We start from the raw sequence: 121,254 nt of genomic DNA on the forward strand, positions 1-121,254 counted from the left end.
CCCCAGCTCCCCCTTTGCCCTACGCATCTCCTCCATAGGGCTGTCCGGGAGCTTTATCCTTTACAATAACTGGGGACAGTAAGTAAAGGGCTTTCCTTAGTTTTGTGAGTGGTTCTAATGATTACTGAATATGGGAGGTGGGGTCATGGAACCTCTGAATTTATAATTTATAGCCAGTTGGTCACGTGTATGGGTGACCCCGCGACTTGTGATCGGCACTTGAAGTGGGGGCCGTCCTCAGGGACTGAGCCCTCAACCTGTGGGGTGTCGGCTCCCTTTGCAGATTTAATGTCAGAAGTGAATTGACTTGTGGGCCGCCCAGTGGGTGTTGGTAGGGACACCACATATTTGCTGTCAGGGACAAAACCCGGACGCACTCTTCTCTATAATATGTGGCTGGGGTGAGGTTTGGGGACAGGGGACTATTGTATGTGGGTGGGAAACTGTACTCAGTAGTCCTTACTGGTTATCTGCATTTTCAGAATTCCTGGCAGAATCAGGTACTTTATTAAATGGGTTGTGATATGATAGTGTCTTGTCCTGATCCAACCACCCACATGCCATGTGTCCTGGGACAAGCCTTCTGCAGTTTCCTTACCTGAACAGGGGGACCATGTTACATGAGCTTTTTGAAAGGATTACCAATCATAAGTGTAAAGAGTCTCCCCATGTCATGGTCAGTGATGTCCATTTTCCACCTAAATATCTTAGTTGGAAAGACTTGTCTGCCTGCATTTCTTCACCACCCTCCCAAAAAGAAACATGTCAAATAATTATCATTTTTTTATTATGAAATTAATCAGAAAGTTGAGTGACACCTAACTTCTTCCCTTTCTGAGGCAACTGCAGGGAGAGCAAGAAATGCAGTACTTTTGTGTTTTTGCACGTGGGGCCCAGGCATTTTTCCAGGCTGGTACCATATTAGTCAAAACTCTAGACCCTTCCCCTTGCCCCCCAACAGACTACTATTTTATTTTCCTTTTAGGATATACAATGTTAGAGGTTGTCTCATAATTATATAGACATGTACCATCACCGAATAGACATTTCACTAACAAGAATGTTACTATTTCCAGTTTGATCAATGACTCTGCACTTGGCATGAGTATGAAATGGGAAATTCGTTCCTTAGACAAATATTTATCAAATATTTATGCTTTTTGTTCCTAAAACGCATCGTTCTTAGTGTAGGGAAACAGCTGTAAACAAAATATAGTAAAATAATCTGACTTCTAGGAGGGAGACGGACAATAAAGAAAGGGAAAAATCCCATGCCAGGTCGAGATGAGTGTTTTGAAGAAAGAGAGTGATGGGGATACAGGAGGCTGTGCTCCTTCTGTAGACTGGTCAGTGAAACCCTCTGTGATAAGGAGATGTTGAGAAGAGGCTGCAAAAAAAAAAAAAAAAGTGCCTCCTGTGTTTGAGCAGAAGCAAGGACCAGGGTGGCTGGAGCTGAGTGGGTGGAGGGGAGGGGAGCAGAAGGGAATGAGGCAGGCCATGGGGGTAGGTCGTGAGGAGCCTTGTAGGACTCCAAATAAGAATCCAAATTTGATTGTGAGACAGCTGGGGAGTCACTGAGGGATTGGTGTTGGGAGCAATGGGATAGGACTCAGGGTTGTATCAGGGTCTCTGTGGCTGCAGTGCAGAGAGTGGCCTCTAGGGGGCGAAGGGCAGAGACAGAGGCCCCTGGGCAGGCTGCTGCTGTGGTCCAGGTGAGCCATGATGGAGCGTGTACGTATGTTGTTCCCTGGGTCCATCCCAGTTCTCTTGAATAATATGAATGACTTGCTCTCTTGAAATTTCTATGGAGGCTTCATCACAAATCATGATTCATTAAATCTTTACCTGTTTGTGATTGTTTCAACCTTCAACCCCTCTCCTGTGCCTGAGGTGTGGGGACAGAAAAAGGTGGAAGGTGGGTATGAGAATTCCCACCCCCTAATGAGGCAGTTGGTTCCTCTGGCAACCAGTCCCCAGTTTTGGTTTAGGTTGGGGCTTTACGAAAGTCAACTCCCTCACATGATAAAAGACTCCTTTTTCATTCTCATCTCTTAGGAAATTCCAATGGTTTTCAGAGCTCTGTGCCAGGAATGGGATGAAGACGAAATTCAAATTTTTATATAAGTCACAATATCAATCTTCCCTCAATATTCCATTATTCCAACCCGCATGAGTTAATCAATGTAAAAACACCGGTGTGTTTTCTTCCATGCCTTTCTCCATTAGAGCATGATTCCTTCACACCTTTTAAAAAATTTTATTTATTTATTTATTTATTTATTTATTTATGGCTGCATTGGGTCTTTTTTGCTGCGTGGGCTTTCTCTAGTTGCAGGGAGCAGGGGCTACTCTTCGTGGTGGTGCTCTGGCTTCTCATTGTGGTGGCTTCTCTCTTTGCAGAGCATGGGCTCTAGGCACGTGGGTTTCAGTAGTTGTGGCACGCAGGCTCAGTAGTTGTGGCTCACAGGCTCTAGAACGCAGGCTCAGTAGGTGGCGCACGGGCTTAGTTGCTCTGTGGCATGTGGGAACTTCCTGGACCAGGGATCGAACCCATGTCCCCTGCAGTGTCAGGCAGATTCTTAACCACTGCGCCACCAGGGAAGTCCTCAACACTTTCTTTTTAATGGTGGCAACTTTCAACTACACACACAAGTACGAGAATAGTATTATAAAACCCATGGACCCATTGCCCAGCTCCAATAACTGACCACATATGGAGAATTTTCTTAATATACATCCTCCAGTTTTGTTGTTCTTTGAACCTAATCAGTGGCATCATGCCAACTAATCTATAATATTCATTAAGGGTATGTAATTATTTACAATATTACCCTGTCATTGTCATGCCTAAAAACATTAATGATAATGTCCTGGAAAGCAGGATATCAAATGGCCTTTTCACATTTCACATTCTGGCACCCTTACTACTCTCTATTGCAAACAAACTGGTGGTTTCAGTTGTTGACCTTGTAGAGCAAGTGGTGATGACCATCCTCCTATCTGACCCAGAGGCCCTCCCATCCCTGCAGCCCTGCAGCTGTCTTCTGCCTGGAGCCTCCATACACGGGTTCCTGCAAGGCCAAAATCATCAGGTACTTCCACGACACCAAGTCCGGGTTCTGCGAGACCTTTGTATATGGTGGCCGCAATGCTAAGAACAAAAACTTCAAGATGGGGGAGGACTTTGTGAGGACCTGCGGTGGTACCATCAGGCCCTGGGGTAAGACAGGGGGCAGGGCAGGTGGGAGGGGAAGGGCTGGGGAGAGAGGTGGAGCTCAGGGATCCCACTCCCCTCATACCCCCACCGTGACTTCTATCCTCTCTGCCTCCCAGGAGAAGTGGCAGCAATGTCCTTTGAAAGCATGGACTGAGCAAGTCCTCCATGCCCCAGCTGGCAGAAGGTCACCCCTAGAAGCCTCGTCTTCATAATCTGAGCCTCCTCCCCTTTTCTCAGATGGGAACACTGAGTCAGCCACTCTATAGAGCAGGTCTGCAGTGTTCCTGCGCATCCCAGCTAGGCTTGGAAAACTCACCTCCTTCTTGTTGTTCATCCCGGTCCTGGGAGGACTGTGATTGCTCATTTCTGGGATGGTCTAGGACCTATCAGGGTGTACAGTGTCCAAATCTGGGGTTTCAGAGAGGTCAAGCAGCAAGTTTATTTCCTCTTGCAGAGGACCTGTAAACTGCTGCTGAAGTCCGAGGAGTACCCACCCAGGGCTGGACTCTGGCTGCTTCTGAAGTAGTTCACCTCCTCCTCTTCCTCCCCATCCCTACCCTCCTCAGCAGAAATCTGCCTCTTTCCTTCCCCCATGGGTCTACTTGCTTTAGCTCTGTCTCATCAAGTTGGCTCTAAGCACCATGAGAGCAAGTCTTCTCTTTATCCCTCACACTTCGCACAGAGCCTGACACAAAAGAGACAGTCCATAAATATTTGAGGAAGGAATGAATGAATGCAGGAGCAAAGCTCCTCATGACTGGAGTGACTCTAGAGCCTGGGATTTGAATCCACGATTCTTGTCCTAACCTTCTTCCGCACTGCATCCTCACCTTCATCCTCCACCCCACCATCTCTGCTCTCCTGTGCTGGCAAAAGTAAAATTTGTGGCATCCTGTTCTCAGCATTGGTGATGGGAGAGGTCTTTCCTCTAAGGAAGCCCCTCTGCCACATTGATGTTGAACATCTGTGGCTTCAAACAGTCTGGCCTTATATTTTAAAAAATTCATATTCTAATTCAACTAACTGGAGTGGGTTCTGTTGTTGCAACTAAGAACCTTAACCCATAGGTTCCATGGAAATGGTGGTCCTTCTCAATCTTCTGCAGAGCAGCCGGCGCCTCCCCGTTTTCTGCCCTCAGACGTACCAGGAATAAGAAGCCAGCCCCTTATAGTGGCATCTGTCTCTTAATGGCCACCCCAATATACACCAAAAAATGGTTACAGACACCTCAACAAGATTGCTTTTACCCTTTACTTCTTGGGCCACGTCAAACTTTGGGGCAGGTTATTTTCCTGGATTCTCAGAAGAGAAAGGAAGGAGCATGAGGCTCAATTGTCCACTTGTCCAAGGAAACCCCTTCTCTGTCATCCCTACCTTGTGTGGGAAGGTGGCTTCCTAATCCAGCTAATGAGGATCAAGCTCACCTTTAATGAGCACATGCCATTTGTCAGGCTCTGTGCTTGTCATTTTCCCAAATCCTCCCCCCCTCCTTTCTTCTTTGATAACCATAAGTTTGTTTTCTATGACTGTGAGTCCATTTCTATTTTCATACCACATTTCTTAAGCCAGTCGTCTGTTAATGGGCACTTATAATGCACACGTCTTGGCTATTGTAAACAGGGCTTCTGTGAACATTGAGGTGGAGGTATCTTTTCAAACTAAAGTTATCTTTTCTCCAGATATATACCCACGAGTGGGCTTGCTGGATCATGTTGTAGTTCTGTTTTTAGTTTTGTAAGCAACCTCCATACTGTTTTCCGTGGAGAGTGCACCAATTTACATTCACACCATCAGTGTACAAAGGTTTCCTTTTCTCCACACTCTCTCCAGCATTTATTATTTGTAGACTTCTCAATGATAGCCATTTTGACTGGTGTGATATGATACCTCATTGTGGTTTTGATTTTCATTGCTGTACTCTAATATTTAACAATGTTGACATCTCTTTTTGTGTCTCTGGCCATTTGTAGGTCTTTTTTGGAGAAATGCCTATTTAGGTCTTCTGCCCATTTTTTGATTGGATTTTCTGTTTTTTCAATATTGAGTTGCATGAATTGTTTGTATACTTTGATATTAAGCCCTTGTTCCTTACATATTTTGCGAATATTTTCTCTCATTCAGTAGGTTGTCTTGCTGTTCTGTTGATGGTTTCCTTTGCTGTGCAAGAGCTTTTAAGTTTGATGAGGTTCCATTTATTTATATTTGCTTTTATTTCTTTTGGCATGGGAGACTGATCCATAAAAATATTGCTGTGATTTATGTCCAAAAATGTTTTGCCCTTGTTCTTTTCTAGGAGTTTTATGGTGTCATGTCTTATATTTAGGTCTTTAATCCATTTTGAGTTTATTTTTGTATATGGTGTGAGGGAGTGTTCTAATTTCATTGATTTACATGTAGCTGTTTAGCTTTCCCAACACCATTTCCTGAAGACACTGTCTTTTCTCCATTGTATATTCTTGCCTCCTTTGTTGTACATAAATTGACCATAGGTGCATGTGTTTATGTCAGGGCTCTCTATTCTGTTCCATTGGTCTATATATCTGTTTTCTGGCAATATCACACTGTTTTGCTTACTATAGCTTTGTAGTATACTTTATGGTCTGCATGGGTGATGACTCAAGCTTTGTTTTTTTCCCTCAGGAATAGTTTGGCAATTCTGGGTCTTTTATGGTTCTATGTAAATTTTAGGATTATTTGTGCTAGATCTGTGAAAACTGTCTTGAGTATTTTGATAGGATTTGTCCTTTTAATCCTTGTTTTCCAGTTGTTTTTGTAGTTCTTCCCTGTTTGTTTCTTCTTTTGGTTTTTCTGTTTGTGATTTGATGATTTTCTTTCAGTATACTTGAGTTCCTTTGTTTTTAGTTTTTGTGACTCTATTGTATGTGTTTGATTTGTGGTAACCATCGAGCTCAAGTGCATTGAACCATAACAATACCTCCTTACTTTAAACTGAAAGTCATTCAAGTTCAAACACATTGTAAAAGATCTACATTTTTATACTCTCATTCTCCACATTTTGTGATTTTGATGCCCTACTTTACATTTTCATGCCAATCCTTTCACTGTTTATTTCTTATCATTGCTTTTACAATTTTTTGTTTTTTAATCTATGTACAGGTTTATCTAAATGATCTTTAATTCTTAGATATATTTGTCATTTTTATTGTGATTTTCCCCTTCCTATAGATTCTTCTAGCCTCAGTTTTCATACCACCTCCTATGGAGATCTCAGTTTCTCTTGGGCATCAGGTGACAGATAGCAGCATTCATCAATACAACACTGGTTTGTTCCATTGAACCAGAAGGATTCCCTCTCCCCTCTGGCTCTGCCATTCAAAACTGGTCTAGACTCTGCTCCCAAGAAACCTGTTGGCCAATTCTGCTGTCTTTGTCCTAAAACAGTCCTACAGACACTGGGAGATGGGAATCAAGGAAGGACCCCTCTCTCCCACCAGGTGTCTTTTAGGTTCTTGGAAAACATTTGCTAAGTTTCTACCACCAGCTTCAGATACTCAAAACTGAATGTTGGGGGAAGCCCTTATTTGCAGCTCACTACATTTTATGCTGACGCTGCTGGAATTGTTGGCACCCTCACAAGGTGCCCTCTTATCTGGTTGGAGGAAAGAATTTAGCGTAAAAAGAGGAGGATGGTCAGTAGGATCAGGGCTCCCAGGTCACCCTCCCAACTTGCTTCCCCCAGTTGGGAAAGAGCTGTGGCAATCAGGTAGTGTGGAAATTTAAACAACTGAATGAGGGTGGCTGAGAGGAGGGGGTAGGAGGTAGGTGGTGGGCAGGAATCCAAGACTCATCGAGGTATTTCCCAAGATGTACCACAGTTCATTATTAGACCTTCCCAGCTGCAAGGCATTGTGGGAATGACTTGTGCATAATCTAGTGGTCCCGAGTCAAAGGGATGTCACAACTTCCTTATTAGAGCAACTTTAACGCTATTTTCATGCTCCTGGCTCCGGGAAGAAGTGAGCTGGAGGAACCTTAGGAGAGCAGAGCCTAACTGTCTCAATACAGATGAGGAAATTGAGGCAGAGAAAACTCAAAAAACAGAGGTAGTGTAATAAACCAGAACACAGGTAGAGCTGGTTCTGTTGTCCAATACCTTGTAGTCTTGGCAAATATCTCAATGTCTCTGACTTTTGCATTCCTTAATTACACAATAAGGAAAAAGGCTTATAACTGTCAATGTTTCCAACTACAGACCACTAGAAACAGTCCACTTACAAACTGAACGAGTTGGGTTTATTACTCACTGCAGCAATGGACAATGAATGACATGGCATCTCATTAAGTGGATGTTTGAAGGACTTACCGGATGTGGGCTTCTGTAAGGTTATTTGCGGCAGAGTTTCAGGAAGCTGGCTTTGCTCAGGATGATGCTGTCAGGAAGTGGGGCAGTTCTATGATCAGGTGTCTTCATCTTATTCTGAAGTGAACTTTCATCTGAGAACTGAGGAGGTACAACCAACAGACTTTGCTATGAGATTGCTCACAGGGGGTGAGGAAAAGGTAGAATGAAGGACAACATTCAGCCTTCTGGGGGAAGGTAGGGGAAGCAAGTCTTTAGAAGGAAGGACAATAAATTCAGTTAGGTCAACGTTGAGTCCATGGTGCTTGCAGAACATATAGGCAAAGATGTTGAGTAGATGTTGATTCATTCATTCACTTGTTCATGAAACGTTTATTAGGGATAAAATATGTGATGACTGAAACCTTTGATCAGACTCCATGGCTTCAAACTCTGGCTCTGCCAATTTACTAGGTGTGTGGCCTAATCAATTTGCTAGTGCTTTACATCTGTGAGCACAGGTAAATTTTGAACGGTATCCACAGAGATGGAGTCATCCTTCCATTTACATAGGAGGAACCTGAGGTTCTGAGAAGGTGGGGATTGCTGGTAGCTCAGAGGGTGAATGTAGCAACGTGAATTCCCTGTCCTGATGTGCTGGTAAAAGTCACTGAGTCGATGAGAATGTCTAAGTAACTCTGAGAGAGGTAGAATTAATAATGTAAAACACCCATCACCACTGTTGACAACCTACTATGTACCAAGCTCTGCACATACATCTTCATCTCTAAACATCACAACAACCTTAATAGGTTTTTCTTCCATTTTAAAGTCATTCAAGCTGAAGCTCAGAGGTTTCATCCCTTCTCCAAGGTCACATAACCAATATTGGCAGGTGCTGGGATTCAAACTCAACACCCTCTGTCTCCTATGATTTTCCTTGAAAGAGGTTTAAAAGCTGTGCCTTCAAAAGCCCCGACGATTCACCAGAGGAGACTCAAAGTTCTTCAAATAGGAAGCTCTGCTTTTCATAATTTCTTTATGCTGAGACCAAGTGGAAACAAATTTTGGTAATGAATTTTGTTCACATTTATGCCTTGAGAGCCTTACCTGTGAGTTAGAGGAGGATGATGGCTGAGAAAAGGCCACTGGATAGAAAAATGCAGAACTTGGTGGTGACCCTGGTAAAGGCAGCAGATCTCGCTGGTTATGAGCAACAGAAACTGACTCTGGCTATTGGAAGCAGAGAAGGAATTTGTGACAACAGTGTGGGGATGTAGTGGGCTTCCATTCTCCCTTCCTGATTGTACCCTTAAGTGAGATCCTTTCGGACTCTTCTGTTGGCAGCCATAGCACTTAATGATTTAGCTCAGCTCACAGACTGAAGGGAGTGCTGAAAGATCCCATCTTGGAAAGGACGGTAAGCAAGGAAGAACTAAGGTCTTCCCAGGCCACCTCTGAATGACCTCCATTTTTAGGTCTTTTGGGATTCACTGATCAAGATTAAATTCCAGGGAGAGCATCTGATTGGCCACTCTTGGTCTGGGGGTAGGGCAGGCACTTTGATTGACAGGCGGCCCAATCCCACCAGTCCTGGGTGGAGGAAGAGTCGTTCCTCAAGCAGAATCAGGCCACTGTATCAGCAAAAGGACAAAGAGACGCTAGGAGACAAAGCAACAAAAGAGCCCATATACTCAGAGAGAGAAGTTTCCATGGAGAGAAGGGAGTTTGAATGTATCCAAGAGTCCAAGAGGAGAAAGCTCCATTGTATGGTGAAAAGTACCCTGTTTGTTCCTGGGAATTTCTCAGATCTTCAATGTTCTCTTGTTTACAATCACCTTAAAGTGGGCATGTCTACAGCTGACTCATGTCTCCTCCTATTTTAACCTTTCTTTTTTCCCTTTCTATTTCTTTTCTTCCTTTTTTGATAAATATGATTTTACTCTCATGAAGTCACGTCCACAATCTTTGATGCCTCATCTATGTTAATATCAGATACATTTGCCTGTGTGTTGTTTGTGTGTTTGTGTATTTGTAATATTGAAATAACCGGGGCCACGACTTACAGTCTTTGGCAAGTGTCTTCTTTCTGATTTTCTGCTGTTTTTCCTCCAGCAAGTCACTTTCCCTTAGCTGAATTTCAGTTGCTTCATCTGTAAAATAGGAATAATAATACTTACTTCATAAGATGGTTAAATAAGAGCAAGCTACCTTTTACTGAACACTTACTGTGAGCCCAGCCCAGGGGTCACAATTTTGAATTCCTTCCAGGCCAGGTGATTGATGTGGATGGAAATATTTGGAGTGGGAGTGGGGCTGGGGGCACAATAAGGCATGGTGGGGACTATGGAAACTGGGGGGAACGCCCCCCTCATGGGAAGAGAGCAGCTCGACTTAGCTTAGCTCATGGCTTTCAAAGTGTGGTCCCTTGAGCAGCCCCGTCAGCAGCCCCGGAAGCTGGTTAGATGCAGATACTTAGGTCCCACCCCTGTCCTAGTGATCAAGACACTGGGGGTGGGATCTCAAGTGTGTTTGAACGACTGGCTAAGTGATTCTGATGCTCACTCAAGTTTGAGACCCACTGCTTTTGTTAAATTGCAGGACTGTGTTGCCAGATCATTCACTTTTTCCAACAATACTAGAAATATACTTTTATATGAAATTCCCCACTGTTAAATCCTGGCAAATGTTTCAAAATTGTAAAATGTGTGGGCTAAAAATACTTATATTCTAGCCAGATTTGAACCTGTGCTTTATGCTTTTCCTTTCAATCCTTAAAATAATCCTTTAAAAAACAGTATTCATGACACCAGTTTTTTTTTTTTAGAAGGTTCAACTTTTTATTTATTTATTTATTTATTTTATTTTATTTTTGGCTGTGTTGGGTCTTCATTTCTGTAGGGCTTTCTCCAGTTGCGGTGAGCGGGGGCCACTCTTCATTGCGGTGCGCAGGCCTCTCACTGTCGTGGCCTCTCCCGTTGTGGAGCACAGGCTCCAGACGCACATGCTCAGTAGTTGTGGCACACGGGCTTAGCTGCTCCGCGGCATGTGGGATCTTCCCAGACCAGGGCTCGAACCTGTGTCCCCTGCATTGGCAGGTGGACTCTTAACCACTGCGCCACCAGGGAAGCCCCATGACACCAGTTTTAAGGAGGAAGACTATGTAGCTCCAAAAAGTGAGGTGCTGTGATATCACGTAGCCAGAAAGTGGACACCCAAGTCTTGGATATGAATGTACCTCTCACAGGGCACAGCGTCACAAAAAGATAAACATCTTCCGCCTGCCCCAGGTGCATTCCATCCATTTCACGAAGGGGCCTTAGATAGCATGGAATCCAAGCTTCTCATTTTTCAGAGGGAAAAACTGAGGACTAGAAGCAGAGATATGACCTAGGGTCCCACAGTGTTGGGATCATACGTCTTTATCCAGAATACAACCCTTGTGATGTTCCTGCCTTGTGATTTCTCTGAAGATGCCCCCAGGGGCCGGGAAGGTTTGAAACTAGAGACTCAGTCACTCATGAGCAGGGAGGTGGGAGGTGGAGGGAGGACAGGCTCCTCGGGGGCTCCTGGGTCAGGGGGCCTCTAACCTGGACCACAGGGAGGAGGACCAGGAGAGGAGGACACTGGGAGAGAAAGACAGACAGATGAGAGGGGAGGGGGGAGAAAAGAGGAGTCTCTGCCGTTAGGGGGGGTCTCTGCTGCTCCCTGGTCTCAGATGGACAGACTGAGGCAGGAAGAGGGGCAGGACCAGAGGGCCTCCTGAGCTAGAATCCCAGTTGTGCCATCTGCTGGTTGTGGGTCCTGAGCAAGTCGCTTCACCTCTCTGAGTCTCTGCTTTCTTGCTGGCTAAATGGGATGAGAATCCCAGATGCTGTAGGGTCAACATCAGGCTAAATGAAATCATTCATGTGAAATGTCTCAGGAGAGAGTAGACCCTCCACACACAGTGGCTTGTTTTGTGAGTACCCCGCTCCCGATGCCCTTCTGTCCGGGGGCAGCTCGGTACTGAGAGCTCCTGCCCTTCTCAAGGGAAAGGGTGACTTTGTGCCAGGAAGGCAGCCCCTCCCGTCCCCTGCAGCTCATCACCCAGCTCTGTGCCCGTTTGACATGTGGTTGGGCTTGCTCCTGGGGCTTCTGGGCATTGAGCCAGCTCCCTTCTCCTTGACCCTGGAAGTGGAGCACAGGGTGTGTGTGTGTGTGTGTGTGTGTGTGTGTGTGTGTGTGTGTGTTAGTGGAAGAATGCATGTCTGTGTGTGGATGAGTGAGGGGGGTGGGGCTTGGTGCTACACGGTTGTAACTGGGAGTGAATGTATGGGAGTGAATGTATGGGAGTGAGTGAAGAGACTGGGGGTGTGTAAGCCCTCACACGTGCACTATAGTTTACAGCTTACAATGCAGCAGAGTGCATGTGCACAGACTCTGAAGCCAGATCCCTGGGTTCAAATCCTCTCTCTACAAGGTATGACTTTAGGCAAATTATTTCTTGTTACCTCAGGTTCCTCCCCTGTATCATGAGGAAGTACCAACAGTTTCTCTCCCCTCTTTTAGGATTTTTGAGGATTTGATGAGTTAATATGTGTCAAGTGTTTAGGATAATGCCTGACACATAGAAGAAGCTAAGTTTTTTCTGCTGTCATTACTCATTATTATTCTTATTACAAGGACTTTGACTTTGCTGGGAGAAGGAATTTATGTCTGTTGTCTCCACTGCTCCCATAGCAACCCTGTGATGTGGGCAGCACAGATATCAGGTGACACCTGATGACAATGGGGCTCTGGGAGGTTTAAGTCCTCAGGCAGAAAGTTAGGAAAAGACAGAGCTGGTACCCAAACTGAGGTCTAAAAATGCCAAAACCACAGGGGGAGAGAGCAGGAGGAAGGGGGCTCTTGCAGGTGATCTTCCAAGCTCCCCTGAGGTCCACTCAGGCAGGCAGCTCTCCTGTTTCTGAAACCAGGTGAGGGGCAGTGGGAGGTCGTGCTGTGGTGACGTGTTCAGCTCCCTGCTTCCCCTCTGCCCACACCCCTTACTCCTTTTTCTACCCAGAAAACATGGTTGCTTCCCCAGAGGACACGCCTTCCTCCAGTTCAGCTTCAACCTGATCCGCAGTGCCAGGTAAACAGCAAGTGTCCATCCAGTTGAGAAGCTGTGGCAGCGGTTACAGGAAGGTGTCCTGCGTCACACCTGTCTTCTGAGTTAGGTAGGGGTAGGGGTGCGGGTGACAGGTATTGATGCTGAGATGGGATGACACCTGCAGGAGCTGAAAAGAAGGACCTGAGCTAACATACTTCTGATCACTTAGCTGTCCTTTAATTTGCTCTCGTTCCCCCACTGACCGTCCATCACCTGCCGTGCACTGCCCTAGGTGCTGGGATGCTCCCTGAGTCAACTTATTGGACAAAATTCCACCTGTGGAATCACAGTCTGTGTTTCCATGGGACCCACAGGCAGAGTCAAGTCTGAGAAGTGCTGTTACTGGGCATTTGGCCCCAGCAGGCAGAAGCAGGAAGCCTGGTTAGGTGGGGAGATTACGCAATAAACAGGACTGACCCCAGCTCCTCCCCTTCCTCACTCCCCTCCTTATTGCCTGATCCCACCCCTCAGCTGGGTTATGAAAAGCTCTGTCAGCCCCCAGGTTTCCTCAGAAGCCCTCCTGCGAGGCCACGAACATGAGACGGCTCTGCCTCTCCGTCGCCCTTCTTGTCCTCCTGGTCACCCTGGTGGCCTGCACCCCGGGGGGTAAACACAAGAGCCATGCCAGAGGTAAGTCCCGGCTCACCTCACCTCTGCAGGCTGGGGTAGGGGGGGAGGGAATGAGGCGAGTCCATGGAAGGAGCTGGGGAGCAGGGGTGGGGTGGGTGCTGACAGCCCTCTCTGGATTTCTCCTGGGAAGTTGGGCAGTTTTAACTCCAGGGATATTTCATGACTGTCAATAGGAAAAAAATTAAAAGTCAAAATTTTTAAATATATATCCCGCTGACCTCTACCAGATCAGGAATCCCATCTCTGACACTCTCTATTCCTGGTCAGTGCCGTGTCCCTGAACTTCACTGTAGTGTAATAAAAAGATCAATATTTGATCCTTGTCCTGGTTCCTGGAACAGACCTCCTGAAACTCCTGGAATTTACTGTCTTTTTTATGGTAATGAGGTGAGTAAAGGAATGGGACTTGAGAGACCTTCAGAGTGGGGCTGGTCTCCAGAAAAACCCAATCATGTGTTTAGAGGCTAGAACTTTCATCACCCCGCATCCCAGCACCTCTGGGGAGAGGGAAGGGTGTTGAGATGGAGATCAGTCACCAATGGCCGATGATTCAATCAATATGTCTGTTTATTGACACTTCAATAAAAATCCATAAATATTGGGGTTCAGAGAGCTTTCGGGGTGGTGAACAGATGGAGGTGCTGTGAGGGTGGCGTGCTCCCCTAGGGCACGGGGCCTCCGCACACCTCTCCTCCCCCTTTGCCCTACGCATCTCCTCCATTTCGCTGTCCCTGAGCTTTATCCTTTATAATAACATGAGAACGGTAAGTAAAGTGTTTTCCTGATTTCGGTCACCGCTTCTATTGGTTATTGAACATGGAGGTGGGGTCATGGAACCTATGATTTTTTAGCCAGTGGGTTACAAGTGTAACTCGGGATCACGTGGCTGGCATTTGAAGCAAGGACAGTCTTGAGCCCTCAACCTGTGGGATCTGCACTAACTCCACGGATTTAGTGTCAGAAGTGAATTGACTTGTGGGATGCCCAGTGGATGTTTGGGGAATTGGTTAATGTTGGTAGAGACACCACATATTTGGTGTCAGGGAAAAACCCAGACTCACTCTTCCCTGTGATTCGGGGGCTCAGGTGAGACTCAGAGATAGGGGAGTAATGAACATGGGACACTGTACCCAGAAACTCTTACCAGCTTTCTGTATTTTCAGAATTCCTGGCAGAATCAGGTAGTTTATCAAATGGATTGTGATATGATAGTATCTTGTCCTGACCCTACGACCCACCTGCCGTGTGTCCCGGGGCAAGTCATCTGCAGTTTCCTCACTGAACAGGGGAACCATGTTACATGGGTTCTTTGAACAGCTTACCAGTCATGAATTTAAAGAGTTTAATCACATTTCATGGCCAATTTTGTCCGTTTTCCACCAAGGTGGAAAAATTAATCTGAAAAACTTTCTCTACCCACCTCCTTTGGGCAAGAAAAAATATTTAGGTGTAAAATAATGATTATTCCTCTAGTATTAAAATTAATCAGAAAGACATGGGACCACTGAGCAGAGCAACTGCAGGGAAAGCAAGAAACACAACGCTTGTGTGAGTTGGCTTCTGGGACCAAGGCTGATACAATCTTAGTAAAGGCTCAAGGCCCTTTCCCTTGCCCCGCCAACCTTTTAAAAAAATATTTATTTATTTGGCTGTACCAGGTCTTAGTTGCGGCATGCAGGATCTTTTGGTTGCAGCATGCGGGCATGCAGAATCTTTAGTTGTGGCATTCGAACTCTTAGTTACAGCATGTGGGATCTAGTTCCCTGACCAGGGATTGAACCCGGACCCCTGCATTGGGATCACAGACTCTTAACCACTGGACCACCAAGGAAGTCCCTCCTTTGTCCCCTTTTCACAATTATTTTATTATCCTTTCAAGATACAGAATGTTAAAGGTAGATTGATAATTATGTAGACCTGCCCCATCATCAAGTAGACTTTGCACTAACAGGAATTCCATTATATCCATTCTATTCAGTGATTGTGCACTTGGCGTGAGCATGAAATGGGAGATTTATTCCCTTGCCATATATTTATTAAGTCCCCACAAAGCATGGTTCTTGGTGTGGGGAAAGAGCTGTAGACAAAATATGGCAAAATACCTTGCCTTCTAGGAGGGAGACAGACAATAGCAAAAGGGGGGAATACTAAGCTAGGTTATGAGTGTTTTGAAGGTAGAGAGTGATGGGGATAAAGGAGGCTGTGCTCTTTCTGTAGACTGATCAGCGAACCCCTCTGTGATGAGGAGGCACTGGAGCAGAGGCTGCAGCAAGAACATGCCTGGTGTGAACCAGCAGCAGCAATTACCAGGGTGGCTGGAGCTGAGTGGGTGGGGGTGGGGGGGACGTGGAAGGAGATGAGGCAGAGAGGCCATGGGGGCAAGTAGGACTTTATAAAAATCAGAATTTGACTCAGAGAGATGGGGAGTCACTGAGAGATTTGTCGTGGGAGCAATGGGGTAGGACTCAAGTTGTAACAGGATCCCTGCGGCTGCAGTGTGCAGAATGGCCTCTAGGGGGCGAAGGGCAGAGACAGAGAGGCCCAGGGAGAAGGCTGCTGCAGTGGTCCAGGTGAGCAATGATGGAGCATGTACCTATGTTGTACCCTGGGTCGATGCCAGTTCTTTTGAATAACATGAATGTCTTGCTGTGTTTAGGTTTCTATGGAGGCTTCATTACCTAGTCATGATGCATTAAATCATTAGCCATTGGTGACTGTTCAACCTCCAGCTCCTCTCCAATCCCTGAGGTTTGGGGTTGGGGGACGGTGGATGGAAGGCCTTGGAGGAGAGTAGGAATGAAAGTTGCAACCTTCCTGTCAAGCAGTGGTTTCCCCTGGCAACCTGAGCCCATTCTGGGGTTACCAGGGTCTTCCCAAAAGTCACCTACATCACATAACAAAAGACACCATTATTGCTCTCAGCATTTAAGAAATACTAAGGTTTTTAGGAACTTCCCTGGTGGTCCAGTGCATAAGACGCCGTGCTCCCAATGCAGGGGGCCCAGGTTCGATCCCTGCTTGGGGAACTAGATCCCGCATGCATGCCGCAACTAAAAGTTCGCATACCACAGCTAAGAAGTCTGCGTGCTGCAACTAAAAGATCCCGCGTGCTGCAACTAAGACCCGGTGCAGCCAAAATAACTAAAGAAATAGAAAACAAAACAAACAAACAAAAAATTCTTTAAAAAGAAAAAGAAATACCAAGGTTCTTAGGAACTCCGTGCCAGGAAAATGACAAAGAACAAATGTATATATTTCTTATTATAAATCACAATATGAATATAGTGTCAATATTCAATTTATACAGTCCCCATGAGGTAACAAAAGAGAACACACTGGTATGTTTTCTTCATGCCTTTCTCCATTACAGCCTGATGTCTTCACATTTTTATTAATGGTGGAAACCTTTTACCATACACATAAGTGCAGAGAATAGTATTATAAAACCCAGGTACCAGCTCCAGTAATTATTGATATATGGTGAATATTTTTTTACCTGTATCCTCCTTTTTTTTTGGTTGAGGTTTTTTTTTTTTCCCCAACTTTATTGAGATATAATTGACATGGGTAGAGTTTTTTTGTTTGTTTGTTTTTGACTGGTTTGGGTCTTCGTTGCTGCACGTGGGCTTTCTCTAGTTGCAGCGAGCAGGGGCTACTCTTCATTGCGGCGCGTGGGCTTCTCATTGCGGTGGCTTCTCTTGTTGCGGAGCACGGGCTCTAGGCACACAGGCTGCAGTAGCTGTGGCTGGCGGGCTCTAGATCTCAGGCTCAGTAGTTGTGGCGCACGGGCTTAGCTGCTCCGCCGCATGTGGGATCTTCCCAGACCAGGGCTCGAACCCGTGTCCCCTGCATTGGCAGGTGGACTCTTAACCACTGCGCCACCAGGGAAGCCCCAACATGGGTAGTTTTTTGAAGCTAATCAAAGGCATCATACCAATTAATCTTAAATACTTCATGAAGGAGATATAAACTTTTACATGATTACCCTATCATGGTCATGCCTAGCAACATTAATAATAATGTCCCAGAAAGCAGGTTGTCAATGACCTTTTCAATTTGACCAGCCCCCAGAACCCTAACATTCTCTATCACAGACAAACTGGTGGTTTCAGTTGTTGACCTTGTAGACCGAGCTGCGACGACGGCCCTCATAACTGACCCATAGCCCCTCCCATCCCAGCAGGTTCTCAGCCTGCCTTCTGCCTGGAGCCTCAGTACACGGGTCCCTGCAGGGCCCGGAAGATCAGGTACTTCTACAACGCCAAGTCCGGGCAGTGCGAGATCTTTATATATGGCGGCTGCCGAGGGAAGAAGAACAACTTCCTGACAGCAGAGGATTGCATGAAGACCTGCGGTGGTCATGCGGAGATCCGGGGGTAAGAAAGAGGGCAGGGCAGGGTAGGAGGGGAAGGGCTGGGGAAAGAGATGGCGCTCAGGGGGCCACACACCATTCACATCTGCACAGCGTCTTTCCTCCTCGCTGCCACCCAGGAGAAGTGGCTGCAGTGTCTTGTGAAACCACACACTGAGCACATCCTCCACGGGCCAGCTTGGCAGAAGGTCACCCCTAGAAGCCCCGTCATGAGAATCTGAGCCTCCTCACATGCTCCCCTTTTCTCAGATGGGAACACTGAGTCAGCCGCCCTACAGAGCAGGTCTGCAGAGCTCCTGAGCTCCCCACCTAGGCTTGGAAACTCACTTCCTTCTTGTTGGTCATTCCGGTTCTGGAGCGGACTTTGGCTGCATATTTCTGGGAAAGTCTAGGATCTGTCAAGATGAGCGGTGTCCAGGTCTGGGGCTTCAGAGATGTCAATCAGCAAGTTCCTTTCTTTTTGCAGAGGATCTGCGAGCTGTGCTCCCCTGAAACTCTGAACTCAAAGAGGACGCACGCAGGGCTGGGCTGCGGCTGCTTCTGAAACAGTTCAGTCTCCTCTGAGTCCTTCTCAACCCCACCCTCCTCAGCAGAACCCTGCCTCTTTCCTTCCCCCCATGGGTCTACTTGCTTTAGTTCTGTCTCGTCCAGTCGGCTCTAAGCACCAGGAGAACAAGTCTTCCCTTTATCCCTAGCACTTAGCACAGGTCCTGGCACGAAGGAGACAGTCCATAATTACTTGAGGAAGGAAAGAATGAATGCAGATGCACATTCCTCACAGTGGGAGAGATCTTTTCAATAAAGAAGCCCCTTTCCCTCACAGTGATGTTGCACATTTTCCTTTCTATGGCTTCAAACTGTCTGTCTTATATTCCAATAAATTCATATTCAAATTAAACTAAGTGGAGTGGACTCTGTGGTTTGCAACTAAGAACCTGAACCAATAGGGTCCATGGAAATGGTGGTCCTTCTCACTATTCTGCAGAGCAGTGGGCACCTCCCCTTTTCCTGTCCTCAGACTGGGCCCTGCCAGGTATAGGAAGCAAACCCATTACAGCACCGTCTACCTCTTAATGGCCACCCCAAGCTACACAAAAACCCGTGGGACAGACACCTCAACATGAAAGCTTTCGTTCCTTACTTCTTGGGCCAAGTCAAATTTGGGTGCACGTTGTTCTCCTGGACTTTCAGAAGGAGAAAAGAAGAAACATGTGGCTTAATCATCCATTTTTCTGAGGAATCCCCTTGCCTGAGGTCACATGTGCGGAGGGGGCTTCTTACTTCAGTTAAGAAGGGCAACTACCCTTTTAGTGCGCCAGGCTCTGTGTTAGCATTTTGCCTGCATTCTTCGACTAATCATCCTAAGAATCCTTCAAGGGAGGAAACGGCGACATAGCAATGTCACTTAACTGCTGTATGAGTTTCCTAACACAGGAGGTCCAAGCTCTCCCAGGTAGAGTGACTTTGACAATGTTTTCATGCTCCTGCCTCTGGGAAGATGTGGGATGGAGGCACCTTTGGAGAACAGAGAGTATCTGGTTCACTACAGATGAGCAAATTGAGTCACGGGGACCACAACAAGTGTAGTATTTAAATAAACAAGGATACAGATTAGTGCTGGTTCTGTTACTCACTTCTTTGTAGTCTTGGGCAAATTTCTCAACATCTCTGAGCTTTACATTCTTTAATTTTAAAATAAGGATAATGCTTGTACTTGCTAATGTCTCTAGCCAGAGACCACTAAAATCACTCCCGTTCCTAGTTGAACTAGTTGGGTTTATTACTCACTGCAGCAAGGAAGAGCAATCACCTTGGAAAACAATATGGTATCTTATTAAGAGAATGTTAGAAAGAACTTACAGGACGTGGGCTTGTGTTGGGTGATTTTGGGGAGGGTTTCAGGAAGCTGGCTTTCCTCTGGATGAATGCTGTCAGGAAGTGGGGCAGTTCTCCAAATGGGTATCTTTATCTTAACTCTAAGAAGGGAAGACTAGATAGAAGTTAGAGCTGTATTTGGTAAAGCAGCATCAGTTACTCATATGAGGCAGAATAGGGGGATGCTTGGTCATTTGGGTGGCTTGTGTAATTTAGCTGGTTTTGTCTGTGTTTAAACATGATTACAGAGTGTCCTATTTTTGTCATGATATATCATGGTCCCAGAATGGCCTTGTTTGATGTTGCTGTCTTGTGAAATGTTTACATTCATCAGGAGAACTTAAGGCCAGTGATGGTGCCAGGTCAGCCCCCGAATCAGAGTTTGCTTTTCTCCTTCTCTATCAATCTCAGAGAACTATGATGAGAATTAAGAAGATGTGATATTTGTAAAATGCTTTGCACAAGTGTTGAGACTAAGGCCTCAATGAATGACTGTTCTGATAACAATAATAGTAGTAGATAAGTTGCAAATTGTAACAAATAATTTATTTAATATATTAATAATTATTATTTTATAACAGTGTAATGGAAAAGGACTTATTACTAATTAGAGGAATTTGACTTCAGTAGGTGTGGATATTGCTGTGTGATCTTGGGAAAGTCCCTTCACCTCTCTGAGCCACAGTTTCTTTCTTTGCAAAATAGGATGCTGGTATCTGCCTTAAGAAAAACACGGGTATTTTGGGAACTACATTGATTATGGTGCTGAAGTTCTTTGAACACTTCTGACCAACCCACTATTTTTTTTTTAATTTAAGTATAATTGATTTACAATGTTGTGCCAGTCTCTGCTGTGCAGCAAAGTGACTCAGTTATACACACATAGACATTCTTTTTTTATATTCTTTTCCATTATGGTTTATCACAGGATATAATATAGTTCCCTGTGCTATACAGTAGGACCTTGTTGTTTATCCATTCTAAATGTAATAGTTTGCATCTACCAACCCCAAACTCCCAGTCTATCCCTCTCCTTCCCCGCCAACCCCTTGGCAACTACAAGTCTGTTCTCTCTATGAGTCTGTTTCTGTTTTGTAGATAGGTTCATTTGTGTCATATTTTAGATTCCACATATAAGTGATATCATAGGGTATTTGTCTTTCTCTTTCTGACTTACTTCACTTAGTATGATAATCTCTAGGTCCATCCATGTTGTTGCAAATGCCATTATTTCATTCTTTTTATGGCTGAGTAATATTCCATTGTACATATGTACCACATCTTCTTTATCCATTCATCTGTCAATGGACATTTAGGTTGTTTCCATGTTTTGGCTATTGTGAACAGTGCTGCTATGAACATAGGTGCACGTGTATTTTTTTTTAAGTCTTTTTGGCTATAGTCTTTTCTTTTTTTTGATAAATTTATTTATTTTTGGCTGTGTTGGGTCTTCGTTGCTGCACGCAGGCTTTCTCTAGTTGCAGGAAGCAGGGGCTACTCTTCGTTGTGACGTGCAGGCTTATCATTGCGGTGGCTTCTCTTATTGCGGAGCACGGTCTCTAGGCGCGTGGGCTTCAGTAGTTGTGGCTCGCAGGCTCTAGAGCGCAGGCTCAGTAGTTGTGGCGCACAGGCTTAGTTGCTCCATGGCATGTGGGATCTTCCCGGACCAGGGATCGAACCCGTGTCCCCTGCATTGGCAGGCGGATTCTTAACCGCTGCGCCACCAGGAAAGTCCTTGCATGTATCTTTTTGAATTACAGTTTTATCTGGGTATATTCCCAGGAGTGGGATCGCTGGGTCGTATGGTAATTCTATTTTTAGTTTTTTAAGGAACCTCCATACTTTTTTCCGTAGTGGCTGCACCAACTTACATTCCCACCAACAGTGTAGGGGGGTTCCCTTTTCTCCACACCCTCTCCAGCATTTGTTATTTGTAGACTTTTTAATGAAGGCCATTCGGACCTGTGTGAGGTGGCACCTCATTGTAGTTTTGATTTGTATTTACTAAGATGCAAGCCTTTGTTTGTGGCATCATTTGCAAATATTTTCTCCCACTCTGTAGGTTGTCTTTTCAGTTTTTTTTGTTTTTTTTTTATGGTTTCCTTTGCTGTGCAAAAACTTGTAAGTTTGATCAGGTCCCATTTGTTTATTTTTGTTTTTATTTCTATTGCCTTGGGAGACTGACCTAAGAAAACGTTTGTACGATTTATGTCAGAGAATGTTTTGCTTATGCTCTCTTCTAGGAGTTTTGTGGTATCATGTCTTATGTTTAACTCTTTAAGCCATTTTGAGTTTATTTTTGTGCATGCAGACCAACCCACTTTTTTTTTAAACATCTTCATTGGAGTATAATTGCTTTACAATGCTGTGTTTGTTTCTGCTGTATAACAAAGTGAATCAGCTATATGTATACATATATCCCCATATCCCCTCCCTCTTGCGTCTCCCTCCCACCCTCTCTATCCCACCCCTCTGGGACGAAGTGAGAGAGTGGCATGGACATATATACACTACCAAATGTAAAATAGGTAGGTAGTGGGAAGCAGCTGCATAGCACAGGGAGATCAGCTCAGTGCTTTGTGACCAACCCATTTTTAAAAGTACATGGAGTATTAGTTTCCTTCGTTCCCGGTTGCTTTTAGATTTTTTTTTTTTTTTGGATGCAGACCATTTTTAAAGTCTTTATTGAATTTGTTACAGTATTGCTTCTGTTTCATGTTTTGGTTTTTCGGCCCCGAGGCATGTGGGACGTTAGCTTCCCAACCAGGGATCAAACCCGCACCCCCTGCATTGAAAGGCAAAGTCTTAACCATTGGACCACCAGGGAAGCCCCCCTGGCTGCTTTTAAAGTGTGCTGTCCACTGCATTAAAAAAAAAGAACAAATAGAATTTGGGGGGATGTGACCTTTCATAAGCCCCCTCAGGAAATTCCTCAGTGCCCAAAGAGTGTCACTGTTTCCTGAAATGGTCCCTTTCTTCCTCAGAGGTCACCTAAAGCCCTTTTGCTTCAGTGATAGGTCTCACCCAGTTCCAGTTCCTTGCCCACCTCATCCCACCCTTTATTTGACGCTCTGGTGTCTCAGAAATGTAGGTGGGATTGGGGGCTTCTGCTGATTCTCTTTGGGATCAGGTCACTTGTTCTTCAGCCATTAGGAACCACGCTTTAAGGAAGGCCCTGCCTGCCCCCTGGAGGCAGCATGAGGAAGTGCGACCTCTACCTGAAGCTGCGCACACCCCCTTCCCTGTGAGGCAGGAATATTGAAGTCTTTTGGTAGCTGCCTTTAAAAGCTGTTGTTGTTGTGTGTACACGATGTGGGTTTATAAATCATAGGTTAACATGAATAATTAACTTATAATATTTATTCAGCTACTGAAGTACACAAAGCTGACTCAGTCTATTCTCTCCTGTAGTCCATTTTCCAGCAAGAAATTCTGAGATAATGTACAAATAAGAAATGTGGTCACGGGACTTCCCTGGTGGCGCAGTGGTTAAGAATCCGCCTGCCACTAGAAAAATGGTACAGATGAACCGGTTTGCAGGGCAGAAATAGAGACACAGATGTAGAGAACAAACGTATGGACACCAAGGGGGGAAGTGGCGGGGAGGGGGTGGTGGTGGGATGAACTGGGAGATTGGGATTGACATATATACACTAATATGTATAAAATGGATAACTAATAAGAACCTGCTGTATAAAAAATAAATAAAATATAATTCAAAAATTAAAAAAAAAAAAAAAGAATCCGCCTGCCAATGCAGGGGACACGGGTTTGAGCCCTGATCTGGGAACTAAGATCCCACATGCCATGGAGCAACCAAGCCCGTGTGCCACAACTACAGAGCCCACGCGTCTAGAGCTCGTGCTCCACGACAAGAGAAGCCACCGCAATGAGAAGCCCGCACACCGCAACGAAGAGTAGCCCCCGCTTGCCGCAACTAGAGAAAGCCCGTGTGCAGCAAAGAAGACCCAACCCAGCCAAAAATAAATAAATTAATTAATTTTAAGAAAAGAAAGAAATGTGATCACTTTATTGAGAAGGAAGCACAGGGTGTGAAGAGAGGGTTAGCAGAGGACTGGACAAGTGTGGAGATGGTGGGAGTTGGATGGAGGGATGCCCTGAGGAAGTGAACTTTCAACTGAGGCCTGAGGGAAGAGCAAGAGGCCCTGAGAGGAAGGTGGGGAAAATGTTCTCAGCAAATGGAAAAGCAAGAGATGGATGAGGAGGAGGAGAAGGTGTGTGAGAATGAGTGGGAGGATGGGACGAGATGGTACTGGGTATAAACATGGGGACCAGACTTGAGGAGCCTTGTGAGACGAGCTAAGAGTTTGGGGCTTTATCCGAAGCCAGAGGAAGGACCTGGACATCTTAGGAGACCCTGGTGGAGGATGGAGAGGAGGGGCGGGGCCGAGGCAGTGGGTTCGTGACAAGTGTCCAGAGGGCACACGGGAGGGGCCTGGACTCAGCAGAGGGCAGAGGCTGCAGAGGAGACAGTGAGGAGGAACAACCAACAGGCTTTGCTACGAGATTGTTCCTGGGGGCGAGGAAAGGGAAGAAGCACGGACAGCAGGCAGCTTCCTGGGAGAAGGGAGGCGAAGCAAGTCCTTGCGGGAAGGGCAAAGAGTTCAGTTTGGTCAATGTTGAGTCCATGGCGCCTGTAAAACACTTAGGCAAAAACTTTCTCCTCCATCCGTGTGCCCCGTCCCATCCCCTTGGCTTCAGAAAATCCACATTCTGGTAAAAGAGATCAAGTCAGCAGGGGAGCCCCAGAGTGCTGGGGAGGGGTGAGGCCGGGCAGTTTCCTGGCTTGGGGAGCTGGCTAGGTGCCAGAAGAAGGCTGTGGAGAGCAGTGCCTGAGGCTGAAGGTCCAGTAGGCAGCTGGGTCCACAGGCTAAGACCATTTGCTCATCAAAGTGTCCTCTGCTGCCCTAGACTGAGTTCCAGGAGCCGCCCTGGGCTGCGCCCCTACCCGGCTCCTGCGCCATGGCTGTTGACTCTTCCCTGTGCCCAGAGTAAACAGCCCTGGCCCCTCCCAACCAGGACCTGTCTCCAGTCCCCAGGCTGAACATGGGAATTGGGGAGGCATTCTCAGCCTCTTTCCCCCGGGACCCATCTGTGGGGACAGTGGCTGGATGTACGTCTGTCACCAAGTCCGACTCACCTGTCATCCCAATGGTCACTGCCCCCGACCCCTTCTGCCCTCCAGCAGCAAAGACCTCCTGAGGCTTACAGACTTTAGATTTTGGTTTTTGTCTGTTTGCTTGTAATCTTTATTTATTTATTTATTTTGGCTGAGCCGGGTCTTAGTTGCAGCATTCAAACTCTTAGTTGCGGCATGTGGGATTTAGTGCCCCGACCAGGGATCAAACCTGGGCCCCCTGCACTGGGAGCGCGGAGTCTTACCCATTGGACCACCAGGGAAGTCCCCAGACCTCAGATTTTTGGGTCAGAAAGGAAGTTTGAAGGCACTTCTTGCTGGGTAACTGTGTTTTGGCCTTTACCAGCCTGCATGCTAAAGCTTGGTGTATACTTAGCAGTCTCCCTTCTAACAGGAGACACCATTTTTGGACCACTCACACATCTTTTTTCTTTTTTAAAAAAAATATTTTATTTATTTATTTATTTATTTATTTATTTATTTGGTTGAGCCGGGTCTTAGTCGCAGCAGGCGGGCTCCTTTGTTGTGGTTCGCCAGCTCCTTAGTTATGGCATATGAATTCTTAGTTGTGGCATGAGTGTGGGATCCAGTTCCCTGACCAAGGATTGAACCCGGGCCCCCTGCATTGGGAGCTCAGAGTCTTAACCGCTGCGCCACCCAGGGAAATGCACCACTCACCCATCTTTGGAGGTGACAACGTGGCAGCTCAGAACAAGGAAGTGATTCATTCAAGGTCCCTCAGCCGGGAGGTGGTGGAGGTGGGAGACAAACCCAGACCCTTCCCTCCAAGGCCAGTGTCGAGGGCTCCTTTCGTTACTTTCTCTACACCAACTGTGCACCCTAGATGTGTCACGAAGAAGACACCTGGGCAATATATATGATGGAAGGAAAAAAACAAGGGCTTGGTGGGATAGAGACCTGGGATCAAACCTTCTCTCTACAGCTTCAAATGGGACTTGGGTAGGACCTTCCCACGGGACCTCTCAGTCTTGGCATGGGAACCCCGGAGTCCTGGATGTAGCCTTCGGCCTCCTGCTGCCCTGCCCACGGGCCCCAGGAGGGAGGTGGGGAAGGACGAGTGGACAAGGGTCCAGCTGCAGCTGGTCGAGCTGCACCGGCCTGGAAGCAGCTTAGGTTCCTGGTTCCCACTGGGGCCAGGGTGACGCCTGATCCCCGGGGACTGGGAAATGGCAAAGGTGGCAGCCGGCCCGCCTGCCTTGTCCGCTGAGCCCTGTACTCCAGCTGACTCAGACCCACCCCCCCAGGCTACTCCCCCGCCCCCTACCCCCGAGGCACACCGTTAAAACCTCCACGTGGGCAGCCCCTCACTCCTGCGCCCGCCGCAAGCAAGCACCATGCCTATGTGCAGCCCCGGTCCCATCGCTGCTGGCCTCCTCCTTGGCCTGCTGCTGAGCCCCCCCCCCAGGTCCCCGGGGAGAGGCCTGGCACAGTATGACAAAGGCTTAGTTCTGGGAACAGAGAACCTAGCATCCCCAGGGCCAGAGTGGGGAGACCCGTGGTGAATAAAGATTGGGGGTCTCTGGTGCTTAAAAGTGATGACCCTTGGAGCTTCGGGTGTGGGGTACAATGTGCTGGAGGTGGGGAGACCACTGAAGGCTGACATTTGAGGGGAAGCTCTGTGCTAAGCGTTGAGACTCAGTGGCCAGAGAGGGGACCTCCTGCTTAAACATCAGAAGCTCCTAGATGCTCAGCTGTGCGGGGTCACCTAAGGATTGAGGGCTCTGAGGCCAAGGGCTAGGTCACTCTTGTGTGGGGTGCAGGGACCCCATGCCTGGAGGTGGGGCTCTCTGAAGGCCCGTAGGGGGCGCCAGGGCCAGAGATGGAGAATCCCTCAGAGGGAGTGGGGTACTCACAAAACGAGCCGCTGTGTGTGGAGGGTCTACTCTCTCCTGAGACATTTCACATGTATGATTTCATTTAGCCTCATGTCAACCCTACAGCATCTGGGATTCTCATCCCATTTTGCCAGCGAGAAAGCAGAGGCTCAGAGAGGTGAAGCGACTTGCTCAGGACCCACAACCAGCAGATGGCACAACTGGGATTCTAGCTCAGGAGGCCCTCTGGTCCTGCCCCTCTCTCTTCCTGCCTCAGTCTGTCCATCTGAGACCAGGGAGCAGCAGAGACCCTCCCTAACGGCAGAGACTCCTCTTTTCTCCCCCCTCCCCTCTCGTCTGTGTGTCTTTCTCTCCCAATGTCCTCCTCTCCTGGTCCTCGTCCCTCTGGTCCAGGTTAGAGGCCCCCAGACCCAGGAGCCCCCGAGGGGCCTGTCCTCCCTCCACCTCCCACCGCCCTGCTCAAGTGACTGAGTCTCTAATTACAAACCTTCCCAGCCCCTGGGGGCATCTTCAGACAAATAACAAGCTGGGAGCATCACAGGGGCTGGATTCTGGGTAAAGACCAGTGACCGCAGCACTTTGGGACCCAGGTCACATCTCTGCTTCTAGTCCTCAGTTTTTGCCTCTGAAAAATGAAAAGCTCAGATTCCACGCTGTCTAAGGCCGCTTCCTTCGCTGATGGGAGCTCCCGTGGCCTGCTGGCCAGTCTTGAACTCCAGCAAGTGCTTTTTATGACAGGCCAGCTTCACATGCTTTCTCTCACTCAATCCTTAGAGTGGAAGAGAGGGTGTTAAAGAGGAGGAAAGGGGAGGGGTGCTCAAGGGAGGGGTCCTGATTTCTTCAAACCACTCAGGCAAAAGCTGAACCCTCTTGCTGTGACTGCTGCCCAGCCAGGGATAGCGGTGTGACCTTGGGCTAGAACCTGCCTCTCTCAGATGCTCACTCCACATCCTTAAGATGGCCTGGGCGCTCTCCGAAATCTGTAAAGTCTCTTTCTGCCTGAATGGAGGAGTTCAGGGTGCCAGGCCAGGTGCCCCAAGTACTTTCCCAGGGCTGGGAGTTGGGGAGGGCCGGGAGGGGGACTCAGAGTGGGATGAGTGTCCTAGGCTTTGGGAGCCAGTCCCCTCAGCAGCCTCTGGCTGCCCTGTGACTCTGGCCCACAGAGAGGAATCTCCAGACCAGGTCCCCAGGCCTCAGGCAACAAAGTCCCCACATCGTGTCCCAGAAGCCAAGACATGCACTAGAGCACGGAATCCAGCCAGGTGCAGGGGCCTTCCTTCCCCTGGCTGCGCTTCAGATGCCTTGTCTCCCCAAGGTCCCTGGAGGGAGGGCCTCGGCTGAACTGCTTCCATCTCCTTCCACCCAGCCAGACGCCCCAGAGTTGGGAGCACTTCCCTTCCCCGAACCAGACGCTCCCACCTCTTACCAGTACCCTCTCCCGTCCTGCCTGGTGGAGGCCCCCGGGGTTACCACTGGGCATCTGGCAGACGGTGGCACAGCCGGCCCGGCAGCACTTGAGGTTGGCCACGCGTTCTCCATCCGAGAGGCACGCCTGTGTGCAGTCAGGTCCACCTCCAGCGCAGGGCACACGCCTGATTTCTCTGCTCCTGTGCCTGGGAGGCGGATGGGCAGTGAGGGACCCGAGTCCTAGTCTCAGAGGATGCCCACCTCCTGTCCTAGGACCACAAATCTCAATCTCCCAGGAAATCTCCGTCTCTGGCCCTGGGTGCCTCCCTACGGCCTTCAGAGAATCCCACCAGGCCCCACTGCTGCCACCAGGGGGCAAGAAGGGCCTTCCTTAAAATATGGTGCCTAATGGTTGAGGTACTGGTGACTTGACCCCAAAGGGAACCAGAAGTCCCCAACCCCACCTACATTTTTGAGGGACCAGAGGGTCAAATAAAGGGCAAGATGGGGTGGGCAAGGGACTGGACCTGGATGAGACCTATCACTGAAGCAAGAGGGCCTTAGGTTACCTCTGAGGAAGAAAGGGACCATTTCAGGAAACAGACAGTGACGCTCCTTGGGCACTGGGGAACTCCCTGAGGGGGTTTATGAAAGGTGGGTGACACTACAAACAAAAGGCTATTTATTCCTTTCTTTAATGCCGTAGACGGCACATTTAAGAAGGAGTCAGGAATCAAGAAAACTAAAACTCTATGTGCTTTTAGGCAAGTGCTTTGGTCTGTGGTATTCAAAGCACTTTAGCACCATAACCAACATGGTCCTCAAAAATATACAAACCCATGGGGCTTCCCTGGTGACGCAGTGATTAAGAATCCGCCTGCCAATGCAGGGGGCAAGGGTTTGAACCCTGCTCCGGGAAGATCGCACATGCCACAGAGCCACTAAGCTCATGCACCACGACTACTGAGCCTGCACTCTAAACCCCGCGAGCTACAACTACTGAGCCCACGTGCCACAACTACTGAAGCCCGTATGCCTAGAGCCCGTGCTCCACAACAAGAGAAGCCACCGCAATGAGAAGCCCATGCTCCACAATGAAGAGTAGCCCCTGCTCACCTCAACTAGAGAAAGCCCGAGTGCAGCAGTGAAGACCCAACACAGCCAAAAATAAATAAATAAATAAATAAATGGACACCTTGTAATCATGGTTGAACACAGACAAAACAAGCTAAGTTAACAAGCCACCAAAATGACCAAGCATATCCCTGTTCTGCCTCATATGAGTGACTGATGCTGCTTGACCAAATACAGTTCTAAACTCTATCTCGTCCTCTCTTCTTAGAGTTAAGAGTAAGATACACAGTCAGAGAACTGCCCCACTTCCTGACAGCATCCATCCAGAGCAAAGCCAGCTTCCTGAAACCTTCCCCAAATCACCTAACCATAGCACATTTCTTTAGGTCTTTTCTAACATCCTCTTAATGAGATGCTAGGTGATTCCCCAAGGTGTGTGTTCTCCTTGCTGCAGTGAGTAATAAACCCAACTGGTTCAACTAGGAACAGGAGTCTTTCTGGAGGTGTGTGGCTAGAGACATTGACAGGTAGACTCATTAGCCTTATTTTGTAAAAAAGGAAAGAGAAACTCATTGATTTGGAGAGAGATTCCCAAGACTATAAGGTAGTAAGTGACAGAAGCAGCTCTTTCTATTTTCTCATATTTAAAGACCCTGCTATGTGAGTCTCTATGCATCAGTTTCCTTATCTGTAGTGATGCAGTTAGACACTGTTCTCCAAAGATCTCTCTAGCTCACGTCTTCCTAGAGGCAGGGGCATGAAAACATTGTCAAAGTGGCTTGGCTTGGGAGAGCTGGGACCTCCTTTTGGGTGAGAACCCAGTGGATTCTAAACAAGTCATTCCCACAATGCCTTGCAGCTGGGAAGGTCTAATAATGAACTTGAAGTGTGGTGCCTCCTGGGAAATACCTCCATAAGCCTTGGATTCCTGCCCCACCTACATCCTACCCGCTCCTCTCAGCCACCCTCACTTAGGTGTTCTTATTTCCACAGTATCTGATTGCCACAGCTCTTGGCCTACTGGGGAAAGCAAGACTGGAGGGTGGGGCTTCCCTGGTGGCACAGTGGTTAAGAACCTGCCTGCCAATGCAGGGGACACGGGTTTGAGCCCTGGTCTGGGAAGATCCCACATGCCGCAGAGCAACTAAGCCCGTGCGCCACAACTACTGAGCCCGCTCGCCTAGAGCCCGTGCACTGCAACGAAGAGTAGCCCCCACTCACCACAACTAGAGAAAGCCCGCGCACAGCAACGAAGACCCAACGCAGACAAAAATAAATTAATTAAATTACGAAAAAAAAAAAAAAAAAGACTGGCGGGTGACCTGGGAGCTGTGATCCTACTGACCATCCTCTTATTCTTACACTAACCTCACCTCCAGCCCAGTGAGGGGGCACCTCAGGAAGGTGCCAACCATCCTAGCAGCATAAATTGTAGGGAGCTCTAAAGAGTCATTCCCTTAACTCTGAGTCCTGAGAATCTGAAAGATGGTGAAAGGGACTTAGCAAATGTTAAGAACCAAAAAGAGACTTGGGTGGTGGTGGAGGGGTACTTCCCTGACGGCCATCTCCCAATGTCTGTAGAACTAACACAGACAGCAGAATTTGTCTGTAGTGTTCTTAGGAGCAGAGTCAGGACCAATGTGGAAACACAGGGCCAGAGAGGAGGGGGACTCTTATTGGTTCAATAGGACAGAAGAGTGTTCTATTCATGAATGCTACCAGCTGGCACCTGCTGCCCAAGAGAAAGTGAGCTCCCCCTAGCAGGAGGTAAAAAACACCGAGGCTGGTTGACTAGCTACCTTCTATGAAATTTTAACATTTAATTATTCGGAAGCCTTCTCCAATGTTTTTCCGAAACCTAATTTCTCTTCCACTGGTACCTCTACACACCCACATGGCTCAGCTCTAATGGGTCTGTTTCTTAGAGATGACAAAAGCGGCTGCCTCACCCCCCTCAGGAGCTGGGACTAGCAGAAGGGAGCAGAAAACTCAACCAGGGCTCTCATGCAAATACGGTGGTTCCCCCACCCCTCCTAGGTAACTTCTGTTGCCCTACTCTGTACAGGGGGACTCCCAGGTTCATTGTATTCAGGGTTGGGTGGACTTTGAGGAACAAGTTGAGGTCTCCTCGTGATGCTCAAAGGCTACTTGGAAACAAATACAGACTCCGACTTGGGAAATGGATGGATGTAGAATCTCTGTTCTCATCTCCACCTCTTTGTTTTGCCCCAAAGCTCCTGTTTGCCCTCTTCTCTCTACCTGACAGAATACAACTCACCCTTCCAAACTCAGCTCAGACATTGCCTCTTCTGGGAGGCTAGCCTTGACCTCTTCAGGGAGGCTGGCCTTGACCTCCTCAGGGAGGCTGGCCTTGATCTCTTCAGGTGACAGCCAGGGCCGCCACCTCGGCTCCCACAGTAGCCCCGGGAAACTAATCCTCCAGCTAACTGACATTTCCGTGCTCCCATTTCCTCCCTCGCAGTATCATTAGGAAAATACAAACAAATAATTTGGGGAAAATGACAAGCACAGAGCCTGGCACATGGCCAGTCTCACAAAAGAGGGTGGTTGCCCTTCTTTAACAGAAGTAAGAAGCCCCCTCTCCATACAAATGACCTCGCAGAAGGGTGTTCCTTGGAAAACTGGACAACTGAGCCTCATGCGTCTTCTTTTCTCCTTCTAAGAGTCCAGGAGAACAACTTGCCCCAAAATTTGACCTGACCCAAGAAGTAAAGAAAGAAAGCTTTCATGTTGAGGTGTCTCCCAGATATTTTTGTAGCTTGGGGTGTCCATTAAGAGGTAGATGGTATTGTAATAGGTTTTCTCCCAATACTTGGTAGGGCCCAGTCTGAGGGCAGGAAAAGGGGAGGTGTCCACTGCTCTGCAGAATAATGAGAAGGACCACCATCTCCATGGACAGTGTTGGATAAGGTTCTTAGGTGCAAAAATCAGATTCCACACAAGTTAGCTTAATTAGGAAATTAATTTATTGATTATAAGTATGTAGAATTTTAAATGACAGATAGGAAAATGTTCAACATCGCGGTGGGGGAAAGGGGCTTCTTTAATGAAAAGACCTCTGCCATCACTGATTCTCAGAACTAGATTCCAGAAATTATACCAACGATACCCACAAGGAGAATAGTGATGGTGGGGAGGGGGATGAAGGTGAGGATGCAGCGAGGATGAGGGTTAGGACTAGAACACTTGCTTCAAATCCCAGGCCCCGTAGTCACTCCAGTCATGAGGAATGTGCTCCTGCATTCATTCTTTCTTTCCTCAAATATTTATGGACGGTCTCCTTTGTGCCAGGAACCGTGCTAAGTGCTAGGAATAAAGGGAAGACTTTCTCTCATGGCGCTTAGAGCCGACTGGATGAGACAGAGCTAAAGCAAGTAGACCCATGGGGGGAAGGAGAGAGGCAGGGTTCTGCTGAGGAGAGTGGGGTTGAGAAGGAAGCCGGGGAGGTTGAACTGTTTCAGAAGCAGCCACAGCCCAGCCCTGCGTGGCTCCTCCTCGGACTTCAGCATGTCGGGAGAGCACGGTTCACTGGTCCTCTGCAAAAAGAAAGGGACTGGCTGAATGACATCTCTGAAGCCCCAGACTTGGACACGGTACATTCTGTTGGGTCCTAGACCATCCCAGAAATGAGCAACCACAGTCCTCCCAGGACCAGAATGACCAAAAAGAAGGAAGTGAGTTTCCAAGCCTGGGTGGGGAGCTCAGGAACTCTGCAGACCTGCTCTGTAGGGCGGCTGACTCAGTGTTCCCATCTGAGAAAAGGGGAGCATGTGAGGAGGCTCAGATTCTCATGATGGGGCTTCTAGGGGTGACCTTCTGCCAAGCTGGCCCATGGAGGATGTGCTCAGTGTGTGGTTTCACAAGACACGGCAGCCACTTCTCCTGAGTGGCAGCGAGGAGGAAAGACACTGTGCAGGTGTGAATGGTGTGGGGCCCCCTGAGCCCCTTCTCTTTCCCCAGCCCTTCCCCTCCCACCCTGCCCTGCCCCTGTCTTACTCCAGGGCCTGATGGCACCACCACAGGTCCTCATGCAGTCCTCTGATGTCAGGAAGTTGTTCGGCATGCCGCCACACCCGCCATATTCGAAGGTCTCGCAGAGTCCGGAGTTGGCATTGTAGAAGTACCTGATAAAGATGGCCAAGCAGTAACCAGTGTCGGGAGGCTCCAGGCAGAAGGCAGGCGGTGGGTCTGCAAGGATGGGAGGGACTCTGGGTCAGTTATGAGAATGGTCATCAAAGCTTGGTCTAGGGGCTTCCCTGGTGGCGCAGTGGTTGAGAATCTGCCTGCCAAAGCAGGGGACATGGGTTCGAGCCCTGGTCTGGGAAGATCCCACATGCCGCGGAGCAACTAGGCCCATGAGCCACAATTACTGAGCCTGCGCGTCTGGAGCCTGTGCTCCGCAACAAGAGAGGCCGCGATAATGAGAGGCCAGCGCAGCGCGATGAAGAGTGGCCCCCACTTGCCACAACTAGAGAAAAGCCGTCGCACAGAAACGAAGACCCAACACAGCCATAAATAAATAAAATAAATAAATAAATAATTAATTAAAAAAAAAAAAAAAAAAGCTTGGTCTATCAGGTCAACAACAGCAACACCCAGCTTGTTTGCAATAGAGAATGTTGGGGTGCAGGGGTGTGAAGTGTGAAAAGGCCAGTCGAGGGCCTGTGCTCCAACACATTACTATTAATGTTGTGGTGTGACCATGATATGGTAATCATCTTAAAAAACTATATCTTCTTCATGAAGTATTTATGGATTAATTGCCATAATGCCGTAGATGAGTTTTGAAACAATCTACAAAAAAAAGAGGACCACATCAATAATATTCTCCACATGATGATAATTGTTGAAGCTGGATGATGGGTAAATGGGGTTTATAATACTATTCTCTGACTTAATTGAATGGTTGAAAGTTTCCACTATAAAAAAAAAAAAAGTGTGAAGAGAATTCCCTGGTGGTCCAGTGGTTAGGACTCCGTTTTTCCACTGCAGGGGGCCCAGGTTCGATCCCTGGTCAGGGAACTAAGATCCCACAAGCCAAGTGGTGCAGCCAAAAAAAAAAAAAAGTGTGAAGGAATCACGATGTAACGGAGAAAGGCATGAAAGAAAACACACCGGTGTGTTAGCTTTGGTTACCTCATGGGGACTGGAATAATGGAATATTGAGGGAATATTGATATTGTGATTTATAATAAATATATATTTGTCCTTCATCCCATTTCTAGTAACAGACTCCTAAAACCCCTGGAATTGCCAAAGTGAAGAGAGCTATAAGTTGCCTTTTGTTATGGGACAGAGGTGACTGACTATTGGGAAACCCCTAGTAAGCCGAGGATGGGCGCTGGTTGCCACAGGAACTAACTGCCTGACCAGAGGGTTGGAACTTTCATTCCCACCCTCCTCCATGGCCTCCCCCAGCTCCGCTCAGGGAGGAGAAAAGGGCTGGAGGTTGAACAATCACCAGTGGCCAATGATTTAATGAATCGTGACTAGGTAGTGAAACCTGCATAAAACCCTCAACAGACCAAGGCATTCATGTTATTCAAAAGAACTGGCATCGACCCAGGGAACAACATAGGTACACGTTCCATCATTGCTCACCTGGACCACTGCAGCAGCCTGCTCCCTGGGCCTCTGTCTCTGCCCTTCGCCCCCTAGAGGCCACTCTTCACAATGCAGCCGCAGGGACCCTGTTACAACTTGAATCCTATCCGGTTGCTCCCATGACCAAGCCCTCATCTCTCTCAGTCAAATTCTGACTCTAATCCTACACGGCTCCTCACGACCTGCCCCCATGGCCTCTCTGCCTCATCCCCTTCCACTCCCTGCCCTCCACCCACTCAGCTCCAGCCACCCTGGTCCTGGCTGCTGCTCAAACACACCAGGCACTTTTTACTGAAGCCTCTACTCCAGCACCTCCTTATCATAGAAGGTTTGCCTACCAGTCTATGGAAAGAGCACAGCCTCCTTTATCCCCATCACTCTCTTTCTTCAAAATATTCATCACGACCTGGCATGTTATTTTCCCCTTTCTCTGTGATCTGTCTCCGTCTTAGGAGGCAAGTTAGTTTGTTATTTTGTGTACAGCTGTTTTCCCACATCAAGAACAACGCTTGTAAGGACTTGAGAAATATTGTTAATGGAATTGACCTCCCATTAGCTCATGCTAAGCGTACGTTCATTGAATAGAATGGATATCATTGAATTGCTGTTAGTGAAAAGTCCATTTAATGATGAGGCAAGTCTATATAACTATGAATCTAGCTCTAACATTCTATATCTTGAGAGGATAGTAAAGTGATAGACAGGGGGGCAAGGGGAAGGGCATTGAGTTTTGACTAATATTGTTCCAGCCTGGAAGAAAAAGAGCCTTAGGCCCACGAACAAACTCACAACAGTGCTAGATTTCTTGCCCTCCCTGCAGTTGCCTCAGGCAGAGCAGAAGCTCAGCTGTCCCAGACTTTTCTGATTAATTTTAATAATAGAGAAATAGTCATTATTTGACACATAAATATTTCGGGCTGGGAAGGGAAAGGTAGGTAGACTAAGTCTTCCAGATGAAGACACCTTGGGGGAAAACGGACATCATTGGTTACGAAATTCATGATTGGTTGGTTATCCCTTCAGAGAACCTGTGTAACAGGTGTCCCCAGCCAGGTGAGGAAACCACAGACGACTTGCCCCAGCACACACAGCAGGTAAGTATTTAGGTCACCATGATACTATCATGTCACAACCCATTTAATAAACTACTTGATTCTGCCAGGAATTCTGAAAATACAGAAAACTGGTAAGAGCTGCTGGGAGCACTGACGCATACTAAACACAACCCTGCCCCCGAGCCACAGTCACCAAATTAAAGGGAAGAGTGAGTCCGGGTTTTGTCCCTGAGAGCAAATATGTGGTGTCCCTACTGACATCAACCAATTCTGCAACGCCACCTGGGCGTCCCACGAGTCAATTCACTTCTGACACTAAAACCGCAGAGTTAGTGCAGATTCAACAATATGAGGGCTCAGTCCCACAAGACAGCCCACATTTCAAATGCCAGTCACAAGTCCCGGGGTCACCCATACGTGTGACCAACTTGCTATAAATTCGGAGGTTCCATGACCCCACTTCCCATTTTCAGTAATTCATTAGAACCACCCACAGAACTCAGGAAAGCCCTTTACTTACTGCTCCCAGTTTATTACAAAGGCTGAAGCTCAGGGACAGTTGAATGGAGGAGATGCATAGGGCAAAGGGGGGTTGAGGGGTGCAAAGCCTCCAGGCCCTCTCAGGACACTCTCCCCTCACATCACCTCGAATGTTCACCACTCTGGACGTTCTCCAAACCCCCAAAGTTTAGGGGGTTTTATTGAGGTTTCCATAGGTCGGCAGATTGATTGAATCACTGGTCACTGATGATTGAACTCAGCCTCAATACTTACCCTCTCCTCTCCCCAGAAGTACTACAGGTTGAAAGTTCTAATTCTCTAATCACCTGATGAGACTTATTGGAGACCGTCCCCATCCTTAAGCTATCGTGGGTCCCCTTCCTTGACTCATCGCATTACCGTACAGAAGACAGCAAATTCCAAGGGCTGCAGGACATCTGGGCCAGGAACCAGGACACGGACAAATATGGATGTTTTCATTACACCACAGTGAGCTTCAGGCACAAGGCAGTGACCAGGAATAGTCTCAGAGATGGGGTCCCTGGTCTGGTAGAGTTAGGGGGGATACTTTTTTAGAAAGCTGAAACATAATGATTCATTTTGAGAGTCATGAAATGTCCCTGGAGTTAAAACTGCCCAGTTTCTCAGGAGAAATCCAGAGAGGGCTGTCAGCACCCACCCCACCCCTGCTCCCCAGCCCCTCCCATGGACTCGCCTCATTCCCCCCAACCCTGCCCCAGCCTGTAGAGGAGAGGTGAGCCGGGACTTACCTCTGAAACCGCCCTTGTATTTACCCCCCGGGGCGCAGGTCACCAGGGTGCCCAGGAGGACGAGAAGGGCGACGGAGAGGCAGAGTCGGCTCATGTTTCTGGTCTTGCAGGAGGGCTTCTGAGGAAAGCTGGGGGCTGACAGAGCTTTTCATATCCCAGCTGAGGGATGGGACAGGCAAGGAGGAGGAGAGTAAGCAAGGGAGGAGCTGGGGTCAGTCCTGTTTATTGCGTAATCTCCCTACCTAACCAGGCTTCTTGCTTCTGCAGGCTGGGGCCAAATGCCCAGTGACAGCACTTCTCAGACTTGACTCTGCCTGTGGGTCTTGGAAACAAGGATTGTGATTCCACAGGTGGAATTTTGTCCAATATGTTGACTCAGGGAGCATCCCAGCACCTAGAGCAGTGCACGGCAGGTGATGGACGGTCAGTGGGTGGATGAGAGCCAATCAAAGGACAGATAAGTGAACAGCAGTGTGTTAGCTCTGGTCCTCCTTTTCAGCCTCCTGCTGATGTCATCACATCCGGGCATCAATGCCCTTCACCCCCCACCCCAAATTCACTAACCTCAGAAGACAGGTGTGACACAGGACACCTTCCTGCAACCACTGCCACAGCTTCTCAGCTGGATGGAACTTGCTATTTACCTGGCACTGGTCCAAGCAGAAGCTGAGCTGGGGGAAGGCAATGTTCTCCTGGGAGACAAACCCTGATTTTCTGGGTAGAAAAAAGAGTAAGGGGTGTGGGCAGAGGGGAAGCAGGGAGCTGAACACATCTCCACAGCATGACCACTCACCACCCCTCACCTGGTTACACCAACAGGAGAGCTGCCTGCCTGAGTGGACCTCAGGGCCTGGAGTGATCTGTGGGAGGCTGGAAAGATCGCCTGCAACATCTCCCTTTCTCGGGTCTCTCCACCTGTGGTTTTGGGGTCGGAGGATGTCAATTTGCATCCCAGCTCTCCCTTTCCCTAACTTTGTGACCTGTGGCCAGAAATCTCCCAGAGCCCCATGTCGTCAGGTGTCGTCTGAGATCCATGCTGCCCAGGTCGTGGGGTTGCTATGGAAGCAGTGGACTCAACAGACATATATTCCTTCTCCCTGCAAAGTCAATCCTTGTAATAAGAATAATAGGGACTTCCCTGGTGGCGCAGTGGTTAAGAATCCGCCTGCCAATGCAGAGGACACGGGTACGAGCCCTGGTCCGGACTCGAACATGCCACGGAGCAACTAAGCTCGTGCACCACAACTATTGAGCCTGCGTGCTGCAACTACTGAAGCCCGCACACCTAGAGCCCATGCTCTGTAACAAGAGAAGCCACCGCAATGAGAAGCCCATGCACCGCAACTAGAGAAAGCCCGCGTGCAGCAACGAAGACCCAACACAGCTGAAAATTAATTAATTATTTTAAAAAGAATAATAATAATGAGTAATGACAGCAGTAAACACTTAGCTCCTTCCATGTGCCAGGCATTGTCCTAAGCATTTGACTTATATTAACTCATCTAATCCTCACGATAATCCTAAAAGAGGGTGAGGAAATCTTAATATTTCCTAACAATACAGAGGAGAAAATTGAGGCAACAGGAAATCTGTAATTTGCCCGAGGTCATGCTGGGTAGGAACAGGATCTGAACCCAGGAAACCGGCTTCAGAGTCTGCCCACCATGCACTCTGCTGCTTTGTAAGGTATAAAGTGCAGGCACATGTGAAGGCTTCCATATCCTCCCCTCTTCACTTGTCCCATCTATTCACTCCTAATTACAACCATGTACCACAAGGCCCCCCATACACACTCACTCATCCACTCACAGACAAGCATACTCCCACTAACACACACACACACTAACAGCTAACACTGCCGAGATGTGCTGATTACAATTCCCTCTGTGTAAATCTTTTATCTCCTTTAATGATCACATCTAATCTCTCCTCTCTAGGGGATATTTCTACCTTACCACCTATCACAGAGGAGAAAAAATGCAGCACAGAGAGGTGAAGTCCTCACCCAGCACCAAACTGCTGATCAGCAGTAAAAACAAGACCACAGCCCAGCCTTCTACGCAATCACACACACACACACACACACACACACACACACACACACACACACACACCCTGTGCTCCACTTCCAGGGTCAAGGAGAAGGGAGCTGGGCTCAGTGCCCAGAAGCCCCAGGAGCAAGCCCAGCCAAACGTCAAAGGGGCACAGAGCTGCGTGATGAGCTGCAGAGGACGGGACGGGTTTGTGGCTGGCCTTTGAAGTGGGGCAGTTTTGTGGCACAGAGTCTTCCACCTGTGGGCTCTAGTCTAACTCTGGAGACAATGTCAGAAGGGAATTGACTTGGGGGATGCCCAGTGGGTGTCGGAGAGGTGGTTGGTCTTGGTAGAGACGCCATGGATTTGGTGTCTGGGGGAAAAAAACCCAGACCCACTCGTCGCTGGGCTTTGGTGGCTGAGATGCGGCTTCGGGACAGGGGAGTAATGAGTGTGGGGCAGGGGAGTAATGAGTGTGGGACAAGGGAGTAATGAGTGTGGAGCAGGGGAGTAATGAGTGTGGGGCAGGGGAGTAATCAGTGTGGGGCAGGGGAGTAATGAGTGTGGGGCAGGGGAGTAATGAGTGTGGGACAGGGGAGTAATGAGTGTGGGGCAGTGCATCCAGAAACTATTACCCATTATCTGCATTTTAACAATTCCCTGCAGATGTCAGGTGCTTCACTGACTGGATTTTGACAGACTAGTATCTTGACTTGAACTTACCACTTACCATGAAGTGACCAGGGGCCACTCACGTATCTGCAGTTTCCCCACGCAGACAGGTGACACCTGCCACGCAGGTTCTAGGAGGGGATTACCTATCGTCACATAAAGAGTTTTTTCACATTCCATGGCCCATGCTATCCATTTCCAGCACGACGTCTTAGTCTGGGGAGTTCGCTGGTGGCACAGTGGTTACGAATCTGCCTGCCAGGGTCCAAGGATGGCACAGGGCCACCCATAACTTACCCGCGTCGAAACAGGCCTGGCTCTACCCGAAGGCCCTGTCTGGGTCAGATTCTGAAGCCTCCCTTGGCCACACGCATAGCCCAATCAGACCGTGCCCAGACTCCAGTGAAGCAGGGAGCAGGCCGTGGCTTTGTGCTGCCCCCGCCTGGCACCGACCTTGTGTTCTGACGGGAGGGTGCAAGCAGTCCCGCGTGGGTGCCTGGACCAGCCCCAGCTTCCACAGAAGCTCTGTTACAGGAGGCCCAGTGCCCTGGCCTGAGTTGGGTCGTGGCCTTACCCCAGGTGAAGCAAGAGAAGGCGGATGCCCAGGAGGACTGGACGCCAGGCACAGCCATCCTGACTTCTCCTGTATTGCTGCTGGGCTGCCCCAGCAAGGCAGTAGACCCAGGCCTGCCACCTGTGAAGCAAGAGCCACCTGACCCTGAGGAGGACAAGGATGACTCCACCTCTGACTTGGCCCCAGAGGAGGAGGTAGGAGGGGCTGGCACGCCCGTGATCGAAGAGATTTTCAGCCTGGGTGGAACCCGCCTCCAGGACACAGAAGTCTGGTTGCCAAGGACAGGCAATCGGGAAGGGAAGATGGATGTAAAGAGTGGGAGACCGAGGATACACTGGCGCCCACGAGCACAAGCTGGAAACCACACGGATGGCCCGGAACCCATGTCAGCCTCTCACCACCTCTAACTTCGATGATGTGGGTTTCCTGCAGAAGAAGCTGGGGCCCTTCATCACAGAGTTAAATACGCATCTGGGCCAGGAATTAGAGAAGCTGAAGGAAGATCCTGGGGAAGGTGGAGCAGCTGCAGGCCTGACTGCTGCCCCATACCAACGAGGTGAGCCAGCAGATAAATGACATGTGTGAACCGCAACAGTGCCTGGTGCCCCGGCACCAACCTTCCAAGTGCACTGCTGCTTCACTTCTGCCCTCCAGTTATCACGCAAAATATCTCTTGTGGTCCATCCTAACCGGAAGCGTATGAGGAAGGGAGTGCTGGGAAACATAGCCTAGTCAAGGTGACACGTTACAAAGCCACCCTGCCATGAATCAGCTCCCAAGGGTCTCACTACTCACCTGAGGATAACTTGATAAAGCTACGTTGCTGAAAATGCAAAGCTGAAGACCATGCATTTCATGGTGAACCCAGCAAGTACAGAAATTCTGTCAAGCCCACCCAGAAAACACTTGCTGGTCTCAGCTATTTATGTGTCATTCAAGTATTGAGAACCTGGCCCATGGTAGGCACCATACTTAATGCTGGGATTCAGGAATGAAAAAGATATAGTCGGGCTTCCCTGGTGGCGCAGTGGTTGAGAGTCTGCCTGCTAATGCAGGGGACACGGGTTCGAGCCCTGGTCTGGGAAGATCCCACATGCCGCGGAGCAATTGGGCCTGTGAGCCACAACTACTGAGCCTGCGTGTCTGGAGCGTGTGCTCTGCAACAAGAGAGGCCACGATAGTGAGAGGCCCGCACACCACGATGAAGAGTGGCCCCCGCTTGCCGCAACTGGAGAAAGCCCTCGCAAAGAAATGAAGACCCAACACAGCCAAAAATAAATAAATTAATTAATTAATTAAAAAACAAACAAACAAAAAACACCAAATGAGTTAAAAAAAAAAAAGATATAGTCCATGCCGTTTTATTAAATACATCAGTATGTATTTAAAAATGGTGAATGGATTTCCAACTTTATTGTGGAATTTAATGGTGAAAATACAGAATTCAGGAAACTGTTGGGAGGACAGCCCTGGCGTGAACCTTGTTGGGGCACAATAGGCGTTGGAAAATATATAAATAGTTTCTATCTCTCTGCTGTTCTATTTTTAAATTATTTTTAAATGAAAAAAAAAAAAAAAGGAATCTGCCTGCCAATGCAGGCAACATAGGTTTGAGCCCTGGTCCAGGAAGATCCCACATGCCACGGAGTAACTAAGCCCGTGCGTCACAACTACTGAGCCTCTGCTCTAGATCCCATGAGCCACAACTACTGAGCCTGCATGCCGCAACTACTGAAGCCCCCATGCCTAGAACCTGTGCTCTGCAACAAGAGAAGCCACCGCAATGAGAAGCCTGCGCACTGCAACAAAGAATAGCCCCCACTCGCCGCAACTAGAGAAAGCCCAAATGCAGCAATGCAGCCAGAAATAAATAAATAAATAAATAAATTTAAAAATAAAAAATAGAGAGGGCAGACAGCAGAAGCAAGATGAACAGTTCTACAGCCTGTGGAACAAAAACCACATTCACAGAAAGACAAAATGAAAAGGCAGAGGACTATGTACCAGATGAAGGAACAAGATAAAATCCCAGAAAAACAACTAAAGGAAGTGGACATAGGCAAACTTCCAGAAAAAGAATTCAGAATAATGATAGTGAAGATGACCCAGGACCTTGGAAAAAGAATGGAGGCAAAGATTGAGAAGATGCAAGAAATGTTTAACAAAGACCTAGAAGAATTAAAGAACAAAAACCTAGAATAATTAAAGAACAAACAAACAGAGATGAACAATACAATAACAAATGAAAAAATACACTAGAAGGAATCAATAGCAGAATAACTGAGGCAGAAGAACAGGTAAGTGACCTGGAAGACAGAATGGTGGAATTCACTGCTACGGAATAGAATAAAGAAAAAAGAATGAAAAGAAATGAAGACAGCCTAAGAGACCTCTGGGACAACATTAAACACACCAACATTCACATTATAGGGGTGTCAGGAGGAGAAGAGAGAGAGAAAGGACCTGAGAAAATATTTGAAGAGATTATAGTTGAAAACTTCTCTAACATGGGAAAGGAAGTAGCCACCCAAGTCCAGGAAGCACAGAGAGTCCCAGGCAGGATAAACCCAAGGAGAAACACGCCAAGACACATAGTAATCAAGTTGACAAAATTAAAGACAAAGAGAAATTATTAAAAGCAACAAGGGAAAAGCAACAAATAACATACAAGGGAACTCCCATAAGGTTAACAGCTGCTTTCTCAGCAGAAACTCTACAAGCCAGAAGGGAGTGGCATGATATATTTAAAGTGATGAAAGGGAAGAACCTACAACCAAGATTACTCTACCTGGCAAGGATCTCATTCAGATTCGATGGAGAACTCAAAAGTTTTACAGACAAGCAAAAGCTAAGAGAATTCAAAAAAAAAAAAAAAAAAGCTAAGGGAATTCAGCACCACCAAACCAGCTCTACAACAAATGCTAAAGGAACTTTTCTAAGTGGGAAACACAAGAGAAGAAAAGGACCTACAAAAACAAACCCAAAACGATTAAGAAAATGGTCATAGGAACATACATATCAATAATTACCTTAAATGTGAATGGATTAAACACTCCAACCAAAAGACACAGGCTCACTGAATGGATACAAAAGCAAGACCCATATATATGCTGTCTACAAGAGACCAACTTCAGGCCTAGGGACACATACAGACTGAAAGTGAGGGGATGGAAAAAGATATTCCATGCAAATGGAAATCAAAAGAAAGTCGGAGTAGCAATACTCATATCACGTAGAATAGACTTTATTTATTTTTTTATTTTTTGGATAATATTGTTCTAGCTTTTTTGTTTTTAACGTCTTTATTGGAGTATAATTGCTTTACAATGTTTTGTTAGTTTCTGCTGTATAACAAAGTGAATCCGCTATACGTATATATATTTCCCCAAGTCCCCTCCCTCTTGCATCTCCCTCCCACCCTCCCTGTCTCATCCCGCTAGGTGGTCACAGAGCACCGAGCTGATCTCCCTGTGTTATGCAGCTGCTTCCCACTAGCTATCTATTTTACATTTGGTAGTGTATATATGTCCATGCCACTCTCTCACTTCGTCCCAGCTTACCCTTCCCCCTCCCCGTGTCCTCAAGTCCATTCTCTATGTCTGCGTCTTTATTCCTGTCCTGCCCCTAGGTTCTTCGGAACCATAAAATAGACTTTAAAATAAAGAATGTTACAAGAGACAAGGAAGGATACTACATATTGATCAAGGGATCAATCCAAGAAGATATACCAATTATAAATATATATGCACCCAACATAGGAGCACCTCAAGACATAAGGCAACTGCTAACAGCTGTAAAAGAGGAAATCAACAGTAACACAATAATAGTGGGGGACTTTAACACCTCACTTACACCAATGGACAGATCATGCAGACAGAAAATTCATAAGGAAACACACGCTTTAAATGACACAATAGACCAGATAGATTTAATTGATAGTTATAGGACATTCCATCCGAAAACAGCAGATTACACTTTCTTCTCAAGTGCACACGGAACATTCTCCAGGATAGATCACATCTTGGGTCACAAATCAAGCCTCGGTGAATTTAAGAAAATTGAAATCATATCAAGCATCTTTTCCAACCGCAACGCTATGAGATTAGAAATAAATTACAGGGGAAAAAACGTAAAAAACAAAAAATTTAAAAAACATTGCTTTAATAAAAAAAAAAAGTGCTAAATTCCTTAACTTGGGATATCTGGTTTTCTTTAATTTACAATAATCTCTTGACATTCAGACTACCTGCCCTTTGTTGCAAAACTTCCTTCTCTATATCCTGGCTCCCACCTCACCTCCTCAGAGCACTTCTCTCAGGGTTACTTGAGATGCTGCCTCCCGGGCTTGAAGTTCTAAAAATCTCCTCCGAGTAAAACAACTCTCAACTTTTAGGTTGCACGGTTTTTTTCAGTCGACAATGGACTAGTCCCATTTCCCCCCCAGCCTGTAGAGGAGAGGTGAGCCGGGACTTACCTCTGGCACGGCTCTTGGGTTCACCGCCCGGGGTGCAGGTCACCAGGGTGACCAGGAGGACGAGAAGGGTGACGGAGAGGCAGAGCCGTCTCATGTTCGTGGCCTTGCAGGAGGGCTTCTGAGGAAAGCTGGGAGCTGACAGAGCTTTTCACACCCCAGCTGAGGGGTGGGATCAGGTAGTGAGGAGGGGAGTGAGGAAGGGGAGGAGCTGGGGTCAATGCTGTTCATGCTTCACCTCCCACGTAACCAGGCTTCCTGCTTCTGCCTGCTGAGGCCAAATGCCCAGTAACAGTGCTTCTCAGACATGACTCTGCCTGTGGGTCTTGTGGAAGTAAATACACATTCTGATCCCCCAGGTCTGGGTGACGCCTGAGAAGCTGCATTCCTAACAGGCTCACCGTTACACGTGTGTCCCCAGCCCCAGTTTCCCCTCCTATAAAATGGTCCACAGGACCACAATTTGATAGCAAGCCTGGAGGGGACTCACCGGGGTGGAGGAGAAGGGCAGCAGACGCAGAGAAAAGCTGCCTTTCCCATGCACCTTGGGAAGTAGCAGAGGAGCCAAGATCGGGAAGAGCTGAATCTCAGAAAGCCCCACATTCTCTCCCACTGATCTGCGTCTCTTCCTAATTCTCTGCCTTTACCTTAATTCTTTGGAATGATCACACCCTGGTAACATATGAGAAGTACAAGTCACTGGACTTCTTTTGTAAAAACAAACATGAGTCTCCTTCCTTTCCCTGAGGATGAAATGATTGATCAGATCCCCATCCCCTTCTCCTTCACTCAGGATGGCATATAAGCCTCAACTGCCTGACCGTCTTTGGGTCCCAGGTCTTTGGGGATGCTCTACCTATGAAATTTGGTTTTCTCCTGTTCATCTGTCTTATGTCGATTTAATTACCAAACCAGCCAAAGAACCTAGAAGGGAAACAGGGAAAGGTTTCCTCCCCAACAACAGTAGGAGGACCTGCATTTGGCAAATTACTTAGTGTTCCTGGGCCGTGGTGCCCTCATATGTAAAACGGGATTGTTTATAAAATCAACCCCATTTCTTTGAGATGCTGTGAACGCATTTGAGACTAATGAATAGAGAATGCTCAGCTCTGTGCCCCTGGGTGCTAAATACTCAAAGATTCAGGGCTCCTCTTGTGATCATCAACGTGACACCCAACTCCCAGTAGGAATGTCTGGATCTGACCTCAGGCCTGTGTTGAAATAAATATCTAGACCCAAGATGTCTGGGGTGCCATGTCAGCAAGTTGAAACTTAACTCTGTGTTCTTGTAAATGATCTACAGTTCTTTGGACCCTTGGGGATGGAGACTGCCCACGTCATGAAGTGTTAAGTAAAGTTTGTGTCACCTGAACTGTCTTCTTTAATCATTTTAGACAAGGGAAATGCCTGCTTTCCCTTTGGGGTCTGGGGCTTCCCTGAGGTCAGCTGTGCAGGCAGTATATGCCTGCATGCCTGACCACAGTAAAAACCCAAGACTCCCAGACAGGAGTGAGCTCCCCTGGTTGGCAACATCTCGGATGTGTCGGGCTGAGGGAATCAAGCAGAAGCTTGTGCCTGTGTTCCTCCAGCTTCACCCCATGCTCTTTCCCCCTTTGGTGATTCTACTCTGCATCCATTTGATATAAACTTAAGTATAACACCTTTGTGTCCTGTGAGTCCTTTTATGAATTAAACCCGGGTGTGGTCCTGTGAACTCCAAACACAAGTAGTTTTGCTGTAGCAGAAAATAGTTGAGGCACCCCCATTATGTTAGACCTTATTCAGCCCTTATTCTTTCCACCCATTCCACCTGTCTCCTACAGATGTTTTCTCCCCCTCTCTTTCTTGCTTAATTGCACTCTGAAAATGATTGCCCTCTAGCTAAGGTTGCACTATGCACCTGATGTTTACTTCTCCAAGACAACACTCCTTAACACTCCTTTCCTTTGTGAGCATTCTTCATTCCAAAAAGAAGGTCATGGAATGATAATCTCGAGGACCACCAGAACCTATTCTGGAACCACCTGATGCCAGCCCTAATGATCTCAAGGTCTCCAGGAGGAAAGAAGGATGCAAACATCAGCCCCAATCCTTATCTACAGCCCTATTTTCCACCCTGAAACTATAAGACCCTTTCCTGCTTCCCAGGAAGGGGGGCACAGCCTTGAGTGTGTTAGCCTGCTGTGGCCCCCTTTGCCTGGCAAAGTAATAGAGCTACTCCTTTCTACTCCTCCAAAGCTCTGTCTCCAGGTTTCTATTCTGTACGGGTGAAGAGAGACTGGGTTTTCGGCAACAGTTTCCGTTGTTATCCCCAAATAGAAACTATATCCATAGAAGGTAAATAACTTGTCTTGAGGTCACACAGATAGTGAATAGCAAAGCTGGAATTTGAATTCCTCTGTCTCCAATGGTGAGGTTTTTAACAACTACTGAAGCACAAGTGAAGATAATCTAACATAACTGATGTCTCATATAGAAAACTCAATAATTGGAAAAGAAACTTTATTTCAAGATGTAATACAAGGAAATTTCCCTTACAAAAATCTGTAGATTGGAAAAAGCATTCCATGTTCCAGCACAAAAAGAATGATGCAGAATGATACCAAAATACATTATCTCAAGGATAAGCAAAGAGGTCTTCAAGCTTTCAGGTAGGAAAAAAGTCACCCCTAAGGGAGAAAAACATTCAGGCCACTTCATAGCGACACTCCATGGCAGAATTCAGTGGAACCAGGTCCACAATTGTTCTGGGAAAAGAAAGTCTGATCCAGGATTTTTTATCCCATCAAATTGTCCTTGAAATATAAAGGCAATATGCAAAAATTCAGGGAAAACAATACCTGTAAACCCTTTGTTTTTTAGAATTATTTTTTTATCTACCTAACAAAATGTTTATGAGGATAACTTGAAGTAAAGGTATTTACTTCACGTGGTGGAATTTCACTGTCCACTATGGTAGCCACTAGCCACATGTGGCTACTGAGCACAGGAATTATGACTAGTATGAATCAGGATGTGCCTTAAGTGAAAAATACACTCAGATTCCAAAGACTTAGTATGAAGAAAAGTAAAATATCATATTAATCTTTATTACATGTTGATTATATGTTGAAATTATACTATTTTGGATCTACTGAGTTAAATAAACTATTATTAAAACTAGTTTTAGGGCTTCCCTGGTGGCGCAGTGGTTGAGAATCTGCCCGCCAATGCAGGGGACACGGGTTCGAGCCCTGGTCTGGGAAGATCCCACATGCTGCGGAGCAACTAGGCCCGTGAGCCACAATTACTGAGCCTGCGTATCTGGAGCCTGTGCTCCGCAACAAGAGAGGCCGCGATAATGAGAGGCCCACGCACCGCGATGAAGAGTGGCCCCCACTTGCCGCAACTAGAGAAAGCCTTCACACAGAAACGAAGACCCAACACAGCCATAAATAAATAAATAATTTTTAAAAAAAACTAGTTTTACGTCTTTCTTTTTAATCTTTAAAATGCTGCTGCTAAAAAAAAAAAGCTGCTAATTCCTTGGCGGTCCAGTGGTTAAGATTCAGCGCTTTCACTGCCGTGGGCCCGGGTTCAATCCCTGGTTGAGGAATTAAGAACCCACAAGCTGGGACTTCCCTGGTGGCGCAGTGGTTAAGAATCCGCCTGCCAATGCAGGGGACACGGGTTCGAGCCCTGGTCCAGGAGGATCCCACATGCTGCAGAGCAACTAAACCCGTGCACCACAACTACTGAGCCTGCGCCCTAGAGCCCGCGAACCACAACTACTGAGCCCGCGTGTGACAACTACTGAAGCCTGTGTGCCTAGAGCCCGTGCTCCGCAACAAGAGAAGCTATCACAATGAGAAGCCCGCGCACGGTAACAAAGAGTAGCCCCCGCTCGCCGCAACTAGAGAAAGCTCATGCACAACAATGAAGACCCATCGCAGCCAAAAATAAATGAATAAATGAAATTTATAACAACAACAACAAAAAAGATCCCACAAGCTATGCAGTGTGGGAAAAAAATGCTGCTACTAGAAAATTTAAAATTCTCTTTGTGGCTTGCATTATATTTCTGCTGCACAGCACTATGGTAGAATCTGTGGGGAGTGATTTTGCCTTTTGTTTATGCTATTCAGTATAGCTTGATCTTTTAAAAATAAATATGATGATTTATATGAAACAATAAACTCATTATCCCAAAATTAAATAAATAAGCCAATGAACAAAGAGCTATGTTCTCTCTCCTGGGATGTTGAGACACTAGCTGGGAGGCTCTGGATAGGAACCAATAATAACAGAATGGAGAATAGATGTGCTGAGCCCTTAGGGACCATGTGGTCTAGCCCACCTGTTTTACAGATGGGGAAACCGAGGCCCCTAAAGGTCCCTTTTCAGTCCAAGGTCACGGAGACTCGAATCTGCAGTAGATGAGGCTGGGGACTGCATTCCAGATGCTACAGAAGCACCGTCTTAGGGGACTTGCTTAATAGCTATGAAGAGCCCATCCAAGGCCAGTGCACAGCCTCCAGGTAAGAAGTCCAGTTCTTCCAGCCCACACCCCTTGCCCAGGGTGCTTCCTATTCCAAGTAATGAAAAGCGAGTACTTCCCTCAGCCCTGGGGAAGAGGACCCCTTCTCCTTCAGCTGCAGATATAAGTTCCCGCCTCCCAGCCTCAGCCCAGAGCAAGCAGCTACTCACACCATGAAGCTCAGCCGCCTCCTTGCCTTTTGCCTTGCCCTCTGCCTGGTGGGCTTGACCAGCTCAGGAAAGACCTCAGGTGAGCTGAGGGGTTGGGAAAAGGGTCCCTGAGATCATAGCCTATGGGGTGGGAGGATGCTGGATCCAAGAGGCCACCTGGTCACTTCCCCCTCAGGAGGAAACCAGGGCCTAGGTATGGGAAGGGGCTCCCATGGGGTCACCATCTGGTCTCAGGAAAATGTGGGACCAGACCTCCCCGGTGTCTTTGTGACATCTTCACCAAATTCTAATTTTTCTTAAAAAGCAATACACATGTTTGTGTTAAAGACAAACCATATGTAAATGTGTGAAGTTTAAAAAGTGGGTCCCCTGTTTTACACAGCGCCAACAATCCTGCTCTCCAGAATCCTACTCCCTAGAGTTCTTAAGCAAGAAAATAAATGTTCATACTGCTTTGAAAATGAGGCCAGATTCTCAAAATTGGCTGCACACTGAAGTCCCCTGAGGAGTCTCTGGGTCCCACACTCAGAAATTCTGATTTGATTGGCCTGGGATGAAGCCTGGGCATCGGGACATTTTTTTAAAGTTCCCCAAGAGATCCTAGTATTCTAACCAAGATTGAGAATGGCTGCCTAACAGAAGGTCTCGAATTCCCTTCCTAGAATGGCCTCTTCCCTATTCTTGGTTAAGTTTCTCCCAGTATATTCAGCATGGTCAGTGGGTCAGTGTCATATACAGTGAAGATTCACAAAATGGTTCTGTGAGGTGAGTTGACCCATGTGCTTATCTGTTTGAGGGACGCTGTCCTTATTAGGGAAAGTGTAATTATCAAAGTGGAGTTTGTTGCTTCCCATAAAAAGATACACTGAAGTCCTGAGTGTCCAAGGCTAATGGCTGAGGGAGGGTGTGTGTGAGTGTTTGATAAATTCCTTTGTGTGATAACTGGACCTAGATGTAGTTAGGAGTTAAAATAACAAGTGATTCAGTAAAAGAGTCCAGTTTCCTTATTTGCTGATTACTCATGGATATTTAAGATTATTTAATGTAAATATCTTTTTCCTAGTTATAAAAAATGATACTTGTTCACTGGCATTCAAATGATACTAAAAAGAATTTTTAGGGAATTCCCTGGCAGTCCAGTGGTTAGGACTTGGCACTTTCACTGCCATGGGCCCGGGTTCCATCCCTGATCAGGGAAGTAAGATCCGCAAGCCACACGGCACAGCCAAAAAAAAAAATTTTTTTTAGAAAATAAAAATCCCTTCAAATTCTACCACCCAGAGATAACTACTCTAAATATATTGGTGAACAACTTCCATGTCATCATTCTACTGGTTTATACATATATTTTACATCTGCAGATCATACTAGATCTCCTCTTTTGTAATTTGTTTTTTTTATTCAACAAAAGTTACGGACCTCTCTCCATGCTGATGCGTATAGATCAACACTATGCTTTTGTTTTTTGGCCACACTGTGCAGCATGCGGGATCTTACTTCCCCAGTGCCCCTGCAGTGGAAGCCGGAGTCTTAACCACTGGACCGCCAAGGAAGTCCCAACATTATGCTTTTTAGTGACTGCATAATGGCCCATGGATCCCCTGTTGGTGAACATTTACATTTTTTCCAAATTATAACTCTTTGCAAATTATAAACAAAGCTACAACAAACATCTTGATGTCAAGTTATGAGAGGCTATAGGACACAGCACTTGGGATTTGAAATTGGATCTGGGTTTAAATCCCAAGCCTCTCTCAATTTACAGGTCTTATGATTTTGGGGAAATTACCAAACCTCTCCGAGCCTCAGTTTCTTCATTTGTGAAGTGGGGACCATAATACCCTCTCCATTAGGTTATTTAAATAATGGCAAGTATAGCAAACACCTAGGAGGGTGCTTGGTGTAGAATAAATGCTGGGGAAAAAATACTTATCAGTTCTTTAAAAGGACACATAAGTGACAATCCTGTTCTTCCTTTACCTTGCAGCCAATCTTCAGCAAGAGGCTTCCCAGGAGTTGTTCCAAACTCCCCCTGCCCTCTGCCAGCTCCCCCCAGTGAGGGGCCCTTGCAAAGCCTCTTTGCACCGATACTTCTACAACTCTACATCCATTGAGTGTGAGCCCTTTACCTATGGTGGTTGTCAGGGCAATGCCAACAATTTTGAGACCACAGAGATCTGTTTGAGGGTCTGCAACCCCCCTGGTGAGTCCTCTGATGGAAACAGGAGTAATGGAGGCAACAGCATGCTGGGCATGTGAAGGGAGGTGGTGTTGGTGAGGATGCTGGCAGTGATTCAGATGATCATGTAAATATGGAAGTTGGTGATGATGAGAATAATGGGAATAAGATGGGTCACCGTGGGCTGCTGATGGTGGTAATGAGGTGTAGACAGTAAGGCTGCGGTGGATGGTGGCATGGATAGTAAAGATGAAAGGAAGCTTGGTTATTGCAGTAAGCCCTTTTAAAATACATCGTGGGGCTGGTAAAGGTGAAAACGGCAATGTAACCTTCACAGGGGTGGTCCTGTTGACAGAGGTGATGAACGTGATTGTAGCACTGATCACGGTGGGAGGTGACAGAAGTGAGGAGGCCCCCAGGTTGGTGGGTGTTGAAGGGGTTGGGTAAGGAGTCTAGCTTGATGGCTCTGGCTCTAGGCCGCCAACAGGCCAGCCAAATAGGGAGCTGGCTGTCATCTCCATTACAGAGAGCAAGGTCAAGAGCAGCTGAAGTTGATATCTGCATGTTCCCAGGCCTTGACCGAAAGCTGGCTCGGCTGCCATTCCTACGCAGAGGCCCTGTTCGGAGCCCATCCTGTAACCCTCCGGGACTGAGTCAATAAAGTGTTCAAAATTGATGTGACCTGAAGCCTTCCTACAAGGGCCCTGGGCCTGTCCTCCAAAACTGCTCACAGCCACAGGGGCAATCAAACCCGCATCACCCCCACCCCTAACCTCCTTCAGACCCGCACTGCCCTCTGTCCCCAGAATGAAGATGAGGACAGAGGACACAAGTTCCCCTATCGCCAGGGGTCCTCATGCAAGCCAGACGGAATGGAAATTTGGGGACCTTGAGTGTCTGTCCCCAGATCCTGGAGTGCTGCTCTTTCCTGCCCGGGGCTGCAGGATGAGCCAGAAGGTTCTTCCTGCCCGGCAGGAACCATGGCCTGGAGGAGGGTGGAGAGGGGTGGAAATTCAGGGAATCTTGGCCAGCTGGGGTGGCACTCCCCTCTCCACCCAGAGGGATACTGGAAAAATGAAATTTTTACATATTTTTAAAATTGTGGTAAAATACATACAACATGAAATGTACCATTTTAACCATTTCTAAGTGTACAGCTTAGTGGCATTATGTATACTCACGCTGGTGTGCTAACATGACCACCACCCACCTCCAGAACTTTTTCATCTTCCCAAACTGAAACTTGTACCCATTAAAAATTAACTCCTCTTTTGCCCTCCCCGCAATCCCTGGACACAACGCTCTAATTTCCGTCTCTGTGAGTTTGCTCTAGGAACCTAAGTGGAATCACACGGTATTTGTCCTTTCGTGACTGGCTTGTTTCACTTAGCAGCGTGTCCTCAAGGGTCATCCATGTTGTAGCCTGTATCAAAATTTCCTTCCTTTTTTGGTTTTTGTTCTTTGTTTGTTTTTGTTTTGTTTTGGCTGCTCCGCACAGCATGAGGGATCTTAGTTCCCCAACCAGGGATTGAACCTGTGCCCCCTGCAGTGGAAGCGTGGAGTCCTAACCACTGGACCACCAGGGAATTCCCAAAAGTTCCTTCCTTTTAAAGACTAAATAATATTCCACTCTTATATACGTTTTTGAAAACCAGACGGGTCTGCCTGACCACCATGCCTACCACCACCTGTAACCGTCTCCTCCTGTCCTGCGTCTAATCTAAACACTTCCTCTTGCTGAAAGGGAAACTGCTGACCAAAGTCAAAGAGCGATACTAGAAGCCAGAACCTGGAATCCCTAGACTAGATCCCTGTCCTGGTGATGTCACTGGTACCCTTGGTGTGCCCTTCCCACCTCCATCCCTTTCAGATGTCCTATTGCCCAGGAGCCAATCTAGATCATGTGAAATCACGTCAGGAAGGACATGCTGAGAAGCCAGCCTTGCCCTAGGCTCAAAGCGGGAATCCAAAGTTGAATGGACCGGGATTTCCCTGGCGGTCCAGTGGTTAAGACTTCGCCTTCCAATGCAGGGGGTGCGGGTTTGATCCCTGGTCGGGGAGCTAATATCCCACATGTCTCACGGCCAAAAACCCAAAACATAAAACAGAAGCAGTACTGTAACAAATCCAATAAAGACTAAAAAAAAAAAAAAAAAGGTCCACATCAAAAAAAAATCTTGGGGCTTCCCTGGTGGCGCAGTGGTTGAGAGTCTGCCTGCCAGTGCAGGGGACTCGGGTTCGAGTCCTGGTCTGGGAGGATCCCACATGCCGCGGAGCGACTGGGCCCGTGGGCCACAACTGCTGAGCCTGTGCGTCTGGAGCCTGTGCTCCGCAACGGGAGAGGCCGCGACAGTGAGAGGCCCGCGCACCGCGGTGAAGAGTGGCCCCCGCAAGCCGCAAGTCGAAAAAGCCCTCGCACAGAAACGAAGACCCAATGCAGTCAAAAATAAAATAATTAATTGATTAATTAATTAAAAGAAAAAAAATTAAAATAAAATCTTAAAAAAAAAAAAAGTTGAATGGACCCTTGGGCTTTATCCAAGGCCTGAAATACTTAAATTAAATAGACATGAGTTCATATATATTTGAGACAAAGGGCATGCTTTTCTCTTTATTTCCCCACTCTCTTTCGTATTCTGAACTGTTACCAGAGACTGAGCTCTGGAAGATAAGAGTGAGGGTAGCCTTAACGACATGCCAGGCATTGTTCCAGACACTGCAGCTACAAAAGTCAAATCCTGGCCCTTATAGAGAGTGTAATTGTTAATAAACAAGATAAGTAAGACACACAGCACATTAGATGGTGGTGAGGGCTACAGAGGAAAACAAGACAGGCAAGTGGTGAGTTGGTAGCTGGAGCAGCAATTTAAAATCAGGGTGGCCAGGAAGACCTCATCGATAACTTGATGGTGGAGGTGGTGGAGAGGAGTTGGATTCTGCATTTATTTTGAAGGGAGAGCAAACAGATTTGTTGACAGAGCACAATGGGGAATGAAAAGAAGGATCAAGAATGAGTCAAGGTTTCTGGTCTGGACAACTGGAAAGCTGAGAGCTGCCATTAGCAGAGGTGAGCTGACGATGGGTGAGCAAGTTTGGGGTGGGGGTGGAGATTATCAGAAGTTTGGTTTTGGGGATATTGAATTTGAGATGCCTTTAGACATCCAAGTGGAGATGGCAAGTAGGCAGCTGGGTAAATGAATCTGGAATTCAGGGAGGAGGTCTAGACTAACGATATGGGGTGCTGTCTGTACAATGATTACATAAGACATGGTAGTGGAGGGCATTTCTAGGTGCTGACTTGGCTGGGGGTATAAAAGATAGCCAGGCCACAACTTTGTGCTCTTCTGACTTGGCAGACACCCTGCTCCATGCAGGCAGCCAAGACAACTTCCCTTATCTACCCACCTGCATTCTTATCTCACTTACACCCTTCGTATTCACTGCTTGGAAGTAAACTTGAGTAAAAGCATCTTGACCCAGTTGCTTTTGCCCACGGTCTGGACTAGCTCACTCACATCACCTCCCTTCCTAGACACACACACACACACACACACACACACACGTCGTTTGTATGTTCTAGAGGCTCTTGGAAAACCTTCAGAGGTAACCTGAACAGCCCCATCTATGTTAGCTGTACAGACATGACCAATCCTACTGTGTTAAAGACTCTGCACTCATACTTGTGGGGTTTCTAGAAAGCCCCTCACCCTACTCATCCCTACCTCTAGACCCCAGACCCCAAGCCAGAATAGCCCACACCCATTCATATATTTACGTCCTTTGACTGAGCACTTACAACTTGTCCTGAGTGCAGTCAGATCCAGATGGAGGACAGCCCCTGTGCCTCCAGGAAGCTCCTAGTCTAATGGAAGTTAAAGGACAGTAACAGCCAGGGCGATAAGGAACATGAAAGCTAACTCCAAGGAGGGGAGGGGCACACAGCAGCTCAGTGTATCAGGGAAGACTTCCTGGAGGAAGCAACATCTCACCTGGTTTTGTCAGTCAGAGTGAACCTAGCAGTTGAGGGGGGCGTGTGGTTGGTGGAGCAGGGCATTCTGTTTGATGGGCAATCCACCAAACCACTATGATGGGAGAACCGGGGGAGGGAGGGGCAGACCACAAGTAGCTTATACAGTTGATGCCAAGTGTGTCAGAAGAAGAGACAGATGATGGGGGCAGGGCAGACATCTGCCTAAGGACTTGTTTTACAGGAATCCAGGGTTATACAACCAGGAGAGGTAGGCAGGGGTGGGCTTCAAAGCCTGTGGGTGGTCTAAGGACCACCTGCAACAGAAGCTCCAGAGGAGCCTGATAAAAACATAAAAACTCGAAGGCTAGGCTACACCCAGAACGACTGAATTCATAGGGTCTGGACCCCAGGAATCTGCATTATTTCACAAGAGCCCCAGATGATTCTAATATGCAGTCTGGTTGGAAAACCACCACGCAGAGCTCTTCTGTCTCTCCAGCCCTACCCTTGGTGATAGGGGACTGGTTCTCAGGGCTCCTAAAAGGCATAGGATGATTCATTTTCATGGTCATGGAAATGTTGACATAAAACACTCCCAGCCAAACCCAGGGAGTTCTGGGAATTACAGTCAGACGATGGTGGGCGAGGAGGGAAGCAGGAGACGAGAAGGAATTTCTGGCAGGGGTGGGAGGAGGTAAGGGAATTTTATTTGGTGGGTTGGTTGTTTCTTTGGTGGGGAGTAGGGGATGGGGTAGGAGGTCCTGCTCAGGCACCCAGCAAACACGGCCTAGTCCCCAGCTCTTCCCAGGCCTCAGGGACAGGAGGCAAAGAACCAAGGAATTAGGCACTTTTTATTCCACACCCAGTAAACTCCACCTACCGCAGGGCGATACGAACTCCTCAGCACACCCTGTTGCCCAGGCCACCGTGTAACAGAACTTTCCGCAGTGATGGCGACACCTGCCCACGCTGCCCAGGACTGCAGCTGCTGATCACTTCCGGTTACCGAGCCCTTGAAATGGGGCTCGTACGGCTGAGGAAGTACACTTTCGATTTAAATTAATTTCAATTCAAACACACATCTGGCTCGTGGCTACTGTCCTGACAGCGCCACTCTTAGGCCCTGGCCCAATCCAGGGGTCAGCTTGGCTCAAGAACTGCCTCGGGGGAGGGCAAGCGGCAGAGAGAGCCTTGGAGGGTCAGTCACCGCCCACCTCGGAGAGAAAGAGCAGCCCGGCTGTGAGGAGGGCGCGCCTCAGAGCGGGGGAACGCCTCGGGCGCGCCGGATGAGGTTGGCCAGCCGCTTGGCCAGGCCGCCCTTGCTGGGCTCCTCAATCTGGAAGGTTCGGGTGAGGAGGTTGTAGAAGGAGCCGTAGCACACGGCCACCACTGTGCACGTGAGGCAGATGACGTTGTAGGGCATGCTGAAGTCTGGCGTGGGCAGGTTCACCAGCAGTGGCTCCGTGTAGAGCCGCACGAAGTAGCTGGAGCTGTCGGAGACTGGGAAGCTGGGGGTTGGGAGGGAGAGGTGAGGCTGGACCCGCTGCTGCCCCGCGCCGTCTCGCCACCCCCTCCTCGGGCCGCACCGGGCCAGTCTCGGCAGTAAGGGTTTTCAAAGCCTTCTTAGCCTCAAAGCCTTGTAAAGCTCAACACAGAAATCTGATCACGGGAGAGCAGCTCCGGTGTGCTGAGGGAGAGGGAAGGGACCCTGCCTTCGCTTGGCTGCCTCTTCCTTAGCCTTCTGGTCTCAGCCAGAGGCCACCTCCTCAAAGCAGCCTTCCTGAATTACCCGCCAGATTACTCCCCAGTGACCCCAGCAGCTCCCCTCTAGACTGAGCACGAGAAGGGCAGGGGCAAGTCTGTTTTGTTTACTGTGGTACACATGGTGCTCTCTGAAGTACCTGGCATCTGATAAGCGCTCAATTAAATATTTGTTAAGAGAAATAATGAGTAAACTTGGGCTATACATAGTGCGCTTCTCACCTGTTGATTCTCCTAGAAGCTCTTTAGGATCATTCCATAAAGACTGTACAAATATTAGCGACCACTAGGATTTTAATTAGGACTCAGTGAACCTACTCATTACTTTGGAAGAGGCAGCATCTAGCCCACCCCGCAGGAACCTGACCCTCTGTGCTGGTGTCACCCAGACGCCCAGCGGCTGAGGTCACACTTACAGGGTGTTGAAGAGGGGACTCTCTTCCCAGTCCACGGGTTGGGCGGCCACCTCGCTGGGCACAAGGGCACTGAGGACAGATGGGCTGCAGAGAAGCAGACAGATATTCTGTGAGCCGTGTTCCTCACGGCTCCTCCGTCAAGGGTAAGTGGCAGAGAGGGTGGGTCAGGAGGGTGGGGGCAGCAGGTCGGGGGAGCCCACCTGACATAGAAGCCGTGGTTGGGATCTGGGGTGTACTCAGTCCACTTAAGCAGCGCCCGCTCAAACTGGATGGAGACCTTGGTGACCGAGCTGGCCGGTAGCTGAATCAGCATCTCCAGGAGGTGGGGCTGCATCCGGTCCTGGGCAGGCTGGTAGTGGATGTAACCTGGGGACAGGTAGGGGCCACCCATAGCTCTTTTTTTGTTTTTAATTTTATTTATTTATTTATTTATTTATTTATGGCTGCGTTGGGTCTTTGTTGCTGCGCGCGGGCTTTCTCTAGTTGGGGCGAGTGGGGGCTACTCTTCGTTGCGGTGCGTAGCCTTCTCATTGTGGTGGCTTCTCTTATTGCGGAGCATGGGCTCTAGGCGCACGGGCTTCAGTAGTTGTGGCTCGTGGGCTCTAGAGCGCAGGCTCAGTAGTTGTGGTGCACGGGCTTAGTTGCTCCGTGGCATGTGGGATCTTCCCGGACCAGGGTTCGAACCCATGTCCCCTGCATTGGCAGGTGGATTCTTAACCACTGCGCCACCAGGGGAAATCCCACCCATAGCTCTTTCCTGGGCTCAGACTACCTGCACCTCTCATCCCTACCTCTCAAGGCCCTGGGGCCTGGATCGCGGTGCCTAGAAGGAGGGTTTTGGATCACAGAAGCCAGGCAGGCTCACAGGAGGGAGGAGGATCGCAGAAAAGGGAAAAGATGTTTCCAGGGCAGCCATCCCAGGACGTGTTCAACCTAATCCATCTTCACATCATGAAAACTGGGTCACCAGACATCAGGTGCCTCACGTGATGTGACAGGGAGTCCACAGAACCACCTGGGAAGTTTTCTTGCCAAAAATATAAGACCTGAATCTAATCAAATTTCTAAATCTAACCACTGATACTCAAGAATACACAAGGGACAGAGGAACATGTTAAACACGGGCAAATCCAGAATGTAGAACATCCTATACAACAAATGACCCAGTTTTGCCAACAAATAGGTAAAAAAAAAAAAAGCCTGGGAACTGTTTTAGAGGTTAAAGGAGATTTAAGAGTACCATACCAATCAAGATGTGAATAACAAGGGAAATGGGGGTGAGGGGGAGTGTATACGGGAGCCCTGTACTTCCTGCTCAACTTCTCTATAAACCTAAAACTGCTCTAAAAAAATAAAGTCTATTACTTTAAAAAAGAGAGGGAGAGAAACTTAAGAGCATATCAAGCAAATGTAATGTGACGAGGTTATTTTGGTCCAATTCAAACAAGCCAACTATAAAATTATTTTCAAGAACACTGGGAAACAGGAGTGACAATGATAGATTATATATTTGTGTACTTTAGTATTTAAAGGTGAATTGATACAATGTCTAGAATTTAAGATACTTCAGCAGAAACATAACCAAACCAAAAAATAAATAAATAAAGGAAGAGATGAAACAAAAATGACGGGAAGCTGTGGAACAGAATAGAGAGCTCAGAAATGAACCCACACTTATATGGGCAATTAATCTATGACAAAGGAGGCAAGGATATACAATGAGGAAAAGACAGCCCCTTCAATAAATGGTATTGGTAAAACCAGATAGCTACATGCAAAAGAATCAAACTGGACTACTTTCTCACACCATATACAAAAATAAACTCAAAATGGATTAAAGGCTTACATGTAAAACCTGAAATGATAAAACTTCTAGAAGAAAACATAGGCAGTATGCTCTTTGACCTAGCAATATTCTGGGGGGTATGTCTCCTCGGGCAAGGAAAACAAAAGCAAAAATAAACAAATGGGGTTCCATTAAACTAAAAAGCTTTTGCACAGCAAAGGAAACTATCAACAAAATGAAAAGACAGCCTACTGAATGGGAAAGGTATTTGCAAACGATGTATCCGACACGGGGTTAACATGCAAACTATACAAAGAACACATACAACTCAACGTCAAAGAAAAACAAAAATTACAAACTGGGCAGAGGACCTGAATAGACATTTTTCCAAAGAAGACATACAGATGGCCAACAGGCACACAAAAAAATGTTCAACATCACTGATCATCAGGGAAATGCAAATCAAAACCACAATGAGATTATCACCTCACACCTGTCACAATGGCTATCATCAAAAAGACAACAAATAGGGACTTCCCTGGTGGCACAGTGGCTAAGAATCCGCCTGCCAATGCAGGGGACACGGGTTCGAGCCCTGGTCCAGGAGGATCCCACATGCTGCAGAGCAACTAAACCCGTGCACCACAACTACTGAGCCTGTGCTCTAGAGCCCGCGAACCACAACTACTGAGCCTGCGTGTGACAACTACTGAAGCCCATATGCCTAGAGCCCATGTGCTCCGCAACAAGAGAAGCCACCACAATGAGAAGCCCGCGCACCGCAACGAAGAGTAGCCCCCACTTACACAACTAGAGAAAAGCCCGCGCGCAGCAACAAAGACCCAACACAGACAAAAAAAAAAAAAAAAAAAACGACAACAAATGACAAGTGTTGGTGAGTACGTGGAGAAAAGGGAACCCCGGTGCACTGCGCTGGGAACGTAAATTGGTGTAGCCACTATGGAAAACAGCAGGGAGAGTCCTCAAAAAATTAAAAATAGAACTACCATACAATCCAGCAATTCCACTCCTGGGTATTTATCTGAAGAAAATGAAAACATTAATTCAAAAAGATATGCACCCCAACATTTACTGAAGCATTATTCACAATAGCCAAGATATGGAAACAACATACGTGCCCATCGATAGACGAATGGATAAAGAAGATGTGGTACATATAAGCAATGGAATATTAGCCATAAAAAAGAAGGAAATCTTGACATTTGCAACAACATGGAAGGACCTAGAGGATCTTATGCTAAGTGAGATAAATCAGACAAAGACAAATACTGTATGATGTCACTTATATGTGGACTCTAAAAAACAAAAACAAATGAACGAACATAACCAAACAGAAACAGTCAGAGATACAGAGAACAAACAGGTGGTTGCCAGAGGCTGGAGGGGATTGGGGGGAGGAGAGAAATAGGTGAGGGAGAGTAAGAGGTACAAATTTTCAGTAGCAAAATAAATGAATCACAGGTATGAAATGCACAGTGTGGGGAATATAGTCAAACTACGTATAATATTTGTATGGTGACAGATGGTAACTAGACTCATCATGACGGTCATTTTGAAATGTACAGAAACACTGAATCACTATGTTATGCACCAGGAACTAACATAGTGTTATAGGTCAATTATACTTCAAAAATAAACAAAAAAGGGGACTTCCCTGGTGGTCCAGTGGCTAAGGCTCTGTGCTCCCAATGCAGGGGCCCTGGGTTCCATCCCTGGTCAGGGAACTAGATCCCACATGCCGCAACTAAGAGTTCGCATGCCGCAACTAAAGATCCTGCATGCGGCAACGAAGATCTCGCACACGGCAACAAAGATCCCGCGTGCCGCAACTAAGACCCGCTGCAGCCAAATAAAGAAAGAAAGAAAGAAAGAAACGAACTCATAGAAAAAGAGATCAGATTTGTGGTTACTAGAGGTGAGGGGTAGGGGGAAGGGGAATTGGACGAAGGCAGTCAAAAGGCACAATCTTCCAGTTCTAAGATAAGAATTAGGGATGTCATGTACCACATGATAAATATAATAGGCACTGTTGTACATTATGTATGAAAGCTGTTATGAGTAAATCCTAAGAGTTCTCAACACAATGAAAAAACAATTTTTTTTCTATTTCTTTAATTTTGTATCTGTACAAGATGGTGGATGTTCACTAAACTTACTGTGGTCATCATTTCGTGACGGATGTAAGTCAAATGAGTATGCTGAACACCTTGAACTTATAATGTGTTATATGTCAATTATATCTCAATAAAACTGGAAGAAAGACATCAACAACAACAACAAACAAAAAATAGGATATGAATCTGGAGACTGCTGAGGCTGGATAATGGGTACATGGGGGTTCATTACACTATTGTATTTGGGTATGTGTTCGAAATTTTCCAGAGTGAAAGTTTAAAAAAAAAAAAAAAAAAAAAACGAAAAACCTACGAAATACATAGGATGTTCGAAGTAGAGATTTTGAAGGTGGTACAGGTAGTGGGGCTGAAAATAAGTATAACTATTAACCACAGGCTTGAAAATATGGGAAACAACAGAGGGGTTTAGAGAAGATTGTAAGTCTAGCTGTTTGGGATGTGCTGTAACCTCTTCCTAGGAAGTCTTCTTCTGTATTACTAGTCTCCCTCCACTCCAAAGGAAAACAAGTGCTTTTGTGCTATGCCTTGCATCTCTTAGAAAGCACTCAGTAAATATTAACTCCTCCTTAGAAAAATAATAGAAAATAAAAACAAATTTTAAAAATCACACCTCTTTACCCCACCCGAGGAAGCAAAACCATCTACTCCAGCTGTTATCTTCTTTGTTTCCAGTACTCTGTTTTTCTTGCTAACGCTTTCTCCACCTGAAAGAGCCTATGACTCATCAGAAAACAAAAACATGTGCCCAGAGCACCAGGAAGCAGGAGGAAGCAAATGAAAAAGATATGGAAACTCCTGCAAGTCCTATTAAGAGTCACCAGAACTATGTGGTTTAACTCTTTTGGCTTTATAAATACTTCCAGATCTGGCATTGGTGAGGTTACCCTTTCCATTTCTCAAACTATTCCTAACTCGTGATGCCTCTGTAGACTGCCGAGGCACTTCCGGAATGACGCTGAGAACTGAGGCTTTGGGGGACCTGGAGGGGAGGTGGGGGGCTGGTTCGGGACTCGGCACTCACTTGGTTTGTTCTCCTTGCCCTTGGAGGTGATGGTGAGGGTGTGCACGTACAGCCGCAGGTACCAGGGCACGGTGTCCAGCAACAGCACGGGGAAGGCCCGGTACGGGTGGGTGTTATACAGCAGCGTGCTCAGCTCCCCGTTGTGCAGCCCGTAGCCGCTCACGTACCGCTGGGCGTACAGGAAGGGCGTGGGTGGGGCCTCTGCTCAGAGAAAAGTCAACAGTTAATTAACCACTCCTTTAAAAAAAAAAAAAGCGTCACTCCCCACCTTCACTCCCTGGGCCAGGTTCAGAGTCTCAAAGCCAGGGAGGGGAGGGGGTAATGCTTCGCCATCAGAACTGGGAAACCTGCATTCTGGAACCATCCCTGTCTCCCCCAACCCACAGCAATGAGAACAGAATTACTAATATTTACTAAGTACTTATATAGGCCGAGCTCTGTGCCCCTTCCAACCCAAACCAAGTGCTCCTCACAACATTCCACACTTTTCCTTGGTAACACTGAACATAATCGCAATTGTTTGATGCTTGCTTCAACTATCAGATGTTAATGTTGCTCGAAAGCAGGGCACTTCTGTCTTCAAAAAAAATTTTGTTGACTGAATGAATGACCTCCATGTTTTCCATTAATTACCTCATCTGATCCGCTAGGTATTACTGTCCCCGCTTTCAAGACGAGGCAGTAAGGTTAGGAACCTGCCAAGGGCAGAGAGCTTAGAAGAGGTGGAGTTAGAACCAGGACGTCTGACTCAAGAGTTCTGGGTCTAAACACAAGCCTGTTACCTCGTGGTGAAGAGGCAGGACTGTGAGTCTCCCCCACGAGCTGAACCCTCTGTAGCTTATGGGGGCTGCAGCCGCCCACCTCCCACCCACCATTCCCTGGGGGTCTCTTCCACTTGAGCTGCAGGTTGAGGCTGCGCGAGTTGTTGATCACGGCCGTGTCCAGCAGGTCGTAGACGGCATAGGTCTTCCGGGTGCCCAGGACGACATCCTGGTACATGGTGAGCGGGGGCGGGTACACCTCCAATGTCTCATTGTCCTGGGGACACAACGGCAGGGCTGAGAAGCGAGCGGAGGGGCAGGCTGGCCTTGGGGGCTGGGTGGGGGGCGATGTGTGTGGCTGGAGGCCTTAGTCTTAGTACCTGGCTATAGTTGGTGACGTCCACATAGACTCGGCTCTCCGAAGCCAGGGGGCAGGGCTCTGTGAGGGTTCGGGAGAACATCCGGAAGAGGGACCAGTCTGAGGAGCAGAGAGAGGGGTTGAGCAGGGGCGAGACTAGGCCTGCTCCGCGTAGATGGGGTGGGGCTGGCAGTGGGTGGGCGGAGATGGGATGCCAAGGTAGCTTACCTTGCTTCCCCTGCCCCGTGACGAAGGCATCAAATACAACGGAAAGGGTCTGCCTCAGCTCCCAGGAGATGCTGGCACAGCGTGCATCCTACCACGAGGGCCAGAAGGCAGCAGTGAGGACCTGCCATTCCCCCAGCCACACAGCCCCAGATTCAATCCCTTGTCTATTCTGTACCTCCCCATCCATCAATTTGCTACCATCCACTACCGAGCACTTGCCCCTGTGCCAGCAGCTTTATGCGCATCACTGGGATGAACCATTGCCGACAACCAGAGGAACTGATAGTACTGTTATTCTCATTTGACAGATGAGAAAACCAGGGAAATAAAATAACTCACTCAAGGTCAAGTGAGCTGGTGAGTGGCTGAGCCAGCAGCTGCACCCACACGGCTATCACTCTTAACCACGACAAAGACTGAGTGAACGCTTGCCAGGCAACCACTCGGTTTCCTTGGTGCGTGGCCAGTGCCCTGAATCACCATCATCACATCTCCCACTGACTACTGGCTCAGCCCTTGGTAGACACTGGGCTATGTGCTTTACCTGCACCTTCTCTCAGAGCCCCTGGATGGCCCCCATCACCTGTTCCCCGTGACTTACTCTGCAAACAGGGCGGATATGCACTGCCTGGGAGTGGTAGCTCGTGTGGAACAGGCGATCGGCCTTCAGCAGCACGGAGAGGCCTGCCTGGAGGAGGTGGCAAGAGAGGACAGGTCAGTGCCCCGCACGGCAGGGCAGCCGGGCGTGGGGCCGAGGTTATCTGTCAGGCAGTGAGGGGGCATCTGCCGACTCCATCCACTCTCTGGGGCTCCCACCTACATTTAGGCCCCTCTGGCCTCACCTTGGAACTGCAGGGCAAGAGCTTCTTCCACGGGGTGAGGTTCTCAGTGCAGACGACCTCCCGAGGCAGCACCGCGTAGCGCAGGAAGGAGTGATCCGTGCCTGAGAGACGGAAGCCTGTCTGCAGAGGCCCTTGGGGCGCCCCTCCTCAGGACCCACACATACTCTCTAGCACCACCGCCCTAACAGTGTCAGATCGGGGGGAAGCGGGGATGACACCCTCTTCCCTTTGGGAGAAGGCAGTGCGGAGACAGCAGAGTCTCGGGAAACCTTCCTCTGGGGCCTGCACACCCAGGGCATTTATGACCTGGCCCTGCTGAGGAAGAAGGAAGCAGAGGGGAAAGGAGGCAAAGGCTTGGGTAGGAGGAACAGGAAGAAGGAAGGGGCCGCGGAGGCTGTCTCACCATTGGCCAGCCCCAGGGGTTTGAAGGAGGCGCTGGGCGTGACTGTGTTGGTGGAGTCGATGAAGTTGAGAGAGGCGCAGAAGATCCCCGAGAGGACGTTACTGAGCTCCTTCCAGGACTCATCCACGCTAAGCAGAGACACAGACCCGCTCACTGTCCCGGGGCTGCGTCTGCTTCCTCCCTCAGAGCCTGCAGCTGGCTGCCAAGCCACGAGGCCAGCCAGCTGCTGGAGCCGTAACTGCCCCGCTCGGCCTGCTTCCTGGGTCTCCCCAATCAGCCCCTTCTTCCTCACTCCCCTCTGGACACCCCTGCATCCCCAGAGGCCTCTGCTTGGGTGGTTCCTCCTCCCGCCTGGTAATGCCCTCCTCACTCCTCTCTGCTCCCCTTCGAAGAGGCTCCCTCCTCCAGGAAGCCTTCCCGCCCTCCTCAACCACAGCCTCCTTCTGGGCTGCTGCAGTTCTGACCATCCGAGCCTCTCACCAGGATCCTCCTGGGAAATGGCTGGGTGGCAACAGCACCTCGTCCTAAGCATCTTTTCTCCTCAACTAGGCTGTGAGCAACCTGAGGACAGGGAGCAAGTCTGGGTCACCCACGTACCTCCCACAATGCTTTGCAAAATGCCCCACACGCCAGAGGCTGAGATCAGCTCACTGATCCACCCTGAGGTGTGCTCAGCTGGGCAAAACGACATACTTCCCTGTGAATACCCTGGGTGAGTCCTGGTTCTACCCTCAGGGTGGGAAGTCTTACATCTACAGAGGCTCACTGAGCAAGGGAAAACAAGCATTCTAGGACCCCACAGAAACATCAAATTAAATTAGATTTTTTTCTTAGAGAAATACCAAAACAGATTTGCTCTTTCTACTAATAACAGAATAAAACTAGAATTGTGAACCTCACTTCCATATGATAGGCAATTATGAGGGGAGACAGTGATAGCAGAGCAGTTGGGATAAAAGGCAAAGAAGCCAGGGTTCAGACAAGAGAGGAAGCCTTGGCTACTGTGGGGTTTGCTCCTCATTTGACATCACCTTAGAGCCGTCCTGGGGGGTTTTCAATAGTCCTCTGTCCAGAGCTTTCCAATTGCTCCAATCCTTAGGCCTCAAATAAAGATTGCAAACTGGAAGCCTGAAAGCTCTACCCAAACCATAGCCATGTTTCATTCGACGTGCACAACATTAACCCATGTGGCATTTCTTAAATTTTTTAATTACTTGCTGATATTTAACCTTGCCAATTTTCACATTAAAATCCAGATTGCTGGTAACTCTTCAAAAATGAGAGTATCTGACGACAGTAGGCCCCTATTCCCACGTGGCAACAATACATAGGAGCTGAGTGGCAGCTGTCCTCCCAAGCTCTGCCACAGCCCCCATCACTCCCTATTCTGACTCCAATTTTTTATTTTTTTAATCATACACGTGCTACTGATTTCCCATAGTCGGATTAAGAGGATACTGTGGTCCAACCGCAGTACCTAACCCACTCCTCCCCAAATAAAAGCAATTCTTCTCATACAGAGATCTGGTGTCTTGTAGGCCAATTCTAGCCCACATATATTTTGTCTGGCCCTTGTGGCATTTTGTTGTTATTATTATTATTATGTGAATGAATGTCTTTTAAAAGGCTAACCAGTTTGCCACAGCTTCCTACTGCCTTACATCCAAGTAAGCTTCAGATATTTGTTATCTGCCTCTGTAGATATACGCCTACGCTACCTCAGGTCTGGAAGTATTAGGGGAAGGAAGTATATTCAACAAAGTAAAGAATGCCACTAAGTCATAATATTTCTTACTTCCAATGCCATATTTACCCCCATGGAACTGCTGCCCCCAAGGGCAGTAGCAGGAGGACAACACCTGCCCTGCCACGTTCCCACCACGGCCTGCCACAGGCCTCAAGGTGGGCACTCACTCAGTGACGGTGTCTTGGAACCAGGCCCACAGCTCTGCACCTGATGGGGCCTGCAAGAAGGGTGTCCCCCAGTATCGAGTCCTCCAGAAGCCTTGGGTTAACGACAGGTGCAGCTCCCGTAGAGAATACTTGGAGATCAACTGCCCCAGTGCTTTGGGGAAGAGCCTATAATGAGATACTGGAGAAGGAGGAGCAGGTGAGTGATGATCCCGGAGGGAGGGTTCTCAGCCACCCCAAAGAAACAATACACCCCAGTTCTGGGGTCAGAGGAATCTAAATTCCTGACCAGACTCAGTCACTTACAAGCGATGTGATCTTGGACAGGTGCCTTACCTCTCTATACCTCCAATTTCTTCCTTGAAACCGTTCACAGAACTTATCACCGTGCCCACCACCCAGGATAAACCGTAACCGTCAATAGCATCATCATCACTGTTGTCAACAGAGGGTTTTAACTAAAGGTTTAGAGTGGCAGCCTGGAGCTGCGGAGAGAGCACTGGTCTAGAAGTCAGGAAGAGTCACTGCCCCTCTCTGGGGCTCAGTTTCTTCACTGATATAATGGGATTCTTCAAAAACTATCCCATCCTTCTCCAAGGACCATCTTTGTCAGGCCCCAAGCCCAGGGACCAGAACCTCACCCAGGGATCAGTCCTCGCCCCCAAGACTAGCCTCCACCCCACTCCCAGCAGGTGCCACAGATATCTTTCTCCCGTCAGTGTCCTCTTCTCACCTTCTTCCCGCTGCAGCTCCGAATCCCAGCGCGTGCGGAACTGGAATGTGGCGGCTACGTCCCCAGAAGGCAGCGGGGTGATGACGAGCTCCTCCCGCAGGCTGTCGCGTGGGGGCTCTGTCTGGCCCCAGACGCCCGGCCCGAGAAGCAGCAGCACCAGCAGACAAAGCGGCGCTGCCGCCGCCATACCTGCGGCTGTTTCCGCCTCCCAATGGCCCCGCCTCCGCGGAAGGCCGGCCTCCAATAGAAAGAGCGTCTGAGAAGCGACTTCCGGTGCCGTCCCGGAAGCCGGGGTGCGGTTATCACTGCGACTGCCAGGATAGGCCTTTGAAGGGCTGCTGGGTGTAAAGGGGTGCTGATAGGGCACAAAGGGCAGTGGGCACGTGGCGTGGCTGGGACCTGGATTGAGGATTCCCCCTTCCCCACGACAAAGTTTTTAATGATACCTGCCGCCAGTGTGCCTCCGTGATAGTTGAAGAAACAGACTGAAAAATGTTATTACTTTTGCAAGGTCACACTGCTGGGCTCCTGTCTCCCTTAGCTTCGTGTCTCTATTTGCCCTGTCCTAAGCCTAGCCAAGAACTTTCCTGCAAAACCCTCAAATAACTCACCCTTTTATTATGAAAAATTTCAAACATACAACAAAGTTGAAAGGATGAATACCTGTTACAATGAACATCTGTATCCCCATCACCTAGATTCCACTATTAACATGTTACTGCACTGGTTTTATCACATATCAGCCTCTATCTCCCCCAATTCATCTTATGTTCTGATGCATTTCAAAGAAATTTCAGACATAAGAACACTTCCCCTTAAATAGTTCAGCATGCATATCATTAACTAGAGTTCAATAGTTGTTTACATTTTTCTTTTGGTGTAAAATTTACAAACAATGAAATGCTCAACTCTGAAGTGCACATTCATTGAGTTCAACAAATGGATACACCCGTGTAACTCTTGTCAAGATATGTTTGGAAAATCCCTGAAAGTTGGCTAATGCCCCTTGCCAGTCAATGTCTGTGACCCCTGCCTTCCAGATGCAACCACTGTTCTGATTTTTCTCCAGAAAATGGATTAATCTGTTCTAGAGCTTCGTATAAATGAAATCATCATATAGTATGTATACTTTTTTGTAAAAGGCTTCTTTCATGGGAAGAATGTTTTGGAGAATCATTCATGTTCTTGCATGTATCAGCAGTTTGTGTCTTTTCATTTCTGTGTAGTATTCATACATTGTCTGAATATACCATAGTTTACCTGCTCTCCTGTCCATGTACACCTGAGCTCTTTCAAGTTTTTAGTTCTTATGAGCTAGGCTGCTGTACAAGTTTCTTTGTAGGCATATGCTTACATTTCTTTTAGGTAAATATTTAGGAGTGGTCAAAGAGTAGGTATATGTTTAATTTTACAAGAAACTGCTAGATCTTTCTCCAAAATGTGTCATTTCATACTTGTACCAACAATGTATGAGAGTCCCCATTGCTCCACGTCCTGGTGAACATTTAATTTAGGGGGCTTTTTCATTTTTGCCACGTGGGTGTGTTTGTAGTAGTATCTCACTGTGGTTTTAACGTGCATTTCCTTGGTACCTAGTGATGTTGAACAGCTTTTCATGTGCTTCTTGGCCATTCATATATTTTCTTTTGTGAACGATCTGTTAAAATCTTTTTCCACCTCTCCCCTTTTGTGCTGACTTGAGTTGTAGGAGTTCCAAGCAATTCCTGCTTTGGTTTTTCCACCTGCCCAATGGGGTACACATTCATGAAGGATTTCGTACACAGTCTTTTGGTAAAACTGACAACCATCTGGCTCTGAAGAACCAGAAATTTGGTGTCTGCCAGGTCTGCCTAGATATAGCCCTGACCAACTGGAGAGGAAGTGTCAAAAAGGTGTCTTTGTCTCATTATGCCCTCATTCTACTTACATCCAGTGTTCCTGCCCCACTAGACATGGAATAGAAGGAAGGCCATGAGCTTAGATGTCAGACAGACATGGGTTCAAATCCCCACACCAGCCTTTAATCCATGTGAGCATTAGCAACCTGAGTGCCAGTCTTCCCGCTCTGTAAAACAGATAAACCTGCTTTCAGGTTGTTGTAAGGATCAGAAATTAGGTACATGTAGAATCTGGAATGTAGTTAGTGCTTAATAATCTCTACTAACCTTTACTCAAAGAGCTCTATGAGGCAGGCACTATTATCTCCATCTTACAGATGAGTAAACTGAGTACAGAAACTGAGATAATTGCCTAAGATCACAGTGAGTGATGGAGCCAGAACTCAAGTCCACACTATCAACTTCAAAAACAAATTTTTTAAGGGAGTTGCTATTATGATTATGATTACCTTGTACTTCTATGCTTTGTTTCCTTTTGAAATTGCCTGTCCCTATCGCTCAAAACCCAGCCACCCCCAGAGAAGACTTGCCTTCTTCCTCTCTAGTGTGCTACAGCCCACGTTATAGTTCCATTATCTGTGGCCAGGTCTCTTCGTGGAAAAGCTCTTGGCCACCTTAGAGTTTCTGTTGCGTAAGCAAGGAGGCTAGCACATAGTGGGGGCTCAGTAATGTTTGAATGAACAAACAAGACAACATCATAACACCGTTCCATGTTGTCCCCACACCGCCATACTATTCACGGTATCAAGTTCAGTGCACTCCTGGGGACTGCTACAGTGTGAGCCGTCTTGGGAATCTTCCCCTGAGATGTGGTCCCTCCTATTTCCTCCACAGCACAGGATTCTACAGGAGGAGTTTGTCTTCTTCCCTCCTCTCCAGAGTCTATGACAAGTCTATGCAATGGACAGAAGACACCACACTGTGGCTTGGAGACTGAAAGCTGGGCTGCTTGCCTCGGAGTTGGAGCCAAATCATCCCCCATCTCCAAGGGCCCTGTGTGGCCTCAAATAAAACAGTCAGCTGGAGGTGCTGGCTCTGGCTCTGAAGGCCAGCCAAGCCCCTGTGGTTTGGCAGAAGAAGAGGTCATTGTCCAAACAGGAAGTGGTCCTGGGGTCTCAGCTGACCCTAGATTTTCCCAGGCAGGGCTGGGGCTCATAGCAGCTGAACTGGAGGCTCCCTGTAGGCTCACAAACAATTCCACCTCTCCAGAGGGCTGCAGATCCCTCTCCCCGGACAGGCTCCCTGCCCCAGACCCCACAGATCTTAGCATTGTGTGCCTGGGGTTGTTGACATGCTGACAGCAACCAAGCTAGGCTAGCTTCCCATCATTCGCCTTGGAGGAGAATGGGGAGATCCCAGGAGCTGAGAAGCCCTCAGAGCTGAGCTGTGGATATTATGGGGTGCACCCCAGGAGAAGGCTCAGCCGCAGTCAGACAGGAGGCTGAGCCTCGCTACTCCAAAGGAAGGGACAAAGAACAACAGGACAGAGACCATGTCTTCTGTGTGCAGCAAAGTCATCGGCAACCCAGAAAAACCACAAAATTTAACATGAGGCTGGGCCCTGGCCCAGCTTAGTGGATGATCTCAACTTGGACACAGACACTTTTAGACAAAAGGAACACAGAACTCCCACAAGTTTTTCAGTAGTGCTAGGAAAAGCACTTAAGAACTGTCACTTACAATGGCCTCCTACAGGGGTGGAAGCAAAATGTGGCTATTGGGAAGACTGCACCCCTGTCACTCAGCCTGGTTGGTACAAAGAGCTTTGGGATTTAGGCCGAAGGTCACTGATTCCATGGATGGTTTGATGTATGAAGGGAGGTGGAATGATTTATTTTTTCTAATATGAAAAATGACTTGATGTTCCTTAAGGCTAGGTCCTATAACCCTCCTTTTATTCCAGTCTCTCCCTGGGCAAGCTCACTTGCACCCATACCTACACTTACCTCCTATGCACTGATAACTCACCTATTGATTTTCCAGCCCAATCCTCTGATCTAAATTCCACTCTCATGGGTCCAAGTGCCTACCCAAAATGTCCTCTTGGTCGCAAAAGCAACTCGAACTCAACATGTCCAAAACCCAATTTATGGCCTCTTCCCCAAACCTGGTGCTCTCCTAAACTCCCCATCTGGATGAAGAACCCTCCAAATCATCCTGCCGCACAAGGCAGAAGCAAGGATGGCACCCTTGAGCCCTTCCTCTCTCACATCCACCTATGAAAATATTTTGAAATTTGCCTCCCCAATATCTCTCCATTCCTTCCACTTTTCTACAACCCCCCCCCACCTCCTCCACCCTGTTCCATTTTTATCTAGATGGCTGCAATCATCTCCTGGTTTCCAGGCATCCACTCTGGTCCCCTCCAATCAGGACATCTCTACCAGGAGTCCTTGCAGCCATTCTCCCCCTAAACTACTCCTACTCCACCTTCAGATCTCAGCTCAAAACCACTTCCTCCAGGCAAACACCTCGTGACCTCTCTTAATAGGCTATTAACTCCTTCCCAGCACTAGTCCTAGTTGCAGTTTTACATTTGGGCCCCCAGTAGACCCTGAACTCCGTAAGAGCAGGATGGGGTCTTTTTTTTTTGTGCCACTACCACATTCCCAAGGCCAAGATCAGTGTCTTACACATGTTAAACACTGACATTTAATATTTATTGAATGAATGTCATTTATTTGTTCATACCCTGCCTCAACCCAGTTAAGCTAATCATCACCACTATCTTCTAGGCCACCGTTGTCTCTTGCCCGGATTACTGCGTTATGTCTGTCTGGAGCCTGTCCTCTTCCAGTATGTTCTCTACACTGCAGTCAGAATTACACTACACTGCAGCCAGAATTGTTAAAAAGATAAAAAATTATCTTTTTAACAAGCAACATCAACCACTTGCAATCCTTCATTACTCCCAATAAAGTTCAAAGTCGTAACGTGTAAACCGCTAGTTATCTACCCAATGACTGCTGTCCTCGTTTGTCAGTAACATAACCCTGATTTTATCAAGACAGCAGGGTGCCCTACCAAAGGACTACCCCAGCCTCTGCAGCAGCCAGGGTGGTTCTGAGAGGTTTGACAGGAAGTATAGGAATCAGACGCATTGGTAATTGAAACTTGAAAGGTTATTGTCTTTCCAAACGCCAGAATTTCCTTTCTTCTAGATAATGTTGTGTCCCTATGTCTATAAAACATCTGTAAATGAAACATCCCTCAGGTTACCAAGTTCTGGCCAATGAGATGTAAGTGGACGCTATTGGTTAGCACTTCCAAAAATGCTTGTCGAAGTGGGACTAGGCAGCAGGCCGTGCCTTTTTTTGCCCATCCTTAATTTCTTCTCCTGCTTTCTACCAGCTTCAGAGACATGATGGCTGGGGCTTCAACAGCCATTTTAGCCATGAGGTATCAATGAGAATTCCAGCCATGGGCCTTAGATGGCTAAGCAAAAAGAGCCAAGAAGGACCTTGGTGTCCAATAACTGTGGAACGACCATATAGCCCTGCACTTTGGACTTCTTTTATATGAGGAAACCAAATTTATATCTTAAGTCACTGATATTTTACTAGCAAACTGAAACTTGATACAGGCTTCAAAGCATTTCATGACCTGACCTTTGTCAATCTTACCTCTCCCTTCATCTGCTCAAATTCAACAATTCAGTCAAGCTGAATGTTTTTCAGTTCCTCAGGACTTTTCTCTCCATTTAAAGTCTTCCCAAGCTGCTCTTTCTGCCTGGGTTACAGCCCCACCTGGCTAACTCCTACTCATCCTCTGCATCCCAGCTTAAAAATCAGCTCTTCAGGGCTTCCCTGGTGGCGCAGTGGTTGAGAATCTGCCTGCCAATGCAGGGGACACGGGTTCGAGCCCTGGTCTGGGAAGATCCCACATGCCGCGGAGCAACTAGGCCCGTGAGCCACAATTACTGAGCCTGCGCGTCTGGAGCTTGTGCTCCGCAACAAGAGAGGCCGCGATAGTAAGAGGCCCGCGCACCGCGATGAAGAGTGGCCCCCACTTGCCGCAATTAGAGAAAGCCCTCGCACAGAAACGAAGACCCAACACAGCCATAAATAAATAAATAAAACTAAAATTAAATTAAATTAAAAAATTAAAAAAAAAAAAAATCAGCTCTTCAACGACCATCAAAGCTAGGTTAAGATGCCCATTTTCTGGTAACAGAACAGTTCCTCAGCATGCTACTTATTATGCTGTGAACTGTGGTGTTTACTTGACTTTCTCCTCCATGAAGGCAGGCAGCCTGTCTTGTTCAAAACTGTATTCCAAATCTGCAGCTAATTCCAAATAACTACTTCTTGAATAAATGGAGTAAATGAGTCATGGGAATATGGTATTGGTTAGAGAGCTAAAGAAATGTATTGGGTTTGATATCTGTACAATGTGAAAAGATGAAGTGGAATGGTTGGCATATTATTATCTGTTTATTATTCATACCGTGCCCTGTTCCAAAAAGGATGTAAGGAAGCAGGATGGCTGGAGTACCATCTCACTGGGAGTGTTAAGGAGTTCACGTCCATTTAGAGACACTGGTTTAGGAGACTCTATCAGGAGACTGCAGGATAGTTTGGAGGAGGGAAGAGTGCTAAGAAAAGCAGTGGCATCTTGTCCTATCTCATCTTCCACCTCCTCACTTGCAGGCCCTACCTCAGGAGTAAGCCAAAACCTGCCAGGGAGGTTGCAGCAGGGAAAGGTTAGCAGTAAAGCAGGAGCGGGTTAATTCCCAGAAAGGTACACCACCCACCATCCTTTCCTCCCTCTGGTGCCTACTGCAGGTAACGAGTCTGGTCTTCTCCGAAGCGCTCTGGCTGGGCCTGGGGTCTCAAGTGGAGAATAGGCAGCTCAATCAGTCTGTAGGTGGGGGCCCACTGCTAGCTGCAGGCTCCAGGCTCTGCCCCGCCATCTCCCCCATCCTCCTCCTCGTCAGACTGTGCCAAGGGCGTGTCTGCTCCGCCGTCACTGACATCCGGGCTGTGCGGATTGGTGGAGGAGCCAGAGGACGAGGAGGAAGTGCGGGATGTGGTCCTGTCTGCCGTGGGCATTGGCAGGTTCGGCTCCTCGGGACGGTCGTCCACCCCTGCCCAGAGAGAAGAGCCCGTCAGCGCCACGAACAGGGCTTCAGAGGACTCTTAGAGGTGCTCTGGCCAGGAGACACTGAGGCCCAGAGGGGAGCAGGGACTTGACCAGTCACGCGGCCAGGCTCCTGACTCCCAGTTCCTTCCACTTCACTGCACCACATCTGGGCTCTAGAGTCAGGTCAATCAAGTCAAGAGTTCAAATTCTACCTACGTCACTTCCTTGCTACTGAGTAGCTTTGGGCAAGTCACTTTCCCTCTCAAGGACTCTGCCCCTCCTCTATAAAAAAGGGACCCCGACATTCCAGAGGGTTTTGAGGATGAAATCTGTGAATGCTCATAAACTGTCTGGCACATAGACCACCAATAAATAGCAGTTTTAAGTAAGAGAATATCTATCTTATAGGTTAAGAATGTGGGCTTTGGAGTCAGATAGCTCTGGTTCGAATCCAGCTTTTCCACTTTCTGGCTATGTGGCAACAATTTCTCTGAGTCTAATGTCCCTCTTTTATATATATATATATATATATATATATATATATATATATATATATTTTTTTTTTTTTTTTTTGGCCGCATGCCATGTGGGAACTTAGTTTCCTGACCAGGGATCGAACGCAAGCCCCTTGCATTGGAAGCTTGGAGTCTTGACCACTGGACCACCAGGGAAGTCCCTCTAATGTCCTTCTTTATAAGATGGGAATAATCCCACCTGCCCTAATAGGACATTGTAAGGACTGAGATAATATATGTAAAATACCTTAGCACCGTATTAGAAACCTAATAAAGTGCTAAATAAAGATTAATATTAAGATGACTAAAACTGCTTAAGTTGTCTAATATAAAAATTATACTTTTATGTTATTTTAATTATGTTAATTAACTACATTAATTTCACAAATATAAAATTGACAAAGGCTAAGGGGGTTGGGCCTTCCTAGAGTTTTGGATTAGGAATCTGTAACCCAGCTTCCCTCAAGGTCAACTTCCCTAAAATCAGAACAGACAGCTATTTCATGGGTGGAAACGCCCACTCCCAGCCCCTACATGCATACTTCCCCAGTCCAGCCTTGCAACCTCACTTCAGAGCCCTGACATCCGGCTCTGGCTAACCGGTGCCCAAGTGCCCAAAGTAGAGGGGCATACCAGACGTCTGGGGGGTCAGTGGAGGATCTTCGCAAGGCAAGAACACGTCAGCTCCATCCTGATCCCCAAGGTCGATAAATTCCACTTGCTCAAGTGTGTCCACATTCACCTCCATAGATGAGATACTACCTATGGGGGCTGCAGATCAAGAAGGGGGCAAGTCAGGAGGAGCCAGGCCAGAGCTGATAGGATGTTCAGAGACATATGTCAGGTCTGGAGATAGACGTTTAGAGGGCCAAGAAAACCAGGGGGGAGGTACCAAGATTCAGGACCTATAGGACTTCCTCCCTGCCCCACCCTAGTCCCTCTCCCCAGGACTCAGAACTTACGTCTGTGCGACTCGAGATGCAGGTGGGACAGGGGGAAGACAAACTCTGTCTCAGGCTGTAAAATGTCCTCAAAGAATTTCTGCCGCTCCCGAAGGCGGAGCTGCTGGCGCTCCAGGGCTGCCCGAGGATTTGGGTCCATGTCAGCTCCTGGAAGAGCAAGTACAGCTATGAAGTTGAGAGGGGATTCCGTGGGGGCCTGGGCTTGGGGAGCCCCCCTGCAGCCAGCATCCCAGCACTGGGGCCTCTGGACTTGACTACCTCCTCCCCTTTCCTAAAACAAAGTCCATTACCACAAACTTCAAGTCTCACGCAGAGGCGGGGCTGACCCTAGCTCTACAAAGGGGATGCCAGTTCCAGGCACAGCAAAAGAGGCTCCTCTGTATTCAGGGAACACAGTCAATGGCCAAGTCTCAGTATCATGCCCTTCGCAGAGGGGTTGGAAGGGCTGGTTCAGCTCAAATGGGGGAGGCACTTTTTCCACTTAATGGACCCAGCCTCTCCTCAGAAGGCTGGGGAAGAGGACAGAGAGGAAGGTCCCCTCCTCCAGGCTACAGCTCTGGTTCCTGGCCATTCTTCAAAACCCAGACGAAAGCTAAAGTACCCCCTCCCCTACTCTCCCTCTCTACACACACACACACGCACACACACACACACCCCGCCACCACCACCACCAGCATCCCCTCCAAACCCTGCTCTTTAGTCACAGACTTGACTTCTGGACTTGGCTCTGTCCCTAAGGAAGTCATCTTTCCAGCCTCAGTCTCCGCATCTGAAAATGGCATCATCCTCCTACCTGCCTCCAGCACAAGACACAGCCGGTGAAGGTGCTCTGGAAAACGGAGAGCTCTGGTCCTCGTGCTATTTAGAGGACATCATCTCTTCTCTGCCCCCCACAGCTCTTTATTTGAGCTCCTCTCCTCTGACACTTCTCACTGTCTGATCTCCCCACTAGGCATCGAGTAGCAATCAGAAGGGTGCAATTCAGACCAGGCCTTCTGGCCCCCAGTGCTCAGAGCTTTCCAGAACACCATTCACTCGGATTCGCTCCATTCCCTTCCTGAGCCCATCACCCGAGGCAAGGGAGTATCAAGCTTGAGGACCAGATCATCATCCTCCGCCTACTGCCTTCCCCCCCTCATCTGGACTCGGCATATCCGAGACCCTGGCCAGCTGCACCGGCGCTGGGGTGGGCCGCGAGAGACCCAAACCCAAGTGGGCCAGGCAGGGCCAAGGAAGTGTGGGGAGACCATGTGGCCGGGGCTGGCAGCGGAGGAGGGAGGCGCTGACGCCGATTCCTGGGAAAGGCTCTTAGCGCTGCCGCCCAGGTCACAATACTAAAAATACCCAGGGCCTCTGGGGCTGTCTGCGGGCGGGGAAGGGCGACAAAGAGGGTCGGGGAGCTGGAGGGGACCACGGGCGCCGGGACGCCCCCTCTCTTTCCCCCTCACCCCATCAACCTCAGGAAACTGGAGGGCTGCCCCCTGGGGAGGTGCGGAGCTAAGCGCCGGGGAGAGGAAGGGGGTTGTTTACATAACTGAAGGTGCAGGGGAGAGGGGTGGAGAGAGCTGAAGAGATCTGGGGGGTCGGAGGCGGCCAGGGGCCCGGCCAGGGGAATGGAGCGCTCCCTCTTCGTCCTGCCCCACCCGCACCGGAGTCAGCGAGAGCGAAAGAATTCCCTAAAAGGGGACACGCCGCGACCGCGGGGGAAGGGGGGGAAGGCGGAGGGGTCCCCCGGCCGTTCCGCTCGCGCTCCGGTCCCCCCGGCCTCCCGCTGCACCTGCGCCCGCCCGGCGGAGCCCCTACCTGCCGCGCCCAGAGCCCCCGCTGACTCAGGCTGTCCGCTCCGGCGCGACGGCGGCGGGGGCGTGGTAGCGGGCCGCGCCGGCCGGGGTGGGGCTGCGCCTCCGGGTCTCCCCCGGGACCGACGGGCCCTGGGAGCCGGGAACGAGGAAGAGGCGGGAGGCGGAAGTGGGGGAGGGGAGGCGGCGGGCACACACGCTTCTGCCGGTCGCCCGGCGGCCGCAAGGAGCCCCTGCGGGCGCGATCGTTCGTAGTTCCAGGGCGGGCAAAAAGTTCCCGGCTCGCATCCCTCCTCCCCGCGACCCGTCGGGCCCCTCGGCGCTCCGCCCGGCTCCGCGCGCTCCCATACACTTGCTGCGCCCCGCCCGCCCGCGTGGGCCCGCAGCGGGGATACGCGGGCTCTCGGCCCCTGCGCCCGGCTGCTCCCCGACTCCCGTGCAGCCCCGACGCAAGCTCCACGCGCCGGCACCCGGACTGCCCAGCACCCTCGGCCAGGCTCGGCACACTTAGGCGCGCACCTCTCGAAAAGGCGTATGCAGGGTCAGAGGGGCTGGGGACTCGCTGCCGCCCATCAGGGCAGGTGCACTGCGGCGGAGGCCCCCTGACCCTGGGACTCACCCCGCAGCCCCCGGTTCCCGGCTCCGGGATGGACAGGGCTGCCGTCCAGCCTTCCAGCGCACTGGGCGGGGTGGGCGCGGGGACGGGGCGGGTTGGGGGGTGGACGCCGGCGGGGAGCCAACTCCTCCGGGGTGCCAAGAGGGGCGCTGCGCGTCCCGGCTGGCGGGGGTGGAGGAGCGAAGCGGAAACTGTGGACCCAGAGGGGAAACGCTTGCCCCTCTCGCAGTGGCTCCTGGCTCAGACCAGGGCCAGAAGTCTCCTGGACCGAGGCTCTGTGCTCATTCTCCTCCTCCTCCCTTCCACCCTGTGCCCGTACGTAGCTCCAGAAACCGCGGGGTGGGGGGGTGGGGGGCGTCTGTCGGAGATGCTTCTGCCGTGGGGTCACTCGATCGTTCATTCAACAAACATCCGCGAGCAAGCCGGAAACTAGGAGTCAACCTTGGCATCTCCCTGTCCTTCGCTGCCCACATTAAAACACATCTCCATTAACTGTCGATTCTCTTTCCTAAATATCTTTCCAATCCACCGTTCCTCTCCGTTTCCACCACCATCTCTCCCTTGGCTCCTACGGAAACCTTCTCTCTGGTTTTCTTGTACTCTGGTCCTGCTGCACTCCATCCCCACAGCAGTTAGTCGTCACTGTAGAATCGAGAGTGCTAACCACGGAACCCCACATCAGTCATTTCAAAACCGCAGGTCCGATGTGCCACCCCTGCTTAAATCCCTCCTTTGTTAGAATGAAATCCGGGTGCTGATATCTGAGCTGAGTCTTAAAGAAATGAGTTCAACAAGCAGAGAAGAGGGGGAAGGGCATGTACAGAGGGACAGAGGTGTGAAAAGTCCGGACATATTCAGGCTTCCCTGTCAGGGGACCAGCACTCAGTACAAATACCTAAAGCTCTGCCTCGTCTATTGTTACTGAGATCCCTAAACAATCCTGTGAGATAAGTACAGCAAGCAGCTTTCCCATTATTTTACAAGCAAGGAAACCAGTTTGTGGGAGGCAAAAAGTGCAGTGGTTAGGAGCACAGACCTGGGAGTCAGGCCCTCTTGGGTGGTAAACCTAGCTCTGGTGTCTAGCCAGCTGTGTAAACAATTTCTCTGATCCTTGATTTCTTTGCCTATTAGGTAGGAATAATTAATCCCCTCCTCCTAAGAGATAATTCATATAAAATGCTTAGTACAGGACTTGGGCACTCTGGAGATGCTCAATAAACAATAAACACTAGTTGTTTGGACTGTAATCGGTTCTGAGAAAGGGAGGAAACTGCTTTCTTCCACGAATTTCTGAAATTATAGAAAGTAGGCTCTAACCTTCTACAGAGCTTATTATGTGCCTGTCACTGTTCTAAGTGCTTTGCATGTATTAACTCTTTTAATCCTCTTAATAATCCTGTGAGGTAAATACTATTTTTACTTCCATTTTACAGATACAGAAACTGAGATATAGAGAGGTGAAGGAACTTGTCCAAGGCCTTACAGCAACTAAGTGATGGAGCAGAAATTCAAACCCAAGTAGGCTGCTTCCAGAGACTGTGCTTATAACCATGGCTCCCAGCCTGCTCTGCTTTTATCCCGTTGCAGTTTTCATCTTCCGAGAAATGTTTTGGCCAGTCTGATTCTTATTCCTCATTAATGGATGGAGTAGATACTTGGTCCCGTTTTCTAGCACAGAGGAATGAGGCCAAGTCAAAAGTACAGTGGATGAGAGCTCAGCTCCCAAAGTCACCTCCCCCCTTTTCAGGCGTATCCCTGGGAACAAGACTGCATGGATTATTTTGAGCCGTCCCCAAGATGGTGACAGATCAGGAACCTCTCTGTCCCTTTGCCAGATATTTGCCACATACAAGGGTGGAAGGGGAAAAAGCATCCAAGTTAGAAATAATTCACAGGGCTAAGCTGGAAGGTATCAGCCAAGAGAAAGGCCCAGGCAGCAGACCCAAGGGTGGATGGCAAAAGGAGTTGAAAGGATCGGTGAAAAAGTAGATGGCTTAGACTTCTGCGTTCCATCTAGGATGCCAAAAGCTGGGAAGAGCATCATTACCACCCTAATAACAATTTTTTTAAACTGTTAGGTAATTATAAAGTTATTACTTTTGTCAAACCCATCAGCGAGCTAAGGCTGCAGAGCAACTAATTAACCTGAATTCCAAAGAAGGACAGGCACCTCCAAGAAGAAATAGGATGTAGGCACTGGCACACCTCTTAAGTAGGAGGAAGGCAAGGTTTCCATGCAAACAGGTAAGAAGAGTTCAGCTACACTTTTTATTGCTAAAGGCCAGGTGTGGCTAGCATGAGAGTATAGAATCCTTGGGAGTCACAGACACTAAAAGTAATCATAGAAACAACAGAACCAAACTTTGTTCAACTCCTGACAAGATTGGCTCAATTCTCAACACTAATGGCCTAAGAAAAGAAGAGATATGACAATTTCCAGGCAAAAATCATTTTGACCTCAGCCTCTACTGTTCTACACATTATGTCCAGGAATCAAAAATTACAACACGCACATCAAAAGCAGTTTAAGAAAAACAAAAAACCCTATTGTCAAGAGACAAAGCAATCAACAGAACCAGATAAACTCTCTGGAGTTATCTGCCAGAAAATTTAAAGCAACTATAACAATATGTGAAAGGCTCTGTTGGAAAATATGGACAACATGCATAAACAGAAGGGGAGTTTTAGCAGAGAGATGGGGACTATAAAAAGGAGTCATATGGAAAATGCTAGAAATTTTAAAAACCTGTAACAGAGATGAAGAATGCCTTTGACAGCCTCATCAGTAAACTCAACACAGCTGAGGAAAGAATCAGTGAACTTGAAGATAGGTCAACAGAGACTACCCAAACTGAAACAGAAAGAGAAAAAAAAGAGTGAAACAAAACAGAACAAAACACCCAGAAGATCCAAAGCTATCACGTGCATAATTTGAATCCCAGAAAGAGAAAGAGATAGAGATAGAAACACACACACACACATTTGTAGAAATAATGGTCAACAATTTTCCAAAAATAATGAAAGAACCACAGAGCCAAGAAAATCACAGAATCAAAAAAAAAAACATTAAATACCAACACACACACACACACACACACACACACACACACACACACAAAATATGATCTATCATATTCAAACTGTTGAAAACCCAAGATAAAGAGAAAATCTTGAAGGCATCAAGAGGAAAACGACACAGTACCTACAGAGGAACAAAGATAAGAATTACAGTGGGCTTCCCTGGTGGCGCAGTGGTTGAGAATCTGCCTGCCAATGCAGGGGACACGGGTTCGAGCCCTGGTCCGGGAAGATCCCACATGCCGCAGAGCAACTAGGCCCGTGAGCCACAACTACTGAGCCTGCACGTCTGGAGCCTGTGCTCCACAAGAGAAGTCACCGCAATGAGAAGCCTGTGCACCACAACAAAGAGTGGCCCCCACCCGCTGCAACTAGAGAAAGCCTGCACGCAGCAACGAAGACCCAACGCAGACAAAAATAAAATAAATTTTAAAAATAAATAAACTTATTTAAAAAAAAGATAATTGTCTAAAGCAAAAGTGTAGCAATACATGGTGGGTGTAGAGCATATATTAAAGTAAAATGTATGACAATCACAGTAGTAAAAATGATGGGAATTAGAAACACACTGTGAAAGAGTCCTTTAGCTATATAAGAAGTGGTATAATATTATTTGAAGATTGACTATGACTAATTGAAGATATATATTGTAAATGCAAGGGAAACCACTAAAAAAATGTTTAAAGAGGTACAAATAACAAGCCAATAGTGGAGACAAAATAGAGTCATAAAAGTATTGGGAAGCATCCTCCCTGGGCCTCTTTGTGTTCAACATATCAAGATTGCAAGGATCTGACTTCTCTTTCACCTGGGCCCTTGCTCAGGATTAATACAGCTGGCAGCTCTGAGAAATAAAACCAGGTCTTTCTCAGACAAAGGCAGGCTTGCTGACTGCTTGCTATAAAAGTGCTGGGCCTGGGTTCCTCAGCCATGATGCAAAGCCACTGTGTGTGTACCATGCATCTGGGACAACTGTATCACTTGTTGAACTTCAGGCTGAAGGAATCAACACAAAACTATGCTGATGTTCATGTTGTTTGATGTTCTATGAGTAATAAACTGTCTTGATTGGATGCAGTAAGTCTTATTGTCTCCTTTTGGTACCCATGAGGTTTTTCTCTGACAAAACATAATCAATTAATCCAAAGTAAGGGGGGAAAAGAGGAAAAACAAAAAAAAAGCACAGATGAAAAAATAGAAAACAAATAGTGCGATGGAAGATTTTCATCCAATTGTGTGAATGAATAGCAACCAATTAAAAGACAGGTTAGTAGACTGGGGAAAAAAAAGCAAGAGGCAATAATATGCTGTCTACAAGAAACCCAGTTTAACTATAAGGAAATATATGAGTCAAAAGTAAATGGATGGAATAAGATATACCATGCAAACACTAATCAAAGTAAATTGGAGTAGTGATATTAATATCAGAAAAAGTAGACTTCGAAAGAAGGACTATTACCAGGGATGAAGAGGGACATTACATAATGATAAAAGGTTGTTCATTTCACCAAGAAGACTTAACAATCATAAATGTGTATGTGTACATCTATTAACAGAGCTTCAAAAACACAAGATAAAAATAGACCTAAAATAAGAAAGAGAAAAATCCATAATACAGTTAGAGGATTCAGCACTTCTCTCTCAGTAATCAATAAAACAAGTAGAAAATAAAACTAAGGATACAGAAAACCTGAACACTACCAACTAGCTTGTTCTGATTGACATTTTTATAGCACTTTACCAGCAGACTAAACATTCTTTTCAACTGCACATAAAACATTCACCAAGATACATCTTCTGGGCCATGAAACAAACCTCAACAAATTTAAAAGAATTTAAATCATACAAAATATGTTTTATGACTATAAAAGAATGAAAATATAAATAAAAACAGAAAGAGATCTGGAAAACACCCCAATACTTGGAAATAAAACACAACACTTCCAAATAACCCATGAGTCAAAGATGAAGTCCAAAAGGAAATTAGAGAAATATCTTGATTGAATAAAATTGAAATGTAGCAACCAGCCACCAAAAAAGCTCCCAATGTTCCTTGCCTTCTGTTTATTCATACTTTTGTGTCGTCCTCTTCTGCACTGTATCAAGGTTACTTTATGTGGTCAATAAGGCATGGCAGATGATGGTACATCACGTCCAAAATTAGGATTAAAAAAATTGGAAAACCCAGAGCTTCCATCTTGGGTGTGTGTTCTCTCTATTGCTTGGATCACTCACTCTGGGGGAAGCAGGCTATTATGTTGTCTGCAGCCCTACAGAGAGGCCCATGTACCAAGGAACTGAAGGTTCCAGCCAACAGCCAGTGAAGATCAGAGGCCAGCCAGCAACCCCATGAGTGATCATGGAAACAGATTCACTGGCCCCAGTAGAGCCTTTGGAATGACTGCAGCCCAGGCCAGCAGCTTGACTGCAACCTCGGGAGAGACTGCGGCAGAACCATCCAGCTACAGCAGTCCTGGATTCCTGATGCTCAAAACCTTTGAGTTGATAATAATTCTTTTTTTTAAACTGCTAAATTTGGGGATGATTTGCTATGCAGCAATAGATAACACATAGGGATTTTGGTATTGAACAGGGTGCCACTATCACAGCACTCTGAAATATGGGACTGGCAGTGGTCTGGCCATAGACTTGGGAAGAGTGTACTCAAAGCCCAAAATGCCTTGAAAAAGCTCTTAATAAGAAGCCTTGTGCCTTTGATAAGATTGCAGCCAGGGTATACAGGAAAGTCAGGTAAACACTATTGAGAACTGGGGAAAGAGGAATTCCTGTTATGCTGTGGCACAGTTTAGCAACCCTGTTGCCTGTGGTAAAGTGGAAAGCAAAAAACGTGCCCAATGAGTTGGGATCTGGCTAAGGATATTTCCAAATCAAGTGTTGAAGGGGCCACCTGGTGTCTTCTTGCTCCTTATAGTAAAACGCAAGAGGGGAGAGAGAAACTAAAGCAGTAGTTCTCAAATGAGAGTGATGGCGCCTGGGGCGGGGAGGGGGGGGCGCGGGGAGGCGGGGGAGCGTGGGTTTGTGTGTGTGTGTGTGTAGGGACATTTGGCAATGTCTGGAGACATTTCTGGTTGTCAAAACTGGAGAGGGGACTTCCCTGGCCGGTCCAGTGGTTAAGACTCTGTGGTTCCAATTCAGGGTTAGATCCCTGGTCAGGGAACTAAGATCCCACATGCTGCATGGCAAGGCCAAAAACAAAAAAATCTGGAGAGGTTGCTACTGGCATCTAATTAGTAGAGGCCAGGGATGCTGCTAAACATTTTATAATGCACAAGACAAAACCCTCTTACCACCCACCACCTCCCTCTCCACGAAAAAGAATTATCCTGCCTGAAATGTCAGTAGTGCTGAGGTTGAGAAATCTTGAACTAAGAGGAAGGACTGTTAAATATGAAGGAGCCAGGACTTCATGGTAGAAAATTCTCACTCTCTCTAAATGGCAAATGATAGTAAAGTTAACAAATGGTTTCCTAAATTGAAAAAAGAGGGGATATATGTATATGTAGAGCTGATTCGTTTTGCTGTACAGTAGAAACTAACACAACATTGTAAAGCAACTCTACTCCAATAAAAATTAATTAAAAAAAAAAAAAGGTTTCCTAGCAAAGCTCAGATCCAGAGCATTACCAGAAGAACATGGTCCGAGAATGTGACTATCAAATCTTTTGTTTGCATCTCAGGAAGATTCAAGACAATGCGTCAGAGTAGGCTTCAGTCAGATAAAAGACCTCTAAAGAAATGATGGGTGTGCCTCACAGATCCTTTGAATCAAGCAAGAAGGATTCTAGAAAGCTTAAGGGTGTTGCCCCTTAGCCAATTCAGCAGAAGCCTAATAGAGAAAAGGGCTTATCTCAGAGAAATTTGGGGCATGGCTTTTGTCTAATAGTGTGGATCTGAATAAGATTCAGAGTGACCCACAAGTTCTTAAAAGGATTCTATATCCAGAAACATCTCCACTTGGTCTTAGAGGGATAAAGAGTGTATAACATGAAAAAAGGATTTTTAGTTCTGAACAAGATGGAGTAGATGCCTTCCTCTCTTTCCCTCCCACTAAGTGCAGCTTAACATGCTGGGCATTATATATATATATAAAACAAACGTAAACATAGTTGGCAGACCAGCTAGGAACCCGAGAACACAAATGACACAGAAGTGAGTCCCTGGGTTTTCTTTTTGCTAGGGCTCTGGAGAAGCCAAGCAGGCACAGACAAAAATCCCCCCCATGAAAAGCCTGTTCTCTCTTGTCAAAGGATTGGGAAAGAGGCACCCTAGCAAGACAGAAATCTTTTGACATGAAGTGCCCCCTCCAGCAAAATACTAGAGGAAAAACCTCACTCCCAGTCTTTGTCTCGTGGTAACAAGGCACCTCTCCCTCTCACCTCCAGATGGTGTTATGTGAGAGGAGGCGGAATGGGGAGCCTGGGCTTCATCACTGCCCAGCAGTAACAAGTACCCCTCCCCACAATTTCCATGATGTCAGTGGAGGCCATGTGGGGAGGCAGGCTGCCCTCCCCATCCAACAGTAAGGAGGCACCGCTCCCTCCCCTCAATGTAAAGGTGGTCAATTGTGGAGCCTGGATGCCCACCTCCGCCCAGCAGTAATGAGGCAACCAACCTTCCAACCCTCCCCTCCCCCTACAGGGTGGTGCCAGTGGGGGCCATGTGGGCAGCCTGGACTTTCTGCACGCCCACCAGGTGGTAAAGAGTTGGTGCCCCTATCTCACTGGCCCAGGACAGTAGAGGCCTACCAATACAGAAGAGTTAAATGAGATCCAGAGTCTCACCACATAATTTCTGAAATATCCAGGTCATAAATGAAAATAATTCACCATACCAAGAACCAGGAAAATCTGAACTTGGACAAGTAAAGACAATCAACAGATGCTAGTGGATCACAGTGATGTTGGAATTACCTGACAGGGATTTAAAAACAGTCATTATAAAAATGCTTCATCAAGCAATTGCAGGACTTCCCTGGTGGCACAGTGGTTAAGAGTCCACCTGCCAATACAGGGGACACGGGTTCAAGCCCTGGTCCGGGAACATCCCACATGCTGCAGAGCAGCTTAGCCCGTGCACCACAACTACTGAGCCTGCGCTCTAGAGCCCGCGAGCCACAACTACTGAAGCCTGTGAGCCTAGAGCCCGTGCTCCGCAACAAGAGAAGACACCGCAATGAGAAGCCTGCGCACTGCAACGAAGAGTAGCCCCCGCTCGCCGCAACTAGAGAAAGCCCGCGCACGGCAACAAAGACCCAACGCAGCCAAAAATAAATAAATAATAAATTTATTTATTTAAAACAAAAAAAAACAAGCAATTGCAAACTTTTTGAAATACTGGATTGGCCAAAAAGATGTTATGGAAAAACACAAATGAACTTTTTGGCCAACCCAATAAATGAAAAAATAAAAATCTCAGGGAAGCAAATAGAAGATACAAAGAAGAACCACATAGAAATATTAGAACTGAAGAAAAAGTAACTGTACTGGGTCGAATAGTGTCCTCCAAAAATTCATGACTACCTAACACCACAGATTGTGACCTTATTTGGAAATAGGGTCTTTGCAGATGTAATTAGTTAAGGTGAGGTTGTACTGGATTAGGGTGGGCACTAAGTCCAATAACTGGTATCTTTATAAGAAGACTATGTGAAAACATAAAAAGACACACAGGCGAAAACACCATGTGAAGATGGTGGCAGATATCAGAATGATAGATCTGAAGCCAAGGAATGCCAAGGATCGCTGGCAATCACCAGACGCTACAAAAGAGGCATGGAACAGATTCTCCCTTGGAGATTCCAGAAGGAACCAACACCTTGATTTTTGGACTTTTGGCTGCCAGTACTGTGTGAAAATAAACTTCTGTTGTTTTAAGCCATCAAGTTTCTGGTAATTTGTTACAGCAACCCTATGAAACTTACACAAATTAGTTTAAATTTTTTAATTTTTAATTTAAAATTAAAAAAAAAAAACCCTCACTGGATAGGCTCAATAGAAGAATGAAAATAACATATGAAAGGATTGGTGAATTTGAAGATAGAACAGTAGAAATTACCCAATCTGAAAAACAAGGAAAATTAGATTTTAAAGAAGAAGGAAGGAAGGAAAGAAGGGAGGGAGGGAGGAAGGGAGAAAGGAAGGACAGAGCCTCAGCAACCTGTGAGACAATAATAAAAGATTTAACATTTGTGTCACTGGAGTCTCAAGTGGAGGGAAAAGAAGTGGAACTGAAAAAGCATTCAAAGAAATAATGGCTGAAATTTCCCCAAATTTAACAAAGACCTACACCCCCTCCCTATTTTTGAATTCTCCCTTTTGAAAAGATCAATAAAATTGACAAACCTCTGACAATACTGACAAAGAAAAAAGAAGAGAGAGAGTGACCTAAACTCTCAATATCATGAGTGCAACAGAAGATATCCCTACAGACTCTGCAGATGTTGTAAAGATAATAAGGGACCAATAGGAACAATTCTACACACATAAGTTCGACAACTTAGATGAAAAGGACCAATTCCTCAAAAAGTACAAACTGCCAAAATTCATCCAACATGAAATAGATAATTTAAATAACTCTATAACTATTACAGAAATTGAATTTGTAGTTAATTAAAAACAAAACACCAAAATAACACAAAATTCTTGAAAAAGAAATCCCCAGGCCCAGATAGTTTCACTGGAGAAACCTACACAACATTTTTAGAAGAATTAATACCAATTTTATACAATCTTTTTCAGAAAATGGAATAGGAGGGAACACTTTTCCACTTATTTTATAAAGCTAGTATTACCCTGATACCAAAACCAGACAAAGACAGTACTGAAATAAAACAAAACACAATAGACACATTTCATCTAAGTTAACAGATTTGAGGGCATGGAGTTATTAACAATGTTCCTTTATTATCCTTTAGATGTCCCTGAGAGTAGTGGTGATGGCCCCTCTTACATTTCTTTTTTTTTTTAATATTTATTTTAAAAATAAATAAAATAAAATAAAAAATTTATTTAAAATAAAAATAAAATTAAAAAAAATTCTTTTTAAAAAAAAATATTTATTTATTTATTTGACTGTGTCGGGTCTTAGTTGCTGCACTCGGGATCTTCGCTGCCACGTGCACTGGCTCTAGAGCGCACTGGCTTAGTTGCCCCGTGGCATGTGGGATCTTAGTTCCCTGACCAGGAATCGAACCTGGGTCCCCTGCATTGGAAGGTGTATTCTTAACCACTGGGGCACCAGGGAACTCCCTTAAATTTCTAATATTGGTAATTTATGTCTTCTTTTTTTTCTTGGTTAGTCTGGCCAGAGGTCTGTCAATTTTATTTATTTTTCCAAAGGATCCGTTTTTGGTTTCATTGATTTTCTCTATTGTTTTCCTATTTTCAATTTCATTGACTTCTCCTCTAATTTTTATTACTTCTTTTATTTTGCTTGCTTTAGGCTTAAATTGCTCTTCTTTCTCTAGTTTTATAAGGTGAAAGCTTAGATTGATTTCTGATCTTTCTTCTTTTCTAATATACGCATTTAGTGCTATCAATTTCCCTCTAAGCACTGTTTTCACTGCATCCCACAAATTTTGATAAGCTGTATGTTCATATTGTTCAAAATATTTTTAAATTTATCTTGAGATTTCTTCTTTGATCCATGTGTTATCTAGTAGTGTGTTGTTTAATCTCCAAATATCTTGGAATTTCCAGCTATCTGTTATTGGTCTCTAGTTTGTTTCCATTTTGGCTTGAGAATACACTTTGTATGATTCCTACTTTTAAAAATCTGATCAGGTAGGCTTTATGGCCCAGAATGTGGTTTATCTTGAACGTTCCATATGAGCTTGAAAAGAATGGGTATTCTGCTGTTCTTGGATGAAGTATTCTATAAATTTTATAGAATTTTATAGTATAAAAGCCAATTAGATCAAGTTGACTGATGGTGGTGTTCAACTATATCCTCACTGATTTTCTGCCTGCTTGATTTACCAAGTATTGAAAGAGTGGTGTTGAAGTCTCCAACTGTAATAGTGGATTTATCTATTTCTCTATGGCGTTCCACCAGTTTTTTGGGGTGTTTTTTTAAAAATATTTATTTATTTATTTATTTGTCTGCACCGGGTCTTAGTTGCGGCTCGCGGGATCTTCGTTGCCACGTGCAGGATCTTCGTTGCAGCATGCGGGATCTTTCAGTTGCAGCATGAGAAATCTTGGTTATGGCATGTGCGATCTAGTTCCCTGACCAGGGATCAAACCTGGGCTCCCTGCATTGGGAGCACAGAGTCTTAGCCACTGGACCACCAGGGAAGTCCCCAGAGTTCCACCAGTTTTTACCTCACATATTTTGACACTCTGTTGTTAGGGACACACACATTAAAGATTGTTTGTCTTCATGGAGAATGGACTCCTTTATTATTATTTAATGCCCTTCAGCCCCGATAATGTTCCTTGTTCTGAAGTCTGCTTTCTCTGAAATTAAGATAGCTACTCCAGCTTTTTTTTTTTTTTTTGATTGGTGTTAGTATGGCACATCTTTCTCCATCCCTTTGCTTTTAAACTATCTGTGTCTTTTTATTTAAAGTGGGATTTTTTAAAGACAGTATATAGTTGGGTCTTATTTTTTTTATCTACTCTGACAGCCTCAGTCCTTCAATATTTAATATTTAGGCCACTCACAAAGTGATTACTGATATAATTAGTATAAACATCTACCATGTTTATAACTTTTCTATTTGTTGTACTTGTTCTTTGTTTCTTTTTCTTTCTTTCCCTCTTTTTCTGCTTCTTTTGTTTTAATTAAGCATTTTATAAAATTCTATTTTCCTCTCCTTCCTTAGCTTATAAATTGTACTTCTTTTTAAAAATTTTTAGCTGTTTCCCTAGTCTGTAGCATATGTTTACAACTAATTTAAGTCCACTCTCAAACTATACCAGTTCAAGGGTAGTACAGGTACCATATAAAAGGACCTATATCCATCATAAAAATAGACATAAAAATCTTCAACAAAATATGAGCAAATTGAGTCTAGCAAACATAAAAAGAATTAAACACCAAAACCAAGTGAGGTTTATTCAGAGATGCAAGCCTAGTTCAATATTCAAGTCAGTTAATGTAATCAACCATAGTAATTAACAAAAGAAAAAAATCACAGGATCATATCAACTGATGCAGAAAAATCATAAAATTCAATGGCTATTCATGATAAAAACTCAACAAACTAAGAATAGAGGGTAACTTTGAACTTGATAAAGACCACCTAGAGAAAACCTACAGCTAACATCATACTTAATGGTGAAAGATAAGATGTTTTCCCCTTAGGATCAAGAACAAGGCAAGGATGTCTGCTCTCACCACTTTTATTCAAAATGGTACTGGAAGTCATAGCCAGAACAATAAAATAAGAAAAGGAAATTAAAGGTATACAGATGTGGGAAGAAAATATTTGCAAGTCACACATCTTACAAAGGACTCGTATCTAGAATATATAAAGAACTCTCAAAACTCAACAGTAAAAAAACAAACAATCCAATTAGAAAATGAGCAAAATATATGAACAGATATTTCACCAAAGAGGATATAGAGATGGCAAATAAACACATTAAAATATGCTCAACATCAATAGCCAGTAGGGAAATGCAAATTAAAAGCATGATGAGATATCACTACACGTCTATTTTATACCATTTAATTAAAAATTAGTGACCATACTAAAAGCAGGTCAGGATGCAAAGAAGCTAGATCATTCAAACATTGCTGGTGGAATGTAAAATGATATAGTCACTCTGGAAAATAGTTCGGTGGTTTCTTAGAAAACTAAACATATACTTACCATATAATCTAGCAATCATACTCCTTGGCATTGATTACAGAGAAATTAAAACTATGTCCATGTAAAACCTGACCATGAGTGTTCATGTCAGCTTTATTTGTAATAGCCCTAAATGAGAAACAACCCAAATGTTCTTCAGTGGGTGAATGGTTAAACAAATTGTGGTACATCCATATTGTGGAATAATACTCGGCAAAAAAGGAACAAATTATTGATACACACAACTGGATGGATATCAAGGGCATTATTCTGAGTACAAAAAAAGTCAAGCTTGCAATGTTACATACTGTATGATTTCATATATATAACATTCCTGAAATAATAAAAATATAGAAATGGAGATGGGGGACTTCCCTGGTGGCTCAGTGGTTAAGAATCCGCCTGCCAATGCAGGGGACACGGGTTCAAGCCCTGGCCCGGAAAGATTCCACATGCCACAGAGCAACTAAGCCCGTGCGCCACAACTACTGAGCCTGCGCTCTAGAGCCCATGTGCCACAACTACTGAAGCCCGCACGCCTAGAGCCCATGCTCCGCAACAAGAGAAGCCACTGCATGTGAAGCCCGTGCACTGCAACGAAGAGTAGCCCCCGCTTGCCGCAACTAGAGAAAGCCCGCGTGTAGCAACGAAGACCCAACACAACCAAAAATAAATAAATAAAATAAATAAATTTTTTTTAAAAAATAAAAAAAGAGATATTTGTACACCCATGTTCATAGCAGCATTATTCACAGTAGCCAAAAAGGCGGAAGCAACCCAAGTGCCCACCAATGGATGAGTAGATAAACAAAATATGGTCTATACGTACAACAGAATATTATTCAGCCTTAAAGGAAGGGAATTCTGCTATAACATGATGAACCTTGAGGACATTATGCTAAGTGAAATAAGCCATCACAGCAAGACAAATATTGTATGATTCCATTCACGTGAGGTCCCTAGAGCAGTCAAATTCATAGAGACAGAAGGTACAAGGGTGGTTGCCAGGGCTGAGGGGGAGTAGGGAATGGGGAGTTGCTATTTAGTATTGAGTTTCAGTTTTGCAAGATGAAAAGAGTTCTGGAGATGGATGGTGGTGATGGTTACACAACAGTGTGAACGTACTTAACACTACTGAACTGCCCACTTAAAATGTTTAAGATGGTAAATTTTGTTACGTGTATTTACCACAACTGAGAAAAACAGAGTGGTGGTTTCTCACTCAAGTGCCTTGGATTTGGTCCAAAAGGCTGACCAGCTGTGTGTCCTTGGGTGACGCTATTCCCATAAATGGTTTTTCCTGTGTAAACGGAAGAGACAAACAAGACAGAATATGGGAATTTGCTTTAGGAGCCATTGCTGGGGTACAATGTCTGGTCAGGGAGAATGCCCTGCCCCCTTGGGGATGAACTCCCTAAGCTTCCAAAGGGAGGGAAGTGAGTGACGATGAAAAGAACAGACTAGAACAGAACGGTGGAGGCGCTGGGCCAGCCCCTGGAGCTCAATCAAGCCCCGTTGCCTCGGTTGCTGGAACGCTCCCAGGATGCTCTGACCCTCAGGACAAACTCCAAGCCCCTCAGCGTGTGATCGAGCCCTTAGCAGTCTGTGTCTCGCTCACTCCTCCGGGTTTGGTCACCGCCACTCTGGGCTCCTACTTTCCACTCCAGCACATACACCAGTTCATAATTCCCTCCCACACCTGTACTTTTAAAATCCCGTCTTTTGAGAGTGCCCTGCCCACCCCACAGCCCTCTGCCTGGAGACCATACTTCTCCTTTGTTCCTCGTCACCATCTCTGTGAAGACTTCCCTGGCCTCCCCACACTGCTCCTCTGTGTTCTAGCAGCGCCCGCCCCCCAACCCTTATCATAGGTAATGCCATTTATTTCACTTTTTCACGAAATACTTAGTGGGTACCTATTGTCAGTCAGGCACTATTCTAGGCTCTGAGGGGTTAGCAATGAAGAGAACAGCCAAAAGTCCCTGCCCTTGAGGAACCCATATTCTAGAAGGACCTCTCCCCTGGGCCTGTGTGCCATCCTCAGTGGGGAGCGCCCAGCGGGGCCCCAGCCCTCAGTGCCCAGGTGCTGAGTGGCGGGGGTAGATGACCCTGATGCAGCCCACCAGAGTCCAGCAGGGTCCAGGAAGAGCTGAAATCGCGCAGGGAGAGGGAAGCAGAGGAGACACGGAGAGTGCTGAGGCAGACAGAGGGAGGGGGCGGGGGTGTGCTCTGTGCCTTCCTTCCCAAGTCACCTCCTCGGTTTCTTCCCTGGTCCACAGCGTGTTTTACCACCTGCTTATCTTTGCCCTAATAATAAAGGGCATGTACATGTAAGAAGCTGTTCAGTAGTCTGGTCTTGGTCCATCACCCCTAAAAGGCAGAGCTAAGCACGCCAGATGCACGCACACCCCTCCGCCCGGGTATGGTGTGGATTTGGTTCCCACACTGGGTTAGGTACCAGACTGGCTGACTGAGTGAGGTAGTGCCCGAGAAGCTCTATCTCACAAGCTCTTCTGATTATTCAGATGCAGCCAGCTGGGCAGATTACTCAGAGCAGCCTGAGCTGTTAAAATTTCCCATGATCTGTCCCCAGCCCTTCACCACGACTCCGCCTCCGCCCTCATCTCCTGACGCCACTCCTTCCCCCCTTCCCTCACCTCCTCCAGGTCTCTCCTCAAATCTCATCTTGTCCGTGAAATGGTCCAATTCCATCCTTTTTAATACAGCAAAGCTTCTACCTTTGTTCTCCCTTTCCGGCCCACACTGTTTACTTTTCTCCACACACTTACTCCCATCCAACGTTAACAGAAGCATGCTGGAACCGACTCTGAGGGCTTACAAAAGCCTATGACGTTTTTAGGAACTTGGTTGGCTGGTTGTTAAGCAATGCCATCATTAAAAATTAAAGTATACCAACTTCATTAAGTTAATGATATTAAAAACAAAGGTGAGGGGCTTCCCTGGTGGCGAAGTGGTTAAGAATCCACCTGCCAATGCAGGGGACACGGGTTCGAGCCCTGGTCCGGGAAGATCCCACAAAACACAGAGCAACTAAGCCCATGCACCACAACTACTGAGCCCACGTGCCACAACTACCAAAGCCCAAGCACCTAGAGCCCGTGCTCCACAACAACAGAAGCCACCGCAATGAGAAGCCCACGCACTGCAACGAAGAGTAGCCCCCGCTCACCGCAACTAGAGAAAGCCCGCGTGCAGCAACGAAGACCCAACCCAGCCAAAAATAAATAAATAAAAAATAAATTTTAAAAAAATAAAAGATAAAAGCAAAGGTGAAAAATGCTCAAACTCATCACTTTCTAATTTTTACTACCTTTTGCTATTATCTATGATCTTGAGAATCTTTACAGCTGTAGAAATATGGTAGAAATATATAATATATAATGGCATGCTACTGTGCATTTCTGTTCAACTCTGCATTCAGTGACATCACACTGGTAGCTTGAAATCAGCCCTGGTAGGAGTATTTACACCACAGAAATAGGTAAGTGTGATAAATCAGGTTTTGATTTATTGTTCTGTTGATTGTCTAGACCAGCAGTTGGCCATGGGCCAAATCCAGCCCACCATTTCTGTAAATAAACTTTTTTGCAATACAGCCAGGCCCACTCATTTCCATATCTGTGGCTGCTTTCACATCGCAAGAGCAGTTGAGTAGTTGCAACTACATGGCCTGCAAAGTCTAACATATTTACTATCTTGCTCCTTACAGAAGAAATTTGCCGACCCCCAGTCTAGCCTTAAGAAAGTAATGGAGGAAATGTTAATAATGTAGATTAAATGTAAATGTGTCCTGTCTATAGCTGCTACAGGCAGATCTCATTTTATTTCGCTTTACTGCGCTTCACAGATAGAGCGGTATTTACAAATTGAAGGTTTGTGGAAACCTAGTTGAACAAATCCATAGGTGCCATTTTTTCAACAGCATTTGCTTGCTTCGTGTCACTGTGTCACATTTTGGTAATTTTCACAATATTTCAAACTTTTTCACTATTATACTTGTTATGGTGATCTGTGACCTTTGATGTTGCTACTACGACTTCCTGAAGGCTCAGATGATGATTAGTGTTTTTTAGCAATTAAGTATTTTTAAATTAAGGTATGTACATTTTTTAGACATAATGCTATTATTGCACACTTAATAGACTACAGTATAGTGTAAATATAACTTTCATATGCACTGGGAAACCAAAAGATTCAGGTAACTCACTGTATTGCAGTGGTCTGGAACCGAACCTGCCATATCTCTGAGGTATGCCTGTACATTGTAAATAGTCACACACATGCAAAAAAAGCTGAGCAAATATACTCCCGGTATTTGAAAACTGTGATCTAGTACAGCAAATAAGTCGATCAGGTCATTGAGAAATGAGTTGAATTCCAACATCTTTGTTCTTTCACTTTTTCACTTTCTTACATCAACATTCATGTTGGAACTACACTTGTTCATCAGTTACAACCATAGGTTGACTATGGATGCAAGAGTTAGGCAAAATTCAAGAAAAGTATACTGTAAGAATAAACTGGCTATACCGAATTCACAATAAAGAGTATTGTAGAATTTTATTAGATTTCTTTCAGTAAAATTTATGATAAACACACATTCACACACACATATACACACTTTGTTTCAGAGAGCCCATTGTTAAACCTTTACAAGCACACACACTCTCCACTAGAATGTAAGTTCCTTGATGGTAGGAATTGGTTTTTTTTTATTCCAGCGCTTAGAACACACCTAACACATAGCAGATACACAGTCAACGTATGTGACATGAATGAACAGATGAGCATAGTTGGGAACCCACGTTTCATGGGTTGACGGTCAGACCTTACGTTTCCAGCTCCAACATTATCCAGCTGTGTGGATAAATTATTTAATTTCTTTGAACCCTGGCTTCTTTATTAAAAAAAAAAAAAAAAAGACGGGGGAATCTTCCTACCTCACAGGGAGGTGGTGACAATATACGCCTCTGCCTGGCACCTACTAGGCTTCTCCACACACAGGAGTTTCCTCCTCACCCTCCACCCCTGCCACCCACATACTCCTTGGAGACTCAGCCCTGCCACTGTCACACATTTCAGTGATGTCACAGCCCCCTCCCTGGGAGCCCCAGCACAATCATCCTGGTGCCCAGCCTGAGCGCTGGCTGAGCTGAGAGGGGCAGGGGGAAGGCAGTGTCTGGTACCAGTCTCGCTCCAGCTGTCTCTGAGGCCTCACAGCTCCAGCACGAGTCCACCAGCAAAGAAGAGGCCCAAGAATAGAGTGGTTTCCAAGGTTGGATTTGGGACTAGACCCAGTGCGGGTCTCAACAAAGAGTCCAACCATGCCCAGGATGGGGGCCTTCCAGCCTGGGGGGAAGAGGGAGAGGTGAAGGGTGAAGGGGGCCCAGGAGAGTTAGAATGGGCTCCCTGTTTCTACCCCCAAACCAAGGTGACAAAACTCCCAGTCTAGGGTTGGTCACACCAAGCCCAGCCCAATGGGGAGGCATTATGGAGGCGTTCGGGGGGTTCCTACTGTGTTAGCATTCCCTCTCGCTCTCTCTCTCCCTCTCTCTCTCTCCCTCTCTCTCTCTCTGTCAGATGCAAGAAGAGGAAGCACAGGACAAGATACAGCAGCCTGTCAGCAAAGTAATTGTGCGGAACCGACTTAAAGCGGTGAGAGGTGCCTCATTCCGGTGTCTGCTTAGGAGAGCCTGAGCCCCCATGCAGTGCTGCTCCTGGCTGCCAGGCCGAGTGACCCGGAAGGAGTCACCTGGCCCTGCCCTGAGCTGAGCTGAGCCAAAGTCCGGGGGGCGGGGTGGGCCGCTATCCCAGGAAAGCTGAAGCTTCCGTTTTTCTGGCTCTTCGCCCCTGGCAGGTGCTAAAAAACTTGTCGCTCTTGAAGCTGCTCAAGAGCTCGAACCCTCGGACCCAACAGCTGCATAACCTGGCCAGAAGGTGTTGGAATTCACTGCTCAGAGTTCCGAAGATGCTCGGGGTCTCCTCCGGGTGAGCATGGCCCGCCCATGGCCCCTAACACGGGCCCGATAGCCACCTTTGCTAGGAACAGGCACTGTGCTACGGCATTTCGAAACCTGCATTTTGACTAGGCTCTGCGAGAAAGGTAGTTATTTATTAGCCTTATTTTACCGATGACGAGCTGAGGCTTAAGAGATGTTGTAACTCGTCCCGTTAACTGGACTGGGAAGTGGCGGAGCTAGGATTGGAAGCCGTTCCCGGCTGATATCAGAGCTGCTGTCATCACCCTGGCCATCCTCATCCAACCACGGGACTAACCACCACCTGGTGCTCTGAGCCAGAGGGGCCACCCCTTCTGCCTCTCCCAAGTCAACACCGCGCAGAGATTCACCCGCAAACTAGTCATCCTGCTGAGGCTCCGTTTCCTCACAAGTCACATCAGGATGCTAAGAAAGCTGACATGAGGCACCTGCTAAGTGCAAAGCATTTTCCCACTTAGTTTATTCTTCACAAAAATCCTATTAGGTAGACGGAATTATCCCAGTTTTACACATGAGGAAACTAAGGCTCTGACAGGTTACCTTTCCTGCCCCAAATCACACAGATGGTAAGAGGCAGAAGCAAATTTGAACCCCAGTTTGTCTCCAAAGCCTGTGCTCTCCAAGCCGCTCTGCCACTTCCCTGCCTCCTGCTTTGCAGGGCTGTTGTGAGGGTCCTGGGCCTGACACCCAGTGGGCACCCAATCAGCGGTGGCCATTATTAACCTCAGTATTGTCATTATCCTGAGCCTGAGGCCTCTCTCTCTCCACACACACTCAGCTAGGACGGGGGCTGCCACATTGCAGGGGACTCAGTCTACGACAGGCACCCCTGGGGAAAGTCTCCTAACACCTCTAGTTAACTCCACCCCTCTGCCTCCTCCCTCTGAGTTGGCCTCCTAGATGCAGGCACTCAGGAAACACTGAGCCAGAAGGGTCAGGATCATCTAGTCCTAGAGATTTCCAACCCTTTTTAAAGCAGCAGAGCCTCTCTTCAAATTTCTGTCCCCAAGCCCCAACTGCGTTGTTGGAGGGAAGCTATCCTGCCCCTCACCCTGCCCCTCCAGGGGTGGGGGGCGTGGTCATTTGAGATACTTTCTAAGATTTCTTGGAACACAATTTGAAAAAAAAAAACAGAAAACAAAACACTGGACCAGTCCACTCCATCTATTGAAATCCAAAGAGGCAGAACCCTAACCTAGTGGCCGATGCAGGCAATATATATTTCTAGGTGGCCTAACTACTAGCCATTGCCTTAGGCCTTTCCAACCTCTCACATCCCTTCTGGCGGTACTTATCACCACATCCCCTGCCCCCAGGAACAAGACCTCTGAGTGGTAGAGAAGCTTCTTTTGAGGCTCTCTCTAGCTTTCCTAACAGGCTCCCTGAGCTGACTGCAGAACAGCCGTCTCGGGGCTAGCTGGAGGACCAGGGCCTTGGTCTTGCTCTGCTGACTGCCGTTCCTCTCCCTGCCAGGTACGACGACATCTGGGATAAAGCAGAACAAAATAAAAAAGATCTTCAGGAGGCTGGGTGTTCCAGCAAGAAACTGGACTCCAAGAAATCAGAGCCCCTAAGGGAGTCTGAGGAGTCAAGGCCCAAGGCGGCACTGGGGGAGAGGCACACGGCACAGACAGCAGTGCCACAGAGGGAGGAGCAGATGCAGCCTGAGGTCCCCGTGACATCAAAGGGTCATGGCCTGCCCACTGACCCTGGAGCCCAGGAGGGGCAATCACCCGCTGGGGACCCCCGAGTCGTCTTCCTGAAGACCCGCCAGTACAGAACTCCCATGAAGGACATGAAGCAGCTGGAAACAGCAGACCAGTGTATCTGGTTTGAGGGGCTGCCCACACGAGTCCACCTCCCAGGGCCCCGGGTGATGTGCAGATCATCCGCCCTGCGCTGGGTCAAGCGCCGCTGCACCCGCCTCTGCTCCGCATCACTTGAGCTGCCAATGGTCCGTCCATACAAGGTGTGACAATGCCACTGCCAGGCTAGGGTGAGACACAAGCCCCAAGCCAGGCCCTGAGCTGGGCCCAGAGTCAGAGGGCTTAGGATCCAGAGTCTTGGGGGCTGTGGCTGGCAGTGCTGGGAGGCCCTGCCTTCATGCCCAGAGAGGGAAGCCCAGAGAGGCGGAAGCCATTGACCAAGTCCACACAGCAGGGCAGTGGCCAGGCTGGGCCCTCTCAGGACCCAAGTAGGGGCTCTGGGGAAGGAGGGCACTGGGAGTGGGGTTCTGAGGTGGGTCAACCACTGCCTGGAGGCCTCAGGAGGGGCCATCTGCTACGGCTCAGAATCTCACAGAAGTCTGAGTAAGTGAGTTTAGGGATTTCCAAATGTGGGGCTAAGGGGAGGGGGCGTGGTCAAGTAAGGCTCTTCTGCATCTCATCCCCTCTTAGATAAACTCTCCATGTTTTATTTATTCATGCCTCAAATAAGACCTACTCTGAACAAAAGTTCCTTAGCAAAAGAAAAAGAAGAAGAAATACTCCAGCCCCTCCACTGAGGTCCCAAGAAAGGAAGGGGGTGATGGGCCTGCGGGTCCAGCTGAATGGGAAGCTGCCCCTTCAGCAAACCGGGCATCTCCAATCCGCCAGACACCGCAGCGCCCTGGTCCCTGAGCCCTCTCCCTGGACGCCAGCGCCCTCTGGGGGCGGTCTTAGCTCCTAACTGACGCTGAGGTCTCTGCTCGCAGGTGCGACCTTGGATGGGAGCCAGAGGTGTGCGGAGAGGGCAGAGATTGCGCAACCATCTGAACGGGAGGGATGGGCGGGAAAATTCGCGAGTCTACAAATAAAATCTCCCATGTGGCGCTGAAGAATACTGCCGCTGGCTCTGCCTCTTTATCTGGGGCTGGAAAGGATGGAGGAAAGAGGCCCTCCGCGGAGGTAAGGTGGGGGAGTGGGGGGAGAGTGTGAATCACGACTTCAGGTTGATTCCACCCCATCCCCAGGTCCCTACGGTCAGTGTATAAGCCGTAACAAAGAAGCAAGCGGGCTGCTCCCCTCCCCCGCCTCTGCAAGCTGGCCTCCTGAGCGGTGGCGCTCCATGAAGTCATAGAAGGGGAGCGTTGGTTGTGCGCTTCCTGGGTGCCAAGTGCCTCACAATGGCCCTGCAGGCCAAGGACAGGAGGAAACCACCGCGGCGCTGAGAAGGGAAGGGCTTGCGCAGGCTCACGCCGCTGGGAAGTGGCACAGCAAGAACTCTAATCTAGGTCTCCTGGCTGCTCCCCGTTCCATTTCCCGAAGAAGGGGAAAAGGTGCAACGCAGCATCCAGCCCGTCACGCACGTGCATTGCGCGCTGATTATCACGGCTCCAGTGTCAATAAATGCCAGCCGGAAATGTGAAATGTGCCCCGCCTGGGTCACGGAAAGCACCGAGTCAGGCGGGGAATTGGTACTTCGTCCTACTGCTCCCGTGTGACAAAGCACGTCCATCCTCCAACCCTAAGTCCGGTCGGGGTCACCCTCTGTCGGTAGGAGCCACAGGGCCCTGAATATGCAGGTGGGGAGAGGAAAACAGAGGGGGCCCAGGCTTTCTCTGGACGAACACTATGATCCTGATCCTCCGTATTCCCCTGGAGACAGGCTGTGTGCAGCGGGCGCCCTTGGGAGAGCAGCAGAGCCATCGGAGGGCGCAGAGCCCTCCACCCTCACTCCCAGGGAGCCAGGGCAATGATGGAGAGCCTCAGATTGGGAGGGAGAGAGAAGGATGAGAAAGGCTCCCGCGAAGCCGGCCGGCTCGCACCCCTCCTCTCCACTGGGGCTCAGCACCGTGACTGAGCATCCGCCAGGCGGCCGCCAGCGGAAACCGGGCCGCGAGAACAGCCTGAGCGGGGCCTGGCGCTGGACCGCTCTGCACCGCACTGCTCAGCCCCGGAATGGCGACCTAACGCCCCCGCAGCGCGCTCCCTACCTGCGGCCACCCAGGCGCGGCGCTCCCGTCCCGAGCATCCCGCCCCGCCCCCTCCGCGCAAACTCCACTCCCGTAACCTTCACTTCAAGCTGTCTTCCCGCTAAGCTTGCAATCCAGCCCATTTCCTGGGTAGTCTCCATTTCGGTTCCCTTGCTGGGCATCATCAATCACATCAACCTTCTATTCGATCTTTCCTCCCAAGCACCTTCCGTTCCATCAACCTTCAAGTAAACTTCTATCCAGCGTGCTCTATCAGCGGGCGATTAGGGCAGCGCGCTCCCAAACAAAAAACCAAACCCTGTGTGTGTGTGGCGGGGGCGGAGGGGGGCGGAGGCATGCACTATTCTTCATGGGAACCTTCCCCGGGGAGCCCCAAATGGGGGCCCGAATGGCCTGAGCCTAGGCGAGATTGGCAACTTCTGCTTTGCCCAATTGGGAGCCAGAGCTGGGCCCCAGCTGCCCACGGGCAACGCCATCAAGTGAGCAGACAGAAGCCTGTGTGCCTAGGCTGGGACCCAGCGTGGCCGGGGTGCCGCTGGGGAACCAAGGATGCAGGCCTCATGCGTGTGAATGACTCCCAGCAGTGCACTCCTTCCAGCCTTATCCCTTCAACCTGCTGGCATTTGGGCTCAGGCAACCTGCCTCCCATAATCCCAGAACTAGGGTCTCCCCACTACCACTCTCCCAGTGTTTAACCACTTCAACCTGAGGCCCCTCTTCAGGGCTCAGTCGGATCCTGATTTGGGCAGGATGCTGCAACCCATCATCTCAGGGATAAGAGACCGCAGGAGAAATGGCTCCCTAACAGTTAACTGGGGGAAAATCTTTAACGTTTGAATTTTAACAAGGCACATGACCTCTCGGAGCCTATTCCATCTGTTTATTAAGAGAGGGATACTAATAGCCATTCCAGAGGGCTTTGGGCAAATCAGGCTTGATGTACTTGAAACCAGTTTGTGGGACGTTGAACGTTCGGCCTTTTTTCCAGGGCTCCTTGCTGTAATAAAGCCAGTACTTGCCCTGTTTCTCACTTAAGAGCAGCTGCCTAACTGCCCACCTTTAGGGAACTAGCTGCTTGTTTAAAAAGCCAATCTTATGTTCACATTCACAAAATAGCATCTGGATCCCGGAGACTGTCCCTCTCCCAATCTGGGCCATGTACCACTTAAACATGATTGGAATATGAATGGGGATGAGGTGGCTGAGGCAGACAGGCCTAGCTTCTTATGAGCTGTTTGATGCTGGGGAAAGCTGTTTACTCCTAAGCCTCAGTTTCATTGTCTGCAAAATGGGGAAAACGCTGGTGCCTATCTCATTGGATTAAGTTAGAAACATAAATCACTTTACAGTGCATGGCACATAGGAGCTCAATACTTGGTGGGTGTACCTAGGTCATGGGCAAGCCTGTCCCCCATCTAACAGCTGAGGCTTTGAAGAAAGATATCTCCTCCGTAAAATGGGAAGGGGGCGGTGTTCCCATAATTCTAACTGCTTAGATTCATGGATCACTTTCTTATACGTCAGGCACAGCACGAAGTGCTTTACATTATGACATCTCACTGAATCCTCACAAAAACTCAGGGAAGTTCAACCCAGGGAAGGTTAAGTAGCTTATCCAAGGTCTCACAGCTGGTAATGGGACTCCAGGACTTAACCTTGCACTCCATTGCAGCTCTCTAAAGCCTTCTAACATTGGGCCCCTAGAACTCTCCCTGGCTTGGCCAGGTAGGCAGGTCAGGGATTAAAACTCTCAGCTCCCTCTACTCGCCTTGTTTCAATGTTGTTCCACCATCCTTTGCTGCTTTCCTACAGAAAACCTCAAGCAGGCAGTAGCTTTTAATTCCCTGTCCACAAAGAACCTCTCTTGTGCCCGGAACTGGCCTCTCCTCCCCCTGCCCCTGAGGCTGTAGTCCCTGGGCTACAGGCTGACTGCCCCCGAGGACTGCGAAAAGGAAGCTACCCTGATCTGGGAGTTGCTGAAGAGAGTCTAAGGCTCTGCTTCCAGGGGAACCTAACCTGTTTGAGCTGTGCCTCACGTAAGACTCACGGGGACCTGGAGCTTCCCGCCTCACTGGTGCCTGCTGGCTGCCATTCTGACCCCCACTTGGCTCTGATCTGGACAGGCCTGCCTAGAACTAGGGGTTAGAGGCACCCTCTGAGCTAGATATCCCTTTCTCCTTTCCCGTCCATCTTGCGGGTTATAAACCATTCTGAGCACCGGCTATGCACTAGTCTCCACTTGTCTCTCCAAATGGCCCGAGTTCAGGTAGTGGACGGGATGGGGCGGGGGGCAGAGGGGGTCTAGACGTCAGACCCCTAGAAAGTCAAGAGCTATACCAACTCAGTGGTAGGGTGGAGGTAATTTTCTGATCTAGGTACTTTCCTTTATCCTTTGGAAATAAAAATATTTCCAACATTCCTATGTTCACTTGGAAATCTGTGGCCATATTTAATGTACTGCCTATCAGTTTTTCTTGGAAAGCAAGTAATATTTATAAAGCTTTTTACATCCTTAGTATTTAAAACAATACAGTAGGATGAGAAAGTATGATTATAAGGTGCAGATTGTTTAACCAATAAGAACTTAAACATCTTTAACTATTAATGTCTTCAGAATGAGTTTATTAATGTCACTACCGGAACCCAAATCCTGGCTCTGCCTGCCAGCTCCTAACATGTAACCTTGGGCAAGTTCCTTACAGTTTCCTCATCTGTAAGATACAGATGATGCTGTTTCCTACTTCAGAGGGTTGTTGTGAAGATTAAGTGAGCAAGGAGATGTAGAGCACTTAGTCTACTGCTGGACATCTCTTTATGAAGCACTCGGTGGATGTTATTTATTACTTCTGTTGCCCAGTCCTCTCTGGAACTTGCCTCCAGACACTGCTTTGTCACTTTAGAATTCATAAAAATCTCAGGAAACTCACATATTTTTGACCCCCAACTGTCATTCAGCTTAGTCATGATATTATTAAAAAACAAAAAAACCCCACCTTGGCTCCCCTGACCTTTGGCAGTTTTCATAAATCCAACTGACACTCAAGGGGCAGAGATCTGTCATCGAAGATGTGCAGAAGGACGGCACCAGGCTTTGTGGGAAACTCCCAAAGAGGTGTGCCAACACAGCTGGAGCTACCACCGCCAGAGCTGGCCGCGGGAGGCTGCGGCCACATGATGTGAGCGCTCTGAGGCTTTCCTAAAAATAAAGTTAGTCACCTGCCTTTAGAGTCTGGGGTGTCTGGGGGGAAATCCATCCACCCAGGGGAAGCCGTTTCAGCTGGTCATACCTCCTGGACCCCACAGCCAGGATTAGAATCCCATTAACAACCTTCCTCCAAGCTTGGCTAGAGTGCCCTGAGTTACTGAGGTGCCTCACCCGAGCATTTTCCCAGCCTCTGCCCAGGCACGTTCACTCTTAAACCTTCATCCTGTCGGTCTCAACTTCCTATTCTGCAGGGCTGGGAGCCAGGAGGCTAGAAAGGCTTCCTGGGGAGACGGCAGAAGTCCCCAAGTGTGTAGCCCTAACGCTGAAAGCCGAACACTGCCAGCTCTCTCAGGCAGGCTCTGGAGGACCCAAAGGGGAGCAGCAATGGTTTCCAGGCAGAAATGGGTCTAGACCAGTGCATTCCACTGGGCACGTTCAGAAGTCCCTGGCAAATGGGAAAGGTACCCTGAGGGTCATGGCAGTTCACCCAAGGCGTGGCGGAGAAGGCCGCAGGCGGGGGTGGGACACAGGTGCCCCCGGCACTTAAGTGTTTTAACCAGTTGGAGGAATACTCGGGTTCAGGAAAAAAAGAAGGTGGCCTAATCATTCTTTATAGCTCCTGGCTATAAAGAATGTTTGGCTATGCTGATCTCTTCCAGTCCCGAGCACAGCATTACAAAATAAGCACAGGCAGAACCGTGGAAAATACTGTATTTATGTACACAGGAAGGGCAGCTGTAAGCCCCTCACGGAGGACACTCCACCCCAAAGAAAAATCTTAGTAGCACATTCCTATCTCCCTCGGCACTATCAAGTGCACCTCAAGCTGGAAGGCTGGGCTTCCTGTGTCTGGGCGCCCACTATACCCTTCCCACTGTGTAATTCCAACAAGGCAGGAAAAGGGAACTATTGCCAGAACGGAGGTCCAGTGGGAGCTGGGATGCCCGGTCATTCCTAGAGAACAGGCAGTGACTCTAGTTCGAGGGTTAGATGGGGAGTGACGCTAAGATCCTTCTCTGGGTCCTACGGCCTGCTATGTTGAAAGCTGGCAGCAGGGTGGAGACCCAGGAGAGAGAACCGGAAGAAGGTCAGTCACGGGTTCATTGGTGTACACACACATGTGCTGCAGGACACAGGTTGTGCGTTTTCTTTCTGCTTGATGCCTCCACCTGCCGTCCTCTCCCTGACAGCAGCCTGCTACTTTGCGCCTACATCTCTTTCTGTGGCTCTGGATCCAGAAACCAAGTGTTGCTCCAAACAGAATAGCTGCAGTTCAGCAGCATGGCAAAGCTAACAGCTGTCCCAGGGAGGTAAGACAGATGGCTAGAAGAGTGGTTCACTGTGATCAGATATCCTTGATTATTATTTTTTTTTCCTTTTTAAAATAACAGGCTGGTGACAGGTATGGTGGCTCAAGAGTGACATGGTTCTGATTCTGTTATTACCCTGAAAGAGGTCCCCCTTGCCGACCTCCCAGATACCAAGGCTTCAGTGGACAGAGGTCGCTCTTGCAGCTCTGATCCTGCCTGCTACCTGCCTTCTTGATGGGGCCTCACTCTCTCTCCCACACCAACAGAGACTTCACATTTCCCGGGTTCCTCTCAGGCCTGGGCTGGACCTCATCTGGACAGTTGGAGCAGCCCAAGGTGTCAAGTGCCCAGCTGGGTGTCCAAAGGACCCGACTCTAGACACTGGACTTCGGGGCTGAGTTGAGGGGGATCTCCTTGAGCTCCGACCGCATGCACAGGTACTCCCCGATGACAGCCATGAGTGCAATGCACACGGCCTGGACCAGCCACCAGGTCAGCGCCGAGGGGAAACGGGAGCTGTAGAACCAGCAGCCCAGGAGGTGAAAGAAATGGACAGTGACAGTGAAATCCAGACACTGCTTCCCTCGCCGGATGAAGTACAGCAAGCCCAGGGCACTGTGGGGAGAGGACAGCAGTGAGTTGTCACTGGGTTGTCCTGGCCTTAGATTAGGTTCTTTGGGGGAGCAGGAACAATCAGGATGACAGCATAGTGGTCAGAAGCAAGCGAGAGAAGTGGGAGGCAGGGGTTACATTATCAGATGCCCAGAGGAACCTGGCAGGTGATGCTGAGAGTGGATCAGGCTGGGGAGAAGGAAAAAGTACGAGCTTGATGATCAATGCAGCTGCCACTCAAAGGGATCCTAGAGATTGGTGGGGACTGTGGCAGCATGAAGCATACATGTTTCATCTAAAGTGGGGCCTGCAGCTAGGCAAGTCACCATGCTAGAATGTTGGCCTGGAATCAATCGATCATCCCATTTTTTAAGAGAAGCCAGAAATCTGTATTTTTAACGTAAAATATCCTGATTTACAACTAAGTGAAAAAAGTCTTAAACACCCTGCATGGGTTGACAAGTGTGTAAGCCAAAAAGAACATATCTGGGAGCCAAATTCAGGTCAAAGTCACCCCACCAGTTTTCAACCTCCAGTGTAAGGTCAAGAACAGTAATGTGAAAGGCATCGTTCTAAGTATGTCCTGTGAATTAACTCATGTAACCCTTACCACTATGAGGTGGGTAATATTATTAGCCTGATTTTACTGATGAGGAAACTGGGGCTTAGACAGATTAACCTGTCCATAGTCACTAGACTAGTGGTAAAGCTGAGAGTCAAAGCCAAGTGAGTCGGCTTCCAGAGCCTAAGCTCTTAATCACTTCCCTAAACCACCTCTCAGTCAAAGCCCTCAGGGTACAGATGAGGACCCAAGGCCTAGAGAGAAGGGAAGGAACTTGGCCAATGGCACATGGGCCAAGAATAGACTGACTCCCAGTCCAATCCTTTCCTCATCTGATTCCACATCAGGGAAGTGATCTGAGATGAAAGCTGTCCCAAGGCAGCATGCACAGAGTGACATAAGAGCTTTCCAGCTACGTCAAAACAACGATCAAGGAAACCCTATAGTGGAGCCAGTCCCAGAACTGGCCTCTGCCACCCATTTTAATCCACCACTGCCCAGGAACAAGTGCCAGCCTGTTTCATGTCCGAATTTAGTAAGTTAGTTCCAGTGCAAAGACCCCAAAAGCTGGATAGCAAAACTGGTGATACTCACCAGGTGAGGGCGTTGAGGACGAAGGACATCGTGGAGAGCCGGCCTGGAGGGGTGGAAAAGCCCAGGATCTGAGGGGGAATCACAAATGGAAATATGCTGGAGAAGTGACCTGGCAGAGCCCCAGGCTCCAGGACCTCAGCAGCCCCCCCTCAGGAACAAACATCATTCCAGGACCACAGAAGCCAATAGGCCTCTTCGTCCGTATGGCAGCCTATTTCCACCAAGCTGCTTTTACAGACATCCACCACTGTATCTCATCTGACCCCTCACAGCAGCCGGGATGGGATCGTTATCCTCATTTTACAAAGGAGGAATAAAAATTCAAAGAAGTTAAGTCACTTGCCCAAAGTGACAGGGTAAATAAACAGCGAAAGAGTTAGAACGGGGTTCAGCAAGGCTCCTAAGAAGGTACTACTAGGCACCTGGTGGGTGAGCGACCTCCACCACTGTCCATACGGTACTATCCAATACCAAACATCTGCACACTTTCAGCTTTCAAAGGCCTTGACATTCATTATCTCATATTATCCTCACAACAACCTCATAAAGTTGTTATTGTTGTTGTTGTTACCTCTGTTTGCATAATAACTTGCTTATTATTACCTCTTTTTGGATAATAACTTGCCCAAGGACTACATAAAGAATAAGCAGTGGGAGGAAAGATTCCATCCCAGATCTCCTGGCTCCAAGAACTGTGCTTATTACCATATACCACAGCTGCCTCTCTGAAGCAAAACACCTCTCCACCCTCCTATTACACTTTATAAGGCACTTTCTTACTCCTAGGCCCCTCTGGCCCTCATAACATTTTGCTGAGGATTACTCTATTCCAGAATAGGAAACAGGCTCAGAAAGATAAAGCAACTTGCCCAAAATCCCACAGCTGGTATGTTTCAGCCTACATTGGACACTAAGCATTTCTGAATCCAAAGCCAGGCTCTTTGTACTGCAGTCCACGACCTCTATGCCAGCGGTCTCATGATTTTGCAGACAGGAAAACTGAGGTTCAGAGAGATGACAACACTCGCCCCAGGTCACACAACTAGTACATGGAACTTAGAGGCCTGACTCCAAAGTCCAGGAAGTTCTCATTATACTCCGTGAATGCTCTTTTATCCATCCCACCGTCCCCAATTTGGCACCCGAGAATCTGGGGCTCAGAGAAGTGAAGTCACTTTTTCAGTGTCAGAAAGGAGATGTATCAGGTTGCCTGGAACGCAGGCCCCTTCCTTTGTACTTATCTGCCTCCCTGTCATTCCATTTTATGGATAGGGCAGCCGAGGCTCAGAAAGGTGATATCCCTTTCCCAGGGCCACAAAGCGAGAAGGTGGCCCAGCCAGGTCTAGAGCCCAGTAGTGTCAGACCCCCCAGTGAGGCCGAGACGCCGCCCGCGCCGGCCCGGGGACCATACCTCGGCGTCGAACATCTGGTCCAGCGAGGGGCTGCTGCGCAACAGCCCGTCCACCAGCGCCAGCCACAGGCCCAGCGAGCCGTAATACACGGTCTGCATGAGGACGATCTGCGACAGGATCAGCAACGGGTCCCACACGTAGCTGCGGAACTGGCCCGCCATGCCGGCCCGCGGGGCCCGGCCGCCGCCCGGGCCTGGGTCAGCGCCACCGCCGCGCCATGGGCCCCGGGCCGCCCCGGCACCTGAGAGGACACACGCCGGGCCTCAGCCTGCAGGCCGTCACCATGGCAACGTCGCCCCGTCCGGGAGGAGGGACTGGGACCGAGGGGGCGAGCCCATTCCGGGAGTGGGGGGGAGGCCGGGGCGGACAGACCCATTCCCGGAGTGAGGGGAAATCCTGCCCGTTCCAGCAGCTGCTCGGGCCCCGCTCGTACTCGAGCTCCTGTGGGGTTCACTCACCGGGTGACGGACTCGAGGATCGAAGCTTCCAGCCTCACCGACTGGCCCCCGAAACGGTGCTGACAGGCAGGACCATGGAGGAGAGGCCCTACCGGCCTAGAGAGGCAAAGCTCCAACTGCTGCTGCGACTGTAGCGGCTGCGTAGGAAGGAAGCGTTTCCGGGGACAGCGGTGGAGGGGCGGGGCTGATATTGCGCAGGCGTAACGGGTGCCGTCTTCGGCTGAGCCACCTAAATGAGGATAAGGAAGCCCGGAAGCGAAGTTTGCACATGCGCACAAGAAATAATGAAGGCGAACGGAAGTGGGGCACCAGAACGGTAGAGCTTGCGTGCCCTCTAGAGGGAAATCTTCAAGAAAAGGAGGACGGCTAGGGTAGAAGGTAGAGGAGTGGTCAAGGGCGAGGGAAAGATGTTTGGGAATTAACGAGGTGATCATGTCGACTCTGTTTTCAGCCTAGATTCCCAACGTTTTCTTTCTCCTGGTTAAATCCTGGGATAACTTGAAATGAACTTGCCAGCAATTCCACACATGATTTTGCCACTGTTTCCGGGTTACAGATGGTAAAACTAAGGGCCAGAGAAGGAAAGGAATATACTGTCTCGAAGACATAGAATTAGTGGCAGTCAGAATTAGAGTTCAGGTGTTTCCAATACCACAGCACTGATTTCGTGCCCTACTGAGTGCCAGGAAAATTTGCACACGTTCGAATGAGACAGCCCCTGCCCTCAGACACAACCTAACTGTATTAGAAGGCAGAATAGTGGGTGTTTTATCATGTGGATATCCATTTATATTTATATATCTATACGTATTTAAAATGGGGGGGAAAAGCCCAGGTTCTGAAGTCATACCTGGAAGCAGATCCCAACGCTGCCTGCCACCATAGCTGTTTCTCTCTGCCTTCTCTTCTGAGTCCAAATAGTGTGGACAGTCAGTAAATATTTGCTGAATGAGTCAAGAATAGAGAAAGGGCCACAGCAAATTGATGAGTCATTTCACTCCTGCCTCAGCAGACCAAAACCCATCGATTTCCTTGATCCTAGGTTCCCCTTCTCCGGAATGGAAAGAAGGGAAGTAACTGGTTCCAGGAAAAGAGTCCAGGTTTTCTAGCCTGCTCTACTAGCTGTGTGATGAGCAAGCCACTTTCTTCTTTAAACCTCAGCTTCCCTGTTTATGAAATGAGGAGTTAGACAAGATTTCTGAGGTGATTTCCAGTTCAACTGTTCTTTTAGGCACCTCATTTCAGCTCACCAAATCTCTCTGGTGTATTAATGACTCACATGATCTAGTGCTTCTGAGAAAACATCTTCTGTTTATTAAGTATCTATGTGATCTTGTTTCATCTTCATAATCAGAGAAGGTATGGGAGCTCCCTGGCAGTCCAATGGTTAGGACTCTGCACTTTCACTGCCGAGGGGCTGGGTTCGATCCCTGGTCGGGGAACTAAGATCCCACAATGGCCAAAATCATCATCATCATCATCATCATCAGAGAAGGCAGATATTATCCCCCACTTTAAAGGTGAGGAAACTGAGGCTCTGAGAGTGGGGCCTGACTCTACCTAGGTCAGAGAGCTCATAGGAAGCTGAGCTGGGATTCAAACCCAGGACACCTGACTCCAAACACCAAGATACCATTCCAGAATTCTAAAAAAGAAAAAAGAAAGAAAGGAAGAAGTGAAATATGTGTGGGATAGTGGGAAGGGGGAAAGGAGCAGTGAATCCCTAGGCTTAAGTGGTTCAGGGTGAGGGATTAAGGAGAGAGGTTGGAAGAGAGGCTCAGGAAAAGTGCTTGAGAGGTTCAACTTAGTTTCGGCAGGCAGCTTCCTCTTTCTTCCAGGTGCTAGATGGTGTGTCTCTTCCTGAGTTGGGCCCCCTCAAGTCACATCTGGGCCTTCTCCACCCCATCTCCTCCCACAGAAGGAAGGCGTTCCCTCCTCTTTCTCCTGAAATGGAAAATGCAGGTAGCCCTGAGGCGTTGGGGCTGGTGAATAGCTGGTGTCTGAGTCATCCCTGGATCCTGGAGCTCGCCTTTGGGAAACCCACAAGGGCCTGCCAGACAGCAGTTTCCTTTTCCCTGTAGAATTTCAGCTCTTGAATTCCTACCTTTTCAAGCCCCGGAAATGGGCAGTGTCCCAAGTCTTAATTTGGCTACGAGAAGGAAACTAAGCTGGGGAAAACCACGGTAATACTCTTGGCCAGTCTTCGTGACCCATTTTGAGAATTTGACTACAGGTGGCCTGGAAAAGGAAAATGAGCTTTGGGTTCAGACCACAAAGCCTGTGCTAGGGCCCCGCCGATTTGCCATGTGACCTTGGGCAAGTCCCACGCTGGATCTTAGTATCCCAAACTATAAAATCAAAGAGGTTCCTTGGACTCCAACTTCCAAATGCAGACCATGGCCCTGAGCCATCTGAGTCACCTGAGGAACATATACAGTCAGATTCCCAAGCCTTGCTGCAAACCGAAGTCTGAATCTCCAGAAGCAGAGTACAGAAATCTGTAAAGAGCTCCCCAAGTGATTCAGAGGTACATCCGCATTTGATAATTACAGAACAAGATGATCTGTAATTGACCTCAAACTAACTCTCCTGCTAACAGAAAATTGCGCTGTGACCTTGCCATGTCCACGGCTCTCTTTGGGCCTCAGGGTTTTCTTCCCCTGTCTGTAATATGAGTGGGTTGGACTAAAATAGCTGATCTCCAAGGGCCTTTCCCACGCTGCCAAGTTTGTAGTTTTCAAACTTATGAATGAAATTTTAAACTTTGGGTCAGAGGCAGAATGACAAAAAGCCACAAGCTGGGACAAACTGTCCTCTGGGCACAGAGGAAGAGACTGCCTCTGGTCACTTGGTCATTGACGTCACTCTCACACTGGGCTCCCACTGTGAGCACTTAAAGACAACTCCTGCTGGGGTCACTTTCTAGATCCATCCCCGTAAATCCCTTGGGAAATGCCCTCTTAGAGGTCTATGGACTTTGGAACCCTTCTTGTCTTTGAACACTGGCTCTACTACTGTCTTACTGGGTGATCTTAGGGAAGTTACTTTATCTCTCTGAGTCTCCTCCTCTGTGAAATGGGGTCAGAATATTACCCATGTCCTGGGCTTTCCTGAGAATAAAATGTGTGTCGGGCAGTGTCCCACTGCCGAATATGTAGTCAGCGTTATGTAAACATTAGCAATATTAATTACTGTTATTATTTCTTTCCTTGGAATGTGGGAGTGGTAATAGCTGTTCTCTCAGATTTATGGCAAGGATCTAAGTAGATAACAGACAGAGTGAGCTCCTATTACCTGGCACGTAATAGGAGCTCAGTAAATGTGGTACCTTCTCTTCCTAATCCCATCCCACCCCTGAGTTCTCCAACCCCCCCCCCCCCCCGCCACCTTTCTCCCTTCTTCCTCCCCAAGGCTGCCCTACAGCCTCCGCTCTGTGATCTTTTTCAGGGAAGGTTTGCAGGAAAACACTTAAGGGAGACACGTGTCTCAGGTTATGCAACTCTGTGCTTACATTTTTTGGAAACTCCACGTGGGAGGCTAGCGTTTGGCTGCCTGTCCTCTGCATTGGTGATCATCCTGGGCTCTGGCCAGTGAGTCACTCTCTTAGAAGGGAAACCAGAGAGAGTTCATTCATTGCCTGCTTGTTTTTTCCTCTGGACTGAGAACCCTTTGTTACCTTCACTGTTTTAAGGGCTGCATGTGCCTCTGTTTCCAGGGAAGGATATTTGTTGAGCACCTACTGTGTGCCAGACACATATTATCTCATTGAATCTTTTCTTTTTTTTTTTTTTTGGCCACGCTGCGCAGCCCAACCAGGGGTGGAACCCATGCCCCCTGCATTGGGAGCCGGCGTCTTAACCACTGGACCGCCAGGGAAGTCCCCATTTAATCTTTATTTAATTTCCAAAACAAGCCTGTGAATTGTAGGTACAATGAATGGTGCTACTTAACAGATGAAGAGCCTGAGGCTGAGGAAAAGGACAGTTTACCCAAGACCACACTGCCAGTGAGTGGTAGAGCTTGAACTCCAACCCAGGTCAGCCTGACTCCACACAAACCTCTTCCCAGCGCACAGTAGAAAGTGCACTGGAGTTTACAGTTTACATAGAGCTTTCAACTACATGATCTTATCATCCCAACAGCCCTGGGGAGGTGGGTATATATACATTTTCCCCATTTTACAGATGAAGAAACTGAGGCTCAGAGAAAGAAGTGACTCAGCTCAGTACACAGCTGAGGTGTGGTTGGTCTTGTCAGTTGGAATGATCAGAGTTAAGAAGCCTCTGGAGCTTTAATCTTTCCACTCCAGCCTCCCACTTCTTTACACCAGAGGGGGTCGAGGAACTGGTTTTCTGTGTTCTGTGCTCAGTGGTCAGTGGTTTCTACAAATCACCTCTCTGTGGAGGATGGACGATGCCAAGCATTCCAGTGGGTGGCTGGGCCTCCGAGCAGAGGGTGTTGTTTCTCTTGAATCAAGAACTCTTTTCCAGGGATTGGTTACCCAGGCCAAAGACACTCTGGAGAGAAGTGAGATTTTCTGAAACAGTTACCCCAGCCCTTCAGGTTTTCTGACCCCACCGTGTACTATACTCTCTGCCCCTCCCTAGAAATTGCTCCTTACTCTGACCTTGAAGGATTCAGGGCTTTATTTTAAGAAGAAAAGATGTTTTCTTCACTTTCCTTTTCGTCTTCATTCATTCAGTCAGTCATTCAATCATTCATTTAATAAATATTCATTCAGCATTTACTATGTGCCAAGCACCGGTCTGAGTATACAGATAGAAATGAATAAAATGAGGAATTCCCTGGCAGTCCAGCAGTTAGGACTCTGCCATTTCCCTGCTGAGGGCGTGTGTTCAATCCCTGGTTGGGGAACTAAGATCTCGCAAGCCGTGCGGCACAGCCAAAAAAGAATAAAGAGAAAATCTCTGCCCTCTTAGAATTTATTTTCTCATGGAGGAGAGAGACAATAAACAAGTCAACCAACAATGTAACATTGAACATCAAGCAGTGAGAAACACTATGAACAGAAATGGGGGTCAGGGGACAGGGGCAGTAGAGGATGGAGGGTGAGAGCTGTCACTTCAGAAATGGCAGTCAGCAAAGCCTTCCCGGAAGAGGTGGCATTTAAGCAGAGATCTGACTAAAGCAAAGGATGAAGCCAACTGGATATCTGGGGAGAATATTCCAGATAGAGGGAACTCAAGTGCAAAGCCCTCAGGCAGGAATGAGATTGGCATATTCACGGGAGAGCAAGGAGGCCAGTGTGGCAGGATCTGAGTGAACAGGGGGAGGAACGGAGGTTACACCATCACCCTTGACCAAGAATTGACGGCTTACAGTTTATTTTCAACTTACAACACCCCTGGGAGGTGAGTGGGGTGGCTGGGTGGGGGTAGGTGGGAGGGATGGGAGGAGGAGGGCAGATTCACTCATTCACAAATATTTATTTATTCATTATTCTTTTAATAACAAAAAAATTGGGGGGTGGGCCGTGCCACACAGCTTGCGGGATCTTAGTTTGCTGACCAGGGATCAAACCCAGGCCCCCTGCAGTGGAAGTCCTAACTATTGGACTGCCAGGGAAGTCCCCACAAATATTTATTGAGTGCTTACTATGTAGCAAGCACTGTGTTAGCCTATGGGTATCCAAAACAGACGTAGTTCCTCCCTTCAGGGATCTTCTGATCTAGCGGGGGAGATACACAATAAAGCAGGAAAATCAAGAAATAATTGAATAAAGATAAATTGCAGTGAATGTGATAAAGGAAGCCATGTAAAAGAATTTGGGCAGGAACATAATTTGGCCTCAGGGGAAGGTCTGTTTGAGGAAGTATTATGAAAGGAGTAGCCCTGAAAGATGAGTGGAGTTAGCCAGGACAAGGATGTGTCAGCGCATTTATACCAGTCCCTATGTCATCACACAATGATTCTCGTTTATTAAAGGAGAAAACAGACTCGAGACATGGGATGTAAATCGCCCATGTGATAAATCAAATGGCCAAGCCAGGCTTCCACCGAGGTTCTTTACCTCCCTGCCCTGTTACCTTCTGTTGCACCAATAGCTTTTGCTGTTTGCGAAGAGCAGATTCTGATTGCTGTGGCATCTAGAAAATAATTGTGCTATCTCTGCCTTGACCAGATGTGGCTAGAGCCTGGGGAAAAAGACCTCAAGGGAACAAGGAAAGATGGGAGAAAATGCAAAGCTGAGCTGAATGATTGGTGAAGGGAGGTGTTGGGCTGATGATGGAAGTGCCCTGCTCTGTGCGCTGCACTCCAGCCCTTGGCCTTGCCGCTGCCGGGTGTGAATCACATGGCACTAAGCCAACCACATCTAAGTGCTCAGAGGATGCTCTCTATCAAGGACTCAGAAGCAATAGGGTGTTGTGGAAAGAGCCCAGGGCTAGAAACCAAGGGATCTGGGTTTAGATGAAATCTTTGTAACCTGGGAAACTCACTTCATCTCTCCGAGCTTTCGTTTTTAAATGGTTATAATAACACCAGCCCTGGCTACCCTCTAGGACTGTTTGGGGTGTATAGATGCAATAACCTAGATGAAATCTCTTTGAAGAACTACATAGCACTCTGTGAATGGTTGGAATTATTAATATCTGTGCCTTTCTCTAGCTGTCAGAGTAGGGGACTGCAGGGGAAGCAGTATGCAGGAGGTTCTCAGGGACCAATCTCTCAACCTCTTTTCTAGCATCTTCCTCTCTGCTCCCTTGGGGACAGTATACTTCAAAAACGTTTTTGCGGGGAGAGCAGGAATGAGAGCTGCAAACTCAGTGGTACAACACAGTAAGACAGAATCAATGAAACCTGATTTCAATCCTGTATTAGTCAGCTGTTGCTGCATAACAACTCCCAAATCTCAGGGGCAATCAGCATGTATTTCTCAATGGTGGGTTTGTAGATCAGCCAGGGCAGCTTTGTTACAACTTTGTTGTCATTTCTCCTCTCTGAGCCTGTTTTCTCATCTGTAAAATAGAAGTAATACTACTTTACAGAGTCAGAGTGAGGATGATGTTCAACCTTCCCTTTTAACTAAACAAACCCTCTGTTCAGGATATGTTAGAAGCTAGATGATGTTCACCCTCTAGGCCCACTAGTAATCCAAGAAGTGGTCTGACCTGAAAGCTCTCACTCTAGGAGACAATGAAGGCTACTGGCCAAGCCAATCAGACTGGCTGTCCCCCAAATTCAGACTAGAATAGAGAGCCAGTAAGTCAGTAAAAGAGACAGAGGCACACATCCAGGAAGAGGAGATACCCTCAAATAAAGATCAGGCAGGCTTCAAGAGCTGAAGATAAGTCTGCCAACCCCTGGAATCACCTCAGCTATTGATATCTTCCTTTCAGTTTGTCTTTTTTTTTTTTTTTTAATTTTATTTATTTATTTATTTATTTATGGCTGTGTTGGGTCTTCGTTTCTGTGCGAGGGCTTTCTCTAGTTGCGGCAAGTGGGGGCCACTCTTCATCGCGGTGCGCGGGCCTCTCACTATCGCGGCCTGAGGGAAGCCCTCAGTTTCAGTCTTTAGCCCACCTATATCCCTCTAATAACCCCCAAGCCCTTTTTTCTTAAGGAGTCCTGAGTGAGACGTTGCTCCCTGCACTTGGAAGCATTGCACTAACACAGAGAAGATGCATATAAAGTTGCCAGTCCTGAGCTTGGCATATAGTATGTTCTTGGCCCCTGATAGCTACTGTTAACTAATCAGGGAGCTGCTTAAGAGCAGGGATGGGGTCTCATCCACCATGGTTTTTCAAAAGGCCTCTCACATAGATGTTCATCAAATGTTTATTACAGGACTTACCTGGTAACGCAGTGGTAAAGAATCTGCCTGCCAATGCAGGGGACACGGGTTCGAGCCCTGGTCCGGGAAGATCCCACACGCCACGGAACAACTAAGCCCGCGTGCCACAGCTACTGAAGCCAGCGCGCCTAGAGCCCGTGCTCTGCAACAAGAGAAGCCCCCGCAATGAGAAGGCCACGCACCGCAACAAAGAATAGCCTCTGCTCGCCACAACTAGAGAAAGCCTGCGCGCAGCAACGAAGACCCAATGCAGCCAAAAAAAAAAAAAGAAAAGAAAAAAACGTTTATTACATAAATGACCAAATGAATGAATTTCTATGTCTGAGCCCCTACGGAAAAACATTCAAATGGCATTTATCCACTAGCAAAGAACAAAGAGTCACCGAATATCCACTTGTGCCAGATCTTGGGCAAGGTGCTAGGGATCTCTCCGTGGACAAGACAATATCCCTGCTCTTGTGAAGCTTATGTCTGGAGTTGAAGTGGATGATAAACAAGAAAAAGGATCAATATATGATGTCAAGTAAGAGAAGTGTTATGACAAAAAAAGTAAAGAAAAGCAAGGAAAAAAGAGTGACTGAAAGAGGGGAGGGCTGTTTTGAGAATTCTTTAAAATACCTTGTGGATGCTGACTCACTGTGTGGGCCTTGGTTTGCCTGTCTCACAGTGGGAGTGCTGTTGGATTGAATGGACTGGGAGAATCCTTCTGAGCCCAGTGTTCCCAGTTTCTGTGGTTATGCAAGGCAGTGGCTGAACATCCCACAGCCTCTGGAAACCCCAGGTTGTCATTATCCGGAGCTGAAGAGAGATTTGCATGGAGCAAAGAAGACCAGAGAGGGTTGGTGCCATTCTGGGAGAGAGAAGGCCCCAGGACTCACTTTCTCAGATATTCTGAAAATAGTGACATGATTCCCTGTTGTTTACTGTGTGTGAAGACCTGTTGGGGAGGGAGCTTCCCAACTCGAGACTCTCACAGGTAGACCTCTGTTATCATAACAACGGGTAACATCTATGTGCAAGGTATGTGCTAAGAACCATACTCTCAACACTCATGATATGGGAAGTATAACAACTCCCAAGTTACAAATGAGGAAAGTGTGACACAGAGAGGTAAAGTTTCCTGCCCCAGGTCACACATCCAGGATTACAGCCCAGATCTTTCTGACCCTGAAGCCTGGGATCTTAATTTCTGACTCTAACACGAGTGAGAAAGGGATGTCTGCCAAAGGAGAGGGATAGATGAAATACAAGATATCTCAGGGGAAGGAGAGATGAGAGGTAGAAGGAAAGAATGAGGGATTTGCAAAGGCTTCCTGGAGGAGGAGGCCTTGGAGGTGGGTCATTAAGGACAGGATTGGTCGTAGCTTCTTGAGCTTGGTGTCTCAGTCTGGTGCAGGGAATTGGAGACTTCAGTTCAGTTCTACAAACCTTGGACTACTGCACTTTGTTTTGTGAGAGCCAAGAAAAAACCTATTAGAACTTTTTAAAGGGGCCCAGGGTCCGGTCAAATTGTTTTTAACTCTTCGGGGGTCAGGACTTCTTTGTGGATCTGAAGAGAGACTCAAATTTTATGCCCCAGAAAACTTTACATAGAGACACATACCCAACAGAAGTAGGGACCATCCACGTACTTTTATCCCCAATTCAAGAAGCACAGTTTAAAATCCCACAAATTCACAAATAACTACATACAAACATGTTGGATGCCTTCAGAGAGATTCTCAGAACTTGGACAAGCAGAGATTAATTTCTTTCTTTCTTTTTTTTTTTTTTTTTGATGGTTAGCTGAGATTAATTTCTTAATTTCAGAAGGTTAGGATAGATTTATAGAAGAGCTTCCACTAACTGTCTCAACTTAGCACTCCTCAATCCTTTCTGCTAGTTACTCGCTAATGATTATTGAAAAACTATGTAGAATGGGCATCATCAGAAAATCTACAAACAACAAATGCTGGAGAGGGTGTGGAGAAAAGGGAACCCTCTTGCACTGTTGGTGGGAATGTAAATTGATACAGCCACTATGGAGAACAGTATGGAGGTTCCTTAAAAAACTAAAAATAGAACTACCATACAACCCAGCAATCCTACTACTGGGCATATACCCAGAGAAAACCATAATTCAAAAAGACACAGGCACCCCAATGTTCACTGCAGCACTATTTACAATAGCCAGGTCATGGAAGCAACCTAAATGCCTATCGACAGACGAATGGATAAAGAAGGTGTGGTACGTATATACAATGGAATATTACTCAGCCATAAAAAGGAACGAAATTGGGTCATTTGTAGAGACGTGGATGGATCTAGAGACTGTCATACAGAGTGAAGTAAGTCAGAAAGAGAAAAACAAATATCGTATATTAACGCATATATGTGGAACCTAGAAAAATGATACAGGTGAACTGGTTTGCAGGGCAGAAATTGAGACACAGATGTAGAGAACAAACGTATGGACACCAAGGGGGGAAAGTGGCGGGGGGTGGTGGTGGTGGTGGTGTGATGAATTGGGAGATTGGGATTGACATGTATACACTAATATGTATAAAATGGATAACTAATAAGAACCTGCTGTATAAAAAATAAATAAAATAAAATTCAAAAAAACGTTTTACAAAAATTTTAACTGTTTATAGAGATATAACTGACATAAAATAAACGACATGTATTTAAAGCATACCGTTTGACATATGTATACACTTGTGAAACCTGTCCTACAAACTTAGATAATTATTAAGCAGAAAAAGTAAGGTCCCCCCCTCCATGAGTCACATATCCGTGAATGAATATTGCTTGTGCTAGAATGAGATAGGTTTTTAGCAATAATTTTATGCCCATTTTTCTTTTTTTCTTGCTGTCAAACAGTGGTGTGCCAAAGCCAGCTTGTACTGGTTCAATTTGGGGAAATTTTGTGGGTAGTTGTAACACATAATGATTACTAAAAATTAAATTGTATAAACTTACAGTTAAATGAACTGTATTTAAAACAACGGAAATAAGTACTCAAAACTCATCACTTACTAATTATTTCCCTACATTTTACTGTTATCTATGCTCTTGATATTATCTGCAACTACTGTGTCTGTGTGGTAGAAATACTGCTCATCTCTAAGCAACTCTGCATTCAGTGACATCACATTGGTAGCTTGAAATCAGCCCTGGGGGAGTATTTACACCACAGAAATTGGCAAATGGTACAAGTTAGCACTACCCGCCTCCCCCAACCTATTGTTACACATTTACCAGCACAGGGCTGGCTGTAAGTGCTGAGAAACCTTCTTCAGTTAATGAAGTTGATGGGAACAAAAGGAGTGTTGTTACAGGATGTGGGGACAGATAACTGAAATTGCATAGTGACCTATCATCAAAAATTATTTTTAATGATCTATCTACTGACAACTCGATTAGACCCGCCTTCCATTTTGTGGAAATCAAGGATTGCAAAAACCATCTGACTTGCAAAAGGATTTCTTATTCTGACCTGAAATTCATTTACTTTCTCAGTTTATTTCCAAATCCTAAGGAAGAGTATTGAGAAGAGCTGAAAATAATTGCTCACCTTTAAACCTGTAGGGAAAAACATGATCTCGGTTGGAAGCTTGCTTTACTGTCAAGGCTCTCTGCCTCAAAAGATTTTCATCCTTTGATAATAATTA

General features: G+C 47.5%; 7 protein-coding genes and 1 pseudogene across 14 annotated transcripts; 4 read left to right on the plus strand and 4 right to left on the minus strand.

The window, feature by feature from the left end:
* The first annotated feature begins 3,299 nt into the window (after window positions 1-3,299).
* On the plus strand, window positions 3,300-18,551 carry LOC309645350 (serum basic protease inhibitor-like). 3 transcript variants are annotated; one of them, XM_082430411.1, is made up of 4 exons: window positions 3,308-12,633; window positions 13,147-13,281; window positions 17,462-17,657; window positions 18,120-18,551. In XM_082430411.1, exons 2-4 carry the CDS (start codon window positions 13,188-13,190, stop codon window positions 18,151-18,153), a joined length of 324 nt encoding a protein of 107 aa, XP_082286537.1. In that variant the 5' UTR covers window positions 3,308-12,633; window positions 13,147-13,187; the 3' UTR covers window positions 18,154-18,551. The 3 variants fall into 3 exon arrangements, with proteins under 3 accessions (XP_082286538.1, XP_082286537.1, XP_082286536.1); XM_082430412.1 differs by having other exon boundaries at window positions 3,300-13,281; window positions 17,465-17,657; XM_082430410.1 differs by having other exon boundaries at window positions 3,308-13,281.
* A 13,436-nt stretch (window positions 18,552-31,987) lies between these two features.
* On the minus strand, window positions 31,988-37,180 carry LOC309645937 (serum basic protease inhibitor-like). Of its 3 annotated transcripts, none has more exons than XM_082431766.1 (4): window positions 36,975-37,180; window positions 36,609-36,784; window positions 33,041-33,232; window positions 31,988-32,580 (listed from the first exon to the last, which is right to left on the minus strand). In XM_082431766.1, the coding sequence occupies exons 2-4, from the start codon at window positions 36,682-36,684 to the stop codon at window positions 32,570-32,572; spliced, it is 279 nt and encodes a 92-aa protein (XP_082287892.1). In that variant the 5' UTR covers window positions 36,685-36,784; window positions 36,975-37,180; the 3' UTR covers window positions 31,988-32,569. The 3 variants fall into 3 exon arrangements, with proteins under 3 accessions (XP_082287892.1, XP_082287891.1, XP_082287890.1); XM_082431765.1 differs by having other exon boundaries at window positions 36,609-36,750; window positions 36,975-37,178; XM_082431764.1 differs by lacking the exon at window positions 36,609-36,784 and having other exon boundaries at window positions 36,975-37,162.
* Window positions 37,181-39,367: 2,187 nt separating this feature from the next.
* On the plus strand, window positions 39,368-41,542 carry LOC309646104 (methyl-CpG-binding domain protein 1 pseudogene; annotated as a pseudogene). The gene is made up of 2 exons: window positions 39,368-39,451; window positions 39,815-41,542. The product of its transcript is annotated as a methyl-CpG-binding domain protein 1 pseudogene (transcript).
* A 5,140-nt stretch (window positions 41,543-46,682) lies between these two features.
* LOC309645352 (colostrum trypsin inhibitor-like) lies at window positions 46,683-52,265 on the plus strand. Its single transcript, XM_082430415.1, has 3 exons — window positions 46,683-49,489; window positions 51,398-51,613; window positions 52,116-52,265. The coding sequence occupies exons 1-3, from the start codon at window positions 49,414-49,416 to the stop codon at window positions 52,136-52,138; spliced, it is 315 nt and encodes a 104-aa protein (XP_082286541.1). The 5' UTR covers window positions 46,683-49,413; the 3' UTR covers window positions 52,139-52,265.
* Window positions 52,266-56,244: 3,979 nt separating this feature from the next.
* On the minus strand, window positions 56,245-68,175 carry PIGT (phosphatidylinositol glycan anchor biosynthesis class T). Its single transcript, XM_082430214.1, has 12 exons — window positions 67,936-68,175; window positions 67,206-67,383; window positions 65,292-65,419; window positions 64,889-64,989; window positions 64,648-64,734; window positions 64,047-64,134; window positions 63,841-63,938; window positions 63,572-63,737; window positions 62,700-62,900; window positions 57,937-58,102; window positions 57,737-57,820; window positions 56,245-57,067 (listed from the first exon to the last, which is right to left on the minus strand). Exons 1-12 carry the CDS (start codon window positions 68,120-68,122, stop codon window positions 56,815-56,817), a joined length of 1,737 nt encoding a protein of 578 aa, XP_082286340.1. The 5' UTR covers window positions 68,123-68,175; the 3' UTR covers window positions 56,245-56,814.
* Window positions 68,176-74,247: 6,072 nt separating this feature from the next.
* Window positions 74,248-76,531, minus strand: DBNDD2 (dysbindin domain containing 2; the record flags this gene model as incomplete). Its single annotated transcript, XM_082430309.1, has 3 exons — window positions 74,248-74,919; window positions 76,064-76,201; window positions 76,393-76,531. 3 exons carry the CDS (start codon window positions 76,529-76,531, stop codon window positions 74,714-74,716), a joined length of 483 nt encoding a protein of 160 aa, XP_082286435.1. The 3' UTR covers window positions 74,248-74,713.
* SYS1 (SYS1 golgi trafficking protein) lies at window positions 76,404-109,926 on the minus strand. 3 transcript variants are annotated; one of them, XM_082430401.1, is made up of 4 exons: window positions 109,789-109,926; window positions 109,330-109,571; window positions 107,919-107,986; window positions 76,404-76,539 (listed from the first exon to the last, which is right to left on the minus strand). In XM_082430401.1, exons 2-4 carry the CDS (start codon window positions 109,489-109,491, stop codon window positions 76,533-76,535), a joined length of 237 nt encoding a protein of 78 aa, XP_082286527.1. In that variant the 5' UTR covers window positions 109,492-109,571; window positions 109,789-109,926; the 3' UTR covers window positions 76,404-76,532. The 3 variants fall into 3 exon arrangements, with proteins under 3 accessions (XP_082286527.1, XP_082286525.1, XP_082286526.1); XM_082430399.1 differs by lacking the exon at window positions 76,404-76,539 and adding an exon at window positions 105,535-106,765; XM_082430400.1 differs by lacking the exon at window positions 76,404-76,539 and adding an exon at window positions 105,535-106,765 and having other exon boundaries at window positions 109,330-109,592; window positions 109,789-109,922.
* Window positions 85,598-100,504, plus strand: TP53TG5 (TP53 target 5; the record flags this gene model as incomplete). The annotated part of the gene is made up of 5 exons (XM_082432063.1): window positions 85,598-85,607; window positions 96,865-96,998; window positions 97,304-97,378; window positions 97,581-97,711; window positions 99,196-100,504. The coding sequence occupies 5 exons, from the start codon at window positions 85,598-85,600 to the stop codon at window positions 99,695-99,697; spliced, it is 852 nt and encodes a 283-aa protein (XP_082288189.1). The 3' UTR covers window positions 99,698-100,504.
* Window positions 109,927-121,254: the final 11,328 nt, after the last annotated feature.

Source organism: Balaenoptera physalus, assembly GCF_965194825.1.
Source record: "Balaenoptera physalus genome assembly, chromosome: 16".
Classification (NCBI taxonomy): domain Eukaryota; kingdom Metazoa; phylum Chordata; class Mammalia; order Artiodactyla; family Balaenopteridae; genus Balaenoptera; species Balaenoptera physalus.

Bases quoted from the DNA above. Each gene is read 5' to 3' on its own strand.
- LOC309645350 (XM_082430410.1), top strand. From the start codon at position 13,188: ATGAGACGGCTCTGCCTCTCCGTCGCCCTTCTTGTCCTCCTGGTCACC. The intron at 13,282-17,461 runs GTAAGTCCCGGC...CTCCCATCCCAG, and splicing joins ACACAAGAGCCATGCCAGAG to CAGGTTCTCAGCCTGCCTTC. The intron at 17,658-18,119 runs GTAAGAAAGAGG...TTCTTTTTGCAG, and splicing joins GGTCATGCGGAGATCCGGGG to AGGATCTGCGAGCTGTGCTC.
- LOC309645937 (XM_082431764.1), bottom strand. From the start codon at position 37,068: ATGAGCCGACTCTGCCTCTCCGTCGCCCTTCTCGTCCTCCTGGGCACC. The intron at 33,233-36,974 runs GTAAGTCCCGGC...CCATCCTTGCAG, and splicing joins ATACAAGGGCGGTTTCAGAG to ACCCACCGCCTGCCTTCTGC.
- LOC309645352 (XM_082430415.1), top strand. From the start codon at position 49,414: ATGAAGCTCAGCCGCCTCCTTGCCTTTTGCCTTGCCCTCTGCCTGGTG. The intron at 49,490-51,397 runs GTGAGCTGAGGG...TTTACCTTGCAG, and splicing joins CAGCTCAGGAAAGACCTCAG to CCAATCTTCAGCAAGAGGCT. The intron at 51,614-52,115 runs GTGAGTCCTCTG...TCTCCATTACAG, and splicing joins GAGGGTCTGCAACCCCCCTG to AGAGCAAGGTCAAGAGCAGC.
- PIGT (XM_082430214.1), bottom strand. From the start codon at position 68,122: ATGGCGGCGGCAGCGCCGCTTTGTCTGCTGGTGCTGCTGCTTCTCGGG. The intron at 64,990-65,291 runs GTGAGACAGCCT...TCCGTCTCTCAG, and splicing joins ACCCCTGGGGCTGGCCAATG to GCACGGATCACTCCTTCCTG. The intron at 63,738-63,840 runs GTACTAAGACTA...TTGTGTCCCCAG, and splicing joins ACGTCACCAACTATAGCCAG to GACAATGAGACATTGGAGGT.
- SYS1 (XM_082430399.1), bottom strand. From the start codon at position 109,491: ATGGCGGGCCAGTTCCGCAGCTACGTGTGGGACCCGTTGCTGATCCTG. The intron at 107,987-109,329 runs GTATGGTCCCCG...ATTCCCCCTCAG, and splicing joins ACCAGATGTTCGACGCCGAG to ATCCTGGGCTTTTCCACCCC. The intron at 106,766-107,918 runs GTGAGTATCACC...CTCTCCCCACAG, and splicing joins GTCCTCAACGCCCTCACCTG to TGCCCTGGGCTTGCTGTACT.